We start from the raw sequence: 144,179 nt of genomic DNA on the forward strand, positions 1-144,179 counted from the left end.
AACACTTTTCCTCCCAGGCTCCAATGACTGTCGGAGTGGCCAATCTTTCTTGATGTAGTGGGAGTCTCTTGCACGACTATCCCATTCGCAGAGAAAACAGCAGTACTTTGTGTATCCAGTCTGCAGACCAAGCAAGAGAGCAACAACCTTCAAATTGCCACAAAGCTGCCACTGATGTTGGTCATAGTTTATGCACCTCAAAAGTTCTTTCATGTTGTCATAGGTTTCCTTCATATGGACTGCATGACCAACTGGAATTGATGACAAAACATTGCCATTATGCAGTAAAACAGCTTTAAGACTCGTCTTCGATGAATCAATGAACAGTCTCCACTCATCTGGATCGTGAACGATGTTGAGGGCTGCCATCACACCATCGATGTTGTTGCAGCCTACAAGATCACCTTCCATGAAGAAGAATGAGACAAGATCCTTTTGACGATCACGGAACATGGAAACCCTAACATCACCTGCCAGGAGATTCCACTGCTGTAGTCTGGAGCCCAACAGCTCTACCTTACTCTTGGGTAGTTCCAAATCCATGACAAGGTCATTCAGTTCACCTTGTGTTATGAGGTGTGGTTCAGAGGAGGAAGATGGGAGAAAATGTGGGTCCTGTGACATTGATGGTTCAGGACCAGAAGTTTCATCCTCTTCCTCATCTGACTCAAGTGAGAATGATTTTGGTGCATCAGGAACCGGCAGTCCTTCTCCGTGGGGTACTGGGCGTATAGCTGATGGAATGTTTGGATAATGCACAGTCCACTTTTTCTTCTTTGACACACCTTTCCCACCATGCAGAAGTAACAATTGCTGGTATGATCTGTTGGCTCTCTCCAAATCATTGGCACTGCAGAAGGCATAGATTTCCTTTTCCTGTTCAACCACTGGCGAAGATTTGTTGCACAAGTGTTGCAGCATATGTGTGGGGCCCACCTCTTGTCCTGATCTCCAATTTTGCAGCCAAAAGAAAGGTGATAGGCTTTCTTAACCATAGTGGTTATACTGCGCTTTTGTGATGCAAAAGTCACTTCACCACAAACATAGCAGAAGTTATCTGCACTGTTCACACAAGTACAAGGCATCTCTGCTCACTTTGGCTAAACAGAAATGTGTCCCTTTGCAAAATCAAACACTGACAAATAAGAGAGCACCACACTGTATGATTTCTAGAGCTGATATAGGGCAGTTTGTTCAGCAGAATGATGTAAGCTTTGTTATGATTGCATCATCCATGACTTCTAGGAATAACATGATGCAATTCATATCATGTATGACGCAATACCAGCTTCAGATTGCATCATTCATTGTTTTGCCTGAAAAGCAAGTCTTGTCCAAACCCATTCATAGATTTATTCACAGATCCAGTCAAAGATGTATTTTAGTCATTTCTGGTTTAAATTGAGATCCCTTCCCTTTATAACTCACTTATCCTTCGCCATTCCCAAGTCAAGGGTCGTATATACTGACCCAATAGCATATCTTGAAAACTAGAGCCAATCAACAATTTTAAGCATCATTTTCGTTCTCAGTGACCCAGAATTAGTAAAGTTTGACTACATTTATTTCAGAAGCATTTTAGCTGTAGAGCAGTGTACCTGCTAAAATTTGCAAAGCTCCAAGTTTGTGATCCATGGTTAATCCATGATGACTGGTTTAAATGTATTAAACAAACTAAACGGCCAAGTTAATTAACTTTGATAATCTTCTTACTGCCCATGCATCAGCACACTTTCAAAACGTATGTTTTTTAAATAGCAGAAAGGCTGCACCCCATGCAAGGATGTCTGTCCATGCTGAAAGAGTTCTAGTATATCTGCTAAGTCATCCACTGTTTGAAGATGACTGCCAAACATGGCTTCAGCACTACTTTGGAGTTTGGAGTTTCTTATCTTATCAGTTTAGGCCTTAAACAGCTTGTGCATATTTAAAAGCAAGTGACAAGGCAGAAAGGCTAAAACAATAAAGCACATTAAACATACACTTTTCCAGTATTCATATAACAGTAAATGCTTCCTGATGCACATAAAAGCCTTAAGAATATTAACCATTCTTAGGCAACTTTCCATAACTATGAATGTTAAGCATTATTTTCATAAAGCTAACTTAGGCCCTATTATTAAACCTACTGGAATTTAATTGCTTAAACAAGACGTCATCATCTTAGCTGTATGCTGTAAACTGGAAAAAGATGATCTTGTTTTTTATTAATTATTCATAAAAATCAACAGGAAATTCAAATGGCAGTTCTGAGGAGTTGGGTGGAATTCAGGTTAACAGCCGTTAGGAAGGAAGCTTCCAAACTTTATCTAATCCACATCCTATCCTATCCCCACCAAAACTGATTTATTTGCTTGCACTTCCTTCCAGAAATGAAAGGTTTATTGCTGAAGATATACAGAATGGAAAGGATGTGATATGCAGATTTAGGATACACAGAATTCTGAACTATAATAAAATCCAGCTACAGCATTTCAAGAGACTTTCTTTGTTTCCATTTGTTTAAGGATTATATCTGATATCTTACAACTAGTGGTGTAGGACAAAAAATTAATATAGCTTCTGATGGCCCATTTAAATAAATTTATATATCTTTTAAACCACAAACAAAATGTAAAGTAGCAGTAAGAATTTTATCTTTAGTTCCCCAATCCCAACATTCTGAACCATATAAACAAAATCATCAAAATATAGCTATTCTAAACACATAGGCAGACATTCGAACAGTTTTATGACACAATCTTATTTGTAGATCTGAATACATTAGAGAAAAATCAGTGAGCTCTCAGGCATTGCTAACCTTGTCTGACTAAAATCTTTGAGGGGGAGAGTGTTGAGGGTGACGGAAATACTCAATTTATATTTAAAAGAGCTAGTATTTTATTGTACAGCAATTTGAGAAATATAATTATTTACCTTTATTACCATAGTGTGCTGGCGCCCTAGTCATGAACCAAGACCCTATTGTGATTCATAGATTCTAGGACTGGAAGGGGCCTCGAGAGGTCATCGAGTCCAGTCCCCTGCCCTCATGGCAGGACCAAATACTGTCTAGACCATCCCTGATAGACATTTATCTAACCTACTCTTAAATATCTCCAGAGATGGAGATTCCACAACCTCCCCAGGCAATTTATTCCAGTGTTTAACCACCCTGACAGTTAGGAACTTTTTCCTAATATCCAACCTAGGCCTCCCTTGCTGCAGTTTAAGCCCATTGCTTCTTGTTCTATCCTTAGAGGCTAAGGTGAACAAGTTTTCTCCCTCCTCCTCATGACATCCTTTTCAATACCTGAAAACTGCTATCATGTCCCCTCTCAGTCTTCTCTTTTCCAAACTAAACAAACCCAATTCTTTCAGCCTTCCTTCATAGGTCATGTTCTCAAGACCTTTAATCATTCTTGATGCTCTTCTCTGGACCCTCTCCAATTTCTCCACAGCTTTCTTGAAATGCAGTGCCCAGAACTGGACACAATACTCCAGCTGAGGCCTAACCAGCGCAGAGTAGAGCGGAAAAATGACTTCTCGTGTCTTGCTCACAACACACCTGTTAATACATCCCAGAATCATGTTTGCTTTTTTTGCAACAGCATCACACTATTGACTCTCATTTAGCTTGTGGTACACTATAACCCCTAGATCCCTTTCTGCCGTACTCCTTCCTAGACAGTCTCTTCCCATTCTGTATGTGTGAAACTGATTTTTCCTTCCTAAGTGGAGCACTTTGCATTTGTCTTTGTTAAACTTCATCCTGTTTACCTCGGACCATTTCTCCAGTTTGTCCAGATTATTTTGAATTATGACCCTGTCCTCCAAAGCAGTTGCAATTCCTCCCAGTTTGGTATCATCTGCAAACTTAATAAGCGTACTTTCTATGCCAATATCTAAGTCGTTAATGAAGATATTGAACAGAGCCGGTCCCAAAACAGACCCCTGCGGAACCCCACTTGTTATGCCTTTCCAGCAGGATAGGGAACCATTAATAACAACTGAGTACGGTTATCCAGCCAGTTATGCACCCACCTTATAGTAGCCCCATCTAAATTGTATTTGCCTAGTTTATTGATAAGAATATCATGCAAGACCGTATTAAATGCCTTACTAAAGTCTAGGTATACCACATCCACAGCTTCTCCCTTATCCACAAGGCTCGTTATCCTATCAAAGAAAGCTATCAGATTGGTTTGACATGATTTGTTCTTTACAAATCCATGGTGGCTATTCCCTATCACCTTACCACCTTCCAAGTGTTTGCAGATGATTTCCTTAATTACTTGCTCCATTATCTTCCCTGGCAAAAGGGGGTAAACTAACTGGTCTGTAGTTTCCTGGGTTGTTTTTATTTCCCTTTTTATAGATGGGCACTATATTTGCCCTTTTCCAGTCTTCTGGAATCTCTCCCGTCTCCCATGCTTTTCCAAAGATAATAGCTAAAGGCTCCGATACCTCCTCTATTAGCTCCTTGAGTATTCTAGGATGCATTTCATCACTGGTGACTTGCAGGCATCTAACTTTTCTAAGTGATTTTTAACTTGTTCTTTTTTTATTTTATCGGCTAAACCTACCCCCTTCCCATTAGCATTCACTAGGTTAGGCATTCCTTCAGACTTCTCGGTGAAGACCGAAACAAAGAAGTCATTAAGCCTCTCTGCCATTTCCAAGTTTCCTGTTACTGTTTCTCCCTCTTCACTGAGCAGTGGGCCTACCCTGTCTTTGGTCTTCCTCTTGCTTCTAATGTATTGATAAAAAGTCTTCTTGTTTCCCTTTATTCCCGTAGCTAGTTTGAGCTCATTTTGTGCCTTTGCCTTTGCCTTTCTAATCTTGCCCCTGCATTCCTGTGTTGTTTGCCTATATTCATCCTTTGTAATCTGTCCTAGTTTCCATTTTTTATATGACTCCTTTTTATTTTTTAGGACATGCAAGATCTCGTGATTAAGCCAAGGTGGTCTTTTGCCATATTTTCTATCTTTCCTAACCAGCGGAATAGCTTGATTTTGGGCCCCTAATAGTGTCCCTTTGAAAAACTGCCAACTCTCCTCAGTTGTTTTTCCCCTCAGTCTTGATTCCCATGGGACCTTATCTATCAGCTCTCTGAGCTTACCAAAATCCATCTCCCTGAAACCCATTGTCTCTATTTTGCTGTTCTCCCTTCTACCTTTTCCTTAGAATTGCAAACGTTATGATTTCATGATGACTTTCACCCAAGCTGCCTTCTACTTTCAAATTCTCAATGAGTTCCTCCCTATTTGTTAAAATCAAGTCTAGAACAGCTTCCCCCCTAGTAGCTTTGTCAACCTTCTGAAATAAAAAGTTGTCTGCAATGCAGTCCAAGAATTTGTTGGATAGTCTGTGCCCCGCTGTGTTATTTTCCCCACATATATTTGGATAGTTGAAGTTCCCCATCACCACCAAATCTTGGGCTTTGGATGATTTTGTTAGTTGTTTAAAAAAAAAGCCTCATCCACCTCTTCCACCTGGTTACGTGGCCTGTAGTAGACTCCTAGCATGACATCACCCTTGTTTTTTTACCCCTTTTCGCCTAACCCAGAGACTCTCAACACTTTCGTCTCCTATGTCCATCTCCACCTCAGTCCAAGTGTGTACATTTTTAATATATAAGGCAACACCTCCTCCCTTTTTCCCCTGTCTCTCCTTCCTGAGCAAGCTGTGATGCATAAAAAGAAAAACAAACCCGCCACAAAGTGTTAAAATCCACAGGACAGAGGGACGGGCTGTAGAATGAAACAATAAGACAATATTGGGCAGAAAGATAGGCATTGATATCAGCACAACAGTGGCCCAACAACCATTACCACATTTTGTGTAGACATTATGGCGAAAGGAGAGTCAAAAAATTTGAAGGAGAACAATGAAGTCGCTTTGTGGATGTTTACAGGGTGGTCCTCCCAAATGTGATGGACAGAATGGGAGAAAGCACAAAGATGCCCATTTGAAAATTTAACAACTGGGCGATGGGGGCTGACATCATGGCCCAATCAGTAACACGTCCATAAATTGTTACTTTACATAGCCATTAAAAAAAAAAAAAAAAGAGCGCGAAAACTATTCTATTCTCCTAAAATGGACTTATCATCCCATCTATAAATGCTTAACAAATCAATGTTTTTCTATTTGTTATAGGAATAGCTAACCTGGTGCGCCTAATGATTTCTAGGCACTCTATTTACCTGAGTTACTATACTATATGAGCAATGAAAGGTTGAACTGAAAACAATATTCTTTAATGTGGAAATTATATTTGGTTTAGCTATAAAAATTCTTACATTAACACCAAATACTGTGTTACATAACACAACTGATTAAACTAATGTAAGAAAAATATCATATTGCAATATCATAAGTTGAGCATGCACTGCAGCTAGGAGTTTTAAACATCTAGCTAATGTAAGCAAACTCTGAGCACTGAATTAAAGGAACATTAGGATGTTAATGTGAAGTACAGCTATTAAATTTTAAACGTTCACATCTATCCTGAAAACTTCCAATATTTTCCTAGACATTTGTATATTGGTGAGTTTGTTTTTTATTTCAAGTGTTACCATGTTTGAGAAGTGAATAAGCAGACTAATGCATGAAGGTCATTCAGACCTGGGGAAACAGAGGGCAAGTTATGGCCACTCACAAATTTTAGGTTAATCATATACTTCTCAATATCTGAAATTCTCAGCACTTGGCACTCAATCATTTGAATGGTTTTCATTAGCACTAACACCTTGTCTTCGCTACTAAAAAAAGGTCCTTTTTTCACCTCAGGGTAATTAACGTGTGAGCTATCCCAAAGTAAACACACAATGAAGACAAGACACCTACTGTCACTATTAAAATTTGTGCCTTAAAAAGACAGTAGCTACTGACAGACAAATTAATTTCCAGAAAACAAATTCTGTTAGTATGGGATTGTAGTTGTAAATATTTTAACATATGACCTGAAAGACAGAGTTATGGTTACAGATAAAATAATTGGATAACATGGAAGTTGTAAGCGGAGGTATCCCAAGCAACTTCAATTCGGCTCATGCATCTCAGCAATCTTGTGAATCCTCACGGTAAGACAGATGTGTGCTCTTTGGGGATGTATACTATGGGCATTATTGCAATCTAAATAACAAATTAATAATAATAATAGGGCCATCGCAGTTAACTCACGCAATTAACAAAAAAATTAATCGCAATTAACCGCACTGTTAAACAATAGAATACCAATTGAAATTTATTAAATATTTTTGGATATTTTTCTACATTTTCAAATATATTGATTTCTATTACAACACAGAATACAAAGTGTACAGTGCTCACTTTATATTATTTTTTATTACAAATATAAAAAATGATAAACAAAATAGTATTTTTCAACTCACCTCATACAAGTACTGTAGTGAAATCTTTATTGTGAAAGTGTAACTTACAAATATAGATTTGTTACATAACTGCACTCAAAAACAAAACAATGTAAAATTTTAGAGCCTACAAGTCCACTCAGTCCTACTTCTCAATCAGCCTATCACTAAGACAAACAAGTTTGTTTACATTTACAGAAGACACTGCTGCCCACTTCTTATTTACAATGTCACCTGAAAGTGAGAACAGGCCTTTGCATGGCACTGTTGTAGCCGGCGTTGCAAGGTATTTACATGCCAGAAATGCTAAACACTGGTATGTCCCTTCATGCTTCGGCCACCATTTCAGACGACATGCTTCCATGCTGATGATGCTTGTTAAAAAAAATAATGCATTAATTAAATTTGTGACTGAACTCCTTGGGGGAGAATTGTATGTCTCCTGTTCTATTTTACCTGCACTCTGCCATATATTTCATGTTATAGCAGTCTCAGATGATGACCCACCACATGTTCTTTTTAAGAACACTTTCACAGCAGATTTGACAAAATGCAAAGAAGGTACCAATGTGAGATTTCTAAAAATAGCTACAGCACTCAACCCAAGGTTTAAGAATCTGAAGTGCCTTTCAAAATCTGAGAGGGACGAGAGGTGGACCATGTTTTCGGAAGTCTTAAAAGAGCAACCCTCCAATGCGGAAACTACAGAACCTGAACCACCAAAAAAGAAAATCAACCTTTTGCTGGTGGCATCTGACTCAGATAATGAAAATGAACATGCATGGCTCACACTGCTTTGGATTGTTATCGAGCAGAACTTGTCACCAGCATAGACACATGTCCTCTGGAATGTGGTTGAAGCATGAAGGGACATATGAATCTTTAGTGCATCTGGCACATAAATATCTTGTGACGCCAGCTACAACAGTGCCATGCGAACACCTGTTCTCATTTTCAGGTGACACCGTAAACAAGAAGCGGGCAGCATTATCTCCTGTTTGTCTGAGCAATTGGCTGAAGAAGTAGGACTGAGTGGACTTGTATGCTATGAAGTTTTACATTATTTTATTTTTGAATGCAGATTTTTTTTTTAACCCTAATTCTACATTTGTAAATTCAACTTTCAGGATAAAGAGATTGCACTACAGTACTTGGATTAGGTGAATTGAAAAATACTATTTTTTTTTGTTTTTTACAGTGCAAATATTTATAATCAAAAATAAATATAAAGTGAGCACTGTACACTTTGTATCCTGTGTTGTAATTGAAATCAATATTTGAAAATGTAGAAAACATCCAAAAATATTTAAATAAATGGCATTCTATTATTGTTTAACAGTGCAATTAATTGCATGATTAATTGTGATTATTTTTTTTAATTGCTTGACAGCCCCAAATAATAATAAAGATTGTTTGGCAATTGGTATTAAGGTAAAAAGATAGATGGGAAAAAAAAGAGGAAGATGGAGAGGTGGGTGAACTCATGGCCTTCCAGGGAGACCACCTACTGGGGGGTTGTATAAGGAGGGTGACATGGTAAGAGGTGAGGGCTTGCAATAGGTAAGATCCCAGCCCCAAAGTGACTGGCAACCACAGCTGAGGGGTTTCAGTTTTGATCTGACAGCAGGCGCCCTGTTTTTCTCCTTTTGTTGTAAATATTGCACCAGAAAAACTACAGAAGAAAAAGCCTTAGGCAACTTCTCTTACAGCTGGAATGTTCTGATTTACAGAAAGTTAGCCCTCATATTTAGCTGGCCTACCTAACCCTCCACAGTTTGTCTCTCACACTCAGGCTTTGTGCTCTGGTCCCTAGCACCACAGCCTTCTGCCTATCATGTCGGGCTTTGCTTGGCTGGCCGCCACAAAAAAGTCATCACCTTCTGCTTGTTGGGCAGGCAAGAGGCCAGCAGCTGAGACTCTCTCACCCCCCAGTCATAATCAAACACACACAAACTAAAAACCATTGTGCCAGCCAGAGTGATCACAATTGAGGGTGTTGCACTACACAATGCCTGGTGAAGTTCCCAGATCTGGCTCAATCCTGCAAATCCATGAATCTCTGGGGCAGCCCTTTGGTCAGTGCCAGGGAGAGTCAGGGCGTGTACCACTTTACATGTTGATGGAGAGTTTGAGAGCATAGTGTGCTATGGTATTTTTATCCATCCTCGTGACATGGCGGAAGAGCATGCAAAACCACTTTTGAATATAATAAACGACTGAAGGAAGGCCAGATCTCTGCAAGATGTTGCTGCCAAACTACTTTATGCTCTGGACTTAGCGCTGACAGTGCATATGGAATGCCTCTAGTCCATCCAAGACTGCCTGCAGGAGGGCCCAGGTTTCTGACCTATATAGCAATACAGGTATGACACGGGTTTGATGTCATAAAACCTAGGCTATTTACACAGCCCCAATCCATTTCCCCGATTGGGGCTGGAGTGGCAGGAGCTGATTGAGGCTTCCCCAGCAGTGTCCTGATACAGCCTGCCAACATGTGGAAAGGTTTCTTTCATGTGTATAAACAAAGACCTAAGAACAAATTGACACCCAAATTCACTGTTAAATTGTTCTCCCACCTCAAACATCTACAATAATTTAATACTGTACTATGAATACGCTGCATAGCCAATTTCATTCTATAGTTTACCTCCAGCCAGACATCCTTTATAAAAGTGTTCTACAAAAAAAGAACAATGAAGTGTTCCTGAAGCCTTCACCTCCCTCATTAACTGGCTTGGACTCTAGGTCACTTACAAAGGACACAATAGTTGTCTGAAATGTTAATGGATTACCAATTACATGAAGATATGCCCCACCTATTCTAACAAACATTACTCTAAACTAGGAAAGACTCTCTTTGGAATGCATGCTAAATTAACAAGAGCACAACATGTGTAAGAGAACACTGGTAGCCACAATTGTGGGATGGAGGAGGGGGGAACTCCCTTAGGAATCAAAATAAAAGCTTATGCAAAACATTGGACATGTTAATCAAATCACCTAGAACTTGAAATGACATTTTTTAAAAGTTAATAGTTAAAGCAATAATTTAGTTGTGGAGATTCCCAAATGAAAGTTTTGACATTCTTTTCAGAACTGGTGCAAGCACTTTGAGCAAATAAAAGGAGCACCAGTAACTGGAGGGGAGGGGGGGTGGAAATCACATTTCCATCTACAAATTTTGTATCTACTATAATTACAAGATCCAAGATGACTATCACTGAATTTTTTTTCTAAATCTGTTCTCTCCCTTCCAGTTTACTTTATACATAAACTGCTGTCAAATGTATAATCAATTTCACTGTGTCCCTTGTATAGCAAGTTCCTTCTTTTAATTCAAGACATTTAACCAATGATATATTAGAAGCAGGGTTTTTTTTAAAAAAAATTGATCAATTTTAAAAAAATCAGACAGTATCTCTCACAACATGCAGAGTAACTGCTATCTCATTTTATTGCAAGTGGACTTACATTTGGATGCAGAGCATGTTTCACATGAGTGGTTCAACACCCACTAAAGAAACTTAGGTCATGTCTACACTACAAACTTATGCCAACTTCAATTACATCAGCATACAGTTGCCTCAGTCAGTACTTCGCTTGTACACACGCATACTTGGCTCCTTATGTCAGCAGTGTGCGTAATCACCAGGAGTAATTGTATTGATGCAGACTGTGATGCACCCCACTGTGTAACTTGCCACGTCTAGCGCAGTTTTTTGGGAAGTTTCAACAACGGATGTTGGGGCTGAAATGAATCACGCACGGGTGACTGGGATCATGGGGTAAACTTCCCAGTTTCCAACTGTCTCCATCCCATAATGTTATCTGTATCCCACAATTTTCATGCCCTTTCCCCCCCCCCAAAATCCCACAAATCCAGGTGGCCCTCCTCACCAACTCTGACGGAAGCATGGAGCCTGCACAGCTCTGCACTACTGTCATGAACACTGCAAGCACAGGGCATATGATTCTGGAATATTTGCAGAGCTGCAAGAAGAACCAAATAAGTAAAGACCATGATGATTCCTTGGAGGACAGATTGCTGTGGGACATAGCAAGAACCAGTTCAAGGTTGTTGGTAACTTTCACGGACCAGCTGCAGATGGTGGAGCACCACTTCTGGACCCAAGAAACAAGCACTGACTGGTGGGTTCACATAATAATGCATGTTTGGGGTGACAAGCAGTGGCTGCAGAACATTCAGATGCTCAAGGCCACATTCCTGGATCTGTGTACTGAGATCGCTGAAGCCCTCCAGCACAGGGACATCAAAATGAGAGCTGCTCTGACAATGGAGAAGCAAGTGGCAATTGCACTGCAGAAACTTGCAACGCCAGATTGCTACCAGTCAATCAGGAATCAATTTGGAGTCAGGAAATCCACTGGGGGGATGGGGAGGTGGGAGGCATTGTGATGCAAGTGTGCAGGGTTATTAATCCCCTCCTACTATGCAGGACTGCAACTCTGGGCAATATGCAGGACACAGTGGATGGATTTGCAACTATGGGGTTCCTGAACTGCAGTGGAGCCATAGACAGCATGCCTACTATTCCTATTATGGTGCCAGACCAGCTTGCCACTGAGTGCATCAATAGGAAGGGCTACTTTTCTACGGTTATGCAAGCATTGGTGGATCACCAGGGATGTTTCAATGACAACAAATGGTCTGGTTAGGGAAGGTGCATGACATCTTTAAGTGCACAGCACTGTTCAGAAAGCTACGAGCAGGGACTTTCTTTTCCGACCAGCAGATTACCTTTGGGAATGTTGAAATGCTAATAGTGATCCTGGGGGACCCAGCCTATTCCTTGCTTCCCTGGCTCATAAAGACATAGAGCAGCTACCTTGACAGCCAAAGAATAATTCAACTACACCTCTACCTTGATATAACACTGTCCTCGGGAGACAAAAAAAATCTTACCGTGTTATAAGTGAAACCGCGTTATATTGAACTTGCTTTGATCTGCCCGAGTGCGTAGCCCCACCTCCCCGGAGCAATGCTTTACCGTGTTATATCCAAATTTGTGTTATATCGGGTCGCGTTATATCGGGGTAGAGGTGTACTAGCTCAGTAGGTGCAGAATCACAGCTGAATGTGCTTTTGGTTGTCTGAAGGTTCGCTGGCTTTGTTTACTCCCAATGGTTATAGCTGCCTGCTATATGCTGCATGATATATGAGAAGAAAATGGAGAAGAGATTCAACCGGGGTGGAGATGAACTGGCTGGATGCTGAATTTGAACAGCCAGATACAAGGCTATTAGAAGAGCTCAACATAGATCTATACAGCGGATGAAGCCTTTGAAAGACCATTTTAACAGTGAGCAAAAGTAATGAGTCTTGTTGTAGTGTACTTTACCTGGCCCTACTCTTATGTGGCCTGCTAGGAATCATGTGGTGATTGCTGTGTGTGTCAGAATAGAACATTCTCAATGAACCTATTAATTTTGTTAGGATCACTCTAAGAGTTGTGTAACACTATGGGTGTGTCTACACTACAAGCTTAAGTCAACCTACATTAGGTAGACTTGCAGCCACCACAGTAATTACTGCTGCTTTTCATGTACACACTACCCTCCTTCTGTCGGTGGCGCACGTCCTCTCCAGGAGCTCGTCCACAGACTTAAGAGGTACTATGTGCGGGCTGAACTGCCGCCTGGGTTCTCAGCTCCACTCCCCAGCGAGTGGACCCCCTGTAACTCCTGGGGGGGGGGGCTGCAGACCATTGAGAACTGCTGCTCTAAAGCCCTTGTGGGATAAAAAAATTGGATCTGCATCTGATCCATAAAGAACTGCATCCATGGACGTGGATATCCGCAGATATAAAGTGGATATCCAGAGCTCTATATATCAGCTGTTTGTTGTCATTGTAGTCAGGTTCACAGCTCCCATGCTGGAGCCGTGAAATTGACAAGGAAGGCTGGTAGGCTCTCTGCTGTGAACCCCTTGCAGGCTACAGCTTGGACTGTTACCCCGGGGCAGGTGGGAGGTTCCCAGATCAGTGCTCCCCACTAGGAGTCGGGCTCCCGGCTTCGCACTCCCTGTTCCCCCATGGGAGCCCGGCTGCACACAGGCTTCCAGCTCCCCACTCCAAGCTGGGCTCCCAACTTCCCACTCCGGGGTTCATTCCCACAGGGGAAGGGGGTTAAAGGGGCATGACACCAGGCTTCAAGCCCATAGGACCGTGGCCCCCCTGAAACCAGCTCGCAGCCCCCCCAGGGGGCCACACACAACTAGTTGAGAATTGCTGCTCTAGAGGGTGCTGGTGTGGATCCATATAAAATGTGGAATGGAGATCGCAGATTGGATACTATTTATTTACCGCAGATAAGGATCAAAATTTTTCTATCTGCACAGAGCTCTACCAATGTAAGTAACGCAATGTCTACACAGACACTATTGCCCTAACTACATCGACATAAGCCCCAGGCCTCTTGCGGTGGTGGAGTTACATCAGTGTATTAGGGCACTTACATCAGCAGGAGCAAGGATGAAGTGTAGACACTAACATAATTAGGTTGACGTAAGCTGCCTTATGTTGACCTAACTCTGTAGCGTAGACCAGGCCTGTACAGCAGGTAATTGGTTGCTTTCAGAACTGCTCAGTACTCAGCAGCCTATGTTGTGAAATAAGAAGAATTGTGTTCCAAAGAAAAAAATGTTCTGTAACAAAATCAATACCAAAAAAACCCCAAATACATTAAAAAATTAATAAAATTTAAAAAATTAAGAGAACAGAACTTATGAAGGGGAATGAACATTAATGTCCATTTCAGCTATACCTACAACCACCATGGCTTTCATAGGTCAGCATATGCTTTTCCTGCTGGGACACTCCTCCTCTCCTCACTATCCTTCTCCAGGCTGTCCACAAAGTTTATCCTCCACGCCCAGTGCTCATGATCCGATGCAGCACTGGCTTGCAGGATTTCACTGAACATGTCATCCAGAGTCCTCTTCTTTCTCCTCATCTGGCTCAGGCATTCTGCGGATGTGGAGGAGGGCCGCAACGGCAGCAGATGAAGATAAAACAAGCAGAGGTACCATTGTCAGCATATTCACTACTGAAAGCAAAACAAGGATGCTGAACTTAGGCCCCTGGTCCCCCTAAAGTTTTAAGCACTACGTTCTCACTTCTGCTTGGGACTGTTTGTGCACAACACCAGCAATGGTAAGCATGACCTGCCAGGGGTTCGGAAAATGAGGAGGGAATTGCTCAGTTACATGAGTTTAGTAGTATAGTGCAATGGCACTGAATACTGGCACAGTTTTCCAGAGGTGGTGGTTATTTTAGTGGATATCTCACTCCTCAGGGTAACAAAGGCAGAGAGTGCACAGCCGCTACTGGCGTCCCAAAGACGCCGGGGCCCGTATGCCGCTAGCCTATGTACTGAAATGGTGTTTGCTAAAGTTATCACTGAGTGGAGTGGGAAAGTATCCTACCACAGACGAAGGAATAAGGCAGCCTTCTCTAGAAACCTTCAGCAGAAGATTGCAGAGTACCTCCATGAAAGTTTCATCTAGATCTCTCAGGAAGACTGAAGGGACATCCCTATAAACAAACTGCTTTGCATCACCCTAACTCTAGAGGGGGAATGAAAAGCAGATAAAACTCTCTCTCTCAGTTGTGCCACTACCTCTACTAGCAAAAGTAAATTAATGAAAAGTCAAAAGATTGTGTCCTTGTACATTGGGGATGCCATCTCTGTAATTCATCTACAAACTTACCTGAGCTTCCATCCCATGCTTGACTGGCTGGACTGTGGAGAAGTCAAAAAAAGGTCCTAGTTTGCTGTGCAGCTGTATCATCCTGTTGCCTGTCCCCCGTACTCCTCCTCCCCCATCACTTCCTCCTCATTGTTCACAACAGGGCCCTGTGACTTGGGCTCCTTGGAGGTATCCATGGTGCTGGAAGGGGCAGGGAGGTTGTGGAGTTTCCACCAAGCATTACATGCAGCTGTTTGTAAAAGCAGCAGGTCTGCAGGTTGGCAACACATCAATTGTGGGCTTCCCAACCAGCTGGTATGCCTGCCACAGTTCCTTGGCTTTCATGCAGCACCGCTGCTGGTTGCTTCTCCTGTATCCCCAGAGCAATCTGCTCATAGATTTCAATGTTTCTATGGCTGGTTCAAAGGGATGTCTGCACAGCCTCTTCTCCCCACAGGCCCAGGAGATCCAATATCTCCTGTCTATTCCAGGCAGGAGCACATCTGGAGCATTTAAGCAGCATGCTCAGCAGGGCACTTGCACTCAACAGTGGAGAACTGCTAGGTTCTCTCACCAAGTCTGGCAATCAAAAATCAAAATTTCAAAAATTCACAGGGCTTTAAAGGGGAGGGGGGCTTCTGGTCTCCGTGTTCTATGAGCAATGGAAGTCACAATGGTAACCAGAGCAGTCAATGTGGGGCATTGTGGGACAGCTGCTGAAAGGCAGTTAGGGTAACAGTGTCAACACTCACGCTGAGTCTACTTAAGTACATTGGCCATGGCTCTATGCCACTCGGAGAGGTGGTGTTGATATGTCGGCCTAATGGAGCGCTTTCAGTGGTGGGAGACAGATTGAAGTGTAGACCGATGCACAACTAGGTCGACATAAGCGTCTTGCATTAACCTAACTTTATAATGTAGATCAGGCTTTACTTCAGCTACCACCCTAGAGAGTAGTTCAATATGCTTGACCCCCCATAAGAGAATTTTCACTGGAAAACCAGGATGCAAGAATAAGAACACTGTAATTGGATATAATTATTATGAGTGTACATAGCTTTGTCAAAAATAACCACACCAGCTTAGGACTTGTCTACACTTGAAACATTACAGCGGCACAGCTGTAGCATTTCAGTATAGAAACTCACTACAGCGATGGGAGGGGTTCTCCCACTGGTTTAGTTATTCTATCTCCCCGAGAGGTGGAAGCTAGGTCAACAGAAGAATTCTATCAACCTAGCACTGCCCTGCCACACCAAGAGTTAGGTCAGCTTAACTAGGTTGCTTAGAGTGTGAATTTTCACATCCCTGAGTGATGTAGCTGGGTCAACATTACTTCTGAAGATAGAACTGCCCTTAGTGGTTCAGAGAGGTTTTTTGGGGGGGGAGAGGGGGCAGGTTGGTTTCTTTGGGGGGGAGCAGGGAGGTTCACTGCTGGTGTAAGATGTTGCAACTCCATTAGCTTCAGTGAAATTGTACCAAGAGTGAACTGTACCTCTCATGAGAGTCAGGTTACACGAAACAACAAGAATGCCTTAAAATAATGTCAGGAATTTGAAAACTGACACACACACCCTCCCACAAGAAAAGAAAAGTGAAGTAAGTTCTAACTTAAGTCTCATGGCTGAAGTTTTAGTTCAGTGATGATAGTTTTAAATAAAATGTCTACTGACACTTCCACCCCCAACTCCCAAGAACAGCTCTGGTAAATAAAATAGGTATTCATTCAAAGTTAGGAGAGAACCTTACCATGCTCAATACTGTCAGCTCATATCATGAGAAAGTGAACAAGAATATGTAAAATGTAACTGATTACCTGCATTTACTACTCCAGCTATTTATGGCATATCACTTCAACAAGATATACGGCACAAACTGCAGAATCCAGATAGTATCACCTAAAGTCCTTTACAGACTGTATGAACTAGGACCACATACCCCAAGACACTGAAACACAGACACCTTTGTGGCAGAAATATAGCAGTTATTCACACCATCAACACTGAAATGTTTTAAAGAGGAAAGTAAAGAATAGCCAAAGAATAATTGAAATTATAAGGGAACATATGATTAGCAGGCAGAATATGGTTTAAGCTAGGATCTCAAACAAGTAATTAAGAAATTGGAAAAAAAAATCTTTCTGAAAGCCATAGTTCAAAAATCAGTGATTACAATTACAAGAGGTACAATTTAACTTCTTAGAGTATGTCCACACTGCAGCTGGGAGCAAACTTTCTAGCCTGAAGACTTGTGCTAGTGTGGCTGTTCATTCCCTTTGGGGCACCTGGCATTGGCCACTGTCGGAAGACAGGATACTGGGCTAGATGGACCTTTGGTCTGACCCAGTATGGCCGTTCTTATGGCTCACCAGGGAATAGGCTGGGTATGAACTCTCATGGCTAGCCCAAGCCTTCACCAGTGTGGCAATGTTCACACAGCTATTGTTAGTGCACTAGCATGAGACCTACCCTCCAACAGAAGTCTGTCTATCCAGGTTGTGAGGCTTGCTCCCAGCTGCTGTGTAGTCATACTCTAGGGGTTTTAAGAATATTCACTTCATAAAAGTGTATATATGCTTGTAATCTGCATGCTGGACATTTTTGTCAATATTCAAAATCTGTTTGCATACATTGAGAACGTATTGCAATGTAGCATTCTAATCTGAAAGGGAACTTAGGTTAGATTGTTAAAATGTTCATCTTTTATTTTCTTCTCAGTTTGCAGAATTCCTGCAGTAGTTGGTAAAAGACGTTTTGATTTTTTTATTTGATTTTTTTGCATCTATATTAGCTCAAGCTCATCAGATATCACTCAAGAACTAAGATCCCAATCCTGCAATGGGATCCATGTCACTGGACCCCTTTGTACCCACATTGAGTGCTACTGCAGTCAGTGAGGGTTTACTTGAAACTAAAATATTTGCTTACCAACACTTTTTCCTCCACTGAATGTGTGCTTGCTGGCTTGCTAAAGGGGCAAGTTATCAAGAGACATCATAAATAAGGACGGAAAATATTACTTTAATAATACCTCGCAAATATATCTTAACTTAACATTTCTACATGAAATATGCTAAAAGACATTCCAAGCTAAACGAAGATTATCCTATAAAGTATTAAAGATAGTTAAGTCCAAAGCTGACTGCGAAGAGCTACAAAAGGGATCTCAATAAACTGGATGGCTGGGCAACAAAATGGCAGATGAAATTCAATGGTGATAAATGCAAAGTAATGCACATTGGAAAATATAAACATGACTATACTTACAAAATGATAGAGTGTAAAATTAGCTGTTACCTCTCAAGATCTTGGAGACACTGCAAATATTTCACTGAAAATATTCCCTCAATGTTCAGTGGCAGATGAAAAAACTAACGTTAGGAACCATTAGGAAAGGCATACATAATAAAACAGAAAAATATCAATGCCACTACATAAATCCATGAACCTCCAATACTATATGCAGTTCTGGTCAACCCATCTCAAAAAATCTATTAAAATTGGAAAAGATACAGAAAAGGGCAACAAAAATGATTAGGGGTATTGAACAGCTTCCATAAGAGGAGAGATTAAAAAGACTGGGACTGTTTATTTTAGAAAAGAAACAGCTACGGGTGAATATAGTAGAGAACTATAAAATCATGAATGGTATGGAGAAAATGAATTCGAACGTGTTTATTTCATAACACAAGAACTAGGGGGCACCCAATGAAGTTAAAAGGCCCCAGATTTAACACAAACAAAAGGAAGTACTTCTTCACATAATGTGTGGTCAAGCTATGGAACTTGTTGCCAGGGGATGCTGTGAAGACCAAAAGTATAACTAAGTATAAAAAATTAGCTATGCACATGGATGATAGGCCCATCAATGGCCATTAGTCAGGATGCTCTGTGATGCAACCCCATGATCTGGGTGTCTCTAAACCTATGACTGACAAAAGCTGGGTCCAAACAATAGGGGATGGATCACTTGAAATTGCCCTGTTCTGTTCATTCCCTCGGAGGCATCTGGCATTGTCCACTGTCAAGATACTGGGTTAGATGGACAATTAGCCAGTCTCATGTTCACACAAAACTATCTTTGGACCAAAATGTTCTCTCTAATAAGAGTTTAAGCAAAAATTAAGTCAAATAGAAGTGCAAGACATGAGCTCTGGTCAAGTGTAGTATCAATGCATGCATTTTCATCCTGGAAGACCAAAGCATCCGCAAGCTGGAAAGCCTGGTCAGATCTCAATTAAATCCTGTAACCTCAAGGCTACAATCAAAACAAACAACAGCAGGCATTAAACTCACTTTACAGCAATTTAATATATTGTACTCCATCTTAAACAACTCAAGAGGTTTTTGATAATTTGAGTTACCCATATTCCTCGATATGGAGGGCAAAACAGATAATGCAATCTAGATTCTGCTCTGCAGTTCAGTATAACAGCCCATAAAATGAAAACAATTTTCTTAGTACAGAACCTCAGAGTTACGAACACCTCAGGAATGGAAGTGACTTAATATAGCTTTGACATCTACTATGCAGAAGAAAAATGCTGCTTTTAAGCATCTTAATTTAAATGAAAGAAGCACAGAAAGTTTCCTTACCTTGTCAAATCTTTAAAAAAAAAAAAAACACTTTCCCTTTTTAGTAGTTTACATTTAACATTGTACTGTACTATCCAGTATTTGCTTTTTTTTGTCTCTCTGCTGCCTGACTGCGTACTTCAGGTTCCAAATGAGGTGTGTGGTTAACTGGTCAGCTCGTAACTCTGAGGTTCTACTGTACTCCTTTTTTAATCCTTAATTTAAAAAAAAAAAAAAAAAAAAAGGTATTCCTGTAATTAAAAAAAACCCTCTTTATTCCACAATAGAAAGAATTTGTGACAGTTCAGAGAAGAAGTGCTTTCTATCCTTCTATCACACCTGGAGTTTCATTATACCACCTTAATTCTGTTGCTCGGTGTTGTACAGAATAGCTACACTGCAGCCCGTATGTATGGAGACTAAACTTGTAGATTCAGGCAAACCAGACTGTTTAACTCAAATACTTACAGTTTGAGAATTTAACAATTTTAATGAACAAAGTGTATACATATTCTCGCTATACTATTAATTTGCTGACATAAATCACTAAAGCAGGTAATAAAAAAAAAAAGACCACTGCTGGTAATAGCTTTCAGAAGACCAAAGAAAAGAATCAGCTTTGAACTGACATCCACCAGCTGCAACAATATTCTGTGCAGATTTAGACCCACCACCGTTCATAGCCCCCACATAACTGTGGTCTTTTCTCAATAGGATTTCCCCCCCCCATTTTATTTAAAGCCGACCTAAACTAAGACTCAGTGTCAAACACAAAACATCTACAATATATATTTGCTATGTGCACAGATGCTTGTAATGTATTGCACCCCAGGAACAGATACTGGAAAGATGAGAAACACTCTCTCTACACAAAACGCAACAGCTGCCCAATGCCCATATCCAGCAACTGGTACCTTACCAATCAGTAACACTGTACACAAACACAACACATTCCCCATTTTCCTCCATCTCACTATTTCCCTCCCTCTACACCAGCTGCTGTTATTAATCTGTATTGCCATTCTCCACCAAAAATCAGCAAGTCAGATTGATTGTAAACATCTCCACCAATTCCATAAAACAGCGGATCGAGGGAGAACCGAGAAAGAGGTGGTAGATGCACCAAGTGGTGTAATGGAGATCTGAACACTGAGCAGCTGCTTCCTGCAGTAACAGCAACAGCACTACACCTCACCCATCACAGGACTGCGAAGAGGTACAGACACACAGTAACCATCCCCCTCACCACATCTGCTTAGACCACCACAGGAGCCCCTTTCATCCCAGCTATCAGCACAGCAGCTTCTACACAACTCCCAGACAAGAGCCCCCAGCCCATCCCCTGACTCATCCAAAACGAAAGCTTGAGGCCCCTCAAAACCTCCACACCCTGAGCCTGGCTCCCAACCCCTCGCCCCCCCCAACCCAATCCCAAAGCCTGAGCTACAGCCCCTTGCCCCAGACCCCACATCTACTAAGGCTTCTCCCACGCATTATGCCCCCCCCCCCCCACCCCCAGTGCCTCATCTCACTACAGAGCCCGCACCCTGACCCAGGCTGCGTCTACCCACCAATGTCAGAGATCTCAGCCTCTGCCCCTCCCCCAACGCCTGCACCCTTGCTCCCCCAGCCCAGACTCAGCCCCTCTACCCAATGCCTACACCCCGTCCCCAACACCTGCGCCCTTCCTTCGCTAGCTCCTCCTCACCTGCACCCCCAGCCCCTGGGCCCAGTATCTGCACCCCCTCCCCAACAGCTGCGGCCTTTCTTCGCTAGCCCCTCTCACAACGCCTGCACCGCCAGCCTCGCCCCAGGCCTGCCCCCCCGCTCCTCCCAACACCTGCACCGCTGCTCCCCCAACGGCCGCTCCCCGCGCCCCGGCGGCGCTCAGCTCACCCCGGCGTGCAGAAGAAGTAACGGCGGCGGCGGCAGCCTGCGGTCCTGGGAGGCAGCTGCAGAGTCTCCCCGTCTTCGGCGCGCCTCTGTCTCCTCCGCCTCCAGCCCCAAGCCCCGCCCCGCTCCCCCAACACCCCTCCCCAGCAGGGTGCGGCTTCCAGGGGCCGCAGGCCAACAACCGCGCCGCCAATTGGAGGGCGCAGGCTCGGCAACCAAGCGGCTCTCCCATTGGCTAAGGGAGGGGAGAGAGGCGGAGCCCAGGCGGGAAGGGGGTAAAACAGAGAGAAGCTGGGGGGAGGGTGGAATCAAAGGGAGGGGTGTGGCGGGAAAAGCAAAGTCGCGGGGCGGGGGGACAGCGCATGGCAGTCTGAAGGGGTGGGGAGGGGGGGGAAGAGGCAGAGTAGAAGGCATAAGAAAAATAATGTAAGAATGGCCACTGGCCATACTGGGTCTGACCAAAGGTCCATCCAGCCCCGTATCCTGTCTGCCGACAGTGGCCAATACCAGGTGCCCCAGAGGGCGTGAACCTAACAGCTAATGATCAAGTGATCTCTCTCCTGCCGTCCTTCTCCATCCTCTGACAAACAGAGGCTAGGGCCACCATGCCTTACCCATCCTGGCTAATAGCCCTTAATGGACTTAACCTCCATGAATTAAACCCTGTTCTAGTCCTAGCCATCACAACCTCCTCAGACAAGGAGTTCCGCATGTTGACTGTGCGCTGTGTGAAGAAGAACTTCCTTTTATTTGTTTTAAACCTGCTGCCCATTAATTTCATGTGGTGACCCCTAGTTCTTATATTATGGGAACAAGTAAATAACTTTTCCTTATTCACTTTCTCCACACCACTCATGATTTATATACCTCTATCATATCCCCCCTTAGTCTCCTCTTTTCAAAGCTGAAAAGTCCTAGCCTCTTTAAGCTCTCCTCATATGGGACCCGTTCCAAACCCCTAATCATTTTAGTTACCCTTCTCTGAACCTTTTCTAGTGCCAGTACTTTGAGGCAGCTACTTTGAGGGGTGAAGGCAGATTTGGGGGGATTGCGAGCTGAGCACAGTGAGGGTGCTAATGCAAAGGAAGGTGTTGGCTGTAGGGGAAGCAGACACAATGGGGTGGTGCAAGCTAATGGGAGCTGTGTTCTCTTCACGTCTGAGAATCAGGCCCGTTATTTAGGTCCCTAACTTTATGCTCCTCCCATCAAAATATTGTCCCTCTGCATTATTATTATTATCGTTCAGACAGTGCTATCACCGGGTACAGATAGGACAAGACGCATACCGAAAAAAAATCCACAAATATAAAATCATTGCTGGTAAAGCGTGCAGATGAACCATATATTAATGGAATGATAAATAAGTCACTATTACAGAGTAATGTGGATTGATTGGTAAGCTAGTCTAACATGAACGTGTTTTAATGTAGCCAAAAGCAATGTCATTTATATATTCTAGGAACAACTTTTGGGTCATGGTGAATAACCAACTGAACCTGAAATCCCAGTTCTAAACTGTGCATATATGAGTGGAAATACAATCATTTGCTGTATAAACAAGGGAACGGTTACGGTAAGAAGTGGGGAGGAGGTATTACTCAGGGTATTTGGTGAGACTACTAGAGCAAAGGATTCAGAAGGAGTTATAAGAACAATTCAAATTCTGGAAAACCTGCCTTACAGGTAAAGATGAAAAAAATCTTTAGTTTATCCAAGAGAAGGTTAAGGGATGACTTGGATCACTGTTTACAAGTGCCTATATGGGGAGAAGATTTGATAAGAGAACTGTTTAATGTAACAGACACTGGTATAACAAGATCCAGTCGGTAAAGCTAAACAAAGTCAGACTAGAAGTAAAGTGCAAATGTATAACAATGGGGGTAATTAAACATTGGGACAATTTACCTACAGATGTGGTTGGATATTCCATCACTTGAAGTATTTAAATCAACACAATGTCTTTCTAAAAGATTTCAGAGTAGCAGCCGTGTTAGTCTGTATCCGCAAAAAGAACAGCAGCCGTGTTAGTCTGTATCCGCAAAAAGAACTAACGAATCTGTTAGTCTCTAAGGTGCCACAAGTACTCCTGTTCTTTTTTCTAAAAGATAGCTTCTAGTTGAGTTTGTGCTGTAAGCTTGTTTCTAGAATCACATAGTGAAATTTTGTGGCCTATATTATGCAGGAGGGCAGATTATATTATCACAAATGGTCCCTTTTGGTCTTTCATAGTTTAAAAAAAAAAAAAAAAAAGAGTCCTTTCCCAAGGAATTCATTATCCCAGAAAAAAAAAAAATCTTGCTTCAGGAAATTGAGATATATCAGACATTAATGTCGTTACATTCTATTCACCATCATTGCTGATTTACTTCCCACCCTTTTCAACTACCATCCCCACATATTTGTAATGATCTCTGCATCACACCTGCTAGGTCTAAAAAACAATGCTTTATAGTATGAAAGCAGGCAGGGCTCTTGCTTTTCAAATAAAGGTATAAATCAGTGAAAACATGCTTTCACAACCAGTAAATTTCTTAGAGCACTTGTCCTGGACAAGTTATTAGAAAGAAAATAATAGAATCCTTGATAATATCAAGAACTCTCAAGAGCCATAGTGAAGAGAATCAACAGAGGGTCTTGTGGCACCTTTAAGACTAACAGAAGTATTGGAGCATAAGCTTTCATGGGTGAAAGCCCACTTCATCAGATGCAAGGGCTAGAAGTACTTGCGTCTGATGAAGTGGGCATTCACCCACGAAAGCTTATGCTCCAATACTTCTGTTAGTCTTAAAGGTGCCACAGGACCCTCTGTTGCTTTTTAAAGATTCAGACTAACACGGCTACCTCTCTGATACAGTGAAGAGAATGTCTCTGATTGCCTACTTGAAATACAGCCACTTATTAAGGTTGCAAGACTTGTTTTAGTCTTTGGTTTGCTCACTGGTTAGCAGAGAAAAGCAGTAGGTCACGGTATAGCACAAACCCAACATCCAGTCCAGCTGGGCTCTGAAACAGTGGGACATAGAGAATGAGATATTTTTGGCAATGTGGTGTAAGACTTTCTATTATGGAAACAACCTAGGAGATGACCTGGGCTAAAAACTACCTTAGTCATGAAGAAGGGCTACCAGCAACTGTTGAAAAATCTGTCTAAAATTGGGTATCAAACAAAATTCTCAAAAATTCTATGTAATAATGCTCAACACTTAGACTAAAGTATCAGATGGCTTCCTTCTATCTTCTGTCAGACTCTGATCAATTGGAATTGCAGATGCCCAGCACCTCAGAGGATCAGCCATCTTCATGCAGCCACCTTTCTCTACTCCTCTTATCTCAGGCCTCTGCCTCGCTCATCTCTCTCTCTTCCTTTACTGTCCATACCTCTTTATACACTTAAAGCGCTACTCGGTCATTCCTTATTCAGGCAAACCAGCCAGTGAAGTCAATGGATATTTTATCAGAATAAGGAATGTTGGAAAAGGCACTTACTTTTACAAGTGCTTATTTCTTTTGCTTCTACAACATCCTGTCTAAAGAATTTTAGTTCTAAAGGGTACTGGCACTCCTCTTGCATGGTAGTGCTTATTTCACAAACTGAAGACACTCTCTCTCTCTCTCTCTCCCCCAAAGTACTGATTTATTGCAGTAGAGGAGAAGCATCCCTGCAGCTGCAGTAATACACATTTGAAATAGGAGAGAATGGAAAAACCACAGATTACAGTGAGCCTCTGGAATCAACAATTTTCCAGATAATGAAATGTTTTTCCTTTTGTTAGCCAGAAATAGGTCAAAAATCAATATTTGCCCACTCAATTAATGGAAAAAACAGTCTCAAGAGATAGCTACCTGTTATTGAAATTGTTCTCTATACCTTCAATTTACAGTTGCTTTGGTACACCAGAGAGCTAACAACTAGAATTGTCTGCTACCAAGGTAATTTATGGTCTGCCCACTACAAGCCAGAAAAATGACATCCATCAAGCCATCAACCATTTCTCATTTAAATCCCTCCTCAAGACTAATTTCTTCCAGTGTCCCCACCTAACAGCAAATTCATGATATTCACCGTCCTATAACTTTCTCATTTTCAGATAAATGTAAGAAATAAAAACAAAACCCCAGAACACAGAACCACTAAGAGAGACATGCAGATGCCTAGACTGACCATGTGATCTTATTGCCGTAAGCCTTTGGATGCTTCCTGGGAGTACCCTGGTCTGTGAGGTACCTCACTACCACCTGCTCTTAACACGAGGAAGCCTTATCTATGTCATCTGCTAAAGATCAGCTCCTCAGCTTCACCAACCACAGGCAACACAAGCACTCACCTCTGGACCTGCGCAGACCATATTTATTCACAGATCCACTGCTTCCAAAGAAACAGTACACCCAAATTTACCAGTTCCACCTCAGATCACTGCCCCACTTAACACATAGCACTTAGATATGTTTATAGTGAAATCAAGTATAGATTTATTGAACAAAGCACTGAGATTCAAGTATTGGAAATAAATGGTTACAAATACAATCAAATCATAACAGTCATTGTAGAACCTAGCCTTAATTAATTAGATGCCCCCATGTCTTGTAGAGTAATGCTCATCCTAAGTCCTTTCAGCATTTTACAGCCAGGCTGGCTGTGACCCTCCTTTCATAAGACAAACATGCTTTTAGCTGGTCTCCTCAGTAGAGGAACCTGTGCATTCCCTGATATACCAGATTAATCCTTTGATCTCAGTCATAAATAGGACACCCCTGTTGACTGTTTTTTTCCCCCCTGTAGATTGTCTCTCTAATAGATTTCACAATCTTTCAGCTGGTATCTGGCTCAATATGCAAATTGACATCCATTGTGAGGCATACAATGCACTCATGACATCAGCGCTGGAATAGAGGAGACCAGGGCACCATGGCCCTCCCACTTTTTAAAAATGGCCTGGCCTGGCCACTTTTTGCCACGGTCCCCGGCTCCTCCTCTTCCCCCAAGGCCCTGCCTCCCCAGCCAGGCTGGCAGATGGAGCCCAGGCAATGGGTGGTGCCACACTATGGACCCTCCACCTGCCTGGGGTTTGGGGGCTGAGAACAGCCTCCAGTCCATGTGCCCCGCCCAGGGCAAGTGGAGGGTCCATGGCTCCTCACAGCTGCTTGGTCGCCTGGCTCTTACCATGGCCAGGCTGTGGCTCTGAGGCGCCATCCCCTAGCCGGAGCCAGGACCCAATATCTGCTCGGGTGGGGGGGATACAGGTTAGGGGCTTTCAGGTCTTGGCCCCCGCACCCCAGGCAGGTGGAGGGTCTGCAGCTCCTGGCCCGCTCTGGCTTCCAGCTTGGCCAGGGCCTCAGGCAGAAGGGGCAGCACACCCCCACTTTTGGGAAGGCTCTGATGGGGCTGCCTCACAGAGAGATAAGCATGTTATCTCCTGCCTGAAAGGAACATGTTCGAGGTATCTTAACTCCCAGACCTTAAGAACATAATTTTTAGTATAAATACAGAATTTCATAAATATGACCCATGCATACATTTTGTAATGATTATGACGACCAGGGCACCCAGTAGAGCTCTCACATGCCTTTGGTGAACTATTGTGCCTATAATTGACCCAGGAAATGCCTGTAAAATACTATGCACCCCCTATGCCCTCTGCCAGTTTGCACTAAGAGGTTGCTCAGTCACACCCTTGTTCTCCTCAGTCCCACCTCCCTACACTTTGCCACCCTCACTTGTAAACTGTAGACCAGAGGTTCTCAAACTATGGTCCGTAGCTCCATTCAGGTGGTCCACAGATAGTTCCCTCTAAGATGCGCGCCTGGGCAGCCGCGCACAAGAGCATGAAGGGCCACCCACCTAATTAGTGGAGCCGCTCCAACGTGGTTCCACTAATTAGGTGCCTGGACCCTGGAGAAGACGCACATGTAAAGTGAGGTGGTGGCCTTGGGAGGAATAAAGGGTAGGTGGGTGGGGGAAGTGGGGTGAAAAGAGAAGGTGGGGGGAATTTGGGATGTGCAGGGCTGCGGTGGCCAGAGAAAGAGGTGACGTTCCCCAGGCTCCAGGGCTGCAGCTGCCGAGGAGAGATGGCCTTCCTTCCCAGCCTCAGCTCTGGGGCTGATGTGGCGGGGGAGAGACCCCACTCCTTCCCAGCCTCCGCTTGGGGGCTGCCATGGTGGGGGAGAGAGGGCACATCCATCGCATTAGAAAGGTAAGACTACTGATATTAAAATGTGAGTTGTGCACTTTTATTTGTAGAACAAAAAAAAGTTAATTATAATAAAGTTTTTTTTAATATAGTGCTTTTATCCAAGCGCTTTACAATAATTAGCTAACGGTACAAACAACATTTGGAAAGATCATTAAGTGGTCTTCCGAGACCCTCAGCAATTTTCAAGTGGTCCGCGGAAAAAAAAGGGTTTGAGAACCACTGCTGTAGATAGTAAGTTCTCTGGGGCAGGAACTGCTTTTTCCAAAACTCGACAGAAGAGCACAGGACATGTACAATAGATAGCAAACAGTTTACAGTCTACTGGTACTGGGATTAAAGCACAGTACTAAGGGTTAGGGCACCTGGCTTTTCCTTTTCTGGCTGTGGTCTGACTCCCTCTCTTGAGTCACTTGACCTCTTCACCACCTGTAAAATGGTGGTGATAATTCCTACTCCATGTACCTTTGATGAGGTTTAATTAATTGATATTTGTAAAGCACTTTGAGATCCTCAGAAAATAGCAGTACTCCTCTTATTTGAACTACAAAGTGTAGCAATGTTATGGAAATGATCTGCATAAGATTCACCTAATTGTTTTTTTTTTGGGACTCTTGAGGTTTTTTTCCCCCCCTTTTTCAAAAATGGATTAAACACCACAATGGTCCTGTAGCAGAGTTGCTGTTTACTGTGACATTCCCCTGGTGTTATCCGGACCAGTGATCTGCTAGGTCACTCCAATCCTTGACTCTGGGAGCCAGCCTTACCCTGCTCTGCTGTGAGAACCCCCACTCCTGAACTATTCACACACAGCCTCTGGCATGTAAGCTGCTCCTTGGTTTGTGCAACCAAATGACACTAGCCAGTATTTCTGGTCCCAGACACAACCCTAGGAACCTCAGTCTTGCAGTGTCCAGTTATGCCCACTGGACACTGCAAGCTTATATGAGTTCGTCAATTTGACAAAGAAATTGATATGCACCAGGCTTGCTATCCCAAGGGGAGTCTCTAACACACTTTAAACCAAATGCATTGCTTCAGATAGAACAAATAAATTGATTAACTACAAAGACAGATTTTAAGTGATTATAAGTTAAAACATAAGTCACATTTGGTCAAATGAAATAAATCAAAACGCATTCTAAGCTGATCTTAACACTTTCAGTGCCTTTACAAACTTAGATGCTTCTCACCACAGGCTGGCTAGTTGTCCTTCAGCCAAGCTATCTCCTTTGATCAGCGCTTCAGTCGCTTGGTGGTGATGTCTGTAGATGGAGGTGGAAGAGAGGGGAAGAGCTTGGCAAATGTGTCTCCCTTTTATCATGTTTTTTCTTCCCTCTTGGCTTTGTCCCGCCCCCCCTTCAGGGTCAGGTGAGCACTTACCTCATCGCAGTCCATGATTGAACAAAGGAGGGGGGGGTGACTCACTCGAGAGTCCAACAGATCCTTTGTTGTTGCCTAGGCCAGTGTCCTTTGTTCCTGTAAGGCTGGACTGGGTTTGTACCATACATGCCCTGATGAGGTCTGAACTGCCCCTCTGCTCTTGGAGAGTTTTGTCTGTGCTTGTTTAGCCATGAGGACACATTTTCAGCCTCATAACTATATACATGAAATTACAACCTATAATATTACTGTAACAACAATGCTCAGTGCATCATGAGCCTTCCAAAGACACCCGACATGACAAAACTTTGCATTGGATACCACACAATCATTTTACAAGGATGAACATGGAGTGTAGGGTGTTCCCACGAGGTACAGAACGTCACAACTGAGCACCCCCTTTTGGCCCGAGGTGCCTCTACCTCACCCTGGCTCTGTTTCTCCTCTTTGGAGCCCCTTCCAGATTTTCTTGGGACTACCACCAACCACTGCCTGGCGCTGGGTTGATAGCCAAAACAATTCAAAGGAGTCCTCAATGTCCCCAAAATAAAGTCCACTATAGCAGCACAAAAATTTATACTCACATCCAGCTCTTCTACCACACATGGAGTTCTTACTCTGTCCCAGATAAATGTTCTTCACAGAAATACTGATCATGCCCTTCCTAGTGTAAGCTCAGCCTTCTGGCTCTGGCTTACTTCTTCCAATGATTGCACTTCCTGTTCTGAGACCAGGCATTATATATACCGCTGTTTTTCAGAGAGCTTCCCCCTGATTGTTTGGGAGAAAAGGGAGCCCTGCTTCCTCTCCACCCCCACAGGTCTCCTGGTTCCCAGGCACTTAAAGGGACAGTATCCTATTTTTTCCCATCCAGTTACTAATTCTCTGGGATTAATTCCCCTCTTCTTGCTACAAGACCATTTCTAGGGCCTTTGTTCATTCCAATATCCCTGGAATGGGGTCTTCTGGCCCCCTCCAGTCTTAAAGGGCCCATATACCCCATAACAGGTCCCTTAGGTACTAGAGAATTGGGTGTTTTGCACATTGAGCAGCAGTCTCCCTTCTCCGGGTGTCCTAGGCTCTACACACTAGGACATCAGACTCTGGTTTGGGCATTTGTGGGTGAGACTTTCTGGGATTTGTGGGTGGTTCCATGTTGCAACTTGTAATTGTCATCTGATCCAGGCCTTTGAAACTCTTCTGGGATGGTCTCCAACTCCTTTGGCCTTTAAAAGTCCCTCCCCTCATTAGCTCTCTGCTAGCTTTTCCCTGGGGCGTGAAGGGGAAGATCTAAGCCTGTACACTCCCTTGCTGTAGATCCACAAAGAGAAGACCCACATTGCAGATAATACTGCTGAAAGACCTGACCGCAGGAGTCCAATTGTACAAGGCTCAAAGAAGAAAAAAAACTAGTAAAGGTAAAATTTCCTTATGAAAATGAGCATATGGGTCTAGATGCAAGCTCTGTGCATCTCACTGAAATAGCAGGACTTTCCCCTTTGTGTTTATTGATAAGAATGGAGGTGTGCATGATTTGAGAGCTAAGGTTGGTATCAGAATGCTTTAAGGTAATTTTTCATTGAGACTACCCTAACTTTTAATGCTTTGATTTTTTTTCCTGGTACATGATGTGTGTAATCGAACGTTATCTTTTGAATTCCACATAGCAGCCTTAACTGTTACGTAAGGATATTTTATGTATAGATGTGCCAAAGTTTGTACAGACATGTTATAGTATAGTTAAGGTTGTGCCAAGAGTTCTGTTATAAGCCTTACCTTTGACCAGGTGCATTTTGACTTTTTATAGGAAGGAGTTGTTCCTTATGAAAATTTTAGTGACATAAGGAGGGGAAATTTTTTGCCTATTGAAAAAAAAATTCCAACAAATCTTTCCTATATGAAAGCTTCCCCGTGAAACTTAAGATACAGAAGAACTATTCTGCTTTACTCACCTAGCTGAAGCCCGTCTCTAGGCTTTGAATTATGTCACTCTACAGCTAAACACATCCACATCTTAATTTTATTTGATCTGAAAAATAAATTAAAAAGAACTGAAACAGCAGGTAGGAAAATAAGGTATAGTTTCTGGATCAGAAGGATGATTGATGCTGCCAGATTTTCATATAATCTATTTAACCTTGAAAAATAATAACTTTGTGCTTCACACTAAAATAAATACATTGTTAAACACTGTAATGAGCCTAAACATAAATCTACAATGGTAGATCAAGCTGGTTAAGGATTGCAGTAAACACACTAGATTTTGGGGAGGCTGATTTCATTCGTAATTATTGGTCTGGAAAAGGTCAAAGGCAAGTGACAAATTTTCTCTTTCTAAATTGTTACAATACGACGACTTTTTTGAAAAATCCTTTGTGAAGTGAAAGTGAGCCTCTGAAATTGCAATTCTCATCTCAACTTTTAAAATCCTGTAAACATCCTGTACCTAACAGATTTTGGGTGGAGTTCTCTAAATGAATGACCTGTATGGTAGCTATAGTGTTACTAGATATATTTAATAAACTCATTGATATGGGATTCTTATCCTTTCTCTAAGGACACCTTCCTGATCCTTGAGCATTAAAGAAAGGAACAATGCAAGTAGCAAAGGTTTTGGACTCTTCATAGCCCAGTTAGAATTGAAGAGAAACTAATGTCCGGAACATTTACAAATAGATCAAAGGAAGAATTGAAGAAATCAAGGGATGCGTAAAGCAAGGAGGATGAGGATGGAATATGGCCAAAAGAGATTACAAGCCAAATGGGTACAATCTGCAAAACATCATTCAGGAAAAAGCCTGATATTGAAGGCAATAAACAGAAAGTAACATTTTCAAGAATACCTAGGTATGATTTGAAAATAGTACTTAAGTGATCACTGTATGAGTATGTCTACACTGGAGCTGGGAGCGTGCTTCAGCGCACTGGTAGACAGATGCGTCAGCTCTACTTGAGCTAGCATACTAAAATATAGCAGCATGTCTGCAGGGCCATGGGTGGTGGCTTGGGCAAACCACCAGTTTGTACCTGGGGGTTGGGTAGGTAGCTCAAGCAGCCACCTGTGCCCCACAGCCACACTGCTATTTTTAGTGTGCTCGCTTGAGCAGAGCTAGTGCGTGTCCGTCTACCCATGCTGGGAAGTGCATTCCCAGCTGCAGCATAGACATACCTACCGTATATGTCTGGCAGCCATTGGAAAGGCAAACAGAAGTCGGATATAAGAAAAGCACAAATCACAAGAGATTGTTGAGGCACCATACTCACAATTTGTGAGGCCATCTGTATCTCTTTTGTCACGTTTTCTATAATTCAGTATATTAGGTCTCAATCCTGCAAGCTGTTCTCACCCGCACCAGTGTGAGGGCCCATCCACTTTAATGGAGTTGTGTGGGTGTAGGAGTTCATCCATGCAGAACAGCCTGCAGAGTTGTGGTCTATGTGGGTAACAGTTTCAATACACATGAGGGCCAAAACTGATACCAAGGAAGAACTGGTCACATTAAGGGTTTAGAGCAGTGGTTTTCAAACTTTTTCTGGTGACCCAGTTGAAGAAAATAGGTGATGCCTGCAACCCAATGGAGCTGGAAATGAGGGGTTTGGGGTGTGGGAGGGGCTCAGGGCTGGGGCAGAGCTTTGGGATGCAGGAGTGAGGGCTGCAGGGTGGGGCTGGGAATGAGAGGTTCAGGGTGTGGGAGGGGGCTTTGGGATGGGGGAGGAGGGTTGGGGTGCTGAGGGGGGTCAGGGCTCTGGGATGGGGGTGTGGGCTCTGGGGTGGGGCCAGGGTTGAGAGGTTTGGGGTGCAGGAAGGAGGGGGCTCTGGGTTTGAGGGGGGCTCAGGGCATGGGAGTACAGGCTGTGGGATGGGACCAGGGATGAGAGATTTGGGGTAAAGGAAGGGGCTTCAGGTTTGAGGGAGGCTCAGGGCTGGGGTAGGGGATTGGGGCACGGGCTTACCTCGGGCAGCTCCCAGTCAGCGGCGCAGCGGGATGCTAAGGCAGGCTTCCTGCTGTCCTGGCACCGTGGACCTCGCTGCGCCCCAGAAGTGGCCAGCAGCAGGTCTGACTCCTAGGCGGAGGCACGGAAATGGCTCCATGCGGCTCTCACCCACAGACACCGCTCCCCCAGCTTCCATTGGCCAATGGGAGTGCAGAGGCGGTGCTTGTGGCAGCACACAGAGCCCCATGCCCCCCTCCCCCTGCCCCGCCCAGGAGTTGGACCTGCTGCTGTCTGCTTCTGGGCTGTGGCACGGTGTCAGAACAGGTAGGGAGGGACTAGCCTGCTGTAGCCAGACTGCACCACCGACGGGACTTTTAATGGCCCGGTCGGCGGTGCTGACCAGAGCTGCTGCAACCCAGTGCCCTCACTGGGGGTCGCGACCTGCAGTTTGAAGACCACTGGTTTAGAGGGTAGTTAGCGTGGAGTGGATAGCGAAAGGCAGGAAAAGCAGCTATAATCAAGAGCTGAAAACATTAAACTGCCTCTTAAATACATTAGACAAATTAAAAAGGAACAATGCTTGTTTTTTGAAAGTCACATTAGTCTCCTAATCTTATTTTGTTGACTTGCTCTTTTTGCCTCACTCAATTTCATCTCCCCTTCTTCAAAACATGTTGCATCTAACTCAGGGGCTAATTCTGCAAACAGTTACTACAGCAAATATCCTGTTTCCATGAAAAATCCATTGGCTTCAGTGAGAATGTGTGATAAGGTTCTACATGGAAATAATTGTTTGCAGTGTCTAGATTGTAGGCCCCTCAGGGAAAGAACCATGTCATCACCCAGTTGCATGGCCACCTCCCTTAATAAACAGATATTAGATGCTATAATTAGGGTACATACAGGATAGGTAGTAATGGATAGCCCTGTGTTTGAGGCACAGATTGGGAGTCAGCAGACCGGATTTCTGTCCTGGATCTACAACTGATTTCCTATAGATCTTCAACTCACTGAACCTCTGTGTTTCAATTTACCCAGCTGTAAAAATGGAGGTACAGAGGTGTGGTGAAGCTAAGGTTTGCAAAGTGTTTTTCAGATGGAAGAACTACAAAGTTATTCTATATTTATGAGCTGTACAAATAGTCAGGAACATTTGGGGATGCCAATTGCCGAAATAAAAAAGTGCCTCATCAAATTTTAAAGGAAACTTTGAACATTTAAGGGGCTAGAAACCCTTTTGAGATATCAGATATGTTTGATATCGGGTCAAACAGTTTTCCATCCAAAAATATTTCAATTTCACAACAATCAGCAGCAATCCTGTAAGGTTTTGGGATAGAATAAATATTGATTTGTCTAGAGACCAAATGCCCAACATTGTGCAAATACTGTAATAGGAAAGTGTTTTTCCCAGAGTAATTTAAACATAAGGAATATCATAAGAAATTTGCCTCAGTCTTTCCCTTGGCCAAATCCTGTCTTATTCAAGTAAGGAGTGCTACTGACATCTGTGGAACTACTTATAGGAGAAATGTGAGCAGGATTTGGTCACATGATGTTACACCCAAAGCCAGTTACGGTAGTGTTCTATCCCGTCAAGTTTTCACTTGATATTGAGAGTTGAGCTTTAAGACCTAGCTTCTGTAACAGGGTTTCAAAAGTTCATGTAACAAAGATTTTTTTCCAAATCACCCAATCTTTGTTGAATATATTCAGATGTGGAACTTGCCCTGCACAGTGCTATTCTACTGCTTGACCAGCTGATGTCACTAAATTCAAAATAACTGCCACAGAGGCTCAAGAAATCTTTTAAAAAAACAAAAAAAAAAAAACCGCAATGTTAACTTTGACAATAAAATTTTCAGAGCATGAAGCAGCATAGACCATATATGTTATCACACTGTTTTGTATGTACATGTAAGTAAACTTCAATTTACCTGCTTAAATCGCTCCAGCTACAAACATCAAGGGTATAATACTTCATAGAGACGTCTGTAACAAAGGAACAATGTACAAGCACCTTCACTGTCAAAGGACAGAAAGCAAGTAAAGCTAATTTGAAATATTTTAATTATCAGCTTCTCAATGTTTATAGCTTCCTCATGATAGTATTTGACACTAGAAATGAATATTCTGATTACAACGCTAAAATGGAAGTGGTTTTAGTACACCAGCTGCATAATCATGCTGACCAGTATTGTCTCTTAGTTTGTGCTCCCCCGTCTGTCTCCACCGGTTGTCTCTTGTCTTGTAAGCTGTTTTTTGCCTCATATCTCCCAATTGGCTCAGCCTACAAACTTCTGTTTTGTTGGCTTTGCTGGGTAATGCCTTTTAAAGGTGCTTTATTGGGGGAATTAAAAAGATATAAAAAGCTTGTGATGGGATGTATGTACCCCACATTCAGATAGACAGGGAAGGAACTAACTAGAGGCTACAGCTATAATATTCTCCCTCTACTTGGCTCTTGAAGGGATTATATCTAGTGTTTCACTACCTCCATCTTGTAGTCTGAAGACTGGCTGATTGGCCTTCTCTGTCCTTCTGAAATCTTAAAAGAGATAGCAGTTGTTGGGTGCTATTAAGTAGGCAGATCCACTGTCACCCACCATAAACCCAGTGGAAGGTTCCTCAGGTAGACTCTGTTCTTTGCTTGATTCACACATGCCCATTCACCAGAGATGTTCTTCATATCTCTCTGCTATAGGCATCGCTCAGCATTTTGTGTCCTTAAGTGAAATTAGCATTTCAGTGCTTACTTCTGGATGCAAGGGTTAAAAAAAAAAAAAAAACCAAAAAAAAAAAAACCCTTAATGAGAGTGGCTAGCACTGACAAGCACAATCAGTGGTGTGAGAGTTGGTATAATACATCCGGTAGAAGCACAAACCGAGTGATAAAATCTAGACAAGATCTTTGCTGCACAGACCGCCTCACTTCAATGATTGTATGCAGTATTGTTGTAGCCGTGTTGGTTCCAGGACATTAGAGGAACAAGGTGGGTGAGGTACTATCTTGTTGGATCAACTTCTGTTGATGAGACAAGCTTTCAAGCTTACACAGAGCCTTCAGTGACATCCTCTCAGCTGGGGACTGAACCTTAAACAAACCACCGAGTCTGTAGCCTGTTGGGGGTCTCCTGCTACGGGCACCATTATGGAATAGATGATGGGACTCCCTTAGGGGCATCAAATAACCTCTGCATCCAGACAGTTCCACTACACTTTGTTGGGCTGATTCTCAATTACATTAAGGCCCCCATGTTTAGTGATTTTTTTCCCCTTAATATTTATTTATTGATGCACCTCACAATAGGGTACAGTTTCATGATCACAGAATCGTAGAAATGTAGAGTTGGAATGGACCTCAAGAGGTCATCTAAGTCCATCTTTCAGCACTAAGGCAGGATTAAATATACCTAGACCCAGGGCTGGTTCTAGAACACCAGCTTCCATGGGAGTATCTTTGTTCAATTTTGCTGATTGGCCAGCCATATTTTGTTTTGTTTGGCTTCTCAGCAGAGTTGGAGGGAAGAGGTTGCTGCAAATATTTTCCATTCTGGCTTGCAAAATGCATAGGTCCACTCCTGCCTAGACCATCTCTGACAGATGTTTGTCTAATCTATTCTTCATGCACAATTATTTGCTGAAATAGTGATTTTCTGAAAGATCTTTCCATATACAACATTACTTCTCAATGGTGTTGAAAATCAAAATCAAAGAATCAGATGCTACTTAAAGATAGCACAACAAAAGGAGAAGTTTCCTTTTTAGTGTGTATTGTAGGTCAATGAAATTACACAGTCGGTATGAATTAGTCTTAAAATTTTATTTACCTCAGAAATGTATACATTCATAGGTTTATCACAAGGAAATTGACAGTAATTCAAAATGAATATTTACATGTGTGCAAATTTCACATATTACACAAGACAGTGTTATGTAGTTTTACTATACCGGGTTATGCAAGTACTTTTGCAGTTTAAGGCACTCGAGATGAATAATATTAGTTGTAGGAGGAAATAAACAAAATGCTAGTATAATTCTATATCTGAACCAACTGCTCCCTTCAAGACAGTATGTTGTAAGTGTCAATGGTCTGGTATGACCTAGTCAGTTGTTTTCAGACAGGGCAGAATTCATTTGATTAAAATTTGTTTAAAAAAAAAAAAAGCGGCGGTCGAAAGTAATAAACATTTTCTGGGTGACCTCTGAGCAATCCTCTCTCCTCACGCTAGTTCTCTCCACATAGAGTAGAAGCAGCTCTAATTACTTTTTGCAAACACTTCATTGACCGTGTGCTTCACATTCAGCTCTTCATATTAGAGGAGAAGCAGAGACACCCAGAGGATTCCCATTAAAACTTCAGAAATATTAACTTATTAAAAGATAATATCAAACACTTGCATAGTGCTTTAAATTTTCCAAGCACCATATGAGCCTTAGTTTATACTCACAACAGTCCTTTAAGGTGGGCACAGAGATTATGTGACTTGCCTAAAACCATATACTGTGTCAAAAGCTGGGAGCTGAACCCAAGGATTCTGGCTCCAAGTCCAGTTCAAAGATCACATCTCTCTTTTCTAAAGGAGAATTCAATTACAGGTAATATCTAATGTGGATCCCTTTTTATTCTTTTCATAAATAGAAAATCTTATCATGTAACAGCTTTGTTAAATGCATGAAATAACTTAAATACAAACAGTGTCAGAAATAAAACCTGGGGTGCATAAAGATATAAAAGCCAACAGCAGGAGAGATTATTCACCAATCTGGATTCAGAAACCTTATCATACAAACTTGAATCAGTTCTATTCTCCTTCTACGGAGTTTGAGCTCATCACAATGTTACCATTACAGTACTCTTGAGACACACAAAATTAAGAAACACCGGACATTAAAGTAGGGTATTTTTTCCCCTCCCTCGCCTTGTTAAACAACATACACTGAAAAAGTCAGTTATGTGGAAATGATGCTCTTCCTATTAACACCTTGGCTTTAGGATTTTCCTACACAAATATATGTCAACAAGAGTTACACGCACCTACCATTAATAGGTTTGTTAATGCTGCAGTTTTATTTCAGTTGACAGGAAGTGAGAATAGTAGGTTTGGGATCATTTGTAATACAGCATTTTATTTTATACAAGGACTCCAAACTGAATAGATTTGTTAAAACCAATAGAAAGAACAATTTGTGATTTACACAATGTATAATGGGACCAGTGTGCTCTACATATATTGAATTTGATGTGCTGACAATTTCATCCAAGTGATTTAATAGAAGTTTTATGTATTATTTACCATCCTTCCTATTGCCTTTGATAGTGGTGATATGGGAGAAGTCTGTGAATCTCAATCTGGGTAACTCTGCAGATTATTCTCCACTTCAGCCTATACCCTCCTTTTTTCTTTCATACATACATGAAAAAGTTGTTTTATGGCAACTATCTTTCCGATTGAGAACTTGTGAATGGGGTTTCCGATGGAGCAAACTTAATACTAGTCCACAATTGTCCAGAGAGGTTATCAGTAAGCAATATGTAAAACTCCACACCCACCATCACAGCTGAGCATACCACTGCAGGCACTGGGAGGCTGATTGCAGAAGTTAGAGATGGGCCTTCTGTAAGGCATGGTTTACAAGGTCCACTTCCTTGATTTCCTATATCCACATTGAACCAAGTTATTCCATAAGCATCCTTGTTATTTACAGATTAATTATAAACTATTACAAAATCTCAGTCAAGCACCAGGACTGACTCAAGGAGCAATATGAGTCAGAAAATTAGTATTCTCTGTCACAAATGGACAGTGCTTTTCTTTCAAAAGTTCTCCTTTCCTAATAGTTTTGTCCACAATGCCTCTTTGGCCAGATCCTTCCTCCAACTTCACATCCACATGATTAGGAAAAGTAGCAGCAGCAGCTCCTCAAAGGGCATGTCTTGTAAATACCTTTCACAGCATAGCCAGATCAGCCCTTTTTCACAGAAAGGGTCTGAAATCCAGCAGTCTGGTTCGGAAGGGCTTATCAAAGAGATACTTAAATGCAAGTCTGTAGGCAGTGGGAGAACAAATGGCAGAAACGGTCTCTGTGTGCAAAGTTCAGGAAATCAAACCCAGTGGCATGGGAATTCCTATTTAATTTGGGGGGAAAAGTACCATCCCTCTAAATGCCCATTTTTCCACAGTGTGTTTGACCTTACAGGCAGTTAATTTTGCAGGATGTGTCACCTGGGTCCACAGTAGCCATAAGGAGATTTGAGAATCAAGCTGTCATGGCTGGGTAAGACATGGGTGCAGTAGTATTCAACCAAACTTCCAACGTTCCAGAACATGGTTTCTGAGTCCAAGTAAAACTGTGAATCCTGTTGTAGGGATAGAAAACACAACTGTAACCAATGGCACCTATGAAGCCCTTTCGAACAGACCACTACTTTGCAAAATATTATGTACCTGACTAGCTCATGTCACATAAATGATAAGCCCAAACCAAACCTGGGGATCCAAACACCCTGTAATTTTACTGAAGATCATATTTGGATCTGAACATTATAGACTCCATATCTTCATAAATGGAAGGCCCAGATCGGAGATCTCAGGCTCTAAATCCAGATCTGATATTTGCAACTCAGGCCTATCAGTACCCTTTTTTTTTTTGGAGGAGAGGTGGGGAGGAGAGGAGAGGGTGTTTGGAGGTAATGGGAAGCCTTAGGCTGATACTGTATGATGTATCTAGAGCAGGTGTAAATATCAGAGGCCCTTTTTATATACAGAATTCATACCAACCTTTTCAAAGATTCTGTAGTTTCTCACTTTCTCAGCAGATGCATCCCATACAACTAATACCTTGAAAAAGAAAATGCAATATTACATTCAGAACGCATAAAAAAAAGTCCTCCTAACAAATTTATGAAGAAAAAACTCAAAACTACCTTTTTTTAAGGAATCAGTTACATTTCTTTCAAATAACTGAGCATTATGCAAGTTAGGATGTACAGCTATTGCTTCAGACCTACTTCCCTTTTTAAAAAAGGGCATATCTAAATTGCTAAATAAATACATTACTGTAATTAAACTCCAATATTGTTAATTTGCAAGTAACAATTAAATGGGAGTTACATTTAATTAACTTATAGCACAGGTTCCCCTATTATGAATTACCTTTCCAGGCTTGGTAGATGAATTCCTAATACAGAATAATCCATTTTGTGGATGTCCTCTTGGGCTGGTAGATTTGAACATCCTAAAATAATATGGAAACTAAATATCACATTCAGAAAATATAACAAACTTAACAGATTTGGGATAGAATGGATATGTCTATATCTAAAAATCCTTAATGTAAATCATCATTTCAGTGATTGTAATGATTTAGCCTAAGAATTGATTAAAGGCTGGGAAGGCAGTTTCACAGACCGATGGTAATGGGCACTTAACAGAACCTCATCATTTTAGGAAGACTCATTAGGGTCCTTAAGCTGCTAGTGTATAGAGAGGTAGCGATGTCTTAGTGGATTGCGCACAGGCTGGAAAAAAGGAACTCTAGGTCTCTAATCTCTACTCTCTCCCCAACTTGCTGTGTGGCCTTTGAAACATCATGGACTCTCTCCTTCAGTTTCCCAATCTGTATTTCCCTACTGGTGGTGTGAAGATCTCAGTTGATTAATATTTGCACAATACTTTAGACTCAAATTTTTTTTTAAATGGATTCTGTGCTCATGAAACGTGCTGACTGGTCTCTTATTTCTCCACAGACCAGTGAATCAAGTTACATTCAAGTCAAATTGTCTGTTGTTCTCCTTCTCCTAACCTATGTCTCTGTCTCTCTTTAGATTATCAGCTTCTCAGAGCATCCTTGAATCATCTTCCTGAATAATTCAAAACTGACTAGCATATATTGGATGGTACCATAAATAAAATAAATAATAATAGAGTAGGCAGTAGTAGTGCAATTTTCTCATACTGCACCCCCCTTCCCCAATTCTCCAGCTTTTACTTGGAGGGATCACCTTTAGGGTATGAGAGGACAATTCAGTCGCATGCTTTCTATCATTGGCCTCTCTGCTGAGGACTGTCAACAAGCTTAGGTCAATTGTTGTTGAGGACACTTGTCCTGGGAACCAAACTAAGACCATCACATTCATTTCATATAGGTCATGAAATGGCCATCACATTGTAATGACTTTTGGTCACTACCAGTTTGGGCTGCATTTGAACCAATGACCTAGAGTTCAAAAGTTCTACAGAACTCTAAGCCGGACTCCAGTCCAATTCATTGTCCCAGTAGGGTAATCCAGATATAAAGCCCAATGATGGTATCAATTTTATGCATTACTACTTTATGGTCAATCCTTTAACATTTAATTAGCTTTCCTAGAGGCTACTGGTTTTCAATGTAAAGGAATTGTAATATTTTATTTATATACAAACTAATGGTAAATTACTTCCTGCGTTCAGTAGAAATCTCAGGTTGATTTACTAGTCTTAACTCTCACAATATGGTTTTCTAGACTCCAGGTCACTTTATTTGAGGATTTATAAGCAACTCCTCTTTCAAAAAAAAAAAAAAAAAAAAAAAGTTAAGTTTACCTTTCTACTTCAGTGGATTCATAGGTCTGGACAAATACTGAATTAGGCAGCTCAACCTGTTAAGATAACATTTAAAAAAAATTAAAATGTGTAAAGTAAGATAAACAGCAATTATATGATCAATATTTTAAAAAGATGACTGCAATAACTGAAACAAAGCAAAGTCTTTTGACATATTGCAGCTACCTAGGATTCTCTAAACTCAGGCCCAAATTTTACAGGTAACTTCTACGGTACAGCAAATATTTTGTATAATTAAATTACACCCGTGGTCTCCTGATTTTGTTACTATGTTATTATTCCCTAGTGTGTGCTCCTTCAAAAGCGCTAATACATTCTTGCATATCTGACATTAGAATCAAAATCTGTTATCAGCTCTCTCATAAAGTTGGCCAGTGCAGTGGAGCAGTATTCTTAAGTGAAGTATTGTTACTAATTCTACTAACTCCTTCCTAACTTACAGACCTGACTCAAGCCCAAATTTACAACCCCCTAAAACTTAGAAGTGTTCTCTTTAGGAATGTGCCATCTGATCTTACTTTTTCATAATCTTCATCTGAATCTTCATCAGACTTATTTTGCTTTGAAGGTAATGCTGGTTTCTCAAACGAGAAGCTTCGGAAACTCTGCCCATCTGGTGGTGATCTCCTGGAAGAAAGAACAAAACTGAAGAACGTTTCTGCAGAAAAAGCATTAAGAGACAAATGCAGAACCAGATGTGAGTTTCTGTTAGTTTCTTATTTGTCATTTAACAGTTTTTATTATTCACTTCAAAACTGCTGAGCAATGCGATGGACATAGAGGCTTTAATCTGTAAGGACATTTTTGCAGATATACCCCAAGTCCCTTACTAAAGAATGTACTTACACTGAAGCATTAATTTCCTTCTCTGTAAGAGCCTGCGTGTGCTTTAAGAGCATAAAGCTAGTTTTTCAGTTCATGTTGAAATCCTGACGTGAAGGCTTTTTACCAGCTACAGTCTAAGACTCTATTGTATCTTTTCAGCATAACCCCACACAGACAAGATACATTTTGTTCTTATGTGCTTTACTTTTGGTTGTATAATACTTATTCCTGAAATATTTCCAAGAGCCAGTTTGTTGCAGGGTTTTGAAATGCTGTGCAGTTAAGATTACAGACATAATCAATGACTATATAATGTCTCATAAGGAACATCAGGCATATTCATACCCTGAAGAGAGTAGGGGAATACCATAAAACTTCCAGACAGATTCCTTAGTGTAGCAATTTTTAAACATGGAATCACAAAAATATAGGGCTGGAAGGGACCTTGAGAAGTCATCAAGTGCAGCCCCCTGTGCTGAGGCAGACAAAGTAAACCTAGACCATTCCTGACATGTTTGTCCAACCTGTTCTTAAAAACTGCCAAAGATGGGGGATTCCACAACCCCCCGGAGAAACCTATTCCAGAGCTTAACTACCTTTACAGTTAGAAAGTTTTTCCTAGTCTCTAATTAAAATGTCCTTTGCTGGAAATTAAGCTCATTACTTCCGGTCCTACCTTCAGTGGACATAGAGAACAATTAATCAAATATGTTAAGGGCTGTTATAAAGAGGACAGGGAAGACTTATTAGACCCCACCCAGTCTTCTTTTCTCAAAACTAAACATGCCCAAGTTTTGGGGTTGTTGTTTTTTTTTTAAACTTTGTCTCATAGGTCAGGCTTTCTTAACCTTTTTATCATTTTTATTGCTCTTCTCTGGACTCCCTCCAATTTGTCATCTTTTCCAAAGTATGGCGCCCAGAACTGGACACAGTACTCCAGCTGAGGCTACATCAGTGCCAAGTAGAGCGGGACGTTTACCTCCTGCGTCTTACATACAATACTCCTGTTAAAACACCCCAATATGATATTAGATTTTTTGCAACTGCGTCACATTGTTGACTTGTATATAATTTGTAATCCACTATAACCCAGATCCTTTTCAGTACTACTACCTTGCCAGGTATTCCCATTTTGTAGTCATGCATTTGATTTTTCCTTCCTAAGTGAAATACTTTGCACTTGTCTTCATTGACTTCACCTTGCTGATTTCAGACCAATTCTCCAACTTGTCAAGGTCATTTTGAATTCTAATCCTGTCTTCCAAAGTGCTTGCAGTGGTGTCATCTTCAAATTTTATAAGCATATTCTCCATTATCCAAGTCATTAATGAAAATGACCCAGGACTGATCCCTGTGGGACAGATACACCCACCCAAATTGACAGCTAACCATTAACAACTACTCTGAGTACAGTCTTTCAACCAGACTTGTACCCCCCTTATAGTAATTTCATCTAGATCAGTGGTTCTCACCCTTGTTTCAATTGCAGACCCCTAACAAATTTCAAATGGAGATTTAGAGAGCTAAGCCATGGTCTACACAGGGAGGGATGGGGTGGGGTGTGTGTTGACCTAAGATATGCAACTTCAGCTACGCGAATAGTGTATCTGAAGTCGGCGTATCTTAGGTCGACTTACCTGGCCCTGAGGACGGCAGTGAGTTGACCACTGCCACTCCCCCATCGACTCCGCTTCCACCTCTTGTGAGCTGGAGTTCCAGAGTCGACGGGGAGCGTGTTTGGGGATTGATTTATCTGCGTCTACACGAGACGCGCTAAATCAATCCTCGATAGATCGATCACTACTCGCCGATCCGGCGGGTAGTGAAGACCTGCTGTTAGTCTGTGGAGCCACAGGGGTCTGGGGACCACAGGTCGAAAACTACTAATCTTGACCATATTTCCCTGGTTTGCTTAATAGAATGTTGTGGGGGACTGTGTTGAAAGCCTTACTAAAAAATCAAAATATATTAATATCTACTGCTTCCCCCCCACCACCACCACCACCACGAGGCCAGTAAATGGCATGATCTGTTCTTATAGATTCATAGATTCTAGGACTGGAAGGGACCTCGAGAGGTCATCGAGTCCAGTCCCCTGCCCTCATGGCAGGACCAAATACTGTCTAAACCATCCCTGATAGACTTTTATCTAACCTAGTCTTAAATATCTCCAGAGATGGAGATTCCACAACCTCCCTAGGCAGTTTATTCCAGTGTTTAACCACCCTGACAGTTAGGAACTTTTTCCTAATGTCCAACCTAAACCTCCCTTGCTGCAGTTTAAGCCCATTGCTTCTTGTTCTATCCTTAGAGGCTAAGGTGAACAAGTTTTTTCCCTCCTCCTTATAACACCCTTTTAGATACCTGAAAACTGCTATCATGTCCCCTCTCAGTCTTCTCTTTTCCAAACTAAACAAACCCAATTCTTTCAGCCTTCCTTCATAGGTCATGTTCTCAAGACCTTTAATCATTCTTGTTGCTCTTCTCTGAACCCTCTCCACATCTTTTTTGAAATGCGGTGACAGTAAAATGAAGACAAGTGCAAAGTACTTCACTTTACTGCAAAGCTTGGGAGAGAGGGAGACTGCTGACTTAGACCTGATGAACTAAGTATCAGAGATATCATTTGGTAAATATGCTACAGAAAGTTTGATCTGTTTTCATACTTACTGTAACTGGGGAAGTAAAGATTTCTCTGATCTAGATTTGAATACAGGCACAGGCGGTTTAGGTAGCATTTGTGGCACGAACAGTCCAGGTTTGCCATGTTCTTTTGGTGCTCTGGCCTCCACTGGCACTTGTGGAATAAACATCCCAGGTTTGCTGCGTTCTTTTGGCATGTTGGCCTCCACTGGCTTCTCCGTTAATTCTGATAGCTTGGGTTTGTTGATTGGTAATGGAGGTGGGGCCCGTGGGGAAAGGTTCAATTGTTTTAGCCTCTCACATCCTTCACTGGCTGTTAAAATGCGGGCTAGAGGTAGAATCTCTGCTGAGGGCAAGCAGCTTTCTTTGACACAGGCAGGATTTTTGAGATGAGGCATAGGGGGAACCGGCGGTGGTAGGTCACTTACTCTACGGTTTGATGGCAGTATTTTTAGATTTGATTCGGTTCTGCAGTGAAACTGGGATTCTCCCCTTATATTTAAGAGGTCCTCTGGTTTTATATCAGGTAAACTTCTTTTCGGAGGTGGTGGAGGAAGCATAGGCCCTGTGGGCTGGCCTGCGAAGGAGTGCACCCTTGTGTCTGCATAGGCAACTTTTCTGATGTGAGGAACTGGAGGTGGCGGATAGGCTGGCGGGAGGATCATGTTATCTGTGTAAGAAAACCCCACAGAACATGAGGAATTAAATTTAAAAACTGAAAATAAGATTCTACTCTCCTTTTGTTTGAAGTGAAGTTTCTACTTGATTTAGGATATTTTAGAGCACCTATCAGTGCCAGATGGACACTTAACTTTGAAACACAATTCTGGACTTTACTAAGGGCCAAACCCTGCAGTCCTTACTCAGGCACAAGTCACATTAACTTCATTGGGTGTTTTGCCTAGGTTAGGATGGAAGGAGAACTATGTTGAAAAGAATCATCCATCCTTTTGACAGACCTATGGACTAGCAGCAAGACCTTCCAATATTCAGCTGGCTGACAATGGATAGAAACACAATCTTTTAAAGGTACTCAGCACTTTCTCTAATGTTCTTGGCTTCCTCAACTGCCACTGGTTTCACTGGGAGTTTAGACAGTGAGTAGCTCTCAGGATAAGGCTCCACTTTACAATAATTGTGAAGCAATGCATACTACCCATGGCACTTCAAGCATACTGAGTTAAAGCATCAGCCTACAGATATTTTTATATTTCACACGAGTGTCACCTTTAACTGGGATCTTTAAAGGGTATCATGACAGGTGAATAGTGTCTTACCATCTGGTCTACCTAAATCCGTAGAATCTGGCTGCAAGTAAGATTCCTCATCTTCTTCCTGGTCATAATCTGCAGATACAATTAAAATGTGTTTAAAACTGTAAAGTACTCATTGGGATCAGATCACAGGGAACATGCATATGCTGATTTTTATTTAAAAAAAAAAAAAACTTTTTTTTTTTTTAAATTAATGAAAATCTGGTTCCATTACAAAGGAAAACACAAGACAGAAGATTAAGTCATTTTGGCTAGTTTCACTCAGGATATAACCACAGGCGCCAACTTTCAGCTTTCTCCACAGTTGTGTAAGTTAGATCGATTTACTGCGGTAGTGTAGACCAGCCCTTGTGCAACTTCAGTTATGTGGACGGAAGAACATCTCCCATTAACTTCCCTTCTCGGGGTGGGGTGGAGTACACAAATCAATGGCAGAGTGCTCTCCTATTGATTTAGTTTGTCTTCACCAGACGCAGTAAATCGACACTCGATCTACCAGTAAGTGTAGACATGCCCTTAGGGTATGTCTATAGTGCAGTTAAACACCCATGGCTGGCCCATGTCAGCTGACTCAGGCTGCGGGGCTCTAAAATTACCGTATATACATTTGGGCCTGGGACCCTATAATGGGTATAGTTCCAGAGTCTGGGCTACACCGCAGTTTTACAGCTCTGCAGCCCAAGTCAGCTGACATGGGCCAGCCGCAGGAGTTTACCTGAAATATAGGCTTCTGTCACCATAAGTGACATAAAGGCTTTTGAAACTCCATTCTCAGCATAGTCCCCAGAGGCTCACCTTTCCCCTGAGTTTGTAGTGTAGACATACCCTTACAAGCTTAAGTCCCATTCAAAATTATACCCAGTGTCTTTGTCATAGGCCTACTCAACCCAGCTAGTCTATGAGGCCCTAACAACAACTCATTCTTTTTTCAGTTGTGAAAGAAGGACTCCTCCAGATGCAAACATATTCTAATACAACGCGAATGGCTGCTTGGTTAATGGGTTAACTTTACAGTCTGTGCCGGAAGCAGGTGGTTTATAAAAAGTCATGCTAAAAGTCCACATAATTCACTGCATTGCTTCTTTTTAAGTTTTTAGAACTTATTATATTTAAGTGATTATAGCTCTAGGTGGCTCCTGTAAAAGTAAAGGGGATTTAATCACTCTCATTGTCAGCTTTAATAAAGATCATTTGGCATTCCCATAAAGGGCGGGCAGACAGACATGGCTGAATGTTCCAAAAAGAAGTGTCTTCATCCACCCTTAAGTCAGATGTATGGGCTAGGAGAACGACTTTCTGACATTAAATTGATGGACAACTACTAAGAGCACAATCTTTTACAGTGCTCAGCAACCCTTGTAAGGTTGCTTCTTCAATTGCCACTGACTTCACTGGGGGGTTAGGATGCTGAGCATCTCTCAGAATCTGACCCCAAATGTCCCTTATTTTACAATTATTGCAATCTTGCGTGTATTGTAATGTTATCATAGGCATTAACAATTTTCTATTGTAATACTAGGCCAAATATTCTTATGATATATGAGCTATTTGAATTTTTTTAAGCCAGTAAAAGTGCTGCAAACTCAGACTGATTTGAGGAGGAAAACGTGATCAAAAAGTCTCATTTACTGATAGGATAAGGAGTAAAAGAGGGAAACATTCAAAATTGAAGTCTCACCTTCATTTTCTGTTGAATGAGAATAGTTGATATTGATGGGGCGTTCTACTGAGCCATAGAAACTGTCTGCATCAGAACCAGAGTCACTACACAAAGAAAAGGAAAAGGATTTTATAGTAAGAGGTGCACTGTTGCCTTAACAGGATTTAACATTAGCTATTCAGGTTAAGAACACATTAGCAAGTGCTGGTATTAGAATATTGAAAGCAGCAGAAAAACTGATCTAGTCTCATTTTTCAATTAACAGCCAAATAAATACTTCTCATTTTTAAGGACTTATAAAGTTGACATTTTAAGTTCTCTTTATTTTTTGTTGTGATATCCCTTAACCTATGTAGTCAGAAAGTCAGACATAGTTAGGAATTACTTTACTTGCTATTGTTTAATGGCAATAAAACAAAACAAAAAAATCATGTTTTGTCATCAGGTGCAAAGAATGGGAAGCAACTTTATAAACATATGGGCCCAGATGTTTAAAAGGTGTTTTTTTAAGGTGTTACTGCGCTCAGCATCACAAGGCCAACTGATTTAGGAGCCCAAATCTCATTTTCAAAAAAGATTTAGGACCTTAGGAGTCTAAATCTCCTCAATGGGATTTAAACGCTGAATGCAGCAATGCCTAATAAAAACAAGGGCCTCGTTCTTTACTAAGGAATTTTTGATAAAGTGCAAGAATCAAGAAAGTGACTCTAGAATTAGCAGGTACATACCTTAAATCTGTTACTGTTTCCTTCTTGTCATGGTAGTAATCTATTTCACGCCTCAGTGAGACCATCCAGTTCTAAAAGAAACAATTTCATGTAAACTTACTCTATTGCTTTTAGTAAAGAAATGTATAAAGAGTCTGCCCTCTGAAAGGCTGGAGGTGCTAGCAATTATGGGTTGACTGCATAACAACATTTACTCACTCACAAGGGTGTTGTAAGGATTTGTTAGTTCCTGTGCTTTGAATATATAAAGTGTTATAACAGTCTAAAAACGATGTTACTTACCACTTACTGAACTTTTGGTCTACAGATCTCAAACTGCTACTTAGAAAGCCAGGTAATTTAATATTCCCATTTTATGTGGGGAAAGGATTTTACAAAGTCATTTTCCATGTTCATAAAAACTTTTATAGTGTTTATTTCTTGAGCCAAAAATATGGTTATGAAGACATGAAATGCTGTTCCAATATTTGGATTAGCACAATAGTGAGAACTTGGGCTTTTCAAATGAGGCCAAGGAGTTAGGTGCCCAAATCACATTAAGAGAATTGGGCACCCAATTACTAAATTCCTATGAAAACATATTCATTTCCTCCCCTCCCCCATCTCTTGAAATATATTCTTGGGTCCTGGGAAGTTATTCACCTTTCTTTCATCTTCGGAGGAGGCAGAAAAAAACCAGGTCCTGTGCTTCTTGCTAATATGAACTAATTTGAAAGGAAACACGTTGTTTGATGTTGTCTCCTCCGCTGCCCGCATAACCCTGAGAAACAGAACAAGCAACAGCGTAAAAAGTCTAGTCAATGCAGTTATTTCTGTTGTGCAGGTAAATGTAGGGTCCTAATGCTCAGCTACAAAATGGCCCTTCAAATCAACTTTGCCAAAAGGCTAAAGAAAATCTAATACCCATAGTGCCATCTGCAGTATTTATCTAATGAAAATAGAGGAAAGAATAGTGCTAATGAAGGATGCTAGCCAAAGAGAAAGGGAGATATCATTCACTAGCAAAATCACCAAAAAGGATACCTGCTACATTTATAACAAACTTGTTCATTATAGATTTTTAATTTTGTTATATTAGGGTACTCCAATTTTATATCATGGCAGGAGGCATTTGTGTGGTTGTACTCCTCATTTCAGGTGTCCTTACAAGGGAAATTCATGACACTGCTTTTCCATGAACATAAAGGAGAATTAATATTAACTTTAGGCCTTATTTTGCCTTTCCACTCATTTTAGTGTAAGACAGTCCTTTTAAAACAACTGATGCTTAAGGACATGTGTCATTCAGCTCCTTCGAGGAGCTAGGTTAGATAGAGTTGTTTCTGTTTTCCCCGCCTCACCAGGTAAGACCTTACTTTTAGGTGCACAAGTCAGACAGATCTCACATGGAAATCACTTACAAATTCACATGGGATTTGGGGAAGAGAAAAAGAGGCTTGGGGCTCTCAGTGCTAAGATTTTTGGTAGTCTGAAAAAATACTTGTATTCACAAAAGCCAAAGGGAACTAAGCTTACGACTACCATCACAGTTCATGGCTCTGATTAGGATTTTTTTTTTTCGTTCCCCCACCTCTTTTCAATGCTATTTTCCTTCTAAAAAACACCCTTTCCTAGAGTCACTAACTCATTAGAAGACCTTGAGCCAGTTGGATTTTGAACTTCAGGGACAGATTTTCAGAAGCACTCTGTTCTCATTTAGGCAGCAAAGTTGAATATTTTTTTTTAAATCTGGCCAACATGCAGCAGCTGCCATTGAGGACTGCTGAACACTTTTGAATATCTGGCCATAGATCTTTCTAGATTCCTTGTTTAATTTTAAACTCTAGGCTACAGTTTACTGACATGGCATTTGCACAGAAAAGGTTAATAGTGCAACAGGAACATGTTCTGTTACTAAAGAAAGACATAAGGAAGTCAGTGTAAGAAATACCCACGGTGCTTTAAAACTGGTGTTGGTGAGTCATGTGACATCACTCTTCCTTCTGAGTCACTTGAACCCAATGCTCCTCTGTTCTTTTAGACACAAGACTATTGAACGTGAGATATAAAACCAAGGTCTACTCAAAGATTCAGATCCTCTTTTTAGAGGAGCACGTGCAACTCCCATTGATCTGAATGAGAGTTGCACACATTTTCTCTAGATTGTAAGCTTTTTATTTAATATTTGGGGCAGGGACAGTGTTTATGTCTGGGTTTGTACAACACCAAGCACAATATGGCCCTAATTCCTAGGGCTTTGGGTGGTGGTATAATATAAATATATAAATCAATACATCACCCATGTCAATGACTTCATTATGTATTTCACATGAACAGGGGTGTTAACCCTAGTATCATGGCCAAATTTCAACTCAGTTAACTTTATTCTGTTTATATAAATTCTCTGTGCACTTTTAATTGGATAAGGTGTTTTCTGCTATTTTCCCTTAAGAGTTGTTTAGCACTGCTGTGCACTGTTGAAGAACTGTCAGACATTACCAATACTTTAAGGCTGAAAATCCCCTACAAATAAAGTATGAGAATGCATATGTGGCATTAAAGTGAAGAATCACTAGAAAAATAATACAATTCATAGATCTGTAGATTCCAAGGCCAGAAGGAACCACTGTGATAATCCAATCTGAAACTCCTGTATAACACAAGCCATAGAACTTTCCCAAAATAATTCCTAGAGCAGATCTTGATTTCAGTGGTTGAGACTAACATGGCAATGTACTCCAGATTCTATATCCAGTTTGGTCTTGTATTGGCAGTAACTATAATCTTATATTATAACCTATAACTATAATTTTATAAATCAGTTTTGATTTATTAATGTGACTCATATATACTCTCCACAGATATAAAATTTTGACAGTACTGTACAGCTTGAAAGAATGTGTCAATTAGATTTGTCATCACCGATTTTAAAATCAAATATTTAATTTACATATCACATACATAGCTAGATGGGTTACAGATTTTTGCATGCATATTCTCTTGTTTATGATCACATGGGTGGTTTTGTATTGTTTCCTTCATAGCATGCCCTCTATAAGGAGGCAACATTGGCTGGCACTGCTGAATCAGTTAACTCCAAAAGTATTTCTATTATTTTTTGATGATGATTAAGATAATTAGAAAACATGGGGACTGTGATAACATCTGCCAAAAACAAAAAGGCCATATCTATCAGTGTAAATCAGAAATCAAGTTGATCCTATTTGTTCGAATTTTGACAGCTTCTCTGAAGAAATGGTAAAAGGAATAGGATCTTCCAGTAAGGAAAAACATCATATTACCTATTGAAGCAGAGATCTCATATTGCAATATGGTGCAACAGCAACAGTGAGAAGTCTGCCTGTATTATGGAGTTAATGTAGGTTCTCCTCCCTGAATTAAACACAGACACCAGCAGTATTACTGTAACCATCTGTAGTGAATATGTATTTATAAGAGCATGTGCCTTTGGCCCATAGCCTATGTCTCTAAGGGCATTTATGTTGACAAAACAGTTTATTCAGATAACATAATGCCAACAGTTTGCAGCTTGAAAAGGCAACCCCAAGATCCCTTTCCCAACTGCCTGATCACCATTTGATTTGTATGGAGTGAATGGAATAATCCTTAGTGAAATGTCACTGTGGGTGCATAAATGTTCCTTAAGGAAACTATAATTAACAAAATCTGCATAATCAGAAAAAGTTACTTTTCCCTGAGTCAATGTTACTTCAACTTTAGTAAAAGCCATGCTTTCATCATTGAACGGTGTCTGTGTAGAGTATAAATATTTTGTACCACTCACCTGTTATAGCCATTTAAAGAGAAAGCACCCTGTGGAGATGCAGATGTGCTAGTCTTAAAGTAGTAAATACATCCCTCATGGATAATCACAAATCTCAGTGGCCCTTGAAAGAGAAGGTGGAGGAAAAAACAAACAAACTCAAAATGAGTGAATTATTAAGCACTTTCAAACAATTCTGTCTGAATTACGCAGTTCTGACTAGTTTAATAGAGGATTATAAAAAAATAATAATCAATTAGCTGAATGACAAGTCACATGATACTGCAGTCAACTCATAAGCCTATCAGAATGCAGCCTGCTGTCAGTTCTTTTCATTTGAGAGACAGCTGCTTTGAAGGGGATTTGGGAGGTACTTCAAAGAATGTAAGGCTGACATATACCTGCATTTCTCTAGTGGAGGAAAGCACTAGCATGAGACTGCAGCCGAAACCACATCCAAGGAACATAGCCAAAGGCCAACAATACCCGATCTCTGAAAAAAGCCACACTTCTAGACTGAAGCTAAAATCAAAACATGTTCACGCTGACCCCAAAACCAGAACTAAGCCTCCCTTGGCTTTATATAGTTAGAGAAGTTGGCAATAAAACTGAGTGGTTTAAAAAAAAAATCAAATTCCAGTGTTCCTCCCTCCTATATCACAAGCAGCTTTTTTTTTCATATCTGTTATGATGAAAATATATTTTATGTATTTCCTAGAAACAAAGAAAACACACAGCCTTGAATTTCTTACTTTAAAGGTATGTGGATTCCAGGAGCAATTACTGATATGAAAAATATGTTTATTCTAAATCTTTAGGTGGGGGCTTTGGGGGAGTTCAGAATAATAGATTTCATACATTCCAATCTGGACAAGAAGTTGACTAGAACTTTGTTTTGAAAATAATGGACCAAAATGTTTGAAATAAATGAGGTATTCCAAATACACTGGAGAGAAAGTAGATTCATTTTCTCAATCTTATTTTTGGAGGCATTGACATCCAAATCCAACAAACTAGAGGGAAGAAACAAATGCACATCCTCACCCCACCTCCCATCTAAAAAAATTAATCTTCCAAAACAAGAAAGCATCATCTTTAGGATGTTTAATTAATTAAGTAAGATATTACTGTAAAATTAAATCCAAAACAAACAACACACATGAAAGGGGAAGCTTCATTATAAACACAGTAACACTAACTGCCTGCCTGTCACTGTCCACAAATGCAAGCATTTAAAGCAATCGGATGCAGTCCAGTTAATATCTTCCTCAACTTACATTTTAAGATCTGCAGCTGGGTACCTCCTTTTTTGTGCAGGTATCCTGACTTGGTAACTCCCCCAGGCATTGTCAGTAGGTTCTGTGCTCCAATTGCCTTCATTGGGACTGGCCACTGCTGCTCTTCTGTGGCCATTGTTCTGCAATTTAGAATGAAAAAAGTGTTTCGCGTTGTATGTATATTTTGCTCTAAGAAATGAATTTTCAGAAAGGAAGCTTGTTTGGAAAACATGTTTAAGGAAATAACTAACAGTACAGCAGCCAAGTATGTGGCATAAACTAGTGTCTCAGAGATTTCAGGAAGTTTGCAATGCATAAAAAAAAATATGGTGCAGAAAGTCCCCGTTTATTTTTGTACACATCACCGAGGTAATGACAGTGGTCCAGAGAAGATATTTAACTTCACATTGTAGCAACACATAGTGAAAACATTTCCATGAAGAAGAAAAAAAACCAACCAACCAAACAAAAAACCCAAGGGCCCAAATCTCAGTCTTTCAGAGTTATCCACTGTCTTTTGCCTAATATCCTGCTACCTCCAGTAATAATGTATATAGCCTTGCCGCCAGAAGGGTTAAGGTCTGCCCCCAATATACAAAGAAGTGACACTGTGATTCAAATACAGAGTGCACCTCATTTCTTATTTATCATAGTTCTTTGTACTGTTATAAACCAGAGCGTGTATTACATAACATTGATTTTAGTGTCACATGCAATACAGTGAGGATATAATCAAACTCAAATTCACCCTCTCTTGATGTTTCATTTAATGGCAGCCTACGTTAATTACAGCTCTTTCTGCTCTCCCTTCTTATACAGTTTACATGCGACAGGGTATTAGTTCCTTAATAACTAGTTTTATCAGCCTGGTTATAATCACAAAGAGACCCTTCTTTCTTCAACTGGCAATAAAAGGCATTGTGCAGGGCTTGGATAAATCCCTTAATTATCTAGTACCGAGAACACCATCCATGAACTGAATAGAAACTTTGACCTTCTCATACAATGCTGTATTATTCCCAAGGCTTGAACAGAGGACCTCAAATGGAGAGAGCAGGGCTCATGAACTGCGAAAGTTCCTCAGCTATTATTAGTTGATTTCAAGCTGTTTGTGACTTGAACAGATGTTGGACTCGAAGCAGAAAGAACTAAAAATGTAAAGGATCCTGTTTACTCCATCTTTTCCACAAAAGATGCTAACACTGTCAATCTATAGCCTAGGAACCTGCTTCCCACACATATAATTTCACTAACTAAACTCCCTTCAGCCTAACCTGGTGACTCAAAGTACCCATTGTGAAAAGAGCAAGGAGTCTGTTTTTGCTGAATGATTCATTGCAGTAGTACAGTACATGCTTCTGTTCTCCCACCGCATGTACAGTGGGTACTTTTTTCTTTCCATACTAGTTTTCTGATCAAACAGAGCCATTAAGGATTTGGTCCATGTTTGTTTCATAAAATCATAATTATTCTGAAACGAGAGAGGAACCAGTGTTTGAGGTAACAGCAGTGACTCTGAAAACCATAGACGTGAGCTGCACCACAAGTAATTAGTACCCTACTAGCTTCCTTTTCAAAAGAGAGCAAGACAAAACTGCACAAGGTGCCTTATGCCACGAGGTTCTGAGGCACTCTGAATGGAACCAACTATCTTATCAGCTCTTGTCCCCACCCATGGCCACCTGGCTGTATTTTAGGTATTTATGAGGTATCTAACCTCAGTAATGAACTGTTCCCCAGGGAACTCCCCCAATCTCTCATTTATTCCATCCACTGAGTTTCTCTGTATTCCTAATAGTCTCCTTCATTACGCTGTTCCCTCTCTGTTCTCACTGATTCTATCCCAACCTTAAACTCCCCAATCTACTCAGCTCGCTGTTCCCAGAGTTCCTTCCTCTTACTCAGAAGATCATCAGTCCATGCTGCTCCCTTTGTTCTCTCTCTGACCTTTCCTCCCTGTACTTCCACAGAGGCCCCATCTCCCATGCACATGTCCTGCTTTCTCTGAGGCAGTGATGTATTAACTTATGTGCCAAAGACTGTGGCAGCCCCCTGTGGTGAAGCAAGGCACACAAATGTCACACAGAATACTAGATTGTGGATTTGATTTGACCAGGTCACATTCAACATAACCCACTCTCACCACTGAGTGATACCACCTTATGTTGCCTTGAAAAATGGTCATTAAAAAGTTACCAGAGCAGGATCCAACCTACTTGCCAGCTCCCTGCTGTGCTGACAATGACGGGGAAAAAGCCAGTAATATTTTACTTCTCCCTCAAGAGCAATTAAACTCGCCCTGGATGAGAACATTTTTGCAAAGTATTATGCATTTGTGCATACTTGCATTGTCTGTCTGCTAAATTCAGTGCTAGTTTCCTAAGCAGCCTAGGGCTCAGGAATGGATGTTAGTTTTTGCCCTCTATTTTTAGGAAGGGTTCGAGAGATGGAGGGTTGGGGGTTGCAATGTTTTTAGTCTCAAACTCAAGACAACAGATGGAGCCATGATGGATTAACTCTAACACCACCATTAGCTCTCTATAGGCTCCACCAGTATAAAGGGAACTCCCACACTTGTCTCAAATACTTTCCCACTGTCACTGAAATAGTTCCTCGTCTGCAATACGCTGTTATCTGCTCTACCTTCCACTGAAGCCTCTCCCCCACCCATTACCCAGTTCACTAGTCCCTCATCATGAGATGACTTGTCCCACTGCACTCTTAGAGATCTTTGATAAAAGCAATGTGTTAATGAGCCAGAGATGCACTATGCACAGAAGCTTTAAATTCCAAGGAATATTGAAGATATTCCTGCCAACTGAAATCAAAAGTGGGTCAAATGTTTTTGTCCATACCACAGAAGCTGAAAAATAGGCATGAGGGAAAGTGAGCATATTTTTCAGTTGGCTGTAGAAACCCAAATGTTGCAACACTCTAGTGTCATCATGGGAGTGATTTCCTTAAAATGAAGGGTGTGAAGGGGAAATCCAGAACTGACTTTTTTTTTTAAATGACAAACAAATCAGTCAAAATATACATTGAAATCATCTGAAATCAAACTGATAAACATAAATAACCAAATCTCAGGAAATTTCAAAAGAGATAAATAGATTCCATTTTTACTTAAACAGGATAGTGTCTGTTCTCTGTTACACTAATGTAACTGGAATAAACTCACTGACTTTAATGAAGTCTCACCAATGTAACTCACCAATTTAAAGCCCCACATATATCTTCAGATCACACCTGCTTACTCTATTGGGGGTAGGGCAGGAGAACCACATTTTTCTAATACTACTCTTGATAATACCACAGAGCCAAAAACATCTATGAAAAAGAGTACTAGATTCTATTCTGCCTCAGATGTCATGGACACAACTGTCAGAAAAGTTCTGATTGCAGGATCTTTATTACTGCAGATACAGGAGAGACAAAGAACAGCTTGATTTTCAAACCCCAGCTGGAGTTGGCAGTTACTGCAGTAAGTCACTGTATGACTTATAATCTGAGCACATTAAGCTCTCGGATCACTAATATACAGGGAATGCCACCTCATTTTTTAGATTATGGTTACATGTCTAAATATCTGAGACGGCAGGCCAAGACAAGAGACCCTGAGCCAGGTTCTGGTCTTAGGTGCACTTAGAGTGACCAGATGTTCCAATTTTATAGGGACAGTCCCAATTTCTGGGTCTTTTTCTTATATAGGCTCCTATTACCCCTCACCCCCGTCTTGATTTTTTACACTTGCTGTCTGGTTACCCTAGGTGCGCTGCTAGCACAGATGCTCTAAGCCGACAGGAGACAGCTCTCCCATCAACTTAATTACTCCAGCCCCCGCGAGCGGCGGTAGCTATGTTGGTGGGAGAAGCTCTCTCACCAACATAGCGCTGTCCACACCGGCGCTTAAATTGGTGTAACTTACGTTGCTCAGGAGGGTGGCTTATTCGCACCCAAGAGACATCACTTACACCAATGTAAGCTGCAGTGTGTCCCTAGCCTCCATTACAGTGGTGTAAGTACAAAGTCTCTCCAATAAAGTCAATGGAACTACTCCAGCTCTACACCGACCATAACCAGGATAAGAATGGAGCCTCTCGCTGAGGCTACTCGGAGAATTTTCCCCCAGCTCATTCTGAGAGTTCCTTGTAACAGCAACAAGCATTTGTTTTTAAGAAACGGATGAATTTTTTTGCCTAATTTTCGTCACTCTCACCAAGCCAAGAAAACAACCCATCCCGCTCCCCTCCCCCAAAAACACAAAAACAGAGTGGCCACTGAACACACCTCCTTCCCCAACTAAAGTAGTACTGAGACTGATCCAAAGACAATCAAAGCACACCAGGAAGGGCCTTGTCCCTGTCCTACCTGGCTCCTCAGGGACTTTCTAGGACAATCCCACGTCAGCTAGGAAGACTGTGCGCTCTATAGTATGCTGGGGAAGAACACAGGAACAGTAATTTGTAGGACTGTCTTCAATACTGAAGAGTTTTCTTTGAAACACAACACAGTGTGGTCACATTACTCTCCAGCATACCACACAGCCTATTCATACTCTACCTAGAGCAAGTACTTAACACATGCTGAGGGTTTCTTCTTTTGCAAGACGACAATCAGAAATAGAGTTTGCAATGTTTTGGGTAAATGAACTCAGTATTAATGTATCAGAGGGGTAAGCGTGTTAGTCTGTATCCACAAAAACAATAAGGAGTCCGGTGGCACCTTAAAGGCTAACAAATGTATTTGGGCATAAGCTTTCATGGGTAAAAACCCCCACTTCTTCAGATGCATGGAGTGAAAATTACAGATGCAGGCATAAATATACTGACACATGTAGAGAAGGGAGTTACCTTACAAGTGATGAACCAGTGTTGACAAGGTCAATTCAATCAGGGTGGATGTGGTCCACTCCTAATAACTGATGAGGAGGTGTCAATACCAAGAAAGGGAAAATTGCTTGTGTAGTGAGCCAGCCACTCCCAGTCCCTATTCAAGCCCAAATTAATGGTGTTAAGTTTGCAATGAATTGTAGCTCTGCAGTTTCTCTTTGAAGTCTGTTTTTGAAGTTTTTTTGTTGAAGGATGGCTTCTTTTAAATCTGTTATTGAGTGTCCAGGGAGATTGAAGTGTTCTCCTACTGGCTTTTGTATGTTACCATTCCTGATGTCTGATTTGTGTCCATTTATTCTTTTATGTAGAGACTGTTCAGTTTGGCCAATATACATGGCAGAGAGGCATTGCTGGCATATATCACATTAGTAGATGTGCAGGTGAATGAGCCCCTGATGGTGTGGCTCATATGGTTGGGTCTTCTGATGGTGTCGCTAGAGTAGATATGGGGACAGAGTAAGCAATGGGATTTGTTCCAGGGATTGGTTCCTGAGTTAGTGTTTCTGTGGTGTGTAGTTGCTGGTAAGTATTTGCTTCAGGTTGGGGGGCTGTCTGTAAGCAAGGACTGGCCTGCCTCCCAAGGTCTGTGAGAGTGAGGGATCGTTTTCCAGGACAGGTTCTAGATAGGTTGTTAATGGGTTAGGTTAGTCTGAGTCTCTATCACAGGTAATTTGAACATAGCTGCAGTTGCTGTGATGGATTACTTGGGAAGTTATTTGGACAAAAAAAGTATTGCTACAGTGTGTTTGTGCCAACAACATACATGAGAGACAAGGTGACTGAGGTAAATCTTCTATTGGACCAACTTCTGTTGGTGAGAGAGACAAGCTTTGGGTGACCAGATGTCCCAATTTTATAGGGACAGTCCCGATTTTGGGGTCTTTTTGTTATATAGGCTCCTATTACCCCCCCACACCCCGTCCCGATTTTTCACACTTGCTGTCTGGTCACCCTATTCAAGCTACACAGAGCTCTTCTTCAGGCTTGGGGAAAGTACTCAGAGTATCACAGCTAAATACAAGATGGAACAGATTGTTTAGCATAAGTAGGTAGAATATGTGCTGAGAGACCATTCCAGTTAAAGTGGCCCATTAACACCTCTGCAGTCACAGGCCAAAAGGGGTGTTAACGCATCACAGATTACTGTAATAAACCATAAATCCAGTTATTTTTAGTGTCTAGCAAAATTATGAATTTAAGTTCCCAGGCACATTTTTGACGGTTGTGCAGGTTTCCTTTGTGAACGAAGATTGAGAGGTCACACATGGAGTAATTTTATAAAAGTGTTCACCCATGGGTGATATGGTGGTTTTGTCTTTTATCATTTTTCTGTGCGAGTTCATTCAAGAGCATAGTGATTGTCTGGTTTCACTCACCTCGTTATTATTGGGGCATTTCATGCACTGGATGGGCACATTACACATAGTGAGAGGTATGCCTTGGATTGATGGATCTTGAAGGGTGTGTTGGGGGGGTTATCAATTATCGTAGCAGTGGAGATATGTTTACAGGTTTTACATCTGTTATGGTAGGATCTGGTGCCACTTTGAGTTGGTGGGTCCTGTGGGGAGCTTGCTTCTGATAACAAGCCCCCTTTTTTGTCCTGTGACTACAGGGACATTAATAGGCCACTTCACCTTGAATGGTCCCTTAGAATAAATGCTAACTACTTCTGCTCAACAATCTGTTCCACCATGTATTTAGCTGTGACACTCTGATTACCTTTCACAGACCTGAAGAAGAGCTCTGTGTCAGCTCAAAAGCTTATCTTTTTCACCAACAGAAGCTGGTCCAATATATTACCTCACACACCCTGTCTCTCTCTAATACCCTGAGACCAACACAGCTACAACAGCACTGCAAATAACATCATACAGACAGCTGAAGGCAGATGCGATTCATGTTGTATTGTCCACTTGGTAATACCACTTCAACATGAGGGTGCAGAGAGGTCTTCAATCTTGGTATAATGGCCTTTGGTTACTGAAACCCATCAACTGCAGAAAAGTTGCAGATTTCTGCGGCTGGTGGGGTGCTCAAATCAATTATCTAAATCTTATCGAGAAATGAAATCCTATTCCTACCCACTCCTCCATTAATCTCTTGAGCACATCGGGTATATATAGCAGCTAGATTCAGTTATGCATTTAGATTTACATAAAATGAAAATGAAAGAACCCAAACGAATGTAATTTTGCCCTCAAAATCTGGAGTGTATTGTAGAACAACAACAGACCCTTTTGGCCTTAAAATCCATTAACCTAAAATCTGTGAATGTTGCAAAGACATCCAGCCTAAATTAAAGCAAATACAGAACAACAGTTAAGGACTTCACCCTGCATGGCACTACGTGCCCCAACTCCCACTGAATTCAACAGGAAATGAAGCAACTTGGTATCTTGCAGTTACTGCTCAGCATCTTGCAGGATTCAGGCCTAAAAACCACTGAGTTTTCACCAACCAAAGATTATATTGGATGTTTTCGCTTTCCGTGATACCATTTACACTCTGTGTTGTTAAACACGGGGGATCAATTTGGTCAGCAAATGAAAAACGGCCTCAAATTTACAGCACAAAACATTAAATCTGAGTTCAGTTTGTCAGAAGTGTCTCAGCATACACTATGTTTGAGAATTTTAAGAAGTGCCATAATATTGCATGTACTGTGGCATTTCATCTAAGTCCCATCTTGACAATACACCCATGAAAAGTGAGATCTCAGTTGGGAAGCTTTTGAACCTACAAATACTACAACAAAAGGAATGCTGCAATAAATAAAGATAGAGGAAAGAACAATTGAGATTTCCATCTTTCACAAGTGGCCTAGTCAAGAGTGAGACAACATTATACACATAGCCAGACTGTAAAGAGCACCGTTACTGAGGAAAGAAAAAAAAAAACCAGCATATTCTCAGCATGTCAGAACAAAACTCTCATTTCAGCTTCACCATGCCACACATTTACTTTCTGTTCCTATAACTGGATTTTCTAACCTTGCGGAGACCTCAGGTGCTCTTCCACTAGATAAATCCATTTCAGACTGAAACTTCTAATAAAAAAATCAGATACACAACATAATTTAAATTTTCTCAGGTTAATCCTTTTCCTGCCTCCATTTTCAACAACAGTTCTGTTAAAAAGTAGAATTACTGATACTGGCAACGCTGTGGAAGTCCAGTCAGTATTATGAGAAGAGAGACACTGGGGACTGAATCCCACTGCAAAGCATTCAATTATGAGCAAGTTTAATGTGCACATAGTATCTTGACTGGCTTTTAATTTCATGAAAGTGCCTTCCTCCCCATTCCCCCGACCCCCGCTTTTTTTTTTTTTTTTTTAAATGAAGACGGATTCATTCTTAATCCGCATAGAAAAGTCAAGAAGAAAAGAGAATTCTTTTCAGGATGTAATATCTTATTAGTTTACTCTTTATGTAAGTAAGAGGAAAAGGGCATTAACAAACCACAAACTCATACCTGATGACAAGATCTGACTGGCACACAGCTTTCTTACTGAACGTGGCACCGAACGAGCGTTTCCTTTGTACAGATGAAGCCATTAGCCATTTATAATCCGCCTCAGGTAAGGAAGTCACCATATCTCCCCCTAGTGTGCACCTATTGATTAAATATCTTTGGGACGGTTGCTGCTACAGCTTCAGGTTTCATATAAAAAAAAAAAAAGGGAGGAAAAAACCCCTGCCCAACTCTTCCACACAGTGCAGTATAGTCAAATGGGATGCCTCAGCAATGAGTTGCTTCCTTTTTTGTTGGCTGTGTGTGTTGCTTCCTGTTTCCAGGGGTCATTGGGTAACATTATCTCCATCACAGATTTCCTGATTCGCCAGAGAGGTAGTAAAATGAAACTTACAAAAATCTCAGCCTGTGGCAGACAGCTAGCCAAAAAGGGAGAGAATTTTCCATTACAGCTGGTTTGGTACTTTTTTCATGGGAAAATGGAGGATTAAAAAGAGGAAGGTTTGGGGTGCGTGGTTGTATGCTTGAGTTTACACTCTAGTGGAAGCCTGGTTCAGAATGATTTCTTAGTGCTTATGAAGAGAAGCAAATGTTTCAGATGGTGGTGGTTTATAATAGCAGAATGGATTAAATATGTATCTCTAATGTTCCCCAAAGCAACCGGAGACTGACCCTCTTCTTTCAACCGAAGGAACTTAAGACAGCCACCTTGTTAAGTACTCACAAAACTGATGCAGAAAGTTCACCCTCTATGATAGTAGGAATATCTTAAATACACCTCTACCCCGATATAACGCGACCTGATACAACACAGTAAAACAGCGCTCCGGGGAGGCGGGGCTGCGCGTTCCAGCGGATCAAAGCAAGTTCAATATAATGCGGTTTCACCTATAACACGGTAAGATTTTTTGGCTCCCAAGGACAGCGTTATATCGGGGTAGAGGTGTACTGTCAGCATGCTTCACCTTATTCAAAGCATAAAGGAAGACAAACCCCTTCCCCAAGGAGCTTATAACGTAAAGGCAAAATTCTACAATTTAAGGGCCATCAGATGATGATGATAATATAGATATATAAAATACCACTATTTTATACTGTTATAGCCCCTTCAATTTAGGGTCTTAAATTATAAAGATGCAATAAAATCACATGCCCCACTGATATTGGGAATTAACCAGGCTGAATTAACCAACACCACCAGATAAAAAGCACACTTAAGCCACATAATACAATAGATGACTAGCACGGTTCAGAGTGGTGGGGACAAGACTTTTTTTTAAAAGAGGGATATGCTGTATACTACATACTTCACTTATTTTGGTGGATCAGAACCAACAGGTTTCAAGGAAGATGTGTGTTTTAAGAACATACGAGTCTGTGTCCCAAAAGGGGAAGGCGAGGTTCCAAGCACAAGGAATGATATGGAAAAAGGAGAAGGCTACAAACAGTATGATTAGGTGCATGGCTTTTGGAGAACAAAGGCTGTAGGAAAAGGAGGAAATAGTCTAGGTTGAAATAGAGATAGGGGCGGTGTTGGGTAGGAAAGCAGTTTTCAATCTTTTCCATACCAGGACATCACCTGAAGTCCTTCTTCCACCTTACCTGGACCCCTCCCCTCACTTAGTAATAAGGAATAGGCAAGGGTGGCTGAAAAGTATCGGAGACCTCTACACAATCCCAAGGTTGAGTACCACTGGGGCAGAGCCCTGAAGGTGAGTTAACGTCTCTACACAGAGGCCTGGTCTACACTATGAGTTTAATTCGGATTTAGCAGCGTTAAATCGAATTAACCCTGCACCCGTCCACACAACTAAGCCATTTATTTCGAAATAAAGGGCTCTTTAAATCGATTTCTGTACTCCACCCCGACGAGCGGAGTAGCGCCAAAATAGATATTGTCATTTCGAATTAGGGTTAGTGTGGCCGCAATTCGATGGTATTGGCCTCTGGGAGCTGTCCCACAGTGCACCATTGTGACCGCTCTGGACAGCAATCTGAACTCGGATGCGCTGGCCAGGTAGACAAGAAAAGCTCCGCGAACATTTGAATTTCATTTCCTGTTTGCCCAGCGTGGAGAGCACAGGTGACCACAGATAGCTCAGCTCATCAGCACAGGTAACCGTGCAGGCCGATAATCGAAAAAGAGCACCAGCATGGACCGTACGGGAGGTACTGGATCTGATCGCTATATGGGGAGAGGATTCAGTGCTAGCAGAACTTCGTTCGAAAAGACGAAATGCCAAAACTTTTGAAAAAATCTCCAAGGGCATGATGGAGAGAGGCCACAATAGGGACTCAGATCAGTGCCGTATGAAAGTCAAGGAGCTCAGACAAGCCTATCAAAAAACAAAGGAGGCAAATGGTCGCTCCGGGTCAGAGCCGCAGGCATGCCGCTTCTATGCCGAGCTGCATGCAGTTCTAGGGGGGGCTGCCACCACTACCCCACCTCTGACCATGGATTCCGAGGCGGGGATAATCTCATCAGCTACACCTGAGGATTCTGCGGACGGGGAAGAGGAGGAGGAGGAGGAGCAGCAGCTTGCAGAGAGCACCCAGCACTCCGTTCTCCCCAACAGCCAGGATCTTTTTCTCAGCCTGACTGAAGTACCCTCCCAACCCTCCCAAGCCAATATCCAAGACCATGACCCCATGGAAGGGACCTCCGGTGAGTTTACCTTTTAAAATATAAAACTTGCTTTTAAAACAAGCATTTTTTAATGATTACTTTGCCCTGAGGACTTGGGATGCATTCGCGGCCAGTACAGCTACTGGAAAAGTCTGTTAACATGTCTGGGATGGAGCGGAAATCCTCCAGGGACATCTCCATGAAGCTCTCCTGGAGGTACTCCAAAAGCCTTGCCACAAGGTTTCTGGGCAGTGCAGCCTTATTCCGTCCTCCATGGTAGGACACTTGACCACGCCATGCTTGCAGCAAGTAATCTGGTATCATTGCATTACAAAGCCTGGCAGCGTACGGTCCCGGTGTTTGGTGGCATTCAAGCAACATCCGTTCTTTATCTCGCTGTGTAATCCTCAGGAGAGTGATATCGCTCATGGTAACCTGGTTGAAATATGGGAATTTAATTAAGGGGACAGAGGTGGCCGTTCCTACTGGGCTGTTTGCCTGTGGCTGAAAAGAAATCCTTCCCTGCAGTTAGCCAAGCACGGGGGAGGGGGCGGGAATTGGCCCTGAGCTTTTCGCGTTTGGCTAGCAGGGATCTTCCTCGTTACCAGCCACGCGGTGGGGGGAGGGATAAAGCGATCATCCCGGAGAATTGGATGGGGGGGGGGTTAGTTTGTTTTCTGCTGCTGAAGGTTAACAGGAAAACCGCAGCAGTCTACGGGCTTTGCTTGGTATGTGGGAAAGGAGGGTGCAGAAGCCGAAAGACAATGGCTTACCATGGCCGCATGCAAGCTGAATTCTGTTGCCCGGACCTGTGTCTGTGACCTCTAACACCAAAGCCACAGGCACTCAATATTAAGATGGAAAATGTGACCTTGTACTGAAATCACATGTGCTATGTAATGTGAATAGTGGTGTTCACCATGAAAGAGTATAAGCATTGTTCTGTAAAATGTATCATTTAAAAAACTTCTCTCCTTTTTTTCAACCCTCCCTCCAGCAGCTGCAAATTTTTCAAGCCTCCCTCCTCCATCCCGAAGGCTATCTCAGATAAGGCGGCGGAGAAAGAGGATGCGAGACAAGATGTTCGCGGAAATAATGGAATGCACCCGCAATGAAAGAGCTCATTTGAATGAGTGGAAGGACATGGTATCTAAATTTAGGAAAGATTCCAGTGAATGTGAGGTCATGAGGGACGCTCGAGATGAGAGGTGGCAGGCTGCAACGCTGGGGCTGCTGCGTGATCAAACGGACACGCTCTGGCGTCTCGGGGAGCTTCAGGAACGGTAGCAGGATAACAGACTGCCGCTGCAGCCGCTGTATAACCTCCCTCCCCCCTCACCATGTTCCATATCCTCCTCACCCAGACGTTCAGCCCCAACAGTAGATTTGCCCACTCCAAATTGATTCCCGACTGACCGGTAGCTGTCTGGCATTGCAAGCTTCCACAGGGCTATCACCACTCGCTTCTCAACTGTGAAGGCTGCTCTCATCTTGGTATTCTGGCGCTTCAGGGCAGGGGAAAGCAAGTCACAAAGTTCCAAGAAAGTGCCCTTAGGCATGCGAAAGTTTCGCAGCCACTGGGAATCGTCCCACACCTGCAACACTATGCGGTCCCACCAGTCTGTGCTTGTTTCCCGGGCCCAGAATCGGCATTCTACGGCTATAACCTGCTCCATTAACAGCATGATCTCCAAAGCACCGGGTCCCGCGGTTTGATAGAATTCCATATCCATATCCTCATCACTCTCGCCGCCCAGTTTTGCAGGTTCTGGTTCAGCATAAACTGCACGATAACGCGCGAGGTGTTTACAATGTTCATGACTGCTGTCTTGAGCTGAGCGGGCTCCATGCTTGCCGTGGTATGGCGTCTGCACTATTCACCCAGGAAAAAGGCGCGAAACGGTTGTCTGCCATTGCTTCCCTGGAGAGGGGGAAGGATATACCCAGAACCACCCGCGACAATGTTTTTGGCCCCATCAGGCATTGGGATCTCAACCCAGAATTCCAATGGGTGGAGGAGACTGCGGGAACTATGGGATAGCTATGGGATAGCTACCCACAGTGCAGTGCTCCAGAAATCGACACTAGCCCCGGTACACTGATGCACACCACCGAATTAATGTGCTTAGTGTGGCCGCATACATTCGACTTTATACAATCTGTTTCCAAAATTCGAATTATATAAATTCGGATTAATCCCGTAGTGTAGACATACCCTTAGTCACAAATGTTAACAAAACCTCACAGTGGGAGCAGTGTTCCCTCTAATTTTTACGTCCATGTGTGGAATTAATTTTATGTGCACCAATATGGAGGTGATGTGTTGGTGCACATAAAATTTGTGTGGTGGGGGTGGGGCCAAAGGGTTCGGATTGTGGGAGGGGGTTCAGGGTTGGGGCAGAGGGTTGGGGTATGGGGGGATGAAGGCTCTGGCTGGGGGTGCAGGTCTGGGGATGAGGATTTGGGGTGCAGGAGGGAGCTCAGGGCTGGGGCATAGGGGTGGGGGTGCAGGCTCTGGGGTGGGGCAAAGGATTGGGGTACAGGCTGTCCTGGGTCTGCAGTGGGGAGAGAGAGAGAGAGAGAGGGAGAGAGAGAGAGAGAGGACTTCCCCCCCCCAAACCCTCTCACTGCAGCAGCTCAGGGCTGGGGGAGAGGCGCTTCTCCCCGACTGTGGCAGCTCCGGTGGGGCTGGGCCGAGGGAGGGGCTCCTCTCCCCTGGCCACAGCAAGTCCGAGGCAGGTCCCGGCTGGGGCTGGCAGGGAGGGGTGCCTCTCTCCGCCGCATCCCTGAGCTCCTGTGTGGGGCTTAATAGGCAGCTGTGCAACCACATGGCCGCACAGCTTAGAGAGAATTTAGAGTGGGAGGTAGGTAAGTGTGACATTATCCAGGGTACAATCTGGACTAATGAACAGCTGGACTAATGAACAGGGAACTGTGTCCCCTCAGTTCTACAATCTGGGGTGCCTTTTACACTGTTTCACTGAGATTTACCACTCCTGGTCTGCGCTCTCACAGCCTCCAGCAAGTAAATTACCCCCATTTATATTATATGAGTGCTATAGCCAGCCACTTATGAATTACACTGCAGAGAGACACCAGCAAATTGCCAAGACTTTGCCCCAGAAATGTACATCTTGTACTGCCCAGCTCTCTCCTGGACAATACAAGCTCACATAAAGCCCTTCATTTCATTAATAGAAAATGATTATGCACAAATCCTGCTACCCCAAATGGAGTTTCCCAAGCAACTGAATCCAAATATACTGATTTGTAGTTAAAAAACTTGTTGTACTGCTTTATCTAAAAGATAGATTTTAAGTAGGGTTGTCGATTAATCGCAGTTAATTCACACAATTAACTCAAAACAATCACACTTAGTCAGTTTTAATTGCACAGTTAAACAATAGAATACCAATTGAAATTTATTAAATATGGTGGATATTTTTCTACATTTTCATATATATCGTATTCTGCGTTGTAATTGAAATCAAAGTGTATGTTTTTTATTATTTACACTGTAAAAATGATAAACAAAAGAAATAGTATTTTTCAGTTCACCTCATACAAGTACTATAGTGCAATCTTTTTGTTGTAAAAGTACAACTTACAAATGTAGATTTTTTTGTTACATAACTGCACTCAAAAACAAAACAATGTAAAACTTCAGAGCCTACAAGTCCACTCAGTCCTACTTCTTGTTCAGCCAATCTCCAGGACAAACAACATTTACAGGAGAAAATGCTGCCCTCTTATTCATCAGCAAGTGAGAACAGACATTTTCATGGCACTTTTGTAGTTGGCATTGCAAGGTATTTACATGCCAGATATGCTAAACATTCATATGCCCCTTCATACTTCGACCACCGTTCCAGAAGACATGCTTCCATGCTGATGACACTTGTTAAATACATAATGTGTTAAATACATAATGTGTTAATTAAATTTGGACTGAACTCCTTGGGGAAGAATTGTATGTCCCCTGCTCTATTTTACCCGCATTCTGACATATATTTCATTTTATAGCCGTCTCGGATGATGACCCAGCGTGTTGTTTATTTTAAGAACACTTTCACTGCAGATTTGACAAAACACAAAGGTGGTACCAATGTGAGATTTCTAAAGATAGCTACAACACTCGACCCAAGGTTTAACAATCTGAGGTGCCTTCGAAAATCTGAGAGGGACATGGTGCGTAGCATGCTTTCAGGAGTCTTAAAAGAGCAAAAAGCAACAGAGGGTCCTGTGGCACCTTTAAGACTAACAGAAGTATTGGGAGCATAAGCTTTCATGGGTAAGAATCTCACTTCTTCACTTGCATCTGAAGTGAGATGCTAAGTGAATTTAAAGCAAAGTTCTCTCTCACTACATGTTACAGCAGTCTTACTGACTGAATTCCTTTCAGTCAGGATCTCTCCCCCACTCCAAAGCGGTTTCCTTTGTTCTTCAGATGTTGTGGATGCCGTGGGTAAAGAGAAAGGGAGGAATGATTTGGGGTGCCCGCTCTCTCATCTTATAATTTTCTTTTCATCGAGAATCATCTCCAGCTGAGGTTCAGGAGACAGAAACGCTGTGTAGTCGGGAACCTGCAGCTGTTTCTTTTCCAAGATATAGATTTTTACTCACATCCTCTTTCCTGCCAAAGAATGGCCACTTAACCAGGTGATGGCCCATTTGATTTTGCTGACACCTAGCTGAGGAACTGGCTAGCCCTTTGTCTCTGGAGAACTGGTTTGTGGCTGCTCCTCCCATACTTAGAACATGTCTAGTAATAAAATACAGATGAATCCTATAACTTTACACACAATGTTGCCACACATATTTTACTAAGTACAATAATGATCAGCAAAATTATGAGTTTTCATATACCATCTCACAAGGTGTACTTTGTACAAAAGTTATCATAGTCTTTTAAAAGAGGTGTACATAGGGGTACAGACAGTAAGTAACCCTATTTTACAGATTAGGTTCCTGAGGCAGAGGTTATTTGTCAGTGACAGACAAGACTAAAGCTCTGCAGTTCCTGAGTAGTAATCACTTGCGCTAACCACTATACTGCACCATATTACTCTACGTACAATACAAGATAGATCCCAGTTTAAACCTCCTTCAAACAACAGTATGATAAATTTAAGGACAGAATCTCCATGTCTCTCCAACATCTCCTCACCAACTCCAAAACAGATATAACCAGGGTGGATTATTTAAAATCACCAATTTAAATTATTATTTAAACCAGCTAGTAGGAAACCTTGATTTAAACCATCAGTTGTAATCGTGTATTGCATTTGTACATTTTAGTTATTTTTCTAAAGAGGTTATTCTTATTGGTTGGTAACCATTAAAACATATTGATTTGCAACAAAATATAGTCTTTACACTAAATTTGGTACTTCTTTTTCTAACTAGGAGGATACATGATAGCAGGTGTGGCCAAACTGTGGCTCGTGAGCCGCATGCGGCTCTTTTGCAGTTAAAATGCGGCTCCCGGAACACCCGTGTGCACAACCCCCCCTCATTCTCCACCTACAAGACTGGAGCTCGAGGCTTCTGACCTGCAGCAGGGTGGTGGGCCTAGGGGCTTTTCTCCTGTGGTGGAGTGGGGGACTAGGGGCTTCTGCCCTGAAGAGAGGGGGGTCTAACAGCTTTAGCCCAGCATGGGGGGAAAAAGGGAGGCATTGGGGCAGATGTCCCGGCAGGTTATGCCTGTCTTGCGGCTCTCAAACTTCTGAAGATTATTGTATGCGGCTCGGAGGGTCAGTAAATTTGGTCACTCCTGCACTACAAGTATACACAAGCAATTATATAGCTTAACTTATATTTTTTATTATGTTAGCAAATGGTGCATAATGCATTCCATATTTATTAGGTGGCGATTACTTTTTTACTTGCTATTTGCATCAAGCCCTATTTACTTTGAATTTGAATTTCCATTAAAAATGCACAGAAACAGTATTTTAAATTTTATTATTAAATAAAACTACCTTAAAAATGCTGGATACATGTGCTTTGATAAACAACGGATTTATTTAAAAAGGAAGTATTACCTGTAGTTAGTGAAGAGAACTGATTTTTTCTGGTCATTAGGTCTTTCAAGAATTTTAGAAATAGTAAATCCTGTCACAACTAGATTTTATTCATTGCTTGGAAGAGGAAAACAAGCTTTCCTGCTTTTTCAATTCCCAGCTGGTTTCTTAACTTTGAATGAACTAATCATTGAAATTAACTAATTGAATAAATTGAAATAAAGAAAATATTCACTGTGCACCTGCAGAAGTGGCTACCACTGACAAAAGTTGGTTTCGCACTTCAACACACTCTGGTTCCAGGTACTTCGATAGTGATTTCCACCAGTACACGAGTTCGACTTTCTTTAAAACTTGGAAGCAAATATGTGCTGCTTAACATTTTGTGTATTTAATTTAAATGATTTTAATAGATAGTAAGCATAAGTTGTCAATTTCAAATTTAATTTTAAATATGTTTATTTTTTAAAAATCAATTTGGATTTAAACAAAATCAATTTAAATAAAAAAAAAAAAACCCAAAAGTTGTTTTAAAAAAATCAATTTTTATCAGCCTTAGATGTAAGTGACTTCCTCTTTCCTCCCAAGCTCTCTACATCACCATCAATATACCACCACCAGGCTCCTTTAACCCAGGATCAATACTTCCGTGCCACACTTCTCCATCCCCTTTCTCTGCAGCCCACATCCAGGCTTCTACCAAACCCTGTCATTTAATTCTCTTCATCAGTGGTTTTCAAACTGTGGGTTGCGACCTAGTACTGGGTTGCGGAATATAAGACACTAGGTTGCGGCAGCTCTGGTCAGCACTTCCACCGGGCCGTTAAAAATCCCATCGGCGGTGCTGCCCGGCTAAGGCAGGCTAGTGCCTACCTGTTCCGACACCGCGCTGCACCCCCAGAAGTGGCCAGCAGCAGGTCCAGCTCCTAGGTGGGGGGGAGGGGCCTCAGGGCTCCAGGCATTGCCCCCGCCCTGAGCACCAGCTCTGCAATCCCATTCGCCGGGAACCGGCCAATGTGAGCTTGGGGGGAGGGGGGGGCGATGCCTGCAGGCAAGAGCTGCACAGAACCACTTGCGTGCCTCTGCCTAGGAGCTGGACCTGCTGCTGACCACTTCTGGGGCGCAGCACGGTCCACGGTGCCAGGACAGGCGGGAAGGGAAGTCTGCTTCTGCCACCCAGGCTGCGCCACTGACTGGGAGCCACCAGAGGTAAGCCCGTGCCCCAATCCCCTGCCCCAGCCCTGAGCCCCCCCCATTAAACCCAGAGCCTCCTCCTGTACCCCAAACACCTCATCCCTAGCCCCAGCCCAGAGCCCTGACCCCATCCCACACCCCAAACCCCTGCCCCAGCTCCGTTGGGTTGCGGGCATCAACAATTTTCTTCAACTGGGTTGCCAGAAAAAAAGTTTGAAAACTACTGCTCTACAATATCATTAAAAAAAAAAAAAGGCCCTTCCTTTCCTCCTCTTAGGAGCAAGAGCGTGAGCCTATCTCAGTTTACTCCTGCCTTTGCTACTACAACATGCTGGTCTCCGGTATCCACATTCCCACCTCAATCCCCTCTCATTTATCCAGAACATATTCCTTTAGCAACTACTTTTTTCACGTTATTTCTCTCTTTGAATTCCCCATCAGCCTCCTTCCATACTCAAGGCAGACAGCCATATAGTGCAAAAGGATTTCTCATTTCAAATTTCGAGATCCCCTTTGGATTTTTCTGGGTGATTTTCAATTCTGTGGAGATACTCATAAGGGGGAAAATGCAGTCAGAACCAAAACTGTTTCCTGCAGAAGGTGTTGGGGTTAGTGTGAGGAACTAGATAATAATGCTTACACAGTTCCTGATTCTGGAGGAGCAGATGCAGTTTGAACATGTGTCATTTCCCAGTACAGGAATAATCAGAATCATTGTACCTTTTAGAACCCTAAATGGGAAGGCTGATAAAAGTTGATTTTAGCCCACAAAAGCTTATGCCCAAATACACCTCTTCCCCGATATAACACGGGTTCGTATACAAGGTGGTAAAGCTGACATGCTGTTCTGAGCAGCATGTTAAGGGTGCTGGGCCAGGCCGGGGGGCTGGATAAGGGGCAGAGCGTCTCGGGGGGCGGTCAGAGACTCCCCCCCCATGGTCTGGGAGGCAGGAGCTGTGGGGCACTTTTGGGGGCCCCACAGTCCCAGAGTGGCCCTGGGGATTAGCGGGGGGCCGGGAGCAGGTGAGTGCAGGGACGTCTTTTCCCCAACCTCCCTGCACTCACCGACAGCAGAGGGCCAAAGCAAGTTCGATATAACGCGGTCTCACCTATAACACAGTGAGATTTTTTGTGTCTCCCGAGGACCACATTATATCGGGGTAGAGGTATAAATCTGTTAGTCTCTAAGGTGCCACAAGTACTCCTCATTCTTTTTGCTGATACAGACTAACATGGCTACTACTCTGAAACCTTCCTGAAATAGATTAACAAGGGAAGATTCAAACTTGGCAACTTTAAGAATGTAACAGTACCCCAGGGAAACAGACTGGGAGTACTTTTACATACATCCTTCTGCACAAAGAGTGAAATTCACCCCCACAAAGAAGGCTAGCACGAGGTCTACACACTACTAAGACTCAGTCCTTCAGTGTAGGACTCCAGGGGCTCACAGGCTTCATGCTGGCTCTGCACAGGGGAGAATTTAACCCAGAAGGATTAACTACAATTTTATCCCTTTAGTACTACAAGAGTTCAATCAGGGAATTAGACCGCGGACAGAATATCACAAACCAAGTAGCATCTGAATTTCATGCCAGCAGAAATGTGGAATTTGGTTTGGAGTCTGAGGGGGGTGATCGTTATCTAATTGAGATATCGAATCAGATCCTTCCCTGATTCTTCTGAGTTCCTCACTCTCTGCCTGTCCCAGTCAAAACCGGCTCTTCCTCTATCTCAGGTGCATGCAAACAGGAGCAATGAGATATACATCCCTAGCACTGTGCTGCCCTTGCTGGTGTTAGTTCTCTAGTCCAGACGCAGCACCGTGCTGAGCGGGCTCTGCAGTGCTGCAAGCAGTTTCCTCTTGCTGACCAATTTACAGGAAACAGCATGTGTGGCCGAGAGCAGACCTACGCAGCCCTGCAACAGGTCACGCAGGCGAATGAACAAAGCAGCAAGAAATGAAAATACCACTTTTTTTTTTTTTTTTGAAGTGCTAATTTCTCCAGGCCCCAGGAAAAAGTCAGCTGCCTGAATGAATACCGCAGAGTATCTTTAATAACCATGCTACGTGTCTGTATTGACATTATACTGTAGACTGAGAGAATAAAATAAGGGACTAAATTCCCTCTTTCTATAAGTCTGCTGGCTTCGGTGAGCTTACATCAGGACTGGATCTGTCCCAGTAATTTACAGTAGGACACCAGTGAAACCCAAAAGTGATCTGAAACTTGTACATTCCCAGAAATCCAAGCCTTAAAATGGAGTTTGGCCATTTCGTTCACGGTAAACAGTAGAAAGCACATCATAATTATATTGACAGATGTCTCATCTGACAATGCATGCTGCAAGTGCAGTTCCTATTCCATCCAATGGGATTTGCTCATGTGAATTCCACTTGTCCAGTTTATTTGTTCAGATTTACTTCTATTAGCCCCATCAGCGTTTTCTAGACGCTTTACAGAGTGAAAATCATATCAACAATTAAAAACAGAAAATAAGATCTCCTGCAAAACCTTCCCCAACCCAAATGAGCTCCAATCCCTTCACCCAAAACAAAGCCCCAATCCCCTCAGCCAGAAAAAAAGCCTGAGGAAACCCGTCAGTCTTGTAGAGGATGCAGCGACATTCTACTTCAATTAAAAAAAGTCAGGTCTGTCTCTCAGCTTAGAGGCTCTACCTCCCCCTCTACCCAAGCTATGAACAAACTTCAGATTACTGTGTGATTGGAACCTCTAAGAAGCAAGCCAGCACTAACTAGCTGTAGACATGACCATGCCACAGATGAAGATTCATGTGTCAAATGGAAAAGGAAGAAAACTAATTTTAAATTGAGCTTGACTGATTCACAGATCAACCTTGCCCAGTTTACATCAAAGCTCTTCACAAATAAATTAATTTTCACAATAAGAGCAATAGAAGTATCACCAGCACTGTAACATGGCAGACCACCACTGCACACTAACAGGTTGTCGTGCATCAGCCGGATCTGGGCAAGCATTTAAGAGCTTGTATACATGGGAAAGCTATCCTGTAATAACCTAAGGTGTGCATTTAAACTGATATACCAGTATAACTCCTTGTGTAGACACTCTTATTCACTTGTAAGACTGGTCGACTTTTTTTTTTTGGTTTATCGTATGTCACATTGGAAGGGGTTTAAGCTAAAAAATCCACTCTTATACCACAATAAGAGTGTCCACACAGGGAGTTATACCAGGAAAACTATAGCAATTTAACTATATTGGTATAATTATACCAGTAAAACTTTCCCATGTAGATAAGTGCTTAAAAAAGCAGACTCTTCAGAAAGTTTGATTCCCTCCCTCCCCCAAATCCTCAGTGTACTTGTTTCTAAGTATTTGTTTCTAAGACCCCAGAAAAACCTTATCTATATTCCAACAATGCTTTTAGGAAAAATAGTCCTGGGACATACATCTGCTGTTGAGAGTCTATCTTCATCATGTTAGGGAGCACAGTGAGCAGCAAGTGACTCTCATATTGCTCCGTTATAAAGCCCAAGTAACCAATTGGAGAATAAGAGACAAGAATCACTATGTAGAATTATATATAGTTAGAAACATTCCTCGACCGAAGAGAGGCTTTAGTTTCATTACAAGGTCTTTAGTTCACTGGAAACAAGTTCTTTAACTGGAGACCCTTAATTCTAAGGCAAAGAAGTTCTTACCCCAAACATTTTAGCCCCTCATCTTAAAGCATCATTTCCTTAAAATCTTGAGGCCCCCTTAGCTAATCGAAATTTCCATCTGTTCCCATTCACACGTGTCTGACCCTAGTTCAAGCTTTTACCTCCTGCAACTACTTCTGTTATATGTACCTCCTTATAAACATGGCTGTTAATTAAAGGGCTAGTTGAAATCATTATGAAGTGATTTTAGGGTAACAAATACATTTAGCAAATAAAGACATTTAAAATCATGTAGATGAATGGAGTTGCAGCTTGCAGCCACCAATGCCCTATTTCTCCGTAGCCCACAGACAGTGAGTGCACTGCAGACAGCTGCAATGGGAGTTTCCTCAAATACTTTTTTTTTTTTTTTTTTTTTGTTGGGCTAGAGCTCTCAGCTCTGACTGTAACATGCTATAACTGAAGCAATTCAACTAGTAGGCTAGCTTGCGATGAACTGTTTACAATTATAGGTTGTGGGTAACGCAGATGATCTCATCTATGAATTGTGCTTAGACCATACAATTAATTCTGCTTAGATCTGAAACAGTATTTTTAAGCCAACAGCTGTTAAGCTCTCAGCTTTAATAAACAGAACAGTTTGAGAGGGGTAGCCATATTAGTCTGTATCCACAAAAATGAGGAGTCCGGTGGCACCTTAAAGACCAACAGATTTATTTGGGCATAAGCTTTTGTAGGCAAGTGGGTTTTTTACCCACGAAAGCTTATGCCCAAATAAATCTGTTAGTATTTAAGGTGCCACCGGACTCCTCATTGTTTTTGAAGAGCAGCTTGAGAGATCTGAACTGAAAACTTGAAAATAAATGGGCTTTAAAGATCCATTATTACTTCAGGAGTTCCAAAGTTTAAAAGCAATAGATATGGAGCTGAGTGAGCTGAAAGAGCAGTTATACTGGTTTTTGCTTTGAGACTGATATTTTAGCTAATGCAGACTTATACAAATAAAAGTAACATATGCAAAAATTCTAGCTTGCCTTGTTGCTTATAGACAACTGAGTAGCAAGCAGCTAAAACTCCCTTCTTATCATTGAGATGCTAGTCTGTCCATTCTATCAATACAACAGAGAATTTACCTGGCTTTTATTGCCTATTTTACTTACAACATAAGAAAAAAAAAAAAACCCACATCCTACCATGCAAATTTTACATGATTCAGAAAATGCAGAAATGATAGCTCTGAAATCAACAATAGCTCAGCTGCACTCCACATCCCACATATTTTAGGACCTACTGCTTGTCATAAAATCTATTTAACCGGGAAAAAAAGGAACCCCAGTTAATACAAGTGTGCAGTGAGATAGAGTTGCTGTTGGAACCTATTTTATGTATTTCCTAATGGAAAGTTATTGTTTGTTGGGTTTTTTTTGTAGGTTTAAAGAAAGCTTGGAATTTGCAGATTATCAGACTGCAGCAAAAATTGTGAAGAAACCAAAACACTGTGGGATTTATGCATACTTTTGCGTTTACTATTTTCTGGCTGTTCCTGATGCCAAGGCATTTTGGAAGCAGGAAGCATGTGCACATCCCTCATTGAAAACCTCTCTAGTACAAACTTCAAGCAAAACCTGTGCAGCAGTAGCCCTGGGTCAGTTAAGGAGAATGTGCAGGACATGGGAACAGGGTTTCATTAGTTTCCATTTTAAGGAAATCTTAAATTTGGGATGTTGGGATTTTGTCTATTGTTTGTTTAAAAACATAAATAACTGAGTAGAAAAGATACTGAATAAAAATCATTTAAAAGAAGATCCCTAGAGTATGACATTTAAAGAAAAAAAATAAAGCCTATCAATAACATCTTTTCAAATATCTACCAGCAAACAGATGCAATGAGAAAGTTTATAAATACTGTTATTGTTCCAAACAACAACTATTTAACTACATGCTAAATAAACCTAGTGAGCCACTTTCTCCTTCCCCCGTCCCCGCTAGAAAGCATATGATCCTGTCACTGATACACAGGAGGTGGAGATTAGCCCCTCTCCTGGTGGGTACCAGTACTACTTAATTTATCAAGTTTTACCTCTTCAGGCAGATTGCTGCACCCAGCACCAAGGAGGAAGCTCAACTTCTGTCAGACCCTGAGAGAGAAAATGAAACAAATATTTTTTTTAATTCTGCTTACAAAAAAATATCGTGTGATTCAATATAAAGACAAAAAATATCAACAAGGGTAATCTTCCATCATAAATTTACTGTTGCACAGCATTAGACGGTGTTGCTTGCCGAACAGAGATGCAGCAAAGCTACAGTATAGAAATTAGACTTCATATTTGGAAACTAACTAGGAACAGGTGACTTAAAAATAAACCATTATCTATTTCTGCGTTATTTTCTATATTACTGTACTGCCTAGACAAGGCCCCAATTGGGCTAAGCAATGTGCAGCCACATTAGGGAAGGGACTACCAGTTACAAAGAGTTTCTAATCTAAACAGACAGGATGAAGGGTGGGAGAGGAAATTCATGCACAGAGAAACGAAGTGCTTTTCCCACAGAGCAGCAGGTCAGCGGCAGAGCCAGAAACCGAACCCAGGTTTCCTGACCATCCAGCCATGTGCCCAAACCACTTGACCACATTGCCACTCAAACCACCCAAAAAGACTTTTTACAGAATGGGCTAATCTTAATCTGGGAAGGAGCTTGGTACTGTAGTAATCTGGTTATAAATAATATGCCACAATACTTACGCTATAAGCTTCTGGGGGCAGAAACTGTCTTTTTGTTGCGTGTTAGTACAGTGCTTTAGCAAATCTGGGTCCTGGTTCATGACTAAGGTTTCTAGGCACTACTTCAAAGCAAATAATTACTATACTACTTCTTGGGGGATTGAGGGCGAGTGGACACAAAACTATCTGGAAGAGTCAGAGTTAAAGTTAGGGTTAAAGACCGAGCACTACTACATTCCATAGGGATAAAGTGCCACTGGGTGTTTAAAAGGAGAGACAGAAGAGTCGCCAGCAGCCTGTGCTTAAGAATTTCAACAGCACAGCCTGGCGGCCTCTACCTCCGCATGTGTTTCTTTGCTTAAGTTTGGGATACTGGGCTTTTATTTACCTTCAGATGAAATACTTGGTTGAAAGGGATTCCACTGTACAAGACAGCAGTAAGTGGGATTTTTGCAGGTGAGGAAGCTACTATTTTCCCCTCCCATTTAAAATAACTCTGCATACAGTTATACTTCTGTGAAACTAGTTTGCTCTACTGTACGATTTATAAAAATGCATATAACATTGCTTGAATACTAAGGGATCAATCAGGGAGATCTTTCAATGACACTGCAGCTTATTTTAGAGTTAGAAAGTCCTAGGTGGGAAGTGGGGCTTTTTATTTTATTTTTTGTTAAAATCCCCTCCTGAACAGTATTGAGCTCCAAGTGCTAGTATTAGCACAAAACTGACCTATTCCTTTGAAGCTAAAGATGTATTTTAAAAAGATTCAGGGTTAGTAATGCAGGCCCCTCTCCAGATAGAATAGACATTCCATGTACAATACTGCAGTGCACATTTGATTACATTTAACAGAAAAAAAATATTTGCATGAATTTAAAGCTTTAAGAAATCCGATCACAGTATTTCCGATTGTACATAATTATAATTGTCATAGTATCAAGAGCATGGTAAAAAAGAGTAGCACACTACTGAAGTTATGATTTTAAATACTCAGATATCGCTAGCCTTGCACAGATACTTGTTTTTGGAAGCAATGACCAGAGAATGGACCAGATTTGGTCTGGATGCAAGCAGCTGCCAGTGCATTCTAACCTTAAGGACAAGAATGATTTCTCTTCACATGCAAGCAAAAGAGAAAGAGGATTCAATGAAGATCAGCCCCATATCTTCTACATGTCTCTTCCCCAGCTAATGCTAGTGTTAACTCCACAGATTCTTACGGGGTGTGTGTGCATATATAGATATATATTTTACACACACACACACACACACACACACACACACACACACACAACTTATTTTCACTTGAAGGGGGGAAAGAAAAAAAATCTACTTACTTCAAGTCCAGATAACTAGTTTTGATTTCCCAATATAATGAAAATCAGTAAAAATTCATCCCTCTGAAGTGACATTTTTCTTTCCACTTTCAGAATGTTACACTGGAAAGCAACCAAACTAATTCGTTACTCTTCCTTTTCATCTCCCAATCACAGTTCCCTTTTGTTTCTGCCCTATAGCTGTCTTGGTTCATCCCAGCAAGCTAGCGGCATTGGCAGTTGGCATGCATACTGCAGGAGTTGCAAAGCAATGCCTGATTTTTTTTCTTACTTTTGTTAATCTTGCAAATAATTCTTCATGGATCATGACAATACTCTAAAATTATTTGCACTGGATTCAGATTCAACCCTTTAGTTGATGGAAAGGTTCATTAGAACAGAAAGCAGTGTAAATCCTGACAGTCCTACATTTATTGTGTCCCAAAGATTACATGAGAAAGAGAGAAGGGTGGGTGGAGAGAAAAATCTGTACTAAGTTTACCAGAAGTTTTTAAGAACTTAGTAGGGCCAGATTCTATCCTCACTTATAGCCTGTGCCAATGCCTGTGAAGTCAGTGGGCTGCCTGGGAGCATGAAAGCAGAATTTGTTTAGAAAAGTCAGTTACATCAACAAAACACAAGTGTGTATTAGATTCCCTTGGAAACAGCCATCTCACATGAGCGAGGCTAATAATTGCAACTGTTTTAGTTTATCTGGATGGGATAAAGGAAGTCTGAAGTTGGAAGGGACAGGGTAAATACTAGACTAAAAAATAAGGAAAGTAATACAACACTGACCTTAAAAGGGTTGCTGTCAAGTAGTTCATGCCCTAATCTGACCTACTTTAGAACTAAAATCTGACAGCGAATTGGGGAATTATATATTATTTTCATTTTTTTTAAATCCAGGGTTACTGCAGATGTACAAGTTGGGAGGCATCATCAATACAGACAAAGGATCAGAATATTAAACAGGAAGAGCTGGATGATGTACAAAGTCATGCACTTCGGGTCTAATAACAATTTCTGCTACAAGCTGGGAGCTCCTCAGTTGGAAGTGACAGAAGAGGAGAGACCCCTGGATGTGGGGGTCAATCACAGGATAACCATGAACTACCAACATAAGGCAGCTGTGAAAAAAGCAAATGGGATCGGAACTAAGATGCATCAAGCGAAACGTTTCCAGTACAGATAGAGAAGTATTAATGCCATTGTACAATGAACTGGTAAGACTTCATTTGGAATACTGTGTTCAGTTCTGCTCACGGAAGTTCAAGAAAGATGAATTCAAATCAGCACAAGTGCCGAAAAGAGCGACTAGGCTGATTAGGGAATGAAGGGGCTATTTTAGGAGAGGAAACAGGAACTGACGCACTCACATTGTGCTGGGGAGCTGCCCACACAAAGGGTGCAGATCCCTTACTTGTCAGAAGATAGCACAGGAAGCTACCTGCACCTCAGTGCGCAGGGGGGTTGAGGCTGGGCAGGTTCACAGCTATACAGCCCAGTTTTCACAGTTAACAGCCCAATTTTCTCCTGTAGAAGGGTTAGGGCTAAAGCTTAGTGAGCAAGCCCACCTGCTGAGTAGCTGTGCCATTTAGCAGTGGCCTGTGGGCAGCGGTGAAAGTTTCTGTCCCTGTGGGCATGCAGCTGATTTACTTGCTGGGAAAGGATTTTCCACATCACGAAGATGTTCTCTGAAAAAACAGATTTCAAATTAAGTGATTTCCACGAAGGCCTCCAATAGATATTTAAAAAAAGGGAAGTTATAGCTACTGGAGAGTATCAGACAGGCCAGCTACATCTATCCTGTGGTTTACTTATCAGATGTATCAAAAGGATTCCCTCCAAAACCCACAAATCAAATCTTTATCTAACTCCCTTGTACTTTCTACAGCTAGCTAGACTGTGGACTACATGAAGTGAGACTGGATTTTCAGTCCAGTTCCCAAACACCTACAACACACACACACCCTGTAAAGCAAATAATAGTTAGCAGAATATACTAGCACTAACTGGTAGCTGTGACATATGGCTAGAAAGGGTTAAACATCCTGCAAAATAAATAACCCTCAAAAGACACATGGGGAGATGATGTTTGTGTTTTTACATATGTATGAATAGGGTCAACAATATAGTCAACAGTCCCTGTCTATGCTGTATTCTGATAATTCAAAGGTCAAAAGAACAGCCTAGCATTTAAATGAATTGTAAACATGGGATATCTCAGTATTCATCTCTCTTTGACATGTACTGTGAATGGTGGCGGAACAAGCAAGTGGCCTTATGTTAATTAGTATAGCTAAGTACTTCCTTCAAAGTCATGCTAATGACCTTTTGTTCCCCAAAGAAATCCCAACTTGTCAAAAGCCATGAAATTGTATAAAAGATCCTTGGGTCCTGATTCTGTCATCTCAGATCCGCTTAAGCTTAATCAGGGGACGTTTGAGTCGCAAGATTGAGGTCCCAGTTGTGCTGGTGCTCCCTGAAGGTGATATTGGACATTGGACTATAATCTATGAACTATTTCTGAAAGAACTCTTTGCAACTACAAAGCTCGCCAGCTCTGCTATGAATCTGCATCTCAATGAATTGAACTTATGTCTCTAGGTATATTAAGCTTTTAACCATACTCTCTCTCTTGTTTTTTAATAAATTTTAGTTTAGTTAATAAGAATTGGCTGTAGCGTGTATTTGGGTAAGATCTGAAATATAGATTAACCTGGGAGGTAATGTGTCCAGTCCTTTGGGATTGGTAGAACCTTTTCTTTTATATGAAGAAATAAGATTTACAGAAATTTTCATCATATTTGATGTGGATACCTGGATGAAGGCCTGAGGCTGGATCACTTTAAGGGAACTGTGTTGTTTGGACTTCTGAGTAACCAGTAGGGTAATAAAGAAGCTGTTTTGTGCTGGTTTGGTAAATCTAAGTATTGGAATAGCCATCAGCTTTATGGGGGATTGTCTGCCCCATTCTTTGCAGTTCACCCTAATTGCGTGACCATAGCTGTCTCCCCACTAGGACCCCAGTCACAATAGCCTAGTTGGCAGTACCAATGGAGCAGCCCATGAGAGCAAACTCCTCTCTCTGACCTCTCCAGAGTACGGTTACAGGGTACAAAATCCAGCATCTTTCACAAACATTGAAATAAATAAAATAGCTACTTATACTAGTTGCTACATCTCCTCCATTTTGTACTACCTGCTCCTCATCCAGATAATTTGTTTCTGTTTCTCAAAGGTCTAACACTTCCTTAACTTTTAGTTTGCTGCCCATTTCAAACAGTTTTGTGGCATCTGTAACATGTGGAGTGGAGGGTGGGGGAGAGAAGAGAAGAATTCTCTAAGCTCTCCTTATATCCCCAACACAAGTCCCCAATCAGACATTACCTAGGGATGGGCACCCTGTTTCCATATCTGCAGCAGCAGGGACTGGAAAAGGTTTGCTGCATCCCACAGGTGATGTACCCGCCCCTTTAACAGCCTCTCAAAGAATCAGGCCGAGATTTAGATCAGTGGGTCTTAACCTTTCCAGACTACTATACCCCTTTCAGGAGTCTGATTTGTCTTGCATATCCCAAGTTTCACCTCACTTAAAAAACTTCTTGCTTACAAAATCAGACATAAAAATACAGAAGTGTCACAGCACACTATTACTGAAAAATTGCTTACTTTCTAATTTTTTCTGCATTAAATTTTTGTTTGTACTGACTTCACTAGTGCTTTTTATGTGGCCTGTTGTAAAACTAGGCAAATATCTAGATGAGTCGATATACCCCCTGGAAGACCTGTGCATACCTCAGGGGTACGCTTACCCCCAGCTGAGAACCACTGATTTAGATGACTAAATCCCATTCCAACCAGAAAATTGCATAGCTAGAACTGTCTGCAATGCTTTGAAAACATACCTATCTGAGATTTTACTAGAGACTGAGTCAGTGACTTCGGAATTACAGGGAAGAACTCAAAACGTTCATGTTGATTAGTTAGGCACTTAGGAGTTGCAGGTGCTCAGCACCTCTGCAAACCAGGTCACTTACTTGTTTGCCTAAATACAGATCCAAGTGTCTAACTCTGGTCAGCCAAGTTTCCAAATGAGGGACAGTCTTCATAGAAAAAACGAGGAGTCCATAAGGTGCCACAAGGACTCCTCGTTGTTTTTGCTGATGCAGACTAACACGGCTACCACGCTGAAACCAGTCTTCATAGAATATGTCTTGACTGAAGAGTAGCCTGGGTAATTGGCACCTGGGAGTAAGCAGCCACCCTGCAATGCCCTGAGTCACTTGTCCTCTTTGGTGCTGCATGGGCTTTTGGGGGTATATCCCAAAGTTCTTTGTGCTGCAGTAAGCTGAGCCACTCTACAATTCTTTCCCAGTGAATTGTGGGAGAACTCATCTATCCATCTGGACACACAGAGGGAATTGTGGGATGGCACTGAAGGACTATCAGTACGTGAGTAATTTAGCCTGCATCCTCACTGCAAAGTGAACAGGTTACCAGCCCAAATGAAAGCACCACTCGAACTTCTGTGAATAGCCTGAAGTCAAGCGAGCTAGCCCAAGTTGAAAGCACTGCCAACTCAGGTGAGAGGTTTGTGTGTGGATGGCAGGCGGGTTAGGAACAGCACCCAGTAAGACCCTGGGTTAACTGCAATGAAGACATATCCAAGTGTTTGGGGATGAAAGGTGCTATAAAGCTGCAATTATCTGAGGTGGTCTCAAGCCCTTATCTCCTTAATACAGACCAAATCTGTGACCAGGAGAGCAATGGAGAAGAAACAGGCTGTATACACTCCTCCCAGTCCAAAAAGACTGGACTACCTCTCAAATGTTTAATAGATCTATTTGGTAAGCAATGTGTCAAGTTAATAATTCATTCAGTTTCTAGCAGCACTGTCACAAGAATAATGATTAAACCTTCCAAATTTTCCTCAGAGGAGCCAAGCTGCAGGGTTAGCTGCAAATTTATAAAGTAATGTCTTAAGGACAACGTCTGCCCTCAGATGCATGCAAGCAGCTCACATTGAAGTTAAGGAGAGTTATATGTCTGGACCCAGGAGCAGATTTGTCCCCTAATGATTTTATAACAAGTTTCAGCAAAAGTTTGGAATTTTTGAAGTATCCTGCCTATTTAAACAGTCAAAGTGGGAAAGGGTTGATTTTAAAAGTGACAGTAGAAGTAATTTTGAAAGGAAAATATGCAAACATTTGTTATTAAAAGATTAATTTGTTTCCAGGATGATGATTAGTTTCTGTTGGTACAGTAGCTGAAGTTAAAAATAGGTAAGGGGAAACAAAGGTTCATGCCAAACCACGCTCTAGTCTGAGGAGGCAGACTTTGCTGGACTAAGAATATCTCAATTTTGTCTAATCAGTTTCCAATTCTCTTCCGCCTTTATCTAGACATTTTAGTTTTCTAGTGCATTTGATAAGAACTGAAGTTATTTTCACAAACCATAAACACTCATTACGTTCAAGCACTCCAATACTAATCAAATTTAAAATTTGCAATCATATGATGTTATGTATCTTGAGTCATGGAATTTGCTGCTGAACTGACCCCCCGCTACAGAGTTGTGCTCCAGAATCCAAGCATTCACTTTACACTTATGTTTCTAGCACTTTTAGTTGTGCAGAAAATCTTCTATATCACAAAATAAATATGAACTAATACATAGTTGTCCTCCTGAGTTTGCAGCCAGCCTAAAATAATAGCTCTGAGAAAGGTAAATTGCCCCCATTCATAATTAACTCAGAATCCTAATAGCAAGGTTATCTATATATTTTTTAACTCTCACTGATCATCGTTTTAGCACAAACACATCCAGCCAAATCAATATACTAACCCTACCACTGTTGGTTGCAGGAGCAGGAGGGCACTGGGCAACTGATTTCTATCAAGAGTTGCAGGAATGGAAAAAATAAGAGTTCAAAGTCTCTTTCACAAGTTTCAAATCAACTCTGTGCTGTTTCACAAATGGGAGGTAAAAAGGAGATTCGTTCCCTTTTTTGTGCCAAAATCTCAACCACCTGCTTGGTTCCCAAAATCTAAACTGCCCCCTGCACCTTCCAAGGAGCCAAAAGCCCCAAATGTCTCCTCTGCCAAAACTTTTAGCTCCTCTCTCTCTCTCTCCCCCTTCTCTGCAAAACTTCTACAAGCAGTTGTGAGTTTTAAATACAAAATTCTGGAGCACATTAGCATTCTGGGATGGGGGAAAAGAGTAAAAATCAATCAATTTACTATCCAATTAAATAAAAAAAAGCTGACTAATTGTTCACTTTTTAATTTATTCAAATCTGCTGCAGAATCTCTAAGCTGCTGCAAGGAGTGCTGCGTCTACCAGCGGACCCTGAGCAGAATTTCAGCACAGAAGAAACAGATTTCCCACCCCGCCGGGGCAAAAGCTTGTTCAGCTGATTGAAAATCAAACACAAAAATAGAGTCAAATGTACTCAGTGAAATATTTTTCCAAGTGTTCCTCTTTGTTATTTTGAGTCTCTTTAAAAACAGAAGAAAAAAAGAGAAACAAGGAAATTAAATGCAAACTCTTATATTAAGAGAACACAAAGACAGAGAATGATTAATTACCCCATTGTAAGGATGTTTAGATTTAAGGCTACCTCTATGCATTATTATAAGGCCAATCACTAAATCGCACAGCATAGGTTTGTCTTAACTATAATATACTTTGTGCTTTAAAATGGTCAAGTTCACAAAACTGAAGACAATTATGAGTCAAATCAGTTGGGAGAAAATCTAAAGATAATAATATTAATGTAGGTTTCAGGATAGCAGCTGTGTTAGTCTGTATCCTCAAAAAGAACAGGAGTACTTGTGGCACCTTAGAGACTAACAAATTAATTAGAGCATAAGCTTTCGTGGGCTACAACCCACTTCTTCGGATGTAGCCCACGAAAGCTTATGCTCTAATAAATTTGTTAGTCTTTAAGGTGCCACAAGTACTCCTGTTCTTTTTGAATATTAATGTAATTGGGAACTGTTTAAGAACATTTTACTAGCTGCCTAACAAGATGCAATCACACAATTGGGAAAAAAAGGCCATACTGATTTAAAAAACCTACCTGACTTAGAAAAGAAGTGAAAGCACCTATAATTTTTTTTTTTATATGTTTGCAGTGTTGTTTGCACAACACCTTCAGAAGGTGAGCCTAGGAACTTGAATTGATAACACTGCTAGACACTAAAAAACCTGGATTTAAAAGGGATACTGGTTTCATGGCCCATTGCAACAATCTGAAACACACACCACCTCTGCCTGTTAACCATTAATGGCCCACTTCAAACTCCTTTTGCATAACAATCTAACCCTTATCGCCCACATTATCTCAAGTGACCTCCTACCACTGTTATCCTTTATTCTTAACCATCTGTCTTTGTATTTAACCTCACTCTGATTTCTTTCCCCAGATAGGAAAAACTCTGTGGCTTATGGCTACATAGATTCTTAACAGGGGTACACAGAGGTCTTCCAGGAGGTACATCAATTCACCTAGATCAGTGTCTCTCAATCTGGGGGTCACGACCCCAGGGGCAGGTGTTGCAGGATGGGTTTGCGGGGGGGGGGAGGGGGGGAGGGGTCACAAGCGCAGGGCCAGTGTTAGGGGGTGACAAGCAGGGCAATTGCCCTGGGCCCCACGCCACAGCGGGCCCCCGCAAAGCTAAGATACATGCTTCAACCCCAGGTGGCGGGGGCTCGGGCTTGAGTCCCAGGGCTCAGCCTTCAGACTCCTGAAAGGGGTACAGTAGTCAGAAAAGGTTGAAAACCACTGCACTAGAGAGAGCACTTATGGTGCAGCTGCATTGGCGTAAGCTCTCTGTGTAGTCGTTCTACACAGAGCTCTCCTGCTCATATAGTGTTGTCTAGACTAGCACTTAAGTCAGCATAACTTATGTTGCTCAGGAGGTGGCTAATTCACTCCCGTGAATGACATAATTTATGTCGACTTAAACTGTAGCATAAGCCTTGAAGTCTGAAAGCTTGTAACTTCCACCAACAGAAGCTGGTCCAATAAAATATATTACCTCACCTACCTTGTCTCTTAAAAAAATATAGCACAGGGGTAGGCAACCTATGGCATGCATGCCAAAGGCAGCACGCGAGCTGATTTTCAGGGGCACTCACACTGCCTGGGTCCTGGCCACCGGTCCGGGGGGCTCTGCATTTTAATTTAATTTTGAATGAAGCTTCTTAAAAACATTTTAAAAACCTTATTTACTTTACATACAACAATAGTTTAGTTATATACTATAGACTTATAGAAAGAGACCTTCTAAAAATGTTCAAATGTATGACTGGCACGCAAAACCTTAAATTAGAGTGAATAAATGAGGACTCGGCACACCACTTCTGAAAGGTTGCCAATCCCTGATATAGCAAATAGAAGAAAGGGGAACTTAATAATAATGAATATAAATCAGAAACTAGTACTTGTAGAAAACTGACAAAGGAAGCAAAAGGACACAAGTAGAAATTTATTGCCAGCAGCGTTAGACGATAATGAGTTTTCTAAAGTATGTTAGGAACAAAAAAAATCCTACAACTGGTATTGGTGTTACTAGAGGGAAGTGTCAGAAGTGTCAACAATAATGCAGAAAAAGCAGAAGTGTTCAAGAAATATTTCTGTTCTGTATTTGGGGAAAAAGCCAGATAATATAGTCACAGCATGATAACAAAACACTTTTCATTCCAACAGTAACTCAGGAGGCTGTTAGCAGCAGCTACAAAAGATAGACATTTTTAAAATCAGCAGGTCCAGATAATTTAGATCCAAGAAGCCAAGCCCTAACCAAGGAGCACTCTGGGTTTTTAGGGTACGCCTAACACAGCACTGCGTTACAGAGCCCAGGTCAGCTAACTCCAGCTAGAGCTCTAGGGCTATAAAATTGCAGCATAGATGTTTGGCCTCAGGTGACACCCTCCCTCCTTGTCTCATAGTCTGGGCACCAGCCCAAACCCCAAACTCTACAATACAATTTTATAGACTACAGCCCAAGCCCCATGAGCTTGAGTCAGCTGACCTGGGCCAGCCACATCTGAGCCATAGGTCTTCTATTGCAGTGTAGACAGACAGTTAATGTTGATTTTCAAATGGGTTGTGGAAAGCTACGGAAGTTCCAGAAGACGGGAAGAAAGCAAGTGTTGTGCTAATATTTAAGAGAAAAGGGATGACCCAAGGAATTATAGAATTGTCATCCTGACATTAATCCCAGGCAAAATAATGGAACAACTGGGATGGGACTTGATTAATAAAGAATTAAGGGAGGGTAATACAATCAACCACTTTTCCTAGTCGAGCCAAACTCCACAATATATAGCAAGATTTGAATGCTGCAAAATCACCTTTCATTTGGACTACACAAGTAATAGACCTAGCAATCCTGAAGCTAAGACCCAAGAACAAAATCTTCCTATTTTTAGAGGGGTGTTTCCCATCATGTCCTAGCTCCTATATGGCGTTTGGCTATACCTCAAGCTCCTGAAAAATCTTTCACTTTTCAGCCTCATCCTTATTTCTCATTAATCATCTTTCATGATAGGTCTTGGACCACAACTCCCACCATCCCTTCTAATCTTCAAATACAGAGCTTAAACAAGTAGAAAACCCTATGCGACAGCAAAAAGAGCAATACAGACACTGGTGGCACAAGGCTTCCCCACCCTGCCTTCCCCAAGTGCTGCTGGTATTAATCCTATAGAAAATGAGTTAGGCTCCAAAATGCCACCTGTCTTTCTGTAGCGAGTTAGCATTGCTTGCTGTATTAGAGGTTTATTGCGCTAAATGAGAACCAGGTAATCAGAGCTCCAGTCAGGAAGTGCTGCTGCGGTGTGCTTGGTTAAAAGGAAGGGTATGTCACTCTCTAAGGGTATGTCTACACAGCAATGTAAGCCTAGGGTTAGTGGGACCCATGTCAGGGAACCTTGGGCTTGACGTCTATATTGCATTTTAACCCTAGGTTAAGAATTTTCTGACGCATGCTCAAACCTAGGGCTCTGGCGCCACATCGCAGTGCACAAACCTGAGTCAAAGTAAATATATCCCAAAGTGCCTAGCCCCTACCTCCCCACTCCCTCCGCTAATGTTGACACTCTAGTCCTAGGAACATGGTGCACTGTGGGAAAACTCTACTGCCCACCTTGTTTCCTAACTGTGACAGTGCTACTGATGGGTCTCAAGTGCCCATAAGAAGCATGAGCATAAAAACTGCATAATTAGCTCCTCTGGTGGCTGTGTCGGTAGAATGACTACAGTTTGAGAAGGGTTTATACTGAACTACCACCTAACCTGAGAATTGGGCTCTCCACATCTAGGCTGAGTCACATTGGCAGGAAAACGCCCATGTGCACCTGCTCTAAGGTGCCCCAAGTACTCCTGTTCTTTTTGCGGTTACAGACTATTCTGAAACCTGTTCTGAAGATAGTTAGGACATTAGTCTCCAGGGCTGTCAAACTATTAAAATTAAACTTTGCAATTCTTAATTTTTAAAATGGGATGTTCAGTGAAGGTGTTTTTGTTTGATTTTTTTATTTATTTTTGTCTGGTTTTGAAGTTTGTCATAAAATGTAGGTTTCAGAGGAAACACACACACACACACACACCCTACCTGGCTGCTGCCAAATGCGGAGCAGTGAAATGCATCCCCAGGGCTTCAGGTGCAGTGGGAGCCCGCCCCAAAGCTTCCCCACCACGGGAAGCTGCAGGGAAGTTTTGGGGCTGGCTCCCAGTCACCTCCTCACAGAGCCTGCAGCCCGGGCCCCCTTGTACATGAAGGCCCAGGGAGCGTACGGGGGGCCTGGGAGCAAGGGCCAGAGAGCAGAACAGGGACCAAGCGCTGCTATGCAGGGAAGGGGAGCGGCATCTGGCTCAGCCCAGCCGGGGGAGGGATGACTCAACATCCCGGTGGTCGGGAGTCACTTCCTGCCTGTCAGCTTTGCTCCTTGCGCTGGGCATGTTCTGCACAGCAGCAAGGAGGAGCTGGAGCAGGAAGGGGGAGCACACTCAGCCAGGCAGCAATGGCACTTCCAGCCGCTGCACTGCCTGCCTGCAGTGCTGCTCCTCTGCCACCGGTAACTCTGGGATACACCAGAGGATTTCCAGGACCTGAATCAAGCCAGGGCCACATGTACCCAGGAAAGCAATTGGGCTCAGACCCTCCAGCCCTGCATGGTCTGGGGACCCTAGGTAAGCACAATTGGTGTGGACGCAAGGGGGGTTAGGCTAGAGCCTGGGCTTACAATGCTGTGTAGACCAAGTGTAAAACACGGGCCAGTTAATGCTACTCACGGTTATACATTATTTAGGTCAGTTGTACAGTGCAGTTTAAAAAATGATTGACATCTAAATATTGGAGCCTAATATGACTAAAGAGCCAATGATACTTCTCCCCTTTCCTTTTATGTTGCCAACTTCGACAAACTTCCAATCACATTGAAAGAGTCAGTGCCAGATTCAACATCATGTTTTTAAAACAAACTTCCTTGGAAACAAGAAATAATCAAACAGATAGGAGGATAAGTCAGTGCCTAGGGAACCCACAGTAGACCAAGACTCTATTGTGCTAAGTATCAGAGGGGTAGCCGTGTTAGTCTGGATCTGTAAAAAGTGACAGAGTCCTGTGGCACCTTACAGACTAACAGACATATTGGAGCATAAGCTTTCATGGGTGAATACCCATTTCGTCAGACACATGTGCTAGACACTGTACAAATACAGAACAAAAGCACTCCCTCCACTTACACTCTAAGTCAGGGGTGGGCAAACTTTTTGGCCCGAGGGCCACATCTGGGTGGGGAAATTGCATGCAGGGCCATGAATGTAGGGGTGGGGCAGGGGGTTGGGGTATGGGGTGTCAGAGGTGGTGCAGTGTGCAGGAAGGGGCTCAGGGCCCTGGCCCCGCGCTGCTCCCGGAAGCAGCCAGCACCATGTCCCTGCGGCCCCTGAGGAAGGGGGAGGCGGGGGAAGAGGGCTCTGCGCGCTGCCATCGCCTGCGGATACCTCCCCCGAAGCTCCCATTGGCTGCGGTTCCCCATTCCTGGTCAATGGGAGCTGCTGGGGGCGGCGCCTGCAGGCGAGGGCAGAGCGCGGAGCCCTCTGCTCACCCATCCCCCAGGGCCATTTCCAGGAGCAGTGCGGGGCCCGCGGCACCACGGGGGTGGTAATCCCACGGGCTGGATCCACCCCGCGGGCTGTAGTTTGCCCACCCCTGCTTTAAGTATAAGACACAACAGATGGCGTGTTGCCAACATTAAACAACACCGAACAACATTAAAGGTTGGACCCCTTGGTCTGAAATAGCCCAAATTTGGTGACTTTTCAGGCATACTGTAAAAGCACCTGTTATGGTTTCTGGAGAAGGCTGAGGGTGTATTTTCTTGATGATGAAGGGGGTAGGTGGCCTCTCTGGACAGCCAAGTTCCTGCAGAACTGATTTTAATGCTGCTGGGGTTTAATTTAATTGTACTTATTGTATGATTAACAATGCTAGGGCCCCTAGAGCTTTGAATAGACATCTTTTTTTTTATTTTTTTAAATCTAAGTAAATACAACAATGTTACCAACTCTTGCAATGCTTGGGAGCTCTTCGTAAAGCCCCAGCTACTGGAATCAGGAGATTGCATGAAAATCTAAGCTTCCATTTTAAAAAGAAGGAAGTTTCCAGCTTTTGTAGTTGTGGAGAAAAAAAAAATCTTGAAAATGTGAGGCGAGTGCACCCTAAAGGCTCAGAAACCAGAAAGCAAGTAAGAACTCAACATTTAAAAAAAAAAAACCTCATGATTTTTAAGGGCCCGAACACTTGGGATTGGCCATGGTAAAGTGGAAAGAACATTAAAATCTAGTTTATTTTTCATGGCTTGTGCCAATTCTTTACCTGTTATTCAGATTGGACAAACAGATTTTTTATTTCTGTCAATAATACTGATATGCCGCCTGCTTCTTATGATTGTCTCCCAGTACCTGTATTGTTTGGGAATGGCACACTGTGGTCACAGCCCATATCCTGAGAAGATGCAAAATCTGACTTGAAAATTGTAATCTTTTCCAGTCTGAGAAATGCCCCTCAAAAGGAAAAGAGTCCTAAAAGTGAAAGCACCATCACAGTCAAATGCAGAAATCAGCATTTCCCTACATACACTCATCTACTGCAAGCCTTTGGAGGGTAAAGGAATAATGAACCAACGGAACTGTAATTAACTTTTATATTTTGAATTAATATATACACCTGTACCAAGGTGACTGATTGCTAGCAGAAAAAAAAAACTTTACTGTGATTGCCTCATTTCTGTAAAGAATGTACACTCCTCTGCATGCATGAGCCAAACAAGACAGAATTTTGCAAATGTAATAATTTAACAAGTACAGCAGTTACAACACCTTCCTTACAGACTGCAACATATATTTTATCATTACAGGCTTGGCCAGCTATCATGTTCTAATTACATGTACTTACAGAGCATCTTTTGTTAAAGGATCTCAAAGCTATTTGCACCTATTAATTAATTTTCACAAAACCCCTGTAAAGGAAAGTGGTCTTCTACAGTGTGAACATTGTTACATAATACTTCGATAGCTAAGGGCTAAATTGAGGCACAAAGGCCCAGGTCTACAAATTTAGGCTCCGCTGAGATCCACAAAACTCCCGATTATTCACACTGTTAAACAATAATTGAATACTATTTATTTAAATATTTTCTACATTTTCAAATATATTGATTTCAATTAGAACACATGAATATAAAGTGAGCACTGTACACTTTGTATTCTAAGTATTTGCACTGGAAAAAAAAACAAAAGAAATAGTAGTTTTCAATTCACCTAATGCAAGTAATGTGCAATATCTTTATCATGAAAGTTGAACTTACAAATGTAGAATTAGGTACCAAAAAAAAAAAAAAAAAAAACTAAACAAACCTGCATTCAAAAATAAAACAATGTAAAATTTTAGAGCCTGCAAGTCCACTCAGTCCTATTTCTTGTTCAGCCAATCGCTCAGACAAAAAAGTTTGTTTACATTTGCAGGACATAATACTGCCCGCTTCTTGTTTACAGTGTTACTTGAAAGTGAGAACATGCATTCTCATGGCACTGTTGTAGCCGGCGTTGCAAGATATTTACATGCCAGATGCGCTAAAGATTCATATGTCCCTTCAGGCTTCAACCACCATTCGAGAGGATGTGCGTCCATGCTGATGACGGGTTCTGCTCGATAACAATCCAAAGCAGTCCAGACCGACATGTTCATTTTCATCATCTGAGTCAGATGCCACCAGCAGAAGGTTGATTTTCTTTTTTGGTGGTTCAGGTTCTGTAGTTTCCGCATCAGAGTGTTGCTCTTTTAAAACTTCTGAAAGCATGCTCCACACCTCTCCCCTCTCAGATTTTGGAAGGCACTTCAGATTCTTAAACCTTGGGTCAAGTGCTGTAGCTATCTTTAGAAATCTCACATTGGTTCCTTCTTTGCGTTTTGTCATATCTGCAGTGAAAGTGTTCTTAAAATGAACATGTGCTGGGTCATCATCCGAGACTGCTATAACATGAATGCAGGTAAAACAGAGCAGGGGATATACAATTTTCCACCAAGAAGTTCAATCACAAATTTAATTAACGCATTATTTTTTTAACGAGGGTCATCAGCATGGAAGCATGTCTTCTGGAATGGTGGCCGAAGCATGAAGCAGCATACGAATATTCAGCATATCTGGCACTTAAGTACCTTGCAATGCCAGCTACAAAAGTGCCATGCAAATACCTGTTCTCACTTGCTGATCAATAAGAAGAGGGCAGCATTTTCTCCTGTAAATGTAAACAAACTTGTTTGTCTTAGCGATTGGCTGAACAAGAAGTAGGACTGAGTGGACTTGTAGGCGCTGAAGTTTTACATTGTTTTGTTTTTGAGTGCAGTTATGTAACAAACAAAATCTTCATTTGTAAGTTGCACTTTCAGGACACAGATGGCACTACAGTACTTGTCTGAGTTGAATTGAAAAATACTATTTTGTTTATCATTTTTACAGTGCAAATATTTGTAATCAAAAATAATATACACTTTGATTTTAACTGCAACACAGAATACAACATATATGAAAATGTAGAAAAACACAAATATTTAATAAATTTCAATTGGTAATCTATAGTTTAACAGTGTGATTAAAACTGCAATTAATCGTGATTAATTTTTTTAATCGCGATTAATTTTTTTTTAATCACATGAGTTAACTGCAATTAATCGACAGCCCTAGACAGAAGCAGTACCGCAGATCATAGGTGGTCAATGGTCTACAAATTGAGAGCCAATGCCATATAATGGAAGTAAATTCAGAAAGCTTTTGAACTGGTCTCTGTTTGAAGTTATTTCTAAATATAAAAAGAGTTAAACAGGACTCCCTTCAGCTCTTGAGTTTCTGGGCCTTTTGAATAGGTTGTAACTCCATAAGACTTATTTGATGTCTGTTCACTCCACCATCAACTGCCCACAGAGATGATCAGAATCCCTTTAGTGGCATGGTAGATAGCTAAGTTTAGGAAGTGGCCAAAAGTGCTATCATACCAGGGCAATTATTTAGCCCAGCTCTTTATAATCTGTTTCTTTAATTGCCAGAGCCTATGCATTCCAGTTTCCCTTTTCCCTGGGCTAAGAATGAGAGAAGACAAGAACTTCTTGAGCAAGAGCTCTAGTAAAGAAGCTCTAGCAACGCAAGTTTACTACACTACACAGCCATTTATCGCAGGAATTCAAGCTATTCCCCTTCCCCACTCCTCACTTGTCCCAAAGCAAAATCTGCACGAGATGAACACACTAATATTACAGAGACCAAATGTTAGCCCTGGTCTAAACTACAAAGTCATGTTAGTACAACTACATTGCTCAGGGGTGTGGAAAATCCACACTCCTGGGCGATGCAGTTACACCAACCAAACTTTCGGGACAGAGAGTGCTATGTCAATAGGAGGGCTTCTCCTGTCAATATAGCTACCGCCTCTCAGGGAGGTGGAGGACCTATGCTGATGGGAGAAGCTTTCCTCTCAACACAGGTAGCGTCTTCACTAAACACTACAGCAACACAGTTTTATCAGTGCAACTGCGCCGCTGGAGTGCTGTAAGTGTAGACAAGCCCTTAGTTTCTGAATGGGAGGTTTGTTGAGCAGATTTGTTGCAATACTGCAACTTCTTTAACCTTTTCAAACCAGTTTATAAAAAAAGTCTGTTTCTGTCAAAGCATTTATGGCCTCATTTACGGCTGAGCACCTGCAGCCCCTGTATTGAGGTCCTCAGAACCTCTAAAAGTCAGGCCATTACTGTACGAAATTCACCCCTTGCCTGGGGAAAAGTAGTTTTCACAAAACTCCTGCCTGTGCCCCATGAAATATGGGCAATCTACCTCTATAACCTCATCATCTCAGATGGTATTTTCAGCATCCACTCACACACCCCTATTTGCACTTATAAACAGAAAATAAGTTTATGGTGAGGGCTCTAGTATTTTCAGGGCTGGCTCCAGGCACCAGTGGAGGAAGCACATGCCTGGGGCAGCACATGCTAAGGGGCAGCATTCCGTCCATTCTTGGGGCAGCACAGTCCGAGTGGCAAAAATGGTAGAGCCGGCCCTGAGCATTTTAAAAGGCAAGATTTCAAGGACAACAGCAAAAAACCTTCAAGACTGGTGTTCACAAAATATCATGGAGGCATTATACTATACATTGAAAGTTCCACTGTTAGCCTTAGTTTGACCTCCCCTCTAACTTTTTGTCTGAGCAAACAATTTGAAGATTTGTGTGTGTAATGTAGGTTAGAAGAAGAATTTTCTTCTGAAAATTTCATAACATTAGGAAACCAGAGTGTCTGAAGTGGAGGACAGAGAGGTACACAGATGAGACTTTCAGGGACACAATTTCCATCCCTTCCAGATGATGTCATTGTATCCTCTCACTCTGAGGCTACCCCTCTGGGGTATGGGACCCCAGTTATTAGGAAGAGACAGGTAATAGTAATGGGGGATTTGATTATTAGAAATATATAGTTTGGTTTGTGCTGACCAGAAAAACCTCAAGGTGAATTGCGTGCTGGTTGCAGACCTCTTGAGACATCTAGATAGACTTTTGTGCAGTGCTGGGGAAGAGCCTGTGGTCCTGGTATACATAGGCAGTAATGACACAGGGAAAGGTAGGAGAGAGGTCCTGGAGCCCAAATTTAGGCTGCTAGTGTAGCCTATAGATAAGGCTACAATTTAGTCACAGAGGTCACGGCAGTCTCGGATTCCATGACTTTACCCCGTTTCAGCTGTCAGCAGCTGAAGCCGGGGCTGGAGGCGGGACTGTGCGCCCCTGCCCTTCAACTGGGGCTGGATGGCTGGAACCAGGACCCTGCAGCCCCTGCCCTACGGCTTGGGGAGGGTGGCTGCACACCCCTTTCCCGCAGCAATGGGTTTTGGAACAAACTGATAAACTAAACAGTAATAAGTCAATAGGACCAGATGGTATTCACCCAAGAGTTCTGAAGGAACTCAAATATGAAATTGCAGAACTATTAACTGTGATATGCAACCTATCATTTAAATCAACCTCTTACCAGATGACTGGCAGATAGCTAACATGATGCCAAATTTAAAAACAGGCTCCAGAGACGATCCTGGCAATTACAGACCATAAGCATACTTCAGTACCAGGCACATTGGTTGAAACTATAGTAAAGAACAAATTATCAAATACATAGATGAACACGATTTGTTGGGGAAGAGTCAATATGGCTTTTGTAAAGGGAAATCATGCCTCACTGATCTGTTAGAATTCTTTGACGGGATCAACAAACATATGGACACAAGTAACACTGCCCTTGGACTTTCAAAAAGCATTTGACAAGGTTCCACACCAAAGGCTCTTAAGAAAAGTAAGCAGCTATAGGATTAGAGGGAAGATTAGAAGTCCTCTCATGGACCAGTAACTGGTTAAAAAATAGGAAACAAAGGGTAGGAATAAACGGTCAGTTTTCACAATGGAAAGAGGTAAATAGCGGGGTCCTCCAAGGATCTGTACTGGGACCAGTGCTGTTCAACACATTCATAAATGATCTGGAAAAGGGGGTAAACAGAGAGGTGCAAAGTTCACAGACAATACAAAATTACTCAAGATAGTTAAGTCCAAAGCTGACTGTGAAGAGTTACAAAGAGATCTAAAACAACTGGGCAACAAAATGGCAGATGAAATTCAATGTTCATAAACACAACGTAATGCACACTGGAAAACATAATCCCAACCCCATACAAAATGATGGGGTGTAAATTAGGTACTGCCTCTCACAAAAGAAATATTGGGGCCATTGCGGATAGTTCTCTGAAAACAACTGCTCAATGTGCAGCGGCAGTCAAAAAAAGCGATCAGAATGTTAGAAACCATTAGGAAAGGGACAGATAAGACAGAAATATCATAATGCCGCTATACAAATCCCATGGTATCCCCCATCTTGAATACTGCATGCAGATCTGGTCACCTAATCTCAAAAAAGATATATTAGAATTGGAAAAGATACAGAGAAGGACAACAAAAATGATTAAGGGTATGGAACAGCTTCCATATGAGGAGAAATTAAAAAAGACAGACTGTTCATTTTAGAAAGGAGATGACTAAGAGGGGATATGATAGAGGTCTATAAAATCATGAATGGTGTGGAAAAAGTGAATAGGGAGGTGTTATTTACCCCTTCATAGAACACAATAATCAGTGGTCACCCAAAAAAATGAATAGGCAGCAGGCTTAAAACAAAAGGAAGTACTTCTTCACACAACACAGTCAACCTGTGACACTCATTGCCAGGGGTTGTTGTGAAGGTCAAAAGTATAATTGGGTTAAAAATAGAATTAAATAAGTTCATGGGGGATAGATCCACCAGTGGCTATAAGTCCTGGGTGTCCCTAAGCCTCTGACTGCCAGACAGGGGACGGATCACTCAATAATTGCCCTATTCTGTTCATTCCCTCTGAAGCCTTTGGCACTAGCTACTGCCGGAAGACAGAATAGTGGGCTAGATGGACCATTGGTCTGATCCAGTACAGCCATTCTTATGTTCTTGTGAAACAGTTTTCACAGTGTAGTTTTAAAAATTAGCACTCTATATATTTCATGGACTCTTTTCAACAAAGATCATAGTTTAGATTCCTAAACTAGCCTCAGCCTTCAGTGAAGGATGTTTTATATTCCTTATTTGATCTAGACACTTTAACACAGAATACTTGGAAAAGCCCAGGAGAAAAAACAAAAACAAATTATCATTAAATGCATCTGTGTCGTGAGAACTGGTGGACATATACATATGTGAAAGAGAGAGTTTAAGAGATACACACTCCATTACGCATTCTCATTAGAGAAGGTGGCCAGCATCCTTTCACACCCTTCCCAAAAAGCCTCCTTTCAACCAGGCACTCATATCATCTCAGCTTACCTATGACCCCTCCATTGAATCACCTGCACTCCAGCTCCCTCCCAGACTCCTGTAATACCCTGGTTTGCCCCAACCCACCACAGCCTTTAGAGGCAACTCTGAAGTGCCTCACTTAAGGGACACATTTAAAAGAGAGTGAGGTTCCATGGAAGTTACAAGCATTGCTGGCTATTTGGAGAAGGATCAGTAGGTCACAAAGACCTGAGGCCTAACAAAATTTTCCCCGCCCAGCAACATGGATAGGCCTGAGGACTTATAATACTCCTTCCCTGGAAGGTTAATCCATGGCCCTAAAAGGTGTCACACATTTCCTATTTGTTAAATCCTTCAGGTGTTTCAGCATCAACAGAAACCCATGGAATCCTCTGCATCAAAAGACTGAATGCAGGGTGAAGTACTCCAAGGTCTATTGATATTTCTGATGAAACTCTGGAGGCTGCCTGGGCCACTTCATCTGGGTAGGAAAGGTCTCATGGAGGTGGTAACTGCTAAACACTTCACCAACATTACAAGACTCACCTATCAGTTATCTTGGCAAAATCTGACACTTCTAGAAATCTTAAAAGGGCCTGCAGAAGCAATAAACTCAGATCCTAATCTTGCAAACACTTACGTACATAAGTAATTGTATGTATAATGGGACTACTCGCATCTGTAAGCGTCTGTATGACCAGGGCCTAAACCACCAACAATTAACTGACCAGATGCTCACAGGGCTACGTGTCCCACAGAAAGTAAAAATGTGATGAATTGCCAGAAGACCTTGTAATTGTTGTTTTTGTCAGATGTCCAACACCAGGCAACCAGACAGAAATTCCAATAGTAACGGGACACTGACAAGTTAAAATTGATATTTAAAAAAAAAAAAAAAAGAGTTTACCACCTAAGTTGCTAGCACCTTAGATTTTTAGAAATCGAGTTTATTTTTCACCTTTTAGGTTCTTGTACTTCAAACGCACATCTGCCTAATTTTACTCATATCAAAGGCAGTGGGACTACTCACATGGGTAAAGTTAAGCACAGCTGTTAGAGTTTGTAGGCTCAGGGCTTTAGACTGTCCACTTCTTGCGTTTCTATCCGTTTGAGCAATGTAAACAAACCATTCGGTTTTTAATCTTTCAGTTTCTGATTGCATGCATTAAGAAAATAATTGCAATGTTTGGTTTTCAGCCACTACATTAGAATGCTAGATAGCTTTTAAAAATAAACTGTTCCCATACATATTTTTATTTCAGTGGAAACATTTCTATTGCCATTAGGTTTTGTCAAATATTATTTAAGAATATCTAGGTTGACCTGACGGCATCCCTTTAAGCATCTGATCTTTAGTAATTAAACTGAAAACTAAGGATGTGCTCTTGCAAGCTTAGGTGCAGCATCTGTCTGTGCATGGGAACTTACAGGATCAGGATCTAAACTGTGACAAAACTGGTCTTATGAACAAGTCTGTATAAACCAGCCTGAAATGTCTGCAACAAGACATTTTGAGCTATGAGAACTCACAAATACAAAGATTTAAATCTTTGCCAAAACTGGTTCCTTTCACACCCCAAAAGAAAAGAAAAAAAAACTGTCTTCCTGCCTTTGACAAAGCATGAAAAAATTCAAGCTAAAAGGAGTTATTGAACATTTGGAGATTTATAACAAAAACACACAGAGACAAGATTATAAAGGAAACAGCATTTAACCCACCACTATGGAGGCTCGCTAGTGACTACCTATGAGTGGGGCATTGCCCAGAGCAATGACTCACCTCCTCACTGCAAAATACAGAAGGGGGCAGGGGAGAAACATTCTAACATCTTTGGAGATAAAAGGAAATTAATGTTTTGCATCTGATGTGCATGTCTGAATAAAACATGCACCAGAGTCTGCAGCTATACATTCCTGTACAAATAAATAAAAATTAGAAATAGGAAGGCAGATATGTAGTTGGCCATGTGAATTGATTTCAGATCCACAAGCTAGTAGGAGGCAGAGACTAGCCATTCACAGCAGCAAACTTATCAGATAATTTATTTTAAATACCTCTAACTAAATACAATACTAGGACTCATGAAAAGTGGCAGATTAACACCACACTGAAAATTGAAGTGCTTTTCATCTATAGACCAAGTACAGCACAGACAGCAGCAGGAGAAGCTTCTCCAGATCACCCCAATGATGTGCCCACAGCCTACCCATGATAGCCACCTCCTAGGCGTACAAGAGCAGGTCAGTTCCCATGCTCATTTATTCCTGGGCTTCTCTGTTACTCAAAAGCTCAAAACGTACCAATTATTATGGTGTTTTCTGTAATGTGAACTTTCCACTGAGAAGCGGGCCAATTCACCTCTCCTCCCCCATTAATTCTGGATGGCAATAGCTTTCAGTCATCACTGACCTGGGCTGGATTCAAGCTGGTCACCTAAGAGGTTAAAGGACCCAGATCCCACTACATGCTACTACCCAAACCAGCTTCCCCAAATCTGGTGACCTGAGCAGTGATGTTCATAGAGTTCAGTTTCTCAGATAAATGGTGGCTGCAAACCCTGAGGGGGCTGGAGGTATGTTTAAAGCAGGGGACAGTGATCTTCAAAACTTTAAGGGGCTTACAGAATATCTTACTACTACTACATCGCTGTCACTGAGGAAAAATGTTTTTAAGCTATCTAGTTCTTTGCACCCCGCACCTTTAAAAAGCCTCTCAGCCTTACACTTGAATATCTAACTCTCATCTGACTGGAAAAATGCCAGGAAGCATCTTTGAATGCCTACAGTTTGTAATTCAAACACCAAAAAGGCTCAAAGTTAGTTGGAAAGTGATGATTTTTAAAAGACAGCACAAGGCACCCACTCAGATTCTAAGGCCAAGAAGGGGCCATTGAGATCATCAAGTCTGACCTGGAAACAATTTAAGTTGTTTAAGTTATGTCTCCCCCATACTTTCCCTCAAATATCTGGTCACCCTAGTTGTGTCCCGATTTCATAGGGACAGTCCCAATTTTGGGGGCTTTTTCTTATATAGGCTCCTATTACTCCCCACCCCCTGTCCCAATTTTTCACACTTGCTGTCTGGTCACCCTAAATACAACAGACTTCTGAGCTCATCCTACTGAGCTGCTCTGTCCCGCCCTCCATCTGCAGCCACACAAACCAACTATCTATCAAAACTAACTATCTGTTAGTCTTTAAGGTGCCACCAGACTCCTTGTTGCTTTTGTAGATACAGACTAACACCGCTACCCCCTGATACAAACCAAAGAGAGATCTGAAAGGAGGAGTGAATGTTGATTGCAAGGGTAAGATGTTGGGTCCATTCTCCCCTAAGGACCACCACAGAGACTTTCCTCTGAGTGATGGGCATACTATTTTTAGGGTTGCCAACATTGTCAAAAATGAGGGACTGCTTTCTTAGCACCCCATCCCTCCTCTCCATATTATCATTATTATAATGAATATGGTCAATAGTAATAAGCAGTACTCACCTACACTTGCCAGAGGTATTTCTTGCTGCTTTTTGCAGCACTCAGCAAGTCCTGATCTTGTTGTACACAGAGATGAAGAAATAAGGGCCATTCCTTGTAATAAGGGACTGTTGGCAACCCTACCATAAGCACCTTTCTAGCACCAAGTAACTACATCAGGCATGCTGGGTTCCAAGCCCTGGGGATGGTACGCTGAGCTTCCAGCCTGGACCTGTTGCAGGTAATTTCTCTGAAGCCAAATAATGGGTGCAAAACACACATTACGCCAACAGGTCCTAGCAACTCAGAACGTGCCCGGCTCACCAAGAGGGAATGTTTGCATTTGCAACAAAACTCATTGTTAAACCACTGTGAGTCATCGGAGTTTCCAGCCGCCTTTAGGCTACGGGATTAGCCCGGCAGCCCTCGACCCAAGCAATGCTGCTTAGTCTGCAAAGCGCCCGGTGACTAATGCTACACACCCCCGGCCAGGAGAGGAGAGCGCGGCCGCCCCCAGTGTAGAGCGCTCGCTGCACCGCGCTGGCGGGGACGGAGCCACCAGCGGCCTCCCCGCAGCCCGTCCCGTCCCGCGGAAGGCAGCAGGGGACAGTCGGGGCAGCAGGCGAGGGGTCGCCCCGCTCCTACCGTGCAGCAGGAGAAGGCAAGGGGGGGGAGGCTCGCCCAGGGCCACGGGAAGGGCGCCCCAAGGCCAGCCCCGCCGGCAGTCCCGGGGGTACGGCCTGGAAGGGGTTAAGCCAGCAGGCGAACCCGCCCAGGGAGCGGAGCAGGAACAGACAGGCTCAGTCCCCCCGCCAGCAGCTCACCTGGGTGCCGCCGGCTTCCAGTCGCACCTGGAGGCCCGGCCGTGCAGCCAGCGGCCACACTCCCGCTTCCAGCGCTGGAGCCGAGCCCCTGCTGCTCCCTCGCAGCCCGTCCGCTTCCTCCACCTGCTCCAGCTCGGCTCCTCCTCCCCAAGCAGCGCCCGCCCCCTCCCCGGGAGGGCTCCGCTCGGCAGCCCGCCCGCGAGCCTGCCGCTACACCTCTGTCGGCGCGGGGCAGGGGCAGGGGCAGGGTCTGGGGCGGCCGCAGGTAGGATGCCGGGGAGAGGCTCAGCCCGCCACGCGAAAGTCCTCCCTGGACAGAGGCTGCGGCACAGGCTGCCTGCAAAGAGATGTGGCGAGGCAGGCCCATGAGTGGCAGTGCGCAGGTCTGAAGGAGGTTGGGACTGTAAACTCCACTCTGAGGGTGAATTATTAGCCCCATATAAATAAGTGTTTTTTTTCTCTAGTGAACCCATCGTTTACTTGTAAGCACGCCAGGGTTTCTTTGTTACTACTTGTTTTGAAGCCAGCAGCAGATCGTGATTGTTTTTGTCTTGATCGGTCCCTGCATCACTTTGCACGCCAGTGGTAAATGGCCAAGCAGGAGCAAGGATTTCTGGAGTCTAGTCCCAGCTCTGTCACTATCTTGCTGTCACATAGGGTCTGAGCTTTCAAAGATACATTTACACACTTGTGGTGAGGAATCCCAATGAAATCATGTGTTTAACTTGAATCCACTAGGACATATCCCACATATCTGAAGTGAAACATGTAAATTTGCAGGGGCTAAATTTATCTATGCCTCAGTTCCCCATCTGTAAAATAAAGGAGGAAAAGGTATTATCACAGATTAATAAACACATCTGTAATCTGGTTTAATAAATGCACTAGAGCTGTTCAGTTTTTTTAAATTTTCATACAAAGTTTCATTCAAAAAAATTCAGGTTTTTAAGTTTTCAATGAAAAACTTGAAACAAAATGCATTTTCTCATTGTATTTTGTTCTCCCCCCCCCCATTTTTAAAAACTTTACTGTTTTTTCCACTGCACTAGGCACTTGTCTGCATCTTTAGATAAAAATCTGTCTCTAAGTCACTTTTTGTAAATGGGCTCCTAAGCCATTTAAGGGCTTTTGAAAATTGTATACTAAGTGATGATGGCCACACAGCAAGTCATTGTCAGAGATGGGATTTGAATATGAGTTCATGGCTCTCAATTCTGTACACTAACTTTTACACTCTAATAATAACTGACTTTAGTTTTAGGATGTACAACACAGAGTGCAGATATATCATAGTAGATGAAAAACTTACATTTTTCCCCATTTCCATTCTTTTGAATGTTTTAAAAGTTGACATTCGCTCCACTGCAGATGACCCTGCAAAGCTGCCCACACCACTTAAGCCCTTAGAGACCAAATCCTAGCCCAGAATAGTCTAAATGGGTTTTGTCATTGACTTCAGTGAGGTTGGCACTTAGACCCCGATCCTGCAAACACTTATGCACATGCTTAACTTTAAGCCTAAATAATCCTATTCACTTTAAGGGGACTACTCGCTTATAAAGTTCCAGTCTACACTTCAAGTGGTTCATTGGCACAGCTGCAGTGCTGCAGCTATGCCACTCTAGCAATGTAGTGCAGACACTTAATACAGCAACAGAAGGGGGTTTTCCATTGCTGTAGTAAACCCACCCCCTCAATAAATGGTAGACTAGGTTGATGGAATAATTCTTCTGTTGACCTAGCAGTGTCTACACCAGAGCTTAGATTGGTTAAACTACCGCTCTCAGGGGTGTGAATTTTTCCACATCCTTGAGTGACTTAACTAGATTTATCTAAATTATAGGTGTATACCAGGCCTAAGTCTTTGCAGGGTCTGGGTCCTAGTTCTTAATCTGAGGCTTAAGTGGTGTGGAGAGCCTGCAATAAGCTCTCTGCACTGGGTGGAATTTCAAGCACAATGCAAAAGTATTTCAAAGCTGCTATATTTTTTTACACTCATAACAACCATTCTGTAAAATTCCCTATGACTATATTTTAAAGCATGTTCATTTTCAAGAAGATGAGCCATTTATGTCAAACCTCAAATTAATATTCTGCTTGAAAATAAAATTTGTCAGGGAAGTGCAAGACAAACCACAGTATGACATTTTAATGTCCTTTGAACAGCTGAGATTATGTTGTGATGCTAACACATCCCCAGTTTTCAGATTCTTGAGTAGGTTGGTAATTTGAATCTGAAAGATACTTTGCATCTCAAGAATTTCTCAGGTGATGAGCACTCTATCATGCTAAAATGGACTTACAGCCAGTATTGCTTTAATTTCCTTCTGCTTAGGTTAGTTTCTGTCACCATCTGGGAATATATTGCAACTGAAGTCACAGAAACAAAACTTCAAGAAAACCAGCCCAGAGAGGCTCTGATCTTGATTGGAGCCATGAATGCAACTATAATATATGTAAAGAATATTTGCTTTGTGGATGTATGAAGATACTAACTTGTTCCTCCAAGAAACATACATTTAGCATTTAAAAATAGAAATATTTTAAATGTAAAGATGTTGTGTAGTTGTGTTAATTGAAGCCCTAAAGAGGCAGGAAAAGGCTCTCAGGTACAAAGATAAATAGATAAAATAAGAACAAATATTTGCATATAGAGTATTTCTTCTGTGTTCATTGGACACATCACCTTTAACAAGAATGAGCTCTCAAAACTGGAGACTCTCATACAAAACCAGCATTCCACACAAACTTCCATGTGGCTGGACTTTACAAAAACAAGACAAGCCATTTACAATGAACACTTTACTTCTCTACAGAGGAAAAAGGACAGTAAACGATCTAAACTCCTTCATGCCACAGGGGGTACAACAGTGGTACCCTTAACTCACCCAACAATATTGTTAATCTATCTAACCACACACTTAGCCTGGCGGAAGAGTCTGTCCTATGTCGGGGACTCTTTCTGCCCCACCACCCCACGAAAATGATACAGTTCTGCAGTGATCTGGAAGCCTACTTTCGCCGTCTCCGACTCAAGGAATATTTTCAACACACCACTGAACAGTGCACTGACCTCAGGAACCCTCCTACCAACACTACAAGAAGAAGAATTCTGTGTGAACTCCTCCTGACGGTCGAAATGACAGACTGAACTTCTACATAGAGTGCTTCCGAAGACGTGCACAGGCTGAAATTGTGAACAAACAGCATCACTTGCCCCATAACCTCAGCCGTACAGAATGCAACGCCATCCACAGCCTCAGAAACAACTGTCAGGCATGCGTCTGACAAAGTGGGTATTCACCCACGAAAGCTTATGCTCCAATACATCTGTTAGTCTTAAAGGTGCCACAGGACTCTGTTGCTTTTTACAGATCCAGACTAACACAGCTACCCCTCTGAACTCTGACATTATTATCAAAGGGGCTGACAAAAGAGGTGCTGTAGTCATAATGAACAGGTCAGATTATGAACAGGAGACTGCCAGGCAATTCTCCAACACCACATTCTACAGGCCACTATCCTCCGATCCCACTGAGGAGTACCAAAAGAAACTACACCATCTGCTCAAGAAACTCCCGGCTATATCAAAGGAACAAAGCTACACAGACACACCTCTAGAGCCCCGACTGGGGTATTCTATCTGCTACCCAAGATCCATAAACCTGGAAACCCTGGTGTCAAGCCAAAGGGGTGGGGGGTTCGGATACACTCAGTGATACCAAATCAGGTGCATAAGTATAACCGGTTTTATTGCCAAAGTATAATAAGCTTCCCAGCCTTCACACATTACTAAATGTGTGCTTTCCAGCAAGCAAGCAAGCAAGAATCAATGCTTATGCCCCTTCTGCTATGGACAGTCCCGGACCCTCCAGCCTTGTCCTTGGGGGCTTGTAGCAGGCAGTGCTCCAGCGTGGGGAATTCCTGGGCACTCACAAGACCAGGGTCCGCAGGTGAGACTGTTGATCTAAAGCAGTTCTCATAGCTGCTCTTATCATAATCTCCTTCTAAGGAGGGGCGTATTCATCCATAAGCAGGCTCTGGCAGGAAACATAACTGCTCTCTATTCCCATACTCACTCTCCGGCCTTCCTTATCTTTTTTCTTGTTTATCCAGTCGAGTGGCTGCAAGCCAGTCCGGCCGGTCAAAGCCAGTTCACTACTAGCTCCCCCCAAACCATTCTGTAACAACAGCCAAAGGTAACTTGCGGTCAGCCCGAACACCTGGACGCCCCATCATCTCAGGCATTGGCACCACAGCAGGATTATCTGACTGTTTGGACTCTCTCCTCAGACCCTACGCTACCAGCACTCCCAGCTATCTTCGAGACACCACCAACTTCCTGAGGAAACTACAATGCATTGGTGATCTTCCTGAAAATATCATCCAGGCCACCATGGATATAGAAGCTCTTTACACCAATATGCCACACGAGGATGGACTACAAGCTGTCAGAAACAGCATCCCTGATGAGACCATGGCACACCTGGTGGCTGAACTTTGTGACATTGTCCTCACCCACAACAATTTCAGATTTGGGGACAACTTATACCTTCAAGTCAGCGGCACTGCTATGGGTACCAGCATGGCCCCACAGTATGCCAACATTTTTATGGCTAACTTAGAACAATGCTTCCTCAGCTCTCGTCCCCTAGCACCCTTACTCTACTTGCGCTACATTGATGACATCATCATATGGACCCACAGGAAGGAGGCCCTTGAAGAATTCCACCTGGATTTCAACGATTTCCACCCCACCATCAACCTCAGCCTGGACCAGTCCCCGGGGAGGGGAATAAAGTGTGCCCCCAAAGTAGGGATGACTGGAGGCATTGTGCCTTTGTAAATCATGATACATCCTGCAGCTGTGAGGACTTTCTGCACTTGTATAGCATGTGGCCAGAAGCCAGTGTTTCCCTCTCCACCTTCACCATGTCTATGGCAGTACTGGGTGTAGGGTGATGGGAACATGGCACTTCTGGAGTCATTAGTGCTGCTGGCAGCAGCAGCTGCCAAACATTTAGAGCCAAATTATGGGCTGCTCCCATATAGGGAATAGGCTCCCTCTCTCCTGCCTATATTCTAACGTGCCTCTGCTGAAGCAGCCCTAATTCATCTATCAAGATTGGATTTTTTCTAAAAGATCTGCTCTGGGAATTATTTTGGGGAAGCTCTATGGCCTGTGTTATACAGAAGGTTAGACTATGATCACAATGACCCCTTCTGGCCTTGACATCTATGAATCTATAATTTGGCCCTTATTATCAACACTACTGAGCTCGACACAGGAGATTCAGTCAGCCAATAAAACAGCAGGGGAGCAAATGCAAAAATTGTACAGCCTTGTTTATCTAAAGTGTTTGTGGTGGGTGGAGGGAAGAGTATTTGAAATATGTGCATAAACAGAAATTTAGATGAAGGGAAGAGCAATTTATTGTGCACATGGGTTTTAGCTGGGAATTTCCATTCACTAAGGTATGTCTAAATTAGGGTGACCAGATGTCCCAATTTTATAGGAAGAGTCCCAATATTCAGGGTTTTGTCTTATACAGGTGGTGCCTATTACCCCCATCCTGATTTTTCATACTTGCTATCTGGTCACGCTAGTCTAAATAAGGTCTGTATCTCCTCTTTTCAGCACTTTTCCCCTGCAGCAGTGAAGGCTTTGGCAAGTCAAGTGAGCCTATGCATACAATTAATTACTGTCCTTGTTTAACAGAATGGCACTGGGCAAGCCATTGCTGGTGAGTACACACATGAAAACAGACAGGAAGGACCAAGACCAACTGCTGCAAGGGCTGGAAATTGATAGCATGGAGTGTGACCACCTGATCTTATCTGATAATTCCTGTTCAGTCCTCCAAAGAAAGGCGGGAAAACAGCAGAGTTTCTGCCAGGTACATCGGGGAAGATTTCTTCCCCACCCAAAATGCAGTGGTCAATTTAACCCTGTGCATGTGATCAAGAAACACAACAGTTAAACACTTATCCCTATTCATACCCCCTCTAGGAAACTGGTCTCATTGTTCTTTTCCCATTTTGAATCCAAGTAAGTGGATTTTACCAGTATCTGCAGGGATAGAGAATTCCAAATACTAATAATCCTCTGATAAGCCCTTCCATGTATTTAATAATCTGAGTAGACCACGTCATACTGTGATCTCCTCCCACTCTTTCCATTCTGTTACAAAAAAAGTACACAGTTATGGAAAACATCATAATTCCAGTCTACTACTGAGTAAATTATTTTCATGCTGTCAAAGTGATACAACCTTCGTAGCTACAAAGTTTCCAATAGGAAACTACGGTTAGTGTAAACAAAACCTTTATGTTATCTTACACCAGCAGGATTGCTGGGTGTGAATTCAAGCCAAAGAAAGGGATAAGGCCTTTCAGAACAAGTGGTGTTTAGCTTGTGTTTGTACTTATAAATGGCTGAGGTTTTCAAAGCCACCTAAAGGGATTTGGACACATAATTCTCATTAAAATTAATAAGAATTGGGCATCCATATATTTTGGGAGTCTGAAAATCTCAATCTGCGAAGAATGGAGTGGACTTAATATGCTAATAAAGGGTACAAATGGGGAATGAAGTGGACTCCATTTACTGGGGGTGAGAGGATAAGGGGTCCTGAATGCTGTTAGGCGGCGATGTCTGCATCTTGTCCTGAGTATCCTGGTTGTAGACCTGGAAATACCTAGGAACTTGTGCCATACTTTTTCTGTGGGCACTGGGTGTGCAAACTGAGAGAGACATCTGTCCACTGTGTCATGCAAAGGGAAGTGAATGAATGTATTTTAATTCCACTGAAATGTGTCTGTGGAGCCTGCAAGAAGGAGCATGCTAGCCTCATACCACAGAACTGCTGCCAGTCTCCCTGCAACATCAATCCACATATTCTTTGCTGGAGTAGCAGTTGCAGCTTCCCTGAATCGGATACACTGGCCCTCCTGGCCCCCACGCTCCACCCCAACTCCATTCCAAAGTGATCTTTAATACTGGCCTATGAAGGCCTGGCACAGAGACTATTTCCACAATATGCTAAAAGGCACAGGCACTCCGATATGGCCACACCACCATCTACTCATGTGGGGTGTCAGGGTGTTGTACTGCCCCATGTAGTGGCCCTTCAAACCAATAGTGGATGTCACCCTTTGTGTCTCACTTTTCCCATTTGTAAAGAAATACTTATCCCACAGAAGTGTTGCAAGGACCAATGCATGCCTGTGAAGCACTGTGAATACATAACATGCTATATCACTGCTAAGAATTAATGCATAACTCTATGGTTGCACTGGCTGATGTATTTTCATCTGTCCCTCTCTCCTTGGTAATTCATCTTCATTAAAATATAGATAATACTAGTCCTGCCATGAGTGCAGGGGCCTGGACTAGATGACTGCTCAAAGTCCCTTCCAGTCTTATGATTCTCTGATTCTATTTAATATAAAGAAAAAACTACTGGAAAAAACACTGGAAAAGAATTAACATGAGAACCAAGAGAAGAACTAATGACTTAGTATTTATATTTCAATAGTTGGAGCCCTGGGTGCCTGGGACCCCTGCAACGAGCATGTGCTGCGGACCTGCGGGATTGGTCAACGCTACGCACGGCTCATGTGGCGCCTCATGGTCTCAGACACCATCCGATGGTCCAGGGACATCTACATCGAACACGTCACCGACAGTACCAGGAGGCATGAGCCAGAGTGACATCGCTTTTTGACTACGAGAAAGGGACCAAGAGTCTTTGTCTGTTGGACCATATGAACTGGAACCATAAACTCACTGAACATTAAATCTCAAATGAGGGTCAACCCATGCTCGTCATTGTATCCACTCATTATACTCCAGACACGAACATAGCCATTATTTGAACTTCATGCCCTCATATCTCAATGTCTGTACTTTGACCCATCAACCTTTTACCCCCAATCGGGGATATTGCAGATTATGTATTCCTTATGCCACCCAATCTTAAACCGAATTTCGCACCCCTTGATAATCTGTATGTGATTCCCTGATAACCAGAAACTTCTATGCTTAAACTCTGTACTGTTCTTTTTTTTTTTTTAAACATCTTAATAAAATGTTTAGGCTCTAATAGGCATAGGAAGACCTGGTGCCTGCACAAAAGAGCTTACAGTCTATGGTCTCAATCCTGAAGTTGGGCATATTCCTGGCTTTACACATGCAAGTAGTTCCACTAAAGTCAATGAGACTTCATAGAATATCAGGGTTAGAAGAGACCTCAAGAAAGCATCTAGTCCAACCCCCTGCTCAAAGTAGGACCAATCCCCAGACAGATTTTTTTACCCCAGTTCCTAAATGGCCCCCCACAAGGATTGAACTCACAACCCTGGGTTTAGCAGGCCAATGCTCAAACCACTGAGCTATCCCTCCCCCAAACTTGTATAAAATTAAGTATATATGAGTAATTGCTTGCAGGACAGGACCTAGAAATCCAAGCAACCTACAAGGGATCTGGGAGATGGATGCAATCAGAATATATACAATTTAATACACGTAGATTTTTTAAAATAAAAATAATATAAACTATTCCTGCTTATGTTCTAGTTTGCTAATTTCTGGTAGCAGTCACCATACAGGAGGTTCTTGAAAGGAGCTGAAGAAGGAGAGGGTAGCAGCCTTATGGATCTGTTCAGGAAAGTCATTCCATGTGTGGATGAGGAAAAAAAGAATGAGAAAAGGACCAAGATGGAAAGGATAAAACAAAATCAGTGACTCTGGTACAGCTAACGGTGCAGCAAAAGTTTGAGCTGGAGAAAATGAAGCTAGAAGCAGAGGAGGAAGAAGATAATTATGTTTTGACTGGAAAGGAGGATTCAGATGGGGGAAATCTAGTGAGTAATAGCATTAGAGGGACAAATGAAGCCGTCAATATACATTATAAACAGTTTCCGCATTATTACAAAAGAGCATGGATGGCTATTTCTGCAGCCATCTGATAAGCTTGCTTGCTGATTTAATTGGTTCCTAACACCTGAGCTGCCAAGTTAAGTCCATTGCTCACACAGGGCCCAATCCAGCACTCATTGAATCCAATGAGATTTTTGCCACTGACTTCAACAGGAGCTGAATCGGGTTCAGAAGAAGCATTAGAAACTTCTGCAAGATTAGATCCTGTGCTGACTCCTGTGCTTTGAATGCATAGTTTGAAAGATTGGTATCAATACTGGAAGTCTAGTGTACAGGCTTAAACCTGAGTCTCAGCATCAGTCAGGTCAAAAGCTTCTCAGAAATATCTGTGCAGTGGGCACAGAGACTGAGCTGAACTGTCCTGTACCCTAAATTCTGACCTAGAGGTGCCAACTGTACGGGTGAGAAAGTTCTGTTTTCCTCATCAAACTTTCTTGATGGTAAGGGATAAGCAAGTCACCAAGAAGGGCCTGGACCCTCTTTCAGACAATAAATGAAAGAAGCTCTACGTTCCTAAAAAGCCAAACCTAACAACTAGAAGCCCAAAGACAGCATTGGGTTTGTAACAAGTGTAGACATCTGTCCAAAAAATGTGCCAAGAATTCAGCTAATAAGCAAAACACATGACTAAAACAAACAAGGCAGTGTTCTCTCATCAGGGAAACTGTATGGTACTGTTCAGTGCAATTCAGAAGAGCACATACTCAGTAACAGTGACTGTGTCTGACATAGCGAATCAGGACTGACAAAAGTCCCTGACTTGAGACCTGCGAGAATATTTCAAGAGCAATATTTTCCAGGCAAATTTGTCCAGGCTAATTCTATATCACAGGCCCATCTGTAACAGTGCCTGTGGCTAAATTTTTTAGACTGGAATTGGGTTAGGAAAATAAGAGGTAACCATTATTCATGACTTACCACTGACAGCAATTTTATTATCTCTCTAGCATCATAAATGTACATAACATTTTTAGATCGCTAATGTTAGTCAAACAAGGAACAGAATCCATTCCTCTTATGGTCTAAAGGCACAAACAAGGACAATACAGAACAAAATAAACACAGAGAGGCTAGTGGAGTTCTAAGGAATAACTTTGACACTACAACCATTGTTTGTATCACAAAGCGAAGTCAGATGAGGATGCTGTAGGAAGAATGCCAACCTGCTGTTTCTTGCCAGCCTGCCCCAGTGTGCTAGGTCACTGCACACCACAGAATGCCAGAACATTACAATAATCAACAAAAGCCTTATTATTACCCAGTGCCCTCAAGGCATACAATTTCCATGAGAAGCAGGCAGCTAATAGTAAGATAACATCATAGGATGTTTGAGCTACTGAGGCTCTGGTAAGGCAATATAGTATGATATATAGGGTATAAGGGATAGTGGAAAATTAAGTGGGTTTTTTACCCACGAAAGCTTATGCCCAAATAAATCTGTTAATCTTTAAGGTGCCACCGGACTCCTCGTTGTTTTTGGGGATCCAGACTAACACGGCTACCCCCTGATACTTGTAAAATTAAGGTGGGTCTGAGTTTCAGAGTTCAGATCTCACCCGTCTCTAACTATAGGCCACAGGTTTCTCAGTCCTCATTTTGTTTAGTCATAGATCTTTGTTCCTTCTGCTAACGCTGAGGCATAGCCAGGGGGGAAAAATCAGATGATTGCAATTTATTTTTCCGAACATGATGGAGCAACCACATACTTTCAGCATAACGTGTATTTTACTTCTCCCTACTCTACCCCACAGGGGAATTGCAAAGTTTAATTTGTTATTGCTTGCAAAGTACTTTGAGATCCTCAGATTAAAGGCGTGAAGAACGCAGTGTATTAGTGGGCTAAATCCGGCAGTCCACACACATGCCTAAATCCTTTCTCCTGAGCCAAGCCTTGGAAACTGGGCTTGGTACTGGGGCCTCCTCCTCTGACCCAAGTTGGGAGTCATGTGCAACCACAGAAGAGAAAATAGGATTTGTTCCTCAATTCTTGCTAGGTAAAACTCATTGAAGTCAGTAAACAACTCCAGGACTCATTCTGCTCCTAATAAAGTTTGAAAATTTTGCCCGCATCCAAACAGAGTTGCCTGATATTGCACCATCTGAAGTCAATGGACAGACTCATGGGCTCAGATCCTTGAAGGTAATTAAGCACCTAACTTCTATTGAGTTCAATGGGAGTTAGGAAGATAAATACCTTTGAGGATCTGAGCTTCAGTGACTTGATGAGACTGGAATGTGCCCTGAGCAGTGCACAATTAGGCCGTTTATGATTATTTATATTGCACTATGATAAAAAAATATATAGTCCTGCTCACTGACGTACCTCTCAGCTGTACCTTCTTTTGAAGGACATACAGGGCCGGCGCAACCCATTAGGCCACCTAGGCAGTTGCGTAGGGCGCTACAATTTGGGGGGCAGCGACCGCAGCGGTATTTCGGCAGCGGGACCTTCCGCCACCTCTGTGGGGGGGGCGGCATTTTGGAGCGGGATCTTCCACCACCTACAGCGGCAGAAAAGCTGGCGGCGCTCCTGAGGACATGGCTCATTTTAGTCTCAAAGTCATCTACTTTCCCCACAAATCTGGTGTCCACTTTTATTGTGGATCAGAAATACAGGATAATGAAACTGACGTTACAGAGTTATTCACACTAAAGGAAGGAATACCACAGCATTACAGGCTTCCTGTTTCGAATTGTGGGTCCCTCTCATTTGGGGTCTTTGAACCAGATTGAAAGGGATGCTTTATGCACTCTGTCCCCTGCCCTCTCTAATGTTAATTAAATACCCATGCAGATAGCTCACTTTGTAACATTAAAGAGTGTATGTTGCATAAATTGTGCTTCTAACTATAAATACAATATTTTAAGACATACCTTGTAGCAGTTGTTTAGTTAAACATGTCAGACATGTAAATGATTTCTCCCCTGACAGCTGCATCTAGATTATTCATATACTCTAATAGTTGATTTAGCTTTTCAAGCCAAAAAGTGTTATTCTTATAAGCAATAATGTTGTTGACTAGTGTACTAGTGCCAGGTCTTGCTCTCACTGAAGTTTTATGATAGTTTAGCCATTGATTTGACTACAAGCAGGATTGGACCTTTAGTCTCACTTTCACATTAGTATATGAAAGAATCGAAAATATTTGTCCATGTCACAGAATGCAGTCAGTTCTAAAACTGTGTGCAGGAACTATTCTTTGCATGGGGAGTGGGGGGGGGGGTTAAAATTACTTTGAAAAAGCCTTTATTTTAAAATAAGACAAATCATATTATAATATTAAATCAGTGGGAGTGCAAAATAAATATCACGCACCAGTACACAGCATCTAACCACTATAGTAGTGGGCCTTTCGCGTCATTTAGTTTTTGTACTTGTACAATTCAACCTCCAATAAATGGACCTAGTATTCAACCATTACATTGAATTAAAATTATATTTACAAATTATCACACCAGCTTTAATCATTACAAGTAAAAATACAAAACATAATGCAGCATGAATTGCTAAAAGAAAAACTAATTATAGATCACTGGTGAAGATGATCATATGGTTACAATATGGGACTGAAAGTTCTGGACTCTAACTAGCTCTGGCACAAGTTTTCTGTGTCAATTTACTTAACCTTTCTAGGCCCCAATCTCCTCATCTGTAAATAGGGTTATTGTGAGATTAATTAATGGTTGTTACACTTTGAGATCCACAGAAAGAAAAAAAGGCATATAAAAATGTGAACGATTATGTATTTAGATTACTTCTGTGTGGTGTGTAGGTTGAACAATGAGATTGTGGCTGTACTGGGTCCCAGGCCTGCCATGATAACATCTCTCATGTTTGGGACAGGAATAGAGAGGATTGCCAAGAAATAGTACTGAAAAGGATCCCCATGCACAGTCATAGCAACTGAGAAGGACAATTGCTCTTTTTTGTGTATGGTCTGCAGCCTTCTCAGGAATTTTGCCCAGGATATATTATTTGTGCAGGGTTAGATCAGAACCTTGAATAGTATTTTTGAATTCTTTACGCAAGGCATGTATTTAATTGTAAGTAGGATAGTAAAATTGTGTTCTACAAACTGGTATCCCATGTGTGTCCACCTTCATGAATAACTGCTAACATTTACATAAATATACAAACAACTGACTTCCCTGGAACTCATCTTCTCAATAACATTTGGGATGCTTTAAATAATAGCCAACCCCTCTACTTAATTTCTCCTTAATAGCCACTTGTTTGAAACTTGATTTTTAAACCTTTACAATTACTCAGATATAGGGTTGCCAGGTGTCCAGTTTTCAACCAGAAAGTCTGGTCAAAAGGGGTACCTGGCAGCGTCCGGCCAGATGTATTGACTGGACACCAAAAGTCCGGTTACTGCAAGCGGGGATGTGCCAGGTCACCAACCTGCAGCAGCCCCTGCTCAGCCAGGGCCGCCCCCTACCTGCATCTCATGGGCAGGCAGGCTGTGTGTCGGGGGCTGCAGGTAGAGTCCCAGCCCCGGAGCAGGAGGAGCCGTGCTGGTGGGGGTGGGATGTGGAGAGGGGGGAGAGCAGCGAGCAATAAGGGGAGGGCAAAGAGAGCAGGGGGCAGGGCCCAGGGAGAAGAGGCAGAGCAGGGGGTCCGGTTTAAAAAAATAATAATCAAAAGTTGGCAACCCTACTCGGGTAATTAAACTAAAAAATTCCCCACTAATTCATTGAAAAGTGTTAAAACCAGTGCAAGCCCTTTGGCAGCTGTAATCATTTCTGCCACTGTGTTTAACTAAAACAGTAATAATGGCTCTCCCTGCTGGCACCCCGTCTACAATAGGGCTCCCACCAGTTTTAATACTGGCTCATGTGGTGACTTAGTCGGGGATTTCCTCACAGCCTTATTTTCCATTATGTAAACGCAGTTTGCTACGTTGGTATCAATCCTAGCAGCGTCTATGATGAACCACAAATCCAACTGATGTTTAATTACAGTACTTCCACCTCGCTAACAGTTTGCCAATCCAGCTAATCAATCACAGAGCAAGCTCAGACTTTGGGGGAATAACTTTGTCAAATAAATTATCACAGACTACATTTCTTCTTGTCTGGAAATGGAGTGTTCTCTCCAGTTCTGCCTGGAAACCTGCCTGTAACGAATTACAACAGGCCCACACGACTAAGGTAAAGGTTCAGTTTCCTTGGCCTCTCTTCCCTCCATTCTTTGTGCTCACCAGCATTCATTATGATTTTTAACATGAGTCTAGGTATAGCTGGAATGGCTTTGATTTCTTTTCACATTTCCAATGACTTGTCATAGGGTATCTTTATTTTCCATCAAAATCTGTTTTAAAATGTATTTTTTGAAGACAATTATAAGTAAATTATTTGTAACCCATCCTTGCATTCAAAACTTTCATAAAAATATCATCCATAATTGATCATAAGCTTTGATGAAGAAATGTTCATTTTGTCTTTTCTTTTTTGATTTATACTCAGCAGGTAATGTCTAACATTGCTAGTCTGCTTTATATTCTGCTTTTTCAATGTTTCATCAGCACATCTTTGTACACAGGTATTGTAATCCTACAATAAATATAATTTTCAAGAGTACTTCCTTACACAGATGTTTCAAAATACAGGCTATTGGGCTTACTAGAGAAATCTGGCTGCATTAAGCAGCCAGCCCACCATTCTCTGTGTGGGGAGATGAGATGGACATTATTGTACAAAGTGGCCAACTGGCTGCAGTCCATACTCTGGCAGAAGCATCATTAACTTCTAAAGCATCTTACATGTTTCTTAAACCAAATGAAGGGAAGCTCTAAAAGAGCTTCTAGGAATGAGAAACTGTCCAGATTGTCTCGGGAGAAGTAGGAAGAAAGTTAGTCCACAGGCCTTTCGGTGGCCATGAGCTCTTTGTGGAGAGCTCAGACACTACAACAACAGTGAAGGGAATAGAATAAAAAAACCTGTATGCAGGTGTTTGTAATCTTGGTTTTTTTGTTTTTTTCCCACACAGACTTCACATTTCTTTACTGGATGTGGATGTGTAAATACGAAGTGCATTATACACACACCTTACCAATTTGCTGGTAGAAAGATGGACAGGCAGAGGACCAAGGAGTTGATTAACTGCAGATAAAGGTTTAATGGAACAGAGGGACTGGCAGAGCACATGTATTCATAGGCACATGGATGGAATTAAGAAACTGTAGCATGCAAAGTCTCCCTATGGCAGCTTTGGTGCCTATGATCTCTCTAATAGTGTCAATGTTTCCATTAGTTCTTGGTTGACTGATCAGCCACTTTCACAAAAAGAACAGGAGTACTTGTGGCACGTTAGAGACTAACAAATTTATTAGAGCATAAGCTTTTGTGGGCTACAGCCCACTTCTTCGGATGCATATAGAATGGAACATATATTGAGGAGATATATACACACACACACATACAGAGAGCATGAACAGGTGGGAGTTGTCTTACCAACTCAGAGGCCAATTAAGTAAGACCAAAAAAAAAAAACTTTTGAAGTGATAATCAAGATAACCCAGTACAGACAGTTTGATAAGAAGTGTGAGAATACTTACAAGGGGAGATAGATTCAATGTTTGTAATGGCTCAGCCATTCCCAGTCCTTATTCAATCCTAAATTGATTGTATCTAGTTTGCATATCAATTCCAGCTCAGCAGTCTCTCGTTGGAGTCTGTTTTTGAGGTTTTTCTTTTGTAAAATAGCTACCCACAGGTCTGTCATTGAATGACCAGACAGGTTAAAGTGTTCTCCCACTGGTTTTTGAGTATTATGATTCCTGATGTCAGATTTGTGTCCATTAATTCTTTTGCATAGAGACTGTCCGGTTTGGCCAATGTACATGGCAAAGGGGCATTGCTGGCACATGTGGCATATATCACATTGGTAGATGTGCAGGTGAACGAGCCCCTGATGGGATGGGATGGTATCGTATCCTGAAAGATGATCCCTCACTCTCACAGATCTTGGGAGACAGACCTGTCCTCGCTTACAGACAACCCCCCAACCTAAAGCAAATACTCACCAGCAACCACACATCACTGAACAAAAACACTGACCCAGGAACCTATCCTTGTAACAAAGCCCGATGCCAACTCTGTCCACATATCTATTCAAGTGACATCATCATAGGACCTAATCACATCAGCCACACTATCAGGGGCTCATTCACCTGCATATCTACTAATGGGATATATGCCATCATGTGCCAGCAATGCCCCTCTGCCATGTACATTGGCCAAACCGGACAGTCTCTATGCAAAAGAATTAATGGACACAAATCTGATCACCCATACTGCAGGCGGTCTCAGTCAATGGTCAAAAGCTCCAATTTCCCTGGTCTATAGCTCCTGTTACACCCCAACTAGGGATTTTTCCCCTTTACCTCTCACTCCTTCCTGTTTCAAGGCTTCCTGCAGGAAGCTTTGGTGCTCTGTTCACTGAGCACCACCACCCAGGGTTCTCTCTCTGGAAGCCCTCCCCATCAGGTTCCTATTGTCTCCCCTCCCAGGGAGGTCTGGCAGCCTACCTCAGGGAACTTCCTGCTGCTCCAACTCACCACAGTATCTCTCCCCTCTAGGCCCAGCTGCCTCTTTTAAACCTAATTGGGTCAGCTGCCCAGACACTGGTCCTGTTCCCTCTTAAAGTGGCCACTCACTCACTCACTCTGTGATGCTAAGGCCAGGTCTATGCTACAAACTTACAGCAGTATAATTAGGTTGCTCAGGAGTGTCAGAAAAATCTACACCCCTGAGGGACAGTTATACTGACCTAACACCCGGTGTAGATGGCGCTGTTGATGGGAGGGCTTCTCCGACAATATAGTTACTGCCTCTCATAGAGGTGGATTAACCATGAAGCTCTCCCATCAGTATAGCAGCATCTTTACTAAAGCCCCACAGTGCAGCTTTTTAAGTGTAGGCCTGCCCTAAGATACTACTACTACCACTACTACTACTACCTAGCTCTTATATAGCACTTTTCATCTTTCAATCTCAAAGATGATCACTATCATTATTCCCATTTTAGAGATGGGGAAACTGAGGCACAGGGAGGGCTATGATTTGCCTAACATCAACCAGCAGGCCAGTGGTGTTGTGATGGAGCCACATAATTACCAAGGCAGAAAAGCTATGGTGGTTAAGATCTGAATGAATCTAGCCCTTAGGTGATATTTCCAGCTTACAAGCTAATCATACAAGCAATGCAAAAGCCATCACAGACTCTCATAAGCACTGTTAACTGCTACAGAGGTTTCAGAGTCCAGGATAAACTGCCCCCTCTCACAAACCAAATCCAGTGAATGACTGGATCCTCTGAGAAAACTGAGGGCCGGGGGGAATCTTAGGAGGTGGCATGGGAGGAAATTAATAGAGAAAATCATCCAGAAATAAATGTGGGAGATTCACTATGACTAATCCACTACAACATGAAGCATCATATCATTAGCAGAACATAAAGCTGCTTGATGGCTTCATAATCTGGGTATCCAAAGAAACCAGACACAAATAAATAACACCTATAGCATCACAGTGGCCAGAAACACTATTAGCAGGAAATGGAAGCTGACTAGAACTGAACATTGTGAAGCTGTATCGAAGAACAAGTAAACTGACAAGTCAGGACAAGAGAATCCCTAGGTTAAGAGAAGATAGAAAGAAGAGTCTGAAAAGATATAGTATGGTACTTGTTTCTGGCTCTTTATGGCTGGGGCTTGATTGTGTAAGGAGACTGAACTACCATTTATCCTACAAATGATTCTTTCAGGTCAGGTTTGAAGCACATTGGCAGGGCAGTGCGGGGAAGCTTGTGCTGCTGCTTCCAGTGCTATATGCATTCTGTACATAAAAGACTTTGGTCTCCAGGGTTATCAGTCCAATACTTTTCACGGGACACTAAATTCCCTGGAAAAAGATAGCAAAGTTGTTAGGTTTTTTTTTTAAACGTGACATAGCTTAAGACATACATTTGCAAAATTTAGGGCCAGAATCTGATCTCATTTTTGTTGGTGTAAATCCAGATTAATTTCATTGACTTCAATGGAGTTACTCAGGATTTACACCAACACAGCTGAGATTAGAGTTTGACCTTCAGTCTTCTAGCAGTTAAAATGCTGTCTGGCCTTTTCAAAAGGAATCAATTGAAATTCAAACTGGAGGGTTTTATGCCATGCTACAAATTGAAAAGCCAAACAAAACAAACATCAGAACATTCGAGAGTCAGCAGAATCCCAATGAGAATCTTCCTTTCCTAATTCAAGTTTCTTTTAACCCCCTCCTTCCTCCAATCTTATTCCCTCTGCAGCCAAGAGCATTTAGTGCTGATGAAAGGTAGACAGTGGAGTGGGAGCACAGGAAACTCTAGCGCTTCCTCTTAGTTGCAGCCAGACAGTGTCAAGTTTCCTATGCTGACGTTTGCCCATTCTATAATAACAACATTGTTACTAAAAAGAACAGGAGTACTTGTGGCACCTTAGAGACTGCCACAAGTATTCCTGCTCTTTTTGCGGATACAGACTAACACGGCTGCTACTCTGAAACCTAACATTGTTACTGACGATGCTGAGCCATGCACGGCAGGTTGGGGTTGGGGGTGGGGGTGGGGGTGGGAGTGGGGGCGGAAAGTAAAGTATATTCATATCCCAAACTTCTAGTAGCTCTTAAAATCCTTATATTTTTCCTGTTTAACCAATATTTCAATGTAGTCCAGATCATACTAAATCTGGATTACTGCACTGCTCTTTACCTCCGGAGACCTGTATTTAAGTCTCAGTCAAACTGCAAGAGATACTTTGGAAAACAAGTACCTTTGGAAAGGAGATTAAAGAAAAAAATCTACTTCATTATTTCCTCCAAATCAGACCAACATGCGTTCTAATGGCACTGTTGTAGCCGGCATCACAAGATATTTACGTGCCAGATGCGCTAAAGATTCATATGTCCCTTCATGCTTCAACCACCATTACAGGAGACATGCATCCATACTGATGACGGGTTCTGCTCGATAACAATCCAAAGCAGTGCGGACCCATGCTTGCTCATTTTCATTATCTGAGTCAGATGCCACCAGCATAAGGTTGATTTTCTTTTTTGGTGGTTCGGGTTCTGTAGTTTCCGCATTGGAGTGTTGCTCTTTTAAAACTTCTGAAAGCATGCTCCACACCTCACCCCTCTCAGATTTTGGAAGGCACTTCAGATTCTTAAATCTTGGGTCAAGTGTTGTAGCTATCTTTAGAAATCTCACATAGGTTCCTTCTTTGCATTTTGTCAAATCTGCAGTGAAAGTGTTCTTAAAATAAACCACATGTGGTGGGCTATCATCCGAGACTACTATAACATGAAATATATGGCAGAATGAGGGTAAAACAGAACCAGGGACATACAAGTCTCCCCCAAGGAGTTCAGTCACAAATTTAATTAATGCATTATTTTTTTAACGAGCGTCATCAGCATGGAAGCATATCCTTTGGAAGGGTGGCCGAAGCATGAAGGGGCATATGAATGTTTAGCATATCTGGCACATAAATAGCTTGCAATGCCAGTTACAAAAGTGCCATGCAAAGAGACAAAGAGATTGCACTACGGTACTTGTATGAGGTGAATTGAAAAATACTATTTATTTTATCATTTTTACAGTGAAAATATTTGTAATAAAAATAATATATACTTTGATTTGAATTACAACACAGAATACAATATATATGAAAATGTAGAAAAACATCCAAGATATTTAATAAATTTCAATTGGTATTCTATTATTGAACAGTGCAATTAAATCTGTGTTTAATTGCGATTCATTTTTTTAATCACAATTTTTTTTAGTTAATCATGTGAGTTGACTGCGATTAATTGACAGCCCTAGTTACAATGCTTTGCTGCTGCAGCTCCCACCTGGGCTGCTCAAACAGCCTTTCAGCATGCAACTCACACCCCGAGTATCTCTGTGTAACTGCAGCCTGCCAACCACACTTGGGTTACACTCCGGCTCATACCAGCCTTGGTTACTTCTGCAGGGTGACCCTAACACACTCCCTGTCCTGGGGGGATTTAAATGATACCTCACAAGGCATATTTTATACAAAGATTACTGCAATAGTGTGCAGGGTGTGAATACAGGGTGCATTCGGTTACACAGGGCCCACTATTCTCACATTTTTGGATGTCAATGCATTGTCAGTTCCACCCACAGAATGACTGGTCCAGATGCTTTAGTATCTAGGTATTTATTGATTCCCATAACCATAGTGTCTGAGATTGTACCTTCTATACTCTTTCAAGCCATGCACTACCCCTCAGTGAGACAACTCTGACTTTGTCCACATAGGGGAAATGAGGTGCTTACATGTTAATTAGCACCTTTTAAAAATATTTCTTATCACACAGCACAGGCAGAAACATTTTGGTTTTGAAATGTGTTGGCTAGTTGTGTATTCCCCATGAGTAATAAACACATTATTAAACATGACTATCTGTCAGAAATTATGACTTGTCTGCAAACAATGTCAGACATCCTCTGGGCAGGGATCTTGAGAGGAGCTTCACAGCAGTTCAGCTGATGTGTCAGAGGCTGGGAGGTGCACACACTATCTGAACATTTAGGCTCTATAGCAGAGGTTCTCAAACTGTGGTCCGTGAGCTCCATTCAGGCGGTTCGCGGATAGTTCCCTCTAAGGTGTGTGCCTAGGCGGCCACACAGAAGAAAATGAAGGGCCACCCACCTAATTAGTGGAGCCACACAGGCATGGCTCCACAAATTAGGTGCCTGGACCCTGGAGAAGATGCACATGTAAGGTGAGGTGATGGCCTTGGGGGGAATAAAGAGGGAGATGGGAGGGAGCAGTGGGGTGAGAAGAGGGGGTTCGGGGAATTTGGGATGTGTAGGGCTGCGGTGGCCAGAGAAAGAGGTGACTTTCCCCAGCTCCAGGGCAGTGGCTGCCGGGGAGAGACACCCCCTCCTTCCCAGCCCCAGCTCAGGGGCTGCCGCGGGGCGGGAGAGAGGGAGAGAGGCCCCTCCTTGCCAGCACCAGCTCGGGGGCTGCCAGGGTGGGGGAGAGAGGGAACATCTATTGCATTAGAAAGGTAAGACTACTGATATTAAAATATGAGCTGTGTGCTTTTATTTGTAGAGCAAAAAAATGTTAATTATTATTAAGTTTTTTTGTTAATATAACGCTTTTATCCAAAGGGTTTTACAATAGTTAGCTAATGGTGCAAACAACATTTGGAAAGATCATTAAGTGGTCCACTGAGACCCTCATCAATTTTCAAGTTAAAAAAAAAAGTTTGAGAACCACTGCTCTATAGCATGGAAGTACCCTAACATACTGTCTTCCTCACTGTAAACTGAATGGCTGATATTCTGTTAACTTGGTCTTGATGAACACTGCCTTCACCAAGATGAAATTCCACCCTCAAAGCTGATCCTGTGGGCCCTGATCCAAATCTCATTGAAATGAACTGGACTCTTTCCACTGACTGTCGAATGGCTTGTTCAGTGTGCTGTTAGAAAAGATGAATTTGTTGGGACAAAACTCAGTTGTAAACAGAAGTGTGGGAAAGCAAATCCAATGTAAGCAACTGAACACTGATCTTTTTTTGACATTTAAATATAAAGGCCATGTTCTGTCCTCTAATGCTCACACAGATATCCCTGCAGGGGTACATTAACATACTTACTGCCATGAGACATCTCCCTCTCTACATATTCAAGAGTGTTTATAGTTTTGGGTCCAGGTCCTTTTAAGACATCTCAGACTGGTCATCAAAAGTCATTAGTCACTTTTGAAAATCTAAGGGCTTAGTGCTCAGGGGTGTGAAAAAACACCCCCCTGAGTACTGCAAGTTTCAGTGCTGTAACGTGCCAGTATAGACAGTGCACCAGCGCTGGGAGCTGCGCCCCTCATGCAGATGGTTTTCTTAGAGCATGCCAGTGAAGATATGCCCTAAGCCACTGCATTTGAGCTTTACTAATATGTTCCATTCACTTTTTCATTTCCTTTAATAACAACCACCCCCAAAACCCTTTTCATTTGCTTTCCATATTTTTATTCACTCTCAAAAGTGAATTAATTCATCTAAGTCTGTCAGCCCACAGACACACTTTAAAAATAGCAATGGCCTGGGTTTGACTTGCCCACCACATCTTATTTGTAATGTTTGAAGTAACACTTTTATCTATTTTTGGACCATTTTTGAAATTAGAGTCTAAACATAGCTGCCGCCCACTAATTACTGCCTACGTAGGATGTATGTTTTGTACACAAAGTCATCCGTTTCTCTTTTTTTTTGTTATCCACTCCACCCACTCGCACACTCACCACAGATGAATGACAAATGTAAAGCAGCACCTCTGTGCTTGGTTAGTGGCATTAGAAAGAGGAAGTTCAGTCAGATATGTTAACTTTTGGTTAGTGGCTTCAGTTTGGTAGTGATGGGACGATACTGTTGCCCCTTTTTCAACTGAGCAGCTAGTTAAAGTTTGGGACCCTGAGGATTTTCTACTCCCAAATAGACCTTGGGAGTAGAATCTGGTATCTTATTGGATGTATTGGATTTGCCAGTGAAACTTTTGTTGGTAAACTTCTGGCTGCTGGCGTGTGAAAAAAACACCCCCCCCCCCCAACATAAGTTTCATCAGCAAAAATGCTAGTGTGGATAGCACTATGTCGATAGGAGAGGCTCTCCTGCTGACATAGTGAACGCCAGCCACTTGTTGAGGGCAGGGCCGGCTCCAGGCACCAGCTGAGCAAGAATACCTTTACACACATGAGTAATCACATTGAAGTCAATGGGACCATGCATATAGGAATATACCAACTGCCATATTGAATCAGATCAGAGTTCTTTAAAGTACTGTGTTTTGTTTCCAACAATACCAGTACCATAATCTTCAGAGGAAGGTGCAAGAAACCCTGATGGAAAATTATGTTATAACCTGCCCCTAGTAGATTTTTTTCTTCTTAATCCCATCAGTAAGAGGTTGATTTATGCCCTGAAGCTTCAAGGTTTGTATTCCTTTTAAAAATAATCATATCTAGCGTCTCTGTGGATGTTTCCATACACAACAAATCCTTTTATAAGTTCTTCTATTAGCCTCAATGAGATCTTGTGACTGTGAGTTAGCCATAGGCTAGTGTGCACTATGTAAAATGACGTTTTCTTTAGAATGTTTTGGTTTCACTAAATGTTCCCTTGACGTATTATGAGAAATGGAAAGTACCTTCTCTATTTGTTATTTTGAACACATCTGTCATCTCTCTCCTTATTAATCTCTTCTCTGAACAACAGTCCCCATCTTTATATTCTGTCCTCATGCAATAATTTGACTCCACATCCATTTCCTTGTCTCTGTAAACCCCCCACTCTCCCCAATTTCTTCTGTATCTTTCTGAGATAGGGTGAAGTATTCCAGGTGAAGTCATATCATTGATTTTGGCATTATGTTTTCAATGTTTGTTTTTGTCTGCTGCTGCACATTCACTGGAGATTTTCCTTAAAGTGACTACAGCTAATCTAGAACCCAGTGAGGTGTATGAGTGATTCAAATTATTCCTTCTAGTATGTATTACCTTATATTCATCAAAGGATTTCATCTGCCGTCATGCTGCCCATTCACCTAACTGGTTAGGGCCTCCTGAAGCTCTCCACACTCTTCTGCAGTATTGACTAACCGGGAAGATTTTGTAAAAAGCAACAGAGAGTCCTGTGGCACTTTTAAGACTAACAGATGTATTGGAGCATAAGCTTTCATGGGTGAATACCCACTTCGTCAGACGCGAGAAGATTTTGTATCTTTTGCAAGTTTTTGCCACCTCAGTTGTCACCTCCTTTTCCAGACAATTAATAAATGAGAGAGGGGAAAAGGGAGAAGAGAAGAGAGGGAATAAAACAATTATACAATAATAACAAAACATTGATGCTGTACAATTGGAAAAGTGGAACTAGCTGAAGGCCCTGATCCTCTTGGTGAGCGATGTTTGGTGCAATAATGCAGCAGGAGGGAAGCACAAAGGTGGCCTTAAACCACTTCTATGCTCCTCCTTTATACGCCCCCATCCTGAGTAGGGTTGCCAGGTGTCCAGTTTATGACCAGAACACCTGGTTGAAAGGGAACCCTGGTGGCTCCAGTGAGCACTACTGACCAGGTCGTTAAAAGTCCGGTCGGCAGTGCAGTGGGGCTAAGGCAGGCTCCCTGCCTGCCCTGGTTCTGCACGGCTCCTGGAAGCAGCCGGTATGTCCCTGCAGTCCCTAGCTGCAGGGGCGGCCAGGGAGGCTCTGCGCACTGCCCCCACCCCGAGTGCCGGCTCTGCAGCTCCCATTGTCCAGGAACCACAGTCAATGAGATCTGCTTGGGTGGCGCCTGTGGACGAGGGCAGTGCACGGAGCTCCCTTGGCCGCATCACTGCCTAGAGGCTGCAGGGACCATTTCCGGGAGCTGCCTGAGGTAAGCACCTGCCCAGAGCCCGCACCCTGAACTCCCTCCTGAACCCGAGCCCCCTCCCACAGCTCTGAGCCCCCTCCCACACCAAAACTCCCTCCCAGAGCCCGCACCCCACACCTTGAACCCCTCATTTCTGGCCCCACCCTGGAGTCCTCACCCCAACCCTGTGCCCCAGCCTGGAGCCCTTTCCAGCACTCTGAACCCCTGGCCCCACCCAAGTCTGAACCCCCAGCTGGAGCCCTCCCCCCAGCCACCCCAACTCCCTGCCCCAGCCTGAGTGGACAAGGGTGGGGGGAGAGCGAGTGAGCAAGGGTGGGGGAGAGCGAGCAATGGAGGGAAAGGGAATGGAATGAGCGGGGGGGGGGGAGGCCTCAGCAAAGGGGCGGGGCAAAGGTGTTTCATTTTCTGCAGTCAGAAAGGTGGCAAACCTAATCTTCAGGTAGGCCAGAACAATTTCCTCAACTTACACAATTTCCTCAACTTGTAATGTTTGAAGTAACACACCAAGCTGACAGTGACTAAAGGCCTGTAGGGGCCATTGTGGAAGCTGGGGGAATCACTAAAGTGTTAGAATTCCCTGCCATGCCCCCTTTCTACCAGGAGGGCCCCTTGCACTGGAAGCAGTGAGGGGTTGGCTTAGCTAAATCCCTCTCAAAAAGCAATACCCCATCTTAAGAAAGAGGAAGCATCAAGGGGCTGAATCCCATTACAATACATTTGTGCCATCAGAGTGGAACCCAGGATTCAGCTCTAACTGCTGGGGGGTAACTACTAATCGCAGGGCGGCCGGGTGGAGCCCCCCCTTCGGGGAGACAAATCCCCGGCTCCACCCCCAATGCAGCCAGAGCCCTGAGCTCCCTTCCCCCCCCCCCCACGTCTGGAGCAATGAGTCCCCCCCACAGTCGGAGGAGCCCTGGGCCAGCCGCAGCTGCGCCTCCCCTCCCCAGATCCCAAGAAAAGCCTCAGCATCTCTTCCTGAAGATGAACCTGAGCTTTTGATATGCCCCATGCAGGTTCCAGGGTGGCTAAGGAGGCGGTATCAGCTACTCAGCTTTCTGGGTTCATCAGTAATCTCTCTGGAGTCCAGGGAGATTACTGATGAATAAGGCTACGATTTACTCATGGAGGTTGCAGAAGACACGGATTCCATGACTTCCAGCGACCTCCGTGACTTCAGCCCATAGTGGTTGGGAGCTGCAGGTAGGGGGATCAGGGCAGAAGGGGGATCAGGGCTGGGGCATGGGTGCGGGAATGGGTGCATGTTCCGGCTGGCTGTGCGGGCTCTGGGGTGGGGCTGGGGATGAGAGGTTTGGAGTGCAGGAGGATGCTCCCGTGCTGGGATCAAGGGGTTTGGAGAGCAGGAGGGGAATCAGGGCTAGGGCTGGGGCAGGGGATTGGAGCGTGGGGAGAGGCTCAGGGGTGCAGGCTTTGAACGGCGCTTACCTCAAGCAGCTCCCGGAAGCAGTGGCATGTACCTTCTCCAGCTCCTAGGCCGGGAGCAGCCCGTGACTCTCGGAGCGGGGCCATGCCGTGGCTTCTGAGAGCCGCGTGGTGCGGCCCCCGACCCGGATCCCCAGCTGGAGCATCGGTGCAGCCCCCGACCCCAGGGCCCCCCACCTGCCATAGTTTACCCACCCCGTACTAGAGCTTGCCTCATCTACAGACTGCAGCCTTTACGCTGCAGGTGATATAGACAAATACCTGAGCAGGTCTGCTATTCCAGAGGTAAGTGGTACATGTGCACTTAGTCACTAAATTACACTAGTGACTAGTGTAAACCCAAATAGCTAATTTTGCATGCAACTAGATCTGGACAAACAAAAATGGATAATTTTGTACCCAAGTACCCATTTTCCCCACACAAATCCGTACTGGGATGTTCAGTAATCACTCCAAGGTGCTTGAAAGATTGTCTTTATTCATTAACCAGTTCCAACTGCTTCTCTACAACAGAACATAGGCTTCTGTACTACTCTGCCCCAAGCTCCCACCCTGGGAAGTTAAACCACTTAAAGGTACAGTTCCCAATAACAGAATATTGTTTTATGGGATATCAGTTTCACTAGTTCTGAATGAATGCTGTGAACACAAACTGCCATAAAATGCTAAGTACTCTGAAAACAAATCAGGGCCTATGTATCTCAAACTGGGCACCCAAAATTAGTGGGCACTTGACAATTTTAGCCTTAATCTGTGTGTCTTAGTTATCCAGCAATAAAATAGGGATAATAATACCACCTCACCTCACCAGGATGTCGTGAAAATACACATCAGTGTGTATGAAACATTCATACTATGGTGAGAGCATCATAGAAACACCCAGGTAGAAATAATTGTGTGTTCAGAGTAGGGTTTGGATGGTGTGTGTTAAATAAGTAATGTTTAATTCACTCAATAAGGCAGGAGTCCTGAGGGAAACTATGTGACCATGTAACTAAAGACTGTATCATAATGCATGCAAAGGGGTGTGTGTGTGTGTGGGGGGGAATTATAGTTGCACAGGAACCTTCATTCTGACATTTCCTAATTTGATTGCTTGACTTTGCCACTTTAATAGTGCTCTTTTAAACAGGTTTTTTTTAAAAAGACATTACAAAAACTCTTTGCTTCCTTATGATGAAAATGACCTAAAAGGACAAAAGCCCAATTTCTCTTCTTTTGCAGAATACTTTTAAATGGTCCTATGCTTGCAAAGACCCAAATAGGAGGCCAAGGCAGCAACTGGCAACTCAAGTATAACCAAACAAAAATCTCAAGGCACCAATACTTCATTGGGAGTGTTCATGTGTTTAGACACAAACACCATTCTGAACTGAATGAGAGCCAAAGGGACAGAACAGGAATTGCTGAAGGTTCACCCGCGCAGTTGCAACAGGAGGAAACAGTTTCCACTGGGTTGACGGAAAAGACACAATAAAAGTCACTTTAACCATTCATGTCAATGCAGTGTTTGTCACACAGTTGCGTGCTGGTAGTTTGGACACAGGACCGGGAAGCAGCAATTCCTGGGTTTTAATTCAGCCTCTGATGCTGACTACCTTTTTGATTTCTGGTAAAGCTTCGAGCTTGATTACACTGCCCTGCAGTTCTGACTGCCAGGGTCTGAGTAGCAGTGTGCACTTGGTAGGGCAACACCCACCTTTTCATGTTCTCTGTATGTGTATATCCTTACTATACCTTCCATTCTATGCATCCGAAGAAGTGGGCTGTAGCCCACGACAGCTTATGCTTAAATAAATTTGTTAGTCTCTAAGGTGCCACAAGTACTCCTGTTCTTTTCACCAAAGTACTGAGCTCCAGCTCCCTCGTGTGGACACTGTGGGCACAAACTAAGTGGTTTCTAGTTCCTGTTAGTGTAATCCTCTTCAAACAGGGCTATGTTAATACAAACTAGGAACCTGGTGCCTGCAAAGTCCAAAGAGAGGAGTTACAGCTCAGCACTTACAACTACAGGGGTGTGGATAACAATGTGCACTAGGCTCTGGGGTAGTGTACATTTAGCCTTAGTCTGTCTTCACTGACAAACAGTGTGTTTTTACTGCAGAATAATTAAAGTGCATTAGCTATCCCATTGTAAAAACAGAGGAGTTTTACTGTGCAGTAAACTAGGCAAGGTCAACCCTGGGCCTTCTGACCTCACCTAGCTACCTCAGAGTACACACTACAATGCTTTGTCTCCATTTAGCATTTCAGAGCAAGATAACTATCACATTTGTTATCTTGCTATTCAAAGGGCCCCCCAAACACCTTTTTAAGGAGTGAAGAAAAAGCCAGACTCTGCCTATTCTCAGGTAAGGGTGTTGTGAGGATCAATTAATGTGAGCAAAGTAATATCTGCTCTGATTCAGCAAAGGGAGTTAAGTGTGTGCTTTGCTCAATCAGGGCCTTGATGGTGAAGGGAAAAAAATGGGGAGGGGGGCTGCAGGTTTTAACATGGCTTTTGAATAGGGGTAGGTGGCTTGAAGTAGTACTGGTGCATGTCGGGAGCTGGCAGCATTTGAGTATGGGCAATGATTTGGTAGGAGGGTGAACTGATGGTACTGCATTTTGGTTTTGTAATTTTAAGTTATTGGCAGAGCACTCAGAGCTTGTGCTTTGTTTATTCTAAATTTAAAAAATGATAGATGTGCTAATCATCATCAGTACAGACAGGCACATTTTACAAAACCCTGTTACCACTATGAAACATCCTAGACATAGATACTCCATATATCAACTGTATCATTGCAAGAAAGTTAGTAAGTCAGAGTCTTTGGTCCTTAAAGTGGCTGCAGATAGCCAGTGGAGAATTCCCCCTGGGTGGGGATACTATCTATTAGCATAATTCTCAAGGAGCACCTCTGCTGCCTTATACACCCGATGCTCTTCCAATCTCAGCATAAAGGGAAAGAGAAGAGGGGTGTGTATCAGGGCATTCTGGGGGCAGGGGAGGGTCAGAGTGTAGTGGAACAGAACTCTGCTATGCCTGATCTTCCTCTAGAGTAAGCAAGAGCTACCGCTGTGCAGAAGCTGGGAAGCTCTAAGTCTGGAATCTGTAAACAGGTCCCTGCAGCCACTCCTATTCAATGCCTCTGAGCACAGCTCAGATGATTTGGAGAATCAGGACCATTGGTAGCATTAGATGCTCAAATTATTTTTATCCAGAAGATCAAACAAATCCAGGGCAGATAAATTCAGACTTCTCTTTGCTGCTTGTGCTTGATCCTCCAGTCCTCAAAAGGTAATCTTGGTTTTTTTAAAGAGTCCCTAGCACTCCATGCTGCACTATTTTAAAGTTAGCATTAAAAGTGTGATTTTGTTCCTGGCACTGCCACTGACTTGCTATGTGACTTTGGACCATGGTACTACAAACCTCAGTTTTCGCCTCCTTGAAATAGAAATAAAAATAATTTTGTTGTGTTGTAAGATTTACTTCATGTTTGTACAGACCAATGGATGAAAGTCTAGATACACAGTTTTCACTTATAGAGTCTACCTAGATTATGGTAAACCAAGTAGAATACAAAAGGCAAACCAGGTGGACCAAAACTTTGAAAATATTTGTGAACTCAAACTATTTCATAAAACAAAACCCATATTGTTTCCCATGGTGATTCAGTTAAAGAATATAGTTCTGGTTCCACCATCACGTCAACCAGCAACACCTACACAAGTGAAAGGAGAATCAGACCCCATGTGTTGTTCCACTCAAGGAAGTGTGCTATGCAAATTAATATGGAAAATAAGGAACATAGCATGTATGCTGTTCTTCTATCTCAGAGTATAGAGAAACACAGATGAGTGATCAGTTGCTGGGGGTAATTGCTGGAATTTGTAGCCCTACTACTGCAAGAAGTTTATCTATTTCAAGGGCTTTTATCATGGTAATATCTAGGTACCAAAAAAAATACAATTCACTTCTATAGTGCCCTTCAGCCACCTATCTCAAATCACTTTACAAACATTAATGAATTAATCTTCACAACACCTCTGTGAAGTGGGCAAAGATTATCAGTAGTCCCATGTTACAAATGGGAACCCTTTCCCTCCCCCACCTCCAGAGTATAATGGATAATACGTTACAACCTATTGACCTATTACTATTTGTAAAGGGGCACTCACCTTGAGTGCCTCCAAGCACCTGGAAAGAGTACCACAGTCATAGAATCATAGAATATCAGGGATGGAAGGGACCTCAGGAGGTCATCTAATCTAATCCCCTGCCCAAAGCAGGACCAATTCCCAACTAAATCATCCCAGCCAGGGCGTTGTCAAGCCTGACCTTAAAAACCTCTAAGGAAGGAGATTCCACCACCTCCCTAGGTAACCCATTCCAGCGCTTCACCCTCCTAGTGAAAACGTTTTTCCTAATATCCAACCTAAACCTTCCCCACTGCAACTTGAGATCATTACTCCTTGTTCTGTCATCTGGTACCACTGAGAACAGTCTAGATCCATCCTCTTTGGAACCCCCTTTCAGGTAGTTGAAAGCAGCTATCAAATCCCCCCTCATTCTTCTCTTCTGCAGACTAAACAATCCCAGTTCTCTCAGCCTCTCATCATAAGTCATGTGCTCCGGTACCCTAATCATTTTTGTTGCCCTCCGCTGGACTCTTTCCAATTTTTCCACATCCTTCTTGTAGTGTGGGGCCCAAAACTGGACACAGTACTCCAGATGAGGCCTCACCAATGTTGAATAGAGGGGAATGATCACGTCCCTCGATCTGCTGGTAATGCCCCTACTTATACAGCCCCAAATGCCGTTAGCTTTCTTGGCAATAAGGGCACACCGTTGACTCATATCCAGCTTCTCCTCCACTGTAACCCCTAGGTCCTTTTCGGCAGAACTGCTTCCTAGCCATTTGGTCCCTAGTTGTGAATGGGATTCTTCCGTCCTAAGTGCAGAACTCTGCACTTGTCCTTGTTGAACCTCATCAGATTTCTTTTGGCCCAATCCTCTAATTTGTCTAGGTCCCTCTGTATCCTAGCCCTACCCTCCAGCATATCTACCACTCCTCCCAGTTTAGTGTCACCTGCAAACTTGCTGAGAGTGCAGTCCATGCCATCCTCCAGATCATTAATGAAGATATTGAACAAAACCGGCCCCAGGACCGACCCTTGGGGCACTCCGCTTGAAACCGGCTGCCAACTAGACATGGAGCCATTGATCACTACCCGTTGAGCCCGATGATCTAGCCAGCTATCTATCCACCTTATAGTCCATTCATCCAGCCCATACGTCTTTAACTTGCCGGCAAGAATACTGTGGGAGACCATAACAAAAGCTTTGCTAAAGTCAAGGAATAACACATCCACTGCTTTCCCCTCATCCACAGACCCAGTTATCTCCTCATAGAAGACAATTAGTTTAGTCAGGCATGACTTGCCCTTAGTGAATCCATGCTGACTGTTCCTGATCACTTTCCTCTCCTCTAAGTGCTTTAGAATTGATTCCTTGAGGACCTGCTCCATGATTTTTCCAGGGACTGAGGTGAGGCTGACTGGCCTGTAGTTCCCTGGATCCTCCTTCTTCCTTTTTTTAAAGATGGGCACTACATTAGCCTTTTTCCAGTCATCCGGACCCTCCCCCGATCGCCATGAGTTTTCAAAGGTAATGGCCAACGGCTCTGCAATCACATCCGCCAACTCCTTTAGCATGCTTGGATGCAGTGCATCCGGCCCCATAGACTTGTGCTCGTCCAGTTTTTCTAAATAGTCCCGAACCACTTCTTTCTCCACAGAGGGCTGGTCACCTCCTCCCCATACTGTGCTGCCCAGTGCAGCAGTCTGGGAGCTGACCTTGTTTGTGAAGACAGAGGCAAAAAAAGCATTGAGTACATTAGCTTTTTTTACATCCTCTGTCACTAGGTTGCCTCCCTCATTCAGTAAGGGGCCCACACTTTCCTTGACTTTCTTCTTGTTGCTAACATACCTGAAGAAACCCTTCTGGTTACTCTTAACATCTCTTGCTAGCTGCAACTCCAAGTGTGATTTGGCCTTCCTGATTTCAGTCCTGCATGCCTGAGCAATATTTTTATACTCCTCCCTGGTCATTTGTCCAATCTTCCTCTTCTTGTAAGCTTCTTTTTTGCATTTAAGATCAGCAAGGATTTCACTGTTAAGCCAAGCTGGTCACCTGCCATATTTACTATTCTTTCTAAACGTTGGGATGGTTTGTTCCTTCAACCTCAATAAGGATTCTTTAAAATACAGCCAGCTCTCCTGGACTCCTTTCCCCCTCATTCTCCCAGGGGATCCTGCCCATCAGTTCCCTGAGGGAGTCAAAGTCTGCTTTTCTGAAGTCCAGGGTCCATATTCTGCTGCTCTCCTTTCTTCCCTGTGTCAGGATCCTGAACTCGACCATCTCATGGTCACTGCCTCCCAGGTTCCCATCCACTTTTGCTTCCCCTACTAGTTCTTCCCTGTTTGTGAGCAGCAGGTCAAGAAAAGCTTTGCCCCTAGTTGGTTCCTCCAGCACTTGCACCAGGAAATTGTCCCCTACACTTTCCAAAAACTTCCTGGATTGTCTGTGCACCGCTGTATTGCTCTCCCAGCAGATATCAGGGTGATTGAAGTCTCCCATGAGAACCAGGGCCTGTGATCTAGTCACTTGTTTGTTGCCGGAAGAAAGCCTCATCCATCTCATCCCCCTAGTCTGGTGGTCTATAGCAGACTCCCGCCACGACATCACCCTTATTGCTCACACTTCTAAACTTAATCCAGAGACTCTCAGGTTTTTCTGCAGTTTCATACCGGAGCTCTGAGCAGTCATACTCCTCTCTTACATACAATGCAACTCCCTCACCTTTTCTGCCCTGCCTGTCCTTCCTGAACAGTTTATATCCATCTGTGACAGTACTCCAGTCATGTGAGTTATCCCACCAAGTATCTGTTATTCCAATCACATAATAGTTCCTTGACTGTGCCAGGACTTCCAGTTCTCCCTGCTTGTTTCCCAGGCTTCTTGCATTTGTGTATAGGCACTTAAGATAACTCGCTGATTGTCCCACTTTCTCAGTCCTTTTCTTTCCCTGGCACCCACTGCAGGGTATCAGCCAAACTTGGCATGTCTTCAGTGGCTTGACCCTCTGGCTGAGTCGAAATCCAAATGAACTCCTTCCAAGGTATTAAAGAGTCTATTTCCCCTTGTGAGGGTCTTCAGCCCCAGCTCTAGGCCCTTTAAATTCAGCCCTTTGTTCAGGCTCACAAATAATCCTTCTTGGGATTTACACCACTTTTGGTGTCACTAGGCATAACCCTAGGTAACTCAGGAGGGTGGAAGGCCACTAGTGTCAATGAAGCCTTCCTGCACTAGGCCCAAAAGAACCAAACTTCTCCCATGTTTAAACTCTAATCGACCTCACAAGCCAGGTGCAATTGGAATGTGTAAGCAACTAGTTATCTGTGTGCAACCCCCTGCTCACACTGGTATCAAGCGGTAATAATGAGGCCTGCATGTTTCTGGCTGAAGGGAAAATAACAGTTCAAAGGGAAAAAGGACAAGATAACGGTTTAAAGGAGCTACTAACAAGCTGGACTTATAGCCGCCAAGATGACGTAACTGCTTAAATGTAATTGCTTGCTACTCGCTTAAAGTAAACTATAATAGGAGAAAGGGGTGTTGGGTGGGTGAAGTCTAGCTGCAAAAGAATAAAAAGGGAAAACTGTTTGTCTCAGTGTGCTTGATCTGAAACGTGCCTGTCTCCTAGCACCGCTTTGGGATCCCAAATAAACTTTGATTGCTTCTCCACCCTGGTGTGTTTATTGGCGTGAAGCACACCGGGCAACGAACCCCGCTGTTCCTGTCCTCGGGCACTCTGTGCCAGCAACACTACTTTATGTGGCCAGTAGGAGAACCGAGGCCAGCCCACTACTCCAGGTTCCAATCCAGGGATCCTATGAACAGCAGCCACAAATTGCTTACTCCAATTCATCACTGCTATTTCTGTGAACATTTTCCTACCAGGCTGCTTTATCTCCAGCCCTATCTCAGGATCCAGCATCCTCAGGTTCATTCTTTCTCTCTCTCTCTCTCTCTCTCTCTCCCGCCCCTTCTCCCCTTCAATCTCAGTGTAAGTTCAGCCAGCCATAAACCCTAGCTACTTATCAGGCACCTTTGGCCAGAAAGAAGCATCCTTCCTCACTCCTCTGGTCCCAGCCAGGGGGGTTTCTAGGCCAGAGCTCCCCAGCTCCTCTGGCCTTCCCCCAGTCCTGCCCCACGGTACCTTTCTCTGGCCTTTAACAAGGCTTGCAGCCTGGGGGGTTTCTAGGCTGCAGCTCTCCATCTCCCCTGGCCTTCCCCCAGCCTTGCTCCAGTCTTGGTACCCTGCTTAGCTCCTAGTAGCCAGACTCATCCCTCTCCACATTGAGAGAGAGAGACTCTGTATACTCCTGACCCACTGCCCTCTTATAAGGGTCAGCTGGGCCCTGATTGGGGCGGGGCCGCATCTGTGGCTGGTTCCCCAATCAGCCGAGGCTTGCTGCTTTTCCTAGCAGCAGCCCTCTCCCAGCATCAGCCCTCTCCCAGGGCTGATTTCAAGCCCTTCAGGGCAGGAGCAGGTGGCCACCCCGCTACAGGCAGCATTCAGAAAAAGAAGAAAGCAAAGGAAGCTTTTCTATCTAAGCAGGAAGGAGCTCTCCTGAGATACATAGACACAAATGTTCACCATGAGCCTTCCGGCCCCAGTGAAGATGTGAGTGGTGAGGAGGTGCCTGATCTTCCAGTTAGTCAGAGTGAAGGTGACCTGGCAGCTACTGCGGCATCCATATCTCCATCTCAAATGGATGTAACCATGCAAATTCCTGAAGAAAAGTGTAGATCAGAGAAGAGTGTGGTGGAGGCGCAAGAAACAGCTGCTGCTGAGTTTAGTTCCTTATGTCTAGATGATCCAGGACTGTGGACCCACTTGAGCAGTAGCCTGAGGGACTTCCTTGTATTGCATGGGCCACAGCAAGTGAAAAACTTCATGTTCCCCAAAGACAATGAAAATAGAAGTTTCCATCCAACACATTACTGGTATGAAATCCCCAATGGTGACAAAGTGGAGAGGCCATGGCTTATGTACTCAAAAACCCAGAATGCTGCATACTGTTTTTGTTGCAAACTCTTCCAGTCTAATGTTCCAGCCACATTGGGTTCTACAGGAACAAAGGACTGGAAAAATCTGGCTAGAAATCTGGCATGCCATGAGAAGGCAGCAAATCACCAGAGAGCATTCCATAGGTGGAAAGAGCTTGAAATAAGACTAAGGTTAAAGGCCACCATAGATGATCAGCATCAAGAGAAGAGTGCATCAGAGTCTCTTTACTGGCAAAATGTTCTGAAAAGGCTCATTGCCATTGTGAGAATGCTTGCTACCCAAAACCTAGGGTGAGGTTTTCAAATGAGGGATTTCAAAACGTTCTGAAGAGTGCACAGAAGTTGGCAGAGGAACTTCACACTGAAGCTATTTTCCCACCCATTCAAGAATACAAGAGTCACCGAAGAAGAAGACATTTTGATTACGAGGCATGGGATAATCCCATAAGAGACCCCAAACAACAATTCAAAGTTGAATTCTTTAACCAGGTGCTAGTTTGTGCAATACAGTCAGTTGAAGAACGTTTCATGCAGCTCAAGGAACACAGCAGTATATTTGGGATGTTGTATGATATTCCAAAACTCCTCGCTATACCTGAAGAAGACCTACACCAGCAATGCAGGGCACTAGAGACAGTGTTGACACATGATGACATGCACGATATTGATGCAAGTGATTTAGGTGATGAACTGAAAGCCCTTTCACGATACGTTTCAGCAGGATCAACTCCAAAGGCTGTTCTGGAATATATGTGCACAAATAAGATGACCATCCTCTTTCCAAATGCTTTTGTTGCTCTGCGCATACTTCTAACACTTCCTGTAATAGTTGCCAGTGGAGAACGCAGCTTCTCCAAGCTGAAGTTAATAAAAACACATCTACACAATGACACAGGAGAGGCTAGTTGCCCTTGCAACCATCTCAACAGAGCATGAGCTGGCCCAGACTGTGGATCTTCAGCAGGAAACAGTTCAAATCTTTGTACCCAAGAAGGCACAGAAAGCTCCACTTTGATTGGGTGGGGAGGGATAGCTCAGTGGTTTGGGTATTGGTCTCCTAAACCCAGCGTTGTGAGTTCAATCCTTGAGGGGGCCATTTAGGGATCTGGGGCAAAAATCTGTCTGGGGATTGGCCCTGCTTTGAGCAAGGCGTTGGACTAGATGACCTCCTGAGGTCTCTTCCAACTCTGATATTCTATGATTATTCAAGCAGCTAAAAATGCCAGTGTTTACTATGCAGACAAGAAAAGTTACATTTGCTGTTCAGGCATTTGAAAGTTAAGTGTTACTTAAAATTTTTGAAAAACGCATTTTAAGTTGTTAGTTCTCCCTTATTGGGGTAGGTAGCAGAGCAGTACCATGAGAGGAGTAGAACAGGAAGAAAGCAGAATTGAGACCTTTCAAAGTTTTGACCCAAGGGAGAGGGCATAGGGGTATCATTTGAGCTCTCCGCCTCAGGTGCCAAAATGTTGTGGGTCGACCCTGTGTCTGTGATGTGGTTCCTTATTCACCACTTCCATAAACTTATTGCTTCTATACATAGAGCAGTGATACTCAGAGCTCAGTGGTCCAGGAGCCAAATTAACAATCAACTTTACCCAAAAGAGCCACAGTAGTGTGAATTCATTGTTTCATTTACTATAGTACTACTGTATATATTCATATTTAAACTGTATGACAGGGAAATATTTAATTTATATAACCTCATTTATTCGACCCTCCATTATCCAGCTCTCCGTGTTAACCAGACAAACAGAGCACACAGGCCAAAAGGGGACACTCTCTCTTGTGGCCACTAGATGGCGCTGTAGCGTTGCAGTTTCCCATTCTCCAGTTTATCCGGATTTTTGATTATCAGATCTGGCCCTGATTCCAATTAGATTGGATAAAAGGGGTTTTGCAGTGTATATATAGTATTCTCACAGCAAAATGACTGATGAAGTATTATTATTTTATCAACTACAATTGCTTAATAACATAGTAAAAACATCCTGATTGGTTAATAACTTAGACTGGTTAATAATTAAATCACACAGTGTTTTAATATCATGTGCTGCAAAGAGCTGCTGGAGACACATTAAAGAGCTACTTGCAGCTCGTGAGTCTCAGTCTGAGTATCACTGCCGTAGAGTAAGAGATTTCACTCCAGCTTGTTTGTTTATATAGAAGACAGTTGTCATGTTGTCTGACATTATCTGTATGTGACAGGACCATACAAGTGGGAAGAATGCATTGTAGGGTTGGTGGACTGCCCTTAATTTTCGGAGATTGATATGCAACTCCTGAGGAGTTCATGCAGGGCTGTCCCTAGCTATTTTGGGGCCCTATGCCTCCACTTGGGGGGTAGGGGGGAACCGCCCCCCAGCACTCACTGTCAGCACGGCTGGGGATGGGTTGCTGCACTTCCCACCACCAGTGAGTGCAGGCCCGGCCCTGCTGCAGTCCTCAGGGGAGTGGGGGCGGGGCTGGGGCGGAGCATGGGTGGGAAGAGGCGGGGCTTGGGCAGGGCGGGGCAGGGGCTGGAGCAGCACGCAACTACGTAGGGCACCCGGAAATTTGGGTCATCAAAACTGATGCCCTATGCAGCTGCGTACTTTGTGTATGGGTAGGGATGGCCCTGAGTTCACGTGCCTTGCGCAGGGTGACTGCCCAGAGGGACTCTTCCTCCTAGGAGGGATACATCTGTGATTATGGTTGCATTGGATGTGGGTAGAAGGAAAGGGACTCTTCCATGCACTTGTTCCAGATTCATTCATCATACAAGAGAAGCCATGACCTTGGCGGGAATTATTTCCTTGGTGTTCATTTTGTCTCTGTCTGGTAAGTAAACAGAGTGGAGCCAGACCTGTAGGCCAGGGGTTCTCAAACTGGGGGTCGGGACCCCTCAGAGAGTCATCAAGTTATTACATGGGGGTTCGTGAGCTGTCAACCTCCATCCCGAACTCTGCTTTGCCTCCAGCATTTATAATGGTGTTAAATATATTAAAAAGTGTTTTTAATTTATAAGGGGGGTCGCACTCAGAGACTTGCTATGTGAAAGGGGTCACCCGTAAAAAAGTTTGAGAGCCACTGCTGTAGGCAATGGAGGTGAAACCTGGAAAATGGTGTTATGTAGGTACACAAGGCCATGCGGCCTAGTAGAGAGAGGCAGACTTGACTGTGGTTTGAGGTCTGAGAGTGACTTATTCTGGCAGGCTGTTCATGGCCTGGAATCTGTCCATAGGAGGTAGGCTTTTTCTGAGGTTCAGTCTAGGGGTCCTCCTATAAAATTTAGTATTTTTGTGGGAGTCGAAGTAGATTTTCTGTTTACACAGTTTCCTAAGGATGCCAGAAGGTGGACAAGGATAGGGTAGCCACTGACCCTCTGGGTTGGATCTATCCATTAGGAGCCAGTCATCCAGATACAGGAAGATGATATAGCTGTTTCATCTCATCTGGGCTGCCACCTTCGGGAGGACTTTCATGAAGACCCTGGATGCTGCTCAAATGGAAGTACTATGAACTGGTAGTGGTCTTGTCCCACCAGGAATCTGAAGATATGAATGTTCACATGAAAGTAAGCATCTCTCATGTTGAAACTGATGAACCCTGTGCCTTTTCCAGGGAATGGATTATTGATGCCAGTGTAACCATGCAAAATTTTGATTTGCGAATAAAGATATTCAGCTGATGTAGGTCAACAATGTGTCTCCATCCTCTTTTTTGGGGGGGAAACTATGAAATATGGGCAGTAATAGCCTTTCCCTTGATGCTGAGGTGGCACCTGATCTATAGCCCCTTGCTGTAGGAGAAAGCCCACCTCCAGATGGAATATCTCCTTGTGAGAGTGGTCCCTGAAGACGGGCCAAGCCCCTGGAAAAATCCCCTCCTGCCCCCCGGCGGTAGAAGCCGTGAGCCCCAGATGCCAGGCAAGCAGGGCGGAAAAAGCCCCCGCGCCCTGACCCGGCTCCGTGGCAGCAGTGCCGAGCAGTGGAAGCCCCATCCAGCGGCTCCCGACCCCCTCCCTTGGCAATGTTTCCTCTATTTTTTTCCATCCATGTGTGGAATGAATTTTATTATGTGCAGCACGAATATTGAGGTAATGTGCCGATGTGTGCCACCAGTAGAAACAGAAAACCTAGATATAATATATATTTTTAAAAGGTTACCATGAAGAAGAAGAAAGAATATTAAAACAAGGGATAATTAACCAGGTGCACTGATTAAGATGTTTATTTAATATGAAATCAAATAAAAAGAAAATTAACACTGCAAATTTTTCAGTAGCCATTTAGAATCTTACATATTTCTATTCCTTTGAGGCATAAAATAAAATTATCCATTTTCTTGACATAGGAAACAAAATATTTTATCATTAGTATTGATGCGTGAAATAAAATAATTGTTACGGTTTCTTTATGCTTGAAATTAAATATTACATCTCTTGGCTTGACACACAAAATAGTTTTTTATCTAGTGTCTTTATGTATGCTATATTTATATCTATTTTGTTGTGACTTGTGACACATAAAATTAAACATTCTTTTGTTCTGACACATGAACGAAACTACTTTATTTATTTTCTTGATTTAGGAGACCACTAATCACTGTCATGGAATGAGACCCCGAGCCAGTAGTTAGCAGGCTAGATGATGGGGTGGATACTTGACACTGGTCACAAACCTTCTCTCTTCTGTCTTTACCACTCTTCCAGTGTTTATATACAGTGTCCAAGATTACTTCTCCACCACTTGAAGTGTGAAATTTGATCCTCATTAGCATATCCAGGTGATCTTCTTTCAATCTGTTTCGTGCTTTAGTTTTGATATTATTCATAAGGATAAAGTAACGCTCACAGTCAGCACTGGAAGCTTGAAAGGTTACACATCTATCCACCAGTCGTAAAACTACACTGTATTGTTCTGCATTTTGTAGACTGAAAGTCATCATTTCCTGGAAATTTGTCATCAACTTTGCTTCATGTTTCTCCACAATTATGTATTTTTAATCATTGTACTGGCTCACAATGAACTCCTTCTCCTCCATGGTGTTTTGGGCAGATGACTTCACTTGACTAAGGTCCAAAATTTTTCTGTATTTGTCAACTAGCTTGCTAATGTTTTCAGTGCCAAATTCATAACTGATTTGCTGTGATGAAAGTGAGGCAAAGACAAATGGCCATTCATTTAGTTCCTTTTCTGGAAACCTTTGATTCAGATGATCACACAGTAGGGATATGAAACATAGAATAGAGTCATCGCTGAATTGTTCATCTCTTGTGCTTGATGCAATTAGATTTTTCACACTGTTGCTCCAAGAGATTGTTTCTTCGAGACACTGTCCTCTCATCTTGTGGGTCTGGGTCCTTGCTAACTGTACAGCTTCAACTGTTGTTAAAGAGTTCTTCTGAAAGCATTTGGTCAGTTCTGCTAATTCATATAAGACATCATTTAATGCAGTTAGAGTGATATGGTAATTAGTATCAGAGAGTTTATTCAGGCAGTACTTTGCTATCGGGTCATTATTTTCTGCGATTTGATGTTCAAAGTATCTAAGAAGGGTCTCATAATTGTTCATCAAAGCACTTACAGCGAAATGTCTAGATAGCCGCCTCACTTCATTAAGAGGTTTAAATGATATAGTCTCATTTTCTGTGACATTTGCCATTTCCTCAAAGTGTCCTCTTCGGACTGAGGATCAGCAGAAAACTGTATAAACGGTCTCCAAAAGTGTCTCTATTTTCTTCATCATTGGTACTTTGTTCCACGCATCGACTAACCCCAGATCTTTTCGATGGGCCACACAGTGTTGTTCTA

At 42.6% G+C, this 144,179-nt stretch overlaps 2 protein-coding genes across 50 annotated transcripts in view; both read right to left on the reverse strand.

The window, feature by feature from the left end:
- ADD1 (adducin 1) overlaps positions 1-21,743 on the reverse strand; it is a 115,303-nt gene extending 93,560 nt beyond the window's left edge. For 10 of the 44 annotated variants that reach the window (XM_065598299.1, XM_065598325.1, XM_065598294.1 and 7 more), the window contains exon 1: positions 21,537-21,681. The gene's annotated coding sequence lies outside the window, so the exon portion shown is untranslated. Of the gene's footprint in view, positions 1-14,141; positions 14,345-19,661; positions 19,856-21,480 lie in introns of those variants that run through there. The other 34 variants (XM_065598323.1, XM_065598335.1, XM_065598301.1 and 31 more) reach the window with 16 other exon arrangements.
- Positions 21,744-36,844: 15,101 nt separating this feature from the next.
- On the reverse strand, positions 36,845-103,808 carry SH3BP2 (SH3 domain binding protein 2). Of its 6 annotated transcripts, XM_024113354.3 has the most exons (15): positions 103,444-103,592; positions 81,296-81,415; positions 77,754-77,811; positions 53,817-53,956; positions 52,561-52,663; positions 49,419-49,536; positions 48,777-48,847; positions 48,067-48,152; positions 46,392-46,460; positions 45,142-45,784; positions 42,165-42,273; positions 41,626-41,681; positions 40,198-40,279; positions 39,823-39,882; positions 36,845-39,401 (listed from the first exon to the last, which is right to left on the reverse strand). In XM_024113354.3, exons 4-15 carry the CDS (start codon positions 53,950-53,952, stop codon positions 39,264-39,266), a joined length of 1,671 nt encoding a protein of 556 aa, XP_023969122.1. In that variant the 5' UTR covers positions 53,953-53,956; positions 77,754-77,811; positions 81,296-81,415; positions 103,444-103,592; the 3' UTR covers positions 36,845-39,263. The 6 variants fall into 6 exon arrangements, with proteins under 6 accessions (XP_023969122.1, XP_023969121.1, XP_042711470.1 ...); XM_024113353.3 differs by lacking the exon at positions 81,296-81,415 and having other exon boundaries at positions 103,444-103,808; XM_042855536.2 differs by lacking the exons at positions 81,296-81,415; positions 103,444-103,592 and adding an exon at positions 102,641-102,738.
- Positions 103,809-144,179: the final 40,371 nt, after the last annotated feature.

The sequence above is a fragment of the Chrysemys picta genome, chromosome 5 (assembly GCF_011386835.1).
Source record: "Chrysemys picta bellii isolate R12L10 chromosome 5, ASM1138683v2, whole genome shotgun sequence".
In the NCBI taxonomy this organism is placed as follows: domain Eukaryota; kingdom Metazoa; phylum Chordata; order Testudines; family Emydidae; genus Chrysemys; species Chrysemys picta.

Excerpts from the sequence above, each read along its gene's own strand:
- SH3BP2 (XM_005313113.5), bottom strand. The coding sequence starts at position 62,303 with ATGGTGACTTCCTTACCTGAGGCGGATTATAAATGGCTAATGGCTTCA. Across the intron at positions 48,153-48,776 it reads GAAACAGTAACAGATTTAAG|TGACTCTGGTTCTGATGCAG; the intron begins GTATGTACCTGC and ends TTCTTTGTGTAG. Across the intron at positions 46,461-48,066 it reads TCATTCAACAGAAAATGAAG|ATTATGACCAGGAAGAAGAT; the intron begins GTGAGACTTCAA and ends TTGTATCTGCAG.